We start from the raw sequence: 144,179 nt of genomic DNA on the forward strand, positions 1-144,179 counted from the left end.
TTAAACTACATAATCTTTTCTCCCTGGAATGGAGATAAGAAACGCCCTAACCTTTGTAATAGAGATTGACAGGATTGAATCAACTGGTATAAATACAGTTGTAACAAGACAGAAACACACAGAACTCAGAACAAGACAGCAAGAGACAGAACTCAGACAGGGCTTGGAAGACAGGACCAAGAGAGACAGAGCCTAGGCACAGAACCTACACAGAACGTTCTCTAGAGACAGAAGAACTTCGCTGGAGAGAGCATGCCGGAGGATCCTGGACAGGGACTGGCCTCGGAGCCTAGAGACAGAGCCTAGCGGGAGAACATGGCAAGGGATCCTGGACTGAACCTGACTACAGAAATTGGCAAGAGAACCTGGTGACTGAACCTGACTGGAGTACCTGGACAGAACCTCTCTGGAGAGCCTAAGCAGAACCTCTCTGGAGATCGAGACCAGAACTTGGCTGGAGATCCTGGCTGGAGATCCTGGCTAGGCTGCTGATCAACTGAACGCTGTCTCCGTGTCATTCCTTCTTCGCCGACTCCGTCCACACCTTTGGGGACCCCTGGACCCGCTGGGGTTGGACCCCGGCATCTGGCGCCCGAACAGGGACCCCTAGGTAAGCGCCCCGCACTCAGGACGGATAGGACTCCACCATAGGAAAAGGGTGGATGGTCTTCGCCGACTCCGTCCACACCTCTGGGGACCCCTGGACCCGCTGGGGTTGGACCCCGGCATATGGCGCCCGAACAGGGACCCCTAGGTAAGCGCCCTGCACTCGGGACGGATCGGACTCCACCATAGGAAGAGGGTGGATAGTCTTCGCCGACTCCGTCCACACCTTTGGGAACCCCTGGAACAGGATTCCCTTAGGTAAGCCCCCCCCCCTTGAGAACCCCCACACTCGGGACGGATAGGACTCCACCAGGGTGCTACAGACCCCCCTATAGAGGATAAATAGGGTAAGAAGGTGGATAGTACAGAACTTAGATTGAGAAGATGTGCTATACTGAGTCCAAAGAAAGAAGACTCTGTATTGATCTTTACATTAAGAAGATGTGCCATACTGAGTCTAAAGAAATAAGACTCTGTATTGATCTTTTAACACATATGCTTGCTAGCAGAGGAATTAAGGTTACTCCCAGTCAGACAGAACATTTTATACAAGAAGTATGTCCATGCTTTTCTGAGGAAGGAAAGGTAAATGTAATGGCATGGGAGAAGGTAGGCCCAAGGAGCCTTATCCTTAACCCCACTGCAGCCTTTCTACCCTGGGAAAGTGCAGGATTGGCAAGCTCTCCCTGGGATGATAGATCAGGACTCAGGTAATAGTGGAAAGTGCCAATCCTACTCTTAAAATGGATATAAGAGAGCATTTGAGGTTTTTCTTTTTAATGCTTGCTTTTAAAAAATAAAAAAGGGGGAATTTGCCGGGAGCCGGTCCATCCTTGCTGTTTCAAGGGACCTGGCATATATGGCATATGGTTCTTAATATATTTGCTCACCTTCTTGGCGCTGTGTTTTAACCAAGGTCACCTCTCCGAGAAAGGTTGAATCCCCAGGTAGGGATTTTCCCCTGAAGTTAGGGAGGGAATAAAACCCCTCAAGTAAGTGCCAGGCGGGTAATTAATCCCTTTAACTACGAACAATCATGCTTAAACTACATAATCTTTTCTCCCTGGAATGGAGATAAGAAACGCCCTAACCTTTGTAATAGAGATTGATAGGATTGAATCAACTGGTATAAATACAGTTGTAACAAGACAGAAACACACAGAACTCAGAACAAGACAGCAAGAGACAGAACTCAGACAGGGCTTGGAAGACAGGACCAAGAGAGACAGAGCCTAGGCACAGAACCTACACAGAACGTTCTCTAGAGACAGAAGAACTTCGCTGGAGAGAGCATGCCGGAGGATCCTGGACAGGGACTGGCCTCGGAGCCTAGAGACAGAGCCTAGCGGGAGAACATGGCAAGGGATCCTGGACTGAACCTGACTACAGAAATTGGCAAGAGAACCTGGTGACTGAACCTGACTGGAGTACCTGGACAGAACCTCTCTGGAGAGCCTAAGCAGAACCTCTCTGGAGATCGAGACCAGAACTTGGCTGGAGATCCTGGCTGGAGATCCTGGCTAGGCTGCTGATCAACTGAACGCTGTCTCCGTGTCATTCCTTCTTCGCCGACTCCGTCCACACCTTTGGGGACCCCTGGACCCGCTGGGGTTGGACCCCGGCATCTGGCGCCCGAACAGGGACCCCTAGGTAAGCGCCCCGCACTCAGGACGGATAGGACTCCACCATAGGAAAAGGGTGGATGGTCTTCGCCGACTCCGTCCACACCTCTGGGGACCCCTGGACCCGCTGGGGTTGGACCCCGGCATATGGCGCCCGAACAGGGACCCCTAGGTAAGCGCCCTGCACTCGGGACGGATCGGACTCCACCATAGGAAGAGGGTGGATAGTCTTCGCCGACTCCGTCCACACCTTTGGGAACCCCTGGAACAGGATTCCCTTAGGTAAGCCCCCCCCCCTTGAGAACCCCCACACTCGGGACGGATAGGACTCCACCAGGGTGCTACAGACCCCCCTATAGAGGATAAATAGGGTAAGAAGGTGGATAGTACAGAACTTAGATTGAGAAGATGTGCTATACTGAGTCCAAAGAAAGAAGACTCTGTATTGATCTTTACATTAAGAAGATGTGCCATACTGAGTCTAAAGAAATAAGACTCTGTATTGATCTTTTAACACATATGCTTGCTAGCAGAGGAATTAAGGTTACTCCCAGTCAGACAGAACATTTTATACAAGAAGTATGTCCATGCTTTTCTGAGGAAGGAAAGGTAAATGTAATGGCATGGGAGAAGGTAGGCCCAAGGAGCCTTATCCTTAACCCCACTGCAGCCTTTCTACCCTGGGAAAGTGCAGGATTGGCAAGCTCTCCCTGGGATGATAGATCAGGACTCAGGTAATAGTGGAAAGTGCCAATCCTACTCTTAAAATGGATATAAGAGAGCATTTGAGGTTTTTCTTTTTAATGCTTGCTTTTAAAAAATAAAAAAGGGGGAATTTGCCGGGAGCCGGTCCATCCTTGCTGTTTCAAGGGACCTGGCATATATGGCATATGGTTCTTAATATATTTGCTCACCTTCTTGGCGCTGTGTTTTAACCAAGGTCACCTCTCCGAGAAAGGTTGAATCCCCAGGTAGGGATTTTCCCCTGAAGTTAGGGAGGGAATAAAACCCCTCAAGTAAGTGCCAGGCGGGTAATTAATCCCTTTAACTACGAACAATCATGCTTAAACTACATAATCTTTTCTCCCTGGAATGGAGATAAGAAACGCCCTAACCTTTGTAATAGAGATTGATAGGATTGAATCAACTGGTATAAATACAGTTGTAACAAGACAGAAACACACAGAACTCAGAACAAGACAGCAAGAGACAGAACTCAGACAGGGCTTGGAAGACAGGACCAAGAGAGACAGAGCCTAGGCACAGAACCTACACAGAACGTTCTCTAGAGACAGAAGAACTTCGCTGGAGAGAGCATGCCGGAGGATCCTGGACAGGGACTGGCCTCGGAGCCTAGAGACAGAGCCTAGCGGGAGAACATGGCAAGGGATCCTGGACTGAACCTGACTACAGAAATTGGCAAGAGAACCTGGTGACTGAACCTGACTGGAGTACCTGGACAGAACCTCTCTGGAGAGCCTAAGCAGAACCTCTCTGGAGATCGAGACCAGAACTTGGCTGGAGATCCTGGCTGGAGATCCTGGCTAGGCTGCTGATCAACTGAACGCTGTCTCCGTGTCATTCCTTCTTCGCCGACTCCGTCCACACCTTTGGGGACCCCTGGACCCGCTGGGGTTGGACCCCGGCATCTGGCGCCCGAACAGGGACCCCTAGGTAAGCGCCCCGCACTCAGGACGGATAGGACTCCACCATAGGAAAAGGGTGGATGGTCTTCGCCGACTCCGTCCACACCTCTGGGGACCCCTGGACCCGCTGGGGTTGGACCCCGGCATATGGCGCCCGAACAGGGACCCCTAGGTAAGCGCCCTGCACTCGGGACGGATCGGACTCCACCATAGGAAGAGGGTGGATAGTCTTCGCCGACTCCGTCCACACCTTTGGGAACCCCTGGAACAGGATTCCCTTAGGTAAGCCCCCCCCCCCTTGAGAACCCCCACACTCGGGACGGATAGGACTCCACCAGGGTGCTACAGACCCCCCTATAGAGGATAAATAGGGTAAGAAGGTGGATAGTACAGAACTTAGATTGAGAAGATGTGCTATACTGAGTCCAAAGAAAGAAGACTCTGTATTGATCTTTACATTAAGAAGATGTGCCATACTGAGTCTAAAGAAATAAGACTCTGTATTGATCTTTTAACACATATGCTTGCTAGCAGAGGAATTAAGGTTACTCCCAGTCAGACAGAACATTTTATACAAGAAGTATGTCCATGCTTTTCTGAGGAAGGAAAGGTAAATGTAATGGCATGGGAGAAGGTAGGCCCAAGGAGCCTTATCCTTAACCCCACTGCAGCCTTTCTACCCTGGGAAAGTGCAGGATTGGCAAGCTCTCCCTGGGATGATAGATCAGGACTCAGGTAATAGTGGAAAGTGCCAATCCTACTCTTAAAATGGATATAAGAGAGCATTTGAGGTTTTTCTTTTTAATGCTTGCTTTTAAAAAATAAAAAAGGGGGAATTTGCCGGGAGCCGGTCCATCCTTGCTGTTTCAAGGGACCTGGCATATATGGCATATGGTTCTTAATATATTTGCTCACCTTCTTGGCGCTGTGTTTTAACCAAGGTCACCTCTCCGAGAAAGGTTGAATCCCCAGGTAGGGATTTTCCCCTGAAGTTAGGGAGGGAATAAAACCCCTCAAGTAAGTGCCAGGCGGGTAATTAATCCCTTTAACTACGAACAATCATGCTTAAACTACATAATCTTTTCTCCCTGGAATGGAGATAAGAAACGCCCTAACCTTTGTAATAGAGATTGATAGGATTGAATCAACTGGTATAAATACAGTTGTAACAAGACAGAAACACACAGAACTCAGAACAAGACAGCAAGAGACAGAACTCAGACAGGGCTTGGAAGACAGGACCAAGAGAGACAGAGCCTAGGCACAGAACCTACACAGAACGTTCTCTAGAGACAGAAGAACTTCGCTGGAGAGAGCATGCCGGAGGATCCTGGACAGGGACTGGCCTCGGAGCCTAGAGACAGAGCCTAGCGGGAGAACATGGCAAGGGATCCTGGACTGAACCTGACTACAGAAATTGGCAAGAGAACCTGACTAGAACCTGGTGACTGAACCTGACTGGAGTACCTGGACAGAACCTCTCTGGAGAGCCTAAGCAGAACCTCTCTGGAGATCGAGACCAGAACTTGGCTGGAGATCCTGGCTGGAGATCCTGGCTAGGCTGCTGATCAACTGAACGCTGTCTCCGTGTCATTCCTTCTTCGCCGACTCCGTCCACACCTTTGGGGACCCCTGGACCCGCTGGGGTTGGACCCCGGCACAGTGGAACTGGGACAAATTGAGAAAACAAAGTGTGTGAAGGTTCAAAAGAAAGGCCACATGTGATGTTCAGGAACCGAGAAAGTATCACTATGGCTGAGTATGGGGTTCCTGGGAGAGAGAAGAGCAGAGGATAGAGGGCAGTGGGGTCCATCCACAGATTGAGTTAGTGGTGGGTTATTGAACAACAGCACCTGGTTTACACATCTAACATGACATATCTCGCCCTGTCCTCTGTTAACATTTTGTCCCCTTAACTAGATGTAAAACTTTGTTTTTTCAAAAAATATATATTTTTATTGATTTCAGAGAAGAAGGGAGAGGGAGAGAGAGATAGAAGCATCAATGATGAGAGAGAATCATTGATCGGCTGCCTCCTGCATACCCCCTATGGAGGACTGAGCCCCCAGCCCAGGCATGTGCTCTTGACTGGCATTGAACCTGTGACTCTTCAGTCCACAGGCCGACACTCTATTCACTGAGCCAAACCGGCTATGGCTAGACTTAAATTTCTTGATGGAAGGAATCTTGTCTCATTCATCTTTGTATCTTCAAAACCTGACAGATATGTTTTTGGAATGTGAGTTGAAGGCTTTATTGAATTAAATTTACACAGACTGGCAATGTGCTCATGGATGAAATAAGAAAAAACAGAATGTAGTTTTCAAAGCCTAGAATGAACTGGCCTTCGTCTTCCAATGTGAAGTTTCGTTAGGAATTTAGAAGGTCTAATTCTTACTCGGGTGCCTGCTAATATGTGATTTCAGGCATGCGGTGCAATCCACTCACTTTTTGTTTCCTCAGCCATAAAATTGTTATAAAAATACATAGCTCAGTGCAATTTTTCTTTTGGTGAATTAGATATTGAATGTAATACACCCAGCATAACATGGACTAATACTAGTAAGTGTTTAAGAGTATTAGTTTTCACAGCTTTCTCCTTCCCACTCTTACTCATCCCTGGAATGCTGATTAGAGGTGTTTTATAGCTGTTTGTGTTGAGTTGAAATGAAGACTAGAACAAACCCTCACATTAATGATATAGTTGCCCACAAATCTTTAGGAATTATTGGTTTAGAACTATAAGAGGACTAAAAAAAAAGTCCTTGCCCAAATCCTATAATACATACAGAAAAATGGAAAACATACACAATATTTTCTATTAAAGTTATCATCAAAGGCCTGAATCCTTCATTTTTTCGTCTAATCTGCTAGCTAGCAAACACTTTTGGTCATTATTGATCTTTGTTCTCTGGTGCCTCACAGAGTCTGGCACACAGTAGGTGCTCAATAAATATCAAATAGTGAAAAGGCAAACTAGTGAATAAATATCATGATATTACATGCCGGAAGCCGGTCCATCCTTGCTGCTTGACACAGTCGCTGCAGGAAAGAAACATCTGCACAGCATATGTTTCAAGGGACCTGGCGTATATAGCATACTGTTCTTAATATGTTTGCTCCCCTTAGCGCTGTGTGTTTTAACCAAGGTCACCTCTCCGAGAAAGGTTGTTTCCCCAGGTAGGAATTTTTCCCTGAAGTCAGGGAGGGGATGCCTCTCCTAGAAAGGTTGTTTCCCCAGGTAGGAATTTTTCCCTGAAGTCAGGGAGGGCATGAAACTCCTTAACTAAGTGCCAGGCGGGTAATTAATCCCTTTAACTACGAACAATCATGCTTAAACTACATAATCTTTTCTCCCTGGAATGGAGATAAGAAACGCCCTAACCTTTGTAATAGAGATTGATAGGATTGAATCAACTGGTATAAATACAGTTGTAACAAGACAGAAAGACTCAGAACTCAGGAGACAGAATTCAGAAGACAGAACCTACACGGAGCCTAGAGACAGAAGAACTTCGCTGGCGAGAGCATGCCAGAGGATCCTGGACAGGGACTGGCCTCGGAGCCTAGAGACAGAGCCTAGCGGGAGAACATGGCAAGGAATCCTGGACTGAACCTGACTACAGAGATTGGCAGGAGAACCTGACTGGAACCTGGACACTGAACCTGACTGGAGAGCCTGGACAGAACCTGGCTGGAGATCCTAAGCAGAGCCTCTCTGGAGATCAAGACCAGAACTTGGCTGGAGATCCTGGCTAGGCTGCTGATCAACTGAACGCTGTCTCCGTGTCATTCCTTCTTCGCCGACTCCGTCCACACCTTTGGGGACCCCTGGACCTGCTGGGGTTGGACCCCGGCAATTACACACATTTTAACTTTTGGCTTTTTGATAGTTGCCTCATGTCCAATTCTGTATAACAGTGATTTTCTCAATTATGTGAAATTTAATGTAATACACTAATCCTTTCTCCAAGTTAAAATCATGTTCACATAGCCTGCTATTACTCCTTAGGAATGTTGTCCATACCATATTTCTTTTCCCTTGTATCCTGAAATGATCATCTCCACCTTGACAAATTAAGAACTTATTGCATGTGTCTCTTAACTGAATAAGATTTCTAACAGATATTTGAACCATTAATTGTCTCTCCACGACCGTGTCAAACATGACTGTAAAAATATAGGAGACATGCATCACCATTTGTTTTCTCCAGAGAAGGACTTCAGTGGGTCCTCACAGTTGTTTTGCCTCACGTCGGTTTGTGTCTCCCTCCACCATTTAATGTCCAACAATGGGAGGATGTATCTTGGGAAGTAATGATATCCATTCCTGACATTAGAAGCAGGATTTGGTGAAATTCTGTCGGTGCATCTTTCACCAGCAGAAAGGTTGAAATAATGCCCCTTTAGTGTTCTTTCTAGAAATAAAACTTCAGCAATTCTTGACACTTTGAGGGAGGATTGAACTCTTCTAAAAATTCTATTAGTCAAAGCTGAATAAGCCCCAATTCTGGAAAATATTTAAATGATTTCTTTGCAGTTATTTTAGCAATAATGGAATTCAGCTCAGGAAGTTTATGTTAAATCCAATCTCACTGGCATTTTGGTGAGCTTTTTACCTTGACTGATGGACGATAAAGAGTCAAGGCCTCTCCCTGAAGTGCACCTCTTGGGTTACCCCCCACTTGCTCTGGCTAAAAAGCCCACTTCATGTAAATGAATGTTTTATGTAACATAGATCCCTATCCCATTTGGATTCTTTGTTATCAGATTGGACTACTCAGAATAAAAAATACAGTAGTTAATATTTACAAATATTGACTTCAGTCTAGCCCTCTGGAACTTGAAAAAATAGTTTCTTGATTTTTCAGCGATAAGTCAGGAGGACTGTTTCGGTTGGACAGTGCACAGTTCAATATTTATGCTCCGAAAGCTGGCTTGTGGGGAGGTGTGCAAATATTATTAGTCAAGTTATCATTAGCATTTTTGTAATACAGCATGAGCTTTTGTAGTAACACCAGACTGAGCAGGGTGGGAGAAAGACTTGAGCTGCAAATCCAAGCTTTGCACTCACAATTTTGTCAAGCTGGAATAATAAATTCAGTTCAGCTGTCATTTACAAAATATGTCTTATACTTATGCAAATGTCTCTAAGATACTGCTGGATGTAGAAGAAATCTGGGAGAGTAGAAAGATACTAGAGTGATCTGTGTGGTACTGGGAAAGTCTTGTAATCTGGCTGTTCCTTGCTTTTTCTGGTAAATGGGAGCAAAAATTTCTGCTTTTTGAGTTCTTAATGTGATGATCTGATGTGACTGGGTATGTGGAAACAACAGTTAATCTAGAAGGTAGTTTGGTGTGACTGAAGTTTAAAGAATGAGACGTGGGAGACAGAGTCTGACCCCAAGTGTTGCCTCTACTTCAATTGACTGGTCAACAGATTGGGTACCTTTCATTTAATACTCAGCCTCTGGGGATGTGCACATTCATACCATTGCTTGGGACTTTGCTTTCTCATGTCCTACTTAAGGAATTCCCACCTTAGGTCATATTGTCTTGGGGAAATTACCTAATCTAGTAAATTTATTTAGGCTGAGGTGTTAATGCATGGTGATGGATGAATGCCATGCATTTTTATCTGCATATGGGGATGGCAAAGTCTTTGGATAAAAAACAAAACAAAACAAACATATTAGTTTTATATAATAAGTATAATAAATAGGCAGATATATTTAATATACTATATAATATATGTGGAGATTTAATATTATGCAAAGATACTGAGAAAAATTGAATTTTTATATTAAAGCAAATGTGGATATATTTTCAATTAGAAAGCCAAATCCACATGAACTTTTTTCTAAAAGAAATTATATACATATATATTAGAAAATATAAAATATAGCCCTGTCCAGGAATCGAACCATGACCTCTTGGTTCATAGGTGGACACTCAACCACTGAGCAACACCGGCCAGGCTAGATGAACTTTTGAGAAAAATGGGAAACTTTAAGTGAATTTCATGCCTTTTGTGGGATCCTAAGGTTTAGTTTCCACAGCTCCCAGGGCATAAATAACTTTCCTCTGTCATTAGGAACCATCAAGGGAAATGTTTCACAAACAGTGGCTTGAGTTGGCTCCTTCAAAGTAATCTATTTATGAAAGGGTCCTGGAAGCCTCACCTTAATAAATAAGAACTTATAAGCACTTCAAATATAGATATTAATGGATTATCCACACATGTCACAGATAAACTGAGATGCAGAAACAGAGAGACAAAAGGACAGACATGAGGGGGAAGAGTCAGGAAAGAGAACTTTTGGGTCCCTTCAAACTACTCTAATGTGGACAATCATTTGACTCCCTCTTTTTTGCTTAGACGTTCTAGACAAACTAGAGATTGACAACCCAAGTACTCCCTAGAGTGTCATCAGAAGTTTTGAATAGGGGCATCTTAGAGGGGTCAGTCTATTTAAAGGGGGCCTTTAAGCTGAGTTGACATGACATGCATATATTTTTATTGTTCATAAAATGAAATAGATAATAGAAATAGGATCCCATAAAATAATAGAAGGGAAGGGACACCTTGACTGTCTTGACCTATGCTGACATCCTGGGATATTTTAACACTTTAGATATCCCTGGCAAGTAGAGGATTCAAACCTTGCTTGGTTTATAAAATCCACATGATATGATTGTTAAAATTTCACAGGCTTAACTTCTACCCCAAACTTAACCAGTCAACATTTCCAGGCAGAGGCCTGAAATTGTATATTTCTATTAACTCTTCCCAGTTATTCTTTGACTCAGAAATACATAGAAAATACAGGGTTAGTAGAAAGATATAGAAATTTTGAGCCAGAGAGACCGAAGTAAGCATCAGCCACTTGACTAGTCATGTAATTGTGAACGTAACAATTTCTAAATTTTAGCGATAGAAGATTATTAGGCATAGACCCTGCCTTTGAAGATATCACAAACTAGTAGAGGAGGCACATATAAAGATAAAAATATGATAGGAACATATATTAGTGACATGAACAGTTTTAAAAATTCTTCATTTCCATGGGTTTAGCTTCCAGACAATTTTAGAAGCAAACTCTTGTGACCCATGCATTGCAATTATAGTTAATAATCTTTCCATTCAATCTCAACAATACCATTGAAACCAGGTTATAATCCATCTTATTAGTCTTTTACATAAAACATATAAGAGGTCTTAACTTACTTTGCCAGCATATTTTACATGGCAGCCTCTGACATTAACTCACTGCTCCCTTCTAGCACTTACTAAATACTTCTTCATTGATAGATTGCAATGGATTTCTAGCTCCCAAAGAAAAAAGGGAGATTATTATTTATTAAAAATAAATGAGGTGCCATGTTCATTATACTAGTGTTGCGTACTCAGAGGTGCACCAAGTTGTCTTCTGAGGACTTGGGAATAAGACAAAGAAGATTATCCTCTGAAGGCTAAACTGCAGAGTCTGCACCTTGTGGAAGCAACTAGCCAAGGCTAAAAGAAACAGCCTAAAATGGAAGAGTGGAAATGACTCAAGTGATGATTCCAATCTGGAGGTAGCTAGCAAAGTCCAGGTTATCCATGCACAGTAAGGTTGAGTCACAGACAACAGTATTAACAAAATGAAGAAATGGAGAAAGTGCCACTAATGAAAATAGTACATCCAAGAGAAGGAAGCCAATCAAGACATGGTCAACATATTCTTGCATGGCCTGGAGGGGAGGGCACCTTGGTCAACAGAAGTTGGGTAGGACATTCTTAACTTGTCAGGTTTATCTCTATATTGTAAACATCCATAAGTTATCTTAGGAGAGACCTGTCTTCAAGATTGTTACATTCCTGTAGCTTGACTGTCAACTCATCTAAGTCAACTTCTAATGAAGATTTAGATTCTCAAGGAGATGACAGCAGAGAGGGCATCCACTCCTCATGAAGATTTCAAATAATCTCATCCCTAGGAAATAGTTTTTTCCTCATTAAAAATGTTGCATCTACACCTTAAATTGTGCATAAGATTATCTCAATCCCCTATTTCATACCTTGTGGAAAAGTTCAATACTCCCTAATATTTCTCAGAGTTCTTCATTGTGAGTCAAAGAGGTCATGCTTATAGTCTCAGGTTCAACCATTTTTGTTCACAACCACAAAAATGCACAACACACACAAGGATAGAGTAGGCATGGAAACGTTTCCTAGAGTTTTGAGACAATGGCACCTTAGGTCAGTGTAAATAACTGTAAATTGCACATAACATATCCTTCTCTTCTTGCACCATCCTAGGTGTTACATTTTATGCTACCTCACTCCCCCACTCTTTCATTCCCTCTCAGAACTACTACCTACCTACCTGGACACACACACACACACACACACACACACACACACTCACTTTTCCCCTGTCTTTCCTATCCACAATTCAACTGAGGTTTTAAAATAATTGCCAATGAGTACCTACTTACATTTTTAGATAAATTGATATGTTCATTCCAAACTCAGTTTTGAGATTGAGTTCAAGTTCAGATTTCCAGCTACAGTAGCATTCTGTTACCAACCTCCACTTTCTATGCATTTCGGTTAGTTTGTCTGAAACTGATCACCTCTGGGACTGTCATGACTAGGTCACTGGGCTTTTGGAGCCGGGATCCAGACCCAAGAGCTGAGGTGCTGCTCAGCTTTAGCTGGACTGTCTGCCAGTCACAGTGCAGGCATTCTTCTCTGTTACAGTTCCTTATATTTATATCTTCTGCCATCGCCGAGGCTTTGGTTTCCAGGGCAAGTGTATAGATACTGTCTTTTAATGATTATGGCTCCTCCAGGCATTAAAAATTATTACTGTTCTCATTTTACAGCTAAAATAACTGAGGTTTAGTGGCGTTTAAAGTATTTGCTCAAAGTTTCACAGCATGAAACAGAGTTGGAATTGATCTTCCGGTCCAACTTCATCTTCCTGCTCTTTCTGCAGCATGGACAAAGCTTACATTTGAGCAAGCATCCATTTATGTGTCTAGCTGGTGCAAATATTCTTTAACCTAAATACAAACCTTCTTTCACAGAATCCTTCCCACAGCTCTGATAAGATATTACTTTAATGTGGGATCTTTAAAATTGTTGTTCTCCAGGAGTTTAAGGAGTCATCCTTTTCAAGGACTAGCAAAATTGCCTTCTTTCATCTGTTTCACTTCCAGGACACATAATGCAAACACACAGCCCAGTCATCCCATTTCCCCCAAAGGGGCACAAGGTCAGGCACCTGTGGCTATTTGGAGTGAATGTGTCATAAACTAGAACATAATAGTTATGTGCACACGTATACAGCTTGGCCCCAGGAGAGTCACTGCAGCTGAACCTATGCTTTCAAGAGCTGCTGGAGAAAACCGAACCAAGCTAGGAATCAGGATACACAGAGGTCTCTGGCTGCTATTTAGGATGCCTCAAATGGCTATATTCAATCATATCTGTAGCTCTGGTTCCAAACACAAATTATATTGATAAGTACCCAGGCTACATTTGGGGAACAGGGATAATCGCACACATGTATAGATGTGGTCAGTGTACATTGAACCTTCAGAGGGTCAGTCTCTCTTATTTAGTTTAGCACAGAGTCTGAGTTCAATAAATGTTTGAAGGATGAGACTTCAGTTGGAAATCTGGGTGAAGGCTTCCACATTGTAGGAAAGGGTGGGATTGCACCCCACAGAAGTATAAAGATACTATAAATAAAGATCCAATTGGAATGGTCTCAATGGCGCCTTCCTTACTATACTTTCCTTTTCTAAATCATGATGTGCCCTTTCTTGAGTCTGAAAGGAGAAGCCTGAGTTATTGCACAGCATGAACAGAGGCATGGCAAGCATGAGGAGAAATATAGGTGTCAAGGTCAGAGACATGTGATTATAAGAGGGGATGCCTCCTTTAAAGAGCTGTGAAGAATTTAGTATGGAAAGAAGTAGATCAGTGAGAGAGCATTGAAGGTGAGTGGGAAGGGACCAGATTGAAGAGGTAGACGAGGATCAGACCACAGAGGCCTTGAATGTTATGCTAAAGAACAAGGGCCTTACCCTGTAGGTATCATCTAGTGGTGAACTAGGGAGAGTTCCTTTGCATGGAATTTTCCTTCTAACCAGAGAAGTGGAATAAACAAATAATTAGCAAAGATCAGGTAAGATGTACAAACAAAATAGATCAAGGTTGAAAGAACATGGTTGTTAAAGCCAGAGAAGCTTCATTCAGATCTCAGGTCAACAGTGTGAGCTTGGACAAAGCATCAGTTTCTTTGGATAACAATGATGATACTTCCAAGGCTGTTTGTGACAAACGGCAGTGGATTCCCAAGTCCTTGTCTATGGCTTGGCATATTGTAGTTATGTAAAATGGCATCTATTGAAGGATCTAGATCAGTGGTTCTCAACCTTCCTAATGCCACGACCCTTTAACATAGTTCCTCATGTTGTAGTGACCCCCAACCATAAAATTATTTTCGTTGCTACTTCATAACTGTAATTTCACTACTGTTATGAATCGTGATGTAAATATCTGATATGCAGGATGTATTTTCATTGTTACAAATTGAACATAATTAAACCATAGTGATTAATCACAAAACAATATGTAATTATATATGTGTTTTCTGATGGTCTTAGGTGACTCCTGTGAAAGGGTCATTTGACCCCCAAAGGGGTCGCAACCCACAGTTTGAGAACCGCTGATCTAGATGGTGATGCCAAGGAAAAGAACTATAAGTGGGCAGACTAGGCAGTTGCTTTCATGGGAAAACAACAAGAATAACATCAATAGTAATACTTGTAAATATATATTGAACTCTTGGTACATGCAGAAACTATTCTAGAGGCACTTTGCATGCATCAATAGTCCCATGGATGATGCATTACTATCATCCTCCTTTAGGAGATGAGAAAAATGCAGCAGAAAGAGGTTCAGGAACTTGGCCAGATCACACACCAAACAAGTGTTAGTGCCAGGATTCTAGGCAGTCTTTCTCTATACTTACACTCCTCATTGTAGCTCTATACTGCTTCCTATAGTGCATTGTAGTTGATCAGCTTCTAGCAAAGCATGTGACACATAGAAATTATACTGTTAATATTTATTTAATATATGGATCTAGGATCTCAATTGAATTTATCTCTTGGATAAGCACACATTACTTCATTTTACGGTTGGGTACACTGATGCCAAGTTTGGCTAAATGAAAACCAGAGGCCACCAAGCTAGTAAGTAGTGGAGCCAGGCCAGGAAACCAGGTCTTTGCAATTCTGATCTAGAGCTCCAATTTTCTTACCTAGGATTGGAAGGCAGCTGAGTTACCGTGCTCTCAAAGGGGTACACTTTTTTGGTTTCTGACCTATAGTGATTTCTAATTCTCATCATCAGAAACATTCATTTTGAACACTTGAGATTTTTCAGGTACTATCTCCACTTATAATCTCAAAAAAGTGATAATGTTGCGTTAATTTTTCATAATACTACTACTATTTATTACATTGGAGTGGCACTATATAGTTCACAAAACCTTTTAGCAAACATGCTCATGTAATTTTTTTTGTTATTTTTATTTTTTGTTAATTCTCACCCAAGGATATTTTTTCATTGATTTTTAGAGAGTGGAAGGGAGGTGGAGAGACAGAGAGATACATCAAAGTGAGAGCGAGACATTTATTGGTTGCCTCTTGCATGCACCCTGACCAGGGCCAGGAAACCTGCAACCAAAGTATATGCCCTTGACCATAATCAAACCTGGGACCCTTCATTCCTTGGGGCCAAAGCTCTATCCACTGAGCCAAACCAGCTAAGGCTGTGATTTTTTTAAAAAAAATCTTTATTGTTGAAAGTATTACATGTGTCCCCTATTTTCCCCCCATTGATCCCTTCTAGCCCAACTCCTCCTCCCACCCCAGGCCTTCACCACACTATTGTCTGTGTCCATGGTTTATTTATATATGTGTACAAGTTCTTTGGTTGATCTCTTCCCACCTACCCACCCACCCCTGCCTATCCTTTGAGATTCAACAGTCTTTTCCATGCTTCTATGTCTCTAAATTTATTTTGTTCATCAGTTTATTTTGTTTGTTAGATTCCACATATGAGTGAGACCATGTGATACTTGTCCTTCTCTGACTAGCTTATTTCGCTTAGCATAATACTCTCCAGGTCCCTCCAATGTTGTCTCAAAAGTTAAGGGATCCTTCTTTTTACAGCTGCATAGTATTCCATGTTGTAAATGTACCACAGCATGTCATTTTTATCATGGCCTACACTGAATCTAGACTTTGAGACTGGGTTGATTCTCTCAGAAACAACATAAACTGATGAATAGCGAAGGCATGGAATGGTGGGAGTAAGGGGGAAAGATCAACCAAAGGACTTGTATGCATGCATATAAGCATAACCAATGGACACAGATACCAGGGGGGTGAGGGCATGAGCCAGGGGGGGGGGGAGCAACTGGGGGATAAGAACACATTTGTAATACCTTAATCAATAAAGAACAAAAAAGAAACACACTCCTATAAACAACCATCCAATGCTACTAAACAGCTAGAGTTCCAGGTAATCAAGTAGGTCCATCCTCCTCTTTCCCACTTCTTCATATCATCTTTGGTTTAATTTCACTTTCTTAGTGCTACTTTTATCTTCATTTTCAACCCATCCAAAAATACTTATTTATTTATTATTATTATTATTTTTACTCTGTGCTTGGCATTGGGACCTACACTCTCCTGCCTGGGTTCTTGGTTAAATCATACTTTGTGTCTTGGAAGCTCACATATTATAAGAACAAAGTCCCTGGTCTAGCATTATCTGTCTCAAAGCTGGTGATCAGTGAGCAGTCAGGAGCAGCAACCTTGCTCATGAATCAGCCTGAGTTTATGTATTTCTCAGATGAAGAAACAGCCTTAGAAAATCCATGGAACTTTCTTGAGGTTGTAGCAGAGACTACTGGTTTGTTCCTCAAAATCCATTTTTTAAAATTATTTTTATTGCACTGGATGGTGTGATTCAGTTGGTTGAGCATTGTCCCATGCACAAAAGGGTCACCAGTCTGATTCCCAGAGTGCATGCCCAGACTGTGGGCTCAATCCCCAGTGGGGGATGTGCAGGAGGCAGCTGATTAATGTTTCTCACATTGATGTTTCTCTTTCTCTCCCTCCCTCCCCTTCCTCTCCCTATAAAATCAATAAAAAAATATTGCAAAAATTATTTTTTATCAATATAATGTAATTTTTAGTTGGAAACCTGGCCTGAAGTAAGACTACATTTCCCCACTTCCCTTGAAGTTAGTTGTGGTTACATGATCAAGTTCCAACCAATGGGATATAAGTGGAAGGCAGACATGGCAGCATGGAGGAGAGCTGTTTTGTACCCCCCTGTTCTCTTTCTTCTTCATCCTCTCTTCTTTGCTAGTGGCTGGAATGTGGACAGTATGGATGAAGTCCAAGCAACCATCTTGAGGCATGAGGTGAAAGCTACATATTAAGGATGTTGGAGCAATAAAATAGAAGGTGTCACCTTACCAGCCATGGACAGCTTACTTAAAAAATAATTAGATATTGTCTCTCGGAGTTAACATGAATCTGACTTATATAAGATCACACAGAGTGTTACTAGCACAGCTGAAGTTTTAAGCTCAGTTCTTTTGACTCCAAAGTCAGTTGTTTTTATTTTGTAACTGGAACCTCCATCTACCTCATTTCAGGGCTCCTGTGAAGATGAAATGAGGAAACTGGTAAGAGAACATTCTGTAAACTGTTAAGGCCTTATTTATATGTGAGCAGAAGCAGCATTTTGCATTTATGGAGAGCCATGGAAAAATACTTAATGTCTTAGCTTGCTTGTTGGTTGAACAGGTAGGGAATGGAAAAAAGCAAAAAGCCATGTTGTGTTAGAGACCTGGATTCCAAATGAATCGGAAACTCCTTTGGCTAACTCTTGGGCCAAAAGATGCTTTTCAAGTGGGGAAGGATGAGTTAGCCCAGAGCGTGCAGGACCTCTCTGACTAGCTGTGGTTCAGTGCTGCCCAAACTTTTGTGTAAATACACCTACAGCTTAAGTAAAATATGAAGGATTGGGGATCTGAACTCCCCTGGTTGGGATAGTCTCTGTGCCCAGCATCTTCATGAAGGAAATTGTATTTAGTAATAAGTCAAATTCCTAGTGTTGGAATTTGAGTTGCCAGGGGGGCGAGTGGCCAGGTTTTCCGAAGCTTGTTTGCTTTATGAAGAGTACTGGGGTCAGTCTTTGCTGGCCAGGGATCTCTGACCAGAGACAGGTTTCACACAGGCCTTTTTATATTTTCTGCCTTTAGCTAGGCTCAAATACCGAGAAGTCTCACTGGGATAGTTTTGCAAGTTGCTCCTTTTCCCCTTTCCACGGGCAGAGGGCAACAGAAGCCATTGCTTAGCAGGAATGCATAGACCCTGACCACTTGGCTCAGGCTCCTTTGAAAGAGGTGCAGTTGCATCCCAAAGAAACATTGGTTTGGAATGTTCTGGAGTTGTCTTCAGTTTTCATAGCATAGTTTAAGACTGATAATACCCTCTTGAGAAATGATAGGGCAGAATATAATCATTGCTAAAGAGGTGGGTCAAGGAATACAGTGACTGTTAGGAGCAGGGTGAGGAAATCATAATTATAATGATATCTAACACTCACTGAACATACTCATGCACCAGGCACTGTGCTAGCCCTTTACATATGTTGGATTAGTATTCTAGCAATCTTATGAGATAGTATGGTTAAAAATATTTAACAGCAAGTAGAGCACAGCATCATTATGTGAGAACAGATATTGCTTTAGGGCTGGTTCGAGGTTCTGTAAGCTTCTTGCCTACCCAAATATTAACCCTTTAGTTTCCAGATTATGGGGAAATTTAAAGGCAAGAACAATCATATCACTCCCTCCCACTCTGCTCCCCTCTCTTCTTCTCCCTTCTCTGCCCTTTCCTCACCTCCCCATTCCTTCTAATTCAGCATTCCAGAGAGTGAGAGTGACTTTTCTACAGATGGGCTATACAAGCAAGGCTTAGAATTATGATTTTGAAATAAAGAATGTGAAACTGAATTAGCAGAAACTTTGATTCAAAGAACAAGGAAAAGAATAAAGAAAGATTTTTCATTATTGTTTAGATCAGCAATTCTCAAAATTTTTGACCTCAGGATCTTTTAGTATTAAAAAATATTGAGAACCCCAAAGAGATGTTATTTATTTATGTTTACTTATATTTATTTATTATATACTAGAGGCCCAGTGCATGACATTTGTACACTGGGGGGGGGCGGGGGGGTCCCTCAGCCCAGCTTGCCCTCTCAGAGGATGTCCGCCTGCCAGCTTAGGCCCGCTCCCCGCTCATCCAGAAGCAGGGCTCATGGCTGGCCACAGCAGCGGTGGTGGGAGCCTCTCCTGTCTCCACGGCAGCACTAAGGACCCCTCAGGGGATGTCAGCCGAGGGGGTCACAGACTGAGAGAGGGTGCAGGCTAGGCTGGGGGACCCCCTTTCAGTACATGAATGTCATGCACTAGGCTTCTAGTTACATATAAAAATCTGGAAAATCCACTGTACAGTCATGAAAAAAAAAATAAGAGTAAAGGAGGCAAAAAGGTCAATATTCTTATGGAAATAGATTTTACATTATAAGTCCTTGAAAGGGTCTTGCAGACTGTGGGATCACACTTTCATAATTGCTGGTTAGGAGCATTTAAGGCTGAAATGTTTTTATAGACTGGAAGAAACAGATTATGTGAATAGATTAGCAGAGAAAAGAGAACCTTAGTGCATTGCTGGTGGGAATGCAGATTGGAGCAGCCAGTGTGGAAAACAGTGTGTAGTTTCCTCAAAAAATTAAAAATGGAACTGCCTTTTGACCCAACAATCCTACTTCGGGGACTATATCAGTGATGGCTAACCTTTTGAGCTCGGCGTGTCAGCATTTTGAAAAACCCTAACTTAACTCTGGTGCCGTGTCAAATATAGAAATTTTTGATATTTGCAACCATAGTAAAACAAAGACTTATATTTTTGATACTTATTTTATATATTTAAATGCCATTTAACAAAGAAAAATCAACCAAAAAAATGAGTTCGCGTGTCACCTCTGACACGTGTGTCATAGGTTCTCCTATAATGAAAGAAAACTTTCTGCTAAAACAAAAACTAAAACCCAATCTCTCCTGGCTGGTTACATTTTGAGGGCTAGATGTTTATTCCATCAGCCAGGAGCTCTTCTTCATATTCTGACTATCAGATATTACAATACCCAGGGCTCTGTTCGATTGGTTCAGCCTTAGGAATACTGGGGCTGTTTTTAAAAAGACAAAACCATCTCTTGCTTAAAGAGTGCATTGATGTTCTGATGCTTACCTGGATAGTATGGCATTGGGACCACGGCATGTTTTGTTTGAAAGTGGACTTCCTGAATCATGCACAGTGTAGAAAGGAAAAAATAACATTAAACTTCATCATTGTACTGAGACCTTCATCCTGATTCAAATTTGTTTGTCTTAGGAGGTCTCTGTTCATTCTTCTTAGAAACTTTCCCATGACATTCAGTCCTACATTTTTTATTTTAGTTTTCTCCCGTTTCCAACATTTGTTGACTGTATCAAACTTTCATAGAGACGCTTATCACTCGAGGGACAGGTGAAGGCAGATTAGTCTTAGACAAGGTAGGCTGCAGATGATCACGAGTTGGCTCTGTTTAGTAGATAAGAAAATTCAGATTACATTGATTAATATAGGAGCACAAACAGGAAGAAATAGGAACCAGAATAGCTTTGACTTGCAATCCCTGCTGCTATAACAGGCAGCCTTCCTTAGTGCCCCCTTCCATTTCTGCCAAAGCAGCTCCATCTACAACACCAGACCTCCAATGATTTCACCTTCAGAGGATTGGAGCTCCCTCCCTTGTCGAACTAATTCATGGTCATTGCATGTGGGTTACTCTGGTTTTACTCTTTCAGTACAGACACAAACTGTTTTGCCACAATTAATGTTTTGGTCAACAATGTGCAGACTTACAGCCCTGAGTTATATGACTAGGCAAATAAAACCAGACCACAAAATTTGGTCTACTCTGGTTAGCTATGATTCACCCATATGGGCAAGCCAGCAGTCTCGCTGCTGTCCCCCCAAACCCTAGGAAAATCAGACTGTTAAATTATAGTTCTTTGTCCCTTTACACAGATGCAGAGTCAGTCTGCTGAAATTTGGGGCGCCGATATTTAATTTGTGTAATGCAGCGGAACAAGTTCAACAGGTAGAGGTCAGTCCAGTATCCAAAATGAAAGACATTCACACTTCACTCAGAGAAGGATGATCTTCTGCCCATTATCTCAGGAGGGGAGTCCATGAAATTTAAAGAGTCCAGAAAATTAGATATAATAAGTAGGACTTTTAGAATAGAGGGGCTCACACTGAAAAATAAAAATTGATTTTATGAGTAAATATATTTTTCTTAAATGATTTAGTAAGCTCTGTTTATTCATTTACCGACAGTGTTTAGAATATATAGTAGCCAGTGTGTCTGCAGATATATTTATGTTGGACTGTTTGGCTTGGCTTCACCTCTGTAATAATTTATAACAGTTTCAATGTAAACCTACCACCGAACAGGTCATAAAGGTCCTGGATTTTAACCATCACCGTTGCAGATAAACCCACAGTACCGGTTCCCACCACAGAGCTCCAGCTCATCCTACCCAGCCTGTGGAAAGTTTTCACACAGGAAAGTTTACATGCTGAGGAATTTTAATTCACTTTTTTTTTTTGTATGTCAGCTCTGTGTGTCTTCTCAAAAGAGGATTTTATTCATTTGTGAGAAGTTAATCTCTAGAGGCAATTATTGAACTAAAAACTACATTTTCTCATGCTTTTTAAAATTCATGAGGATTAATCTTTATTCTATGCTGCATCCATGTAATCAACAAATAAGGGCATAAAATGACAGGATAATTTTTATTTTAGGTATTTTCTTAAATTGTATCAATTTCAACCACCTGATGAGAGGCATCTGTGTCTGGGCTGCTGTTTTGCTTTCAGATCTTTCTAGGTTTTTTAAACATATTTCCAAAATATTTTAGCTTAGGTTTAGACATTTTTCTAGACCTTATATTGACAGACTCCTAATAACAAAGCTTTCTTATTGTTAATGTATTATAGTTCAGTTATAAGATGAGTAAAATTGCCAAAACCGGTTTGGCTCAGTGGATGGAGCGTCAGCCTGCGGACTGAGGGGTCCCGGGTTCGATTCCGGTCGGGGGCATGTACCTGGGGTGCGGGCGCATCCCTAGTGGGAGGTGTGCAGGAGGCAGCTGATCGATGTTTCTCCCTCATCGATGTTTCTAACTCTCTATCTCGCTCCCTTCCTCTCTGTAAAAAATCAATAAAATATATTAAAAAAAAGATGAGTAAAATACTTTATTAAATACAATTTTAAAAAGTTAGTTTTAACTACCCATATATTATATTCATTGTGTTGGCAAGTAGGGGAAGTAATACTTTTTCCCAAGAAAAAAATAAACAGCTTTAAAAATAGTTTCCAATATGCATTTGAGAAAAAATGAAGACTTTTGAGGGCGATCAAATTGATAAAGAAAAGACCAGTTAGTGGTGAGTAAAATATACACAGTTCTGTCCTGTGACTTATGATGAAAAAGTCCTGTAAAGGATGTTTCATAATTAGGAATCTCTTACGCCGCGGATATGTTGACAAAACTGATCATCATACTCTGTTTAGCTAACATATATTATTCCTGCATTCATTCGACTATCAGTTGAAGAAATGTTTACTAAACATCTACTCTGGGCCATGTTCTTTAGCAGTTGTGTCTTTATGTCATACAATTTTACAAACTGGGTGTAGTCACCTCAGTTTTACAGATGATAAAAGTGAATATCTGAAAGGTTACTTGAATCACTGGATACCACACAGGTAGCACACAGCATAGTACCAAACTGCATGATTTCTGTCTGTTTCCAGAACAGTGTTGGTTGGTTGTCTCACTTATGTGATAAGCATAATAGGAGTAAAACCTAGAAATGAGATTGCTGAGTTAAGAGTGTTCCTCTCTTAGCTATTAAATAATGTACACTGGTGGACATGGTGGCCCAGCTGTTTTCCTCAACAAATGACATAAGCCTTAAAATGTGTGGATTAGTTAAGCCTAGTCTCTTAAAAAATGGGAGCCAAGGGTGTGGTAATCTGAGCCCCATAGGATTGTCCTGTGACTGGTCAAGTATAGGTATACTCGAAGGCTAAAAGTGGAGAGTCAACAGAGAGGGAGAGAATACTTTAGGAAGTTGGGGGATGACCAAGAGGAGTAGGAGGCAGGAAGTGATGAGGCCAAGGTCTCAGATGAGTAGGGTGGCGGGAGCACACATCTGGATGAAAGTGCAGATGGTGTGGGAGCCACTCCAAGGATGCCCCTGTGATCCTACCTCCTGATATTTGCACGCTAGTGCTGTCCTTGTCTACATATATGACACCGATGTTGATCCAGTGGCCAGTAGCATATGGAAGAAATTCTGGCATTTTATTTCAACTATTATTTTATAAAAATACTCCTTGCCCAGGTGTGCTCCCTTTCTCTCTCTGTGATCACTTATTTTGGAGAAAGTCAGCTGCCATGTCCTGAGAACAGCTAGGAAGTCTTTAGAGAGGCCTATGGTATGAAAACAGAGGCCTCCAGCCTGACAAAGAACTGAGACTTCCCAGTGACTGTATGAGAGAGCTTGGAAATAGATTCCCCCCAGATTTCACCTGACTGAGTCTGAGTTGATGACGTGACTGCAATATTGTGCCCGATCCTGGATCAGTATTACCCAGTGAAGAAATTCGTAAGTGCCCAGTCTTCTAAAACTGGGGCTGATGCATGTTCTTTTAAGCTGCTAAGTTGTGGGGTATATTGTTGCATGATAATAGTTAACTAATACATGTGGGTATGGACAAAAATAAACATAGATATGGAAATCATATTGATTAGCTAGTACTGACTGGTCCCAAATTTGCTGCAAGTAAGAGGTTTTAATAGAAGTGTTTCAGTTCATTGATGACTTTTGAGTTAGTGCAATGGAAAAGAGCACTAACTCAACTGAAACAAACAAACAAACAAAACCAAAAAACACACACACACAAACAAACAAACCTTGAGGGTCTAGTTGAGGTTGAAGACCATCCATCTGATGTGTCTAGCCACCTGGGTGGTGGGGTTTTGCTCTGCCAGTGTGGTGGAAGGCAGGAGGTATTACATAATTGATAATACCTGTGAACAAGGATAGTTCAGATAATTCACCATGGATGCCTTGCTAAAGATTTCTCAGCTGGTCATATGCTTACCTTGTGCATGCCTGTTTCACTGTGACAGCGTATGTTGGCTCATCTGGACACTTGTCCCACCCTGAAGTTATCATCTCACTTTTTGGTCTGGTCCCTATTCTCCTAGACATCAGTTTCCTAACCTCCCATTTTAACAGCTCCCAACAACCCCATGAGGTCTGCCTGTCATGAACTATCTTCCCGAGTTGAAGTTCAGGAAAGCTAAGTGATTAATATAGAGTCCCACAGCTAATCAGTGGCAGAGCCAGGCCTAGACTTGGAACTTCTGGCTCCCTGACCTATGCCAACATGCTTTTTCTTTTTTTCATTTTTTAGGTTTTCCTCATTAGGACTATGGCAGACCAGACTTAACAGGTACATTGGGAGCAGGCCACTGAAGGATGATCAAATTGAGGTACATTTAGGATTTGTGCATCCTACCATCTTAAAATGTTTTTCTAACATTTGGGGTTTGGCATAGCAAAGAGTGCCAAGGTTCCTTTCCTTTCATTTTTAAACCCGCATGTATTTTCAGGGAAATTAAGCTCATATGTTTCTGATTCATTTACTGTATAACTCATCAAAATATTGTTTTATAACAGTTTTTGGCAGTCCATGAAACCTTTAAAAATATGGACTTTTCCCCTCTTGCTACCAAGGAAGCCATGTTTTACCAAGAGTACAGCCCCCATGAACTCCAAAGGGTTTTCTGGACTTCACATGGACACTAAAGACTTTATTGGGTTCCCTGTGATCAGCAAGGATGCACTGGATAATCATTATGCATTGGATGTTTTGGGATCTAGATTTATAAAGATAAATGAGAAGTTGCCTCCAGGTTTCAAAGAGTTGTCATGGTGAAGATGGATAATGGAGACAGTAAAAATATTTGTTGAGTACTTTGAATGTGTCTGCTACTGAGTGAAGCCTTTCATAAATATGACCTCATGCAATCTTCTTAACCACTGTATGTGTTGCTAACCTAACTTTATACTAGTATAGAAAAGCTGAGGCTTAGAGAGTTTACTAAGTCAAGTCCTACGGTTGCTTGGCAGTGGATCCAGGAGACAATCTCTGACAGTTTGATTGCAGAGCCCCGTCTTTTAAGCTATTATGTAGACTTTGCAGTTAAGATACAGTGAGGCTAAGCTAATGTGCAGCCTGTTGGAGGTAGAGATGGAACCTTGTTAATGGCATATAATTTATTTCTGGTTAAACTTCAGTTCTGCCCAAGAACTATTTCCTTCTAGCTCCTTTGCTTGCCTTTTGGACATTCTTTGTCAAAGATCATGATTATGGAACAAAAAGTCTAGCTAATGCCTTTTAGGTAACTTACCTGAGATGTCAACTCCGTGACCACTCAGGATGTTCCTTCTCATGTAATCAGGCCTTCTTGGAAGAACTCTGTCATGTCCACACTGCACATGACAAGCTCCACACTGTGTATGAGAATATCACTATTTATATTGATAATATAGGAAGAGCTACCATGTTTTACATGTTTCTTTATGCTGGACACTGCTAAATGCTTTCCTTAAATTACCTCATTTTAGCCTCACAAAAGCCCCATGAGTTATGCAGTGTCAGATCCTCATTTTCTAGATGAGGAAACTGAGGCATAGAACATTTGTAAATACTAACCATTAAGAGATAACAGTCTCTCACATTTGGTGGTGTGGGATTTGAGAAATGAACTAATGATAAGGAGGATCAGTAAGAATGATGAGATATCTGGGATGAAAAAGACCTATTGATAGAACCAATATTTCCCAAATGAAGAACTTACAGTATCAAAATAATGTAATATAATCTGATGATCTATCTATCTATCTATCTATCTACCTATTTATCTATCATCTATCTATTTATCTATAGGTATATAAAGGGTGTCCCCAAAAATATGTGTACACTTTGAATAATTATTAATTCCAAAGGATTAAATCTGAAAATAAAGAAACATCAATTGAGCTATCAGCTGTAAGTTTTGTATATATTTTTTGGGGGACACCTATATATAAAACAAAGAATATATATATATGTGTGTGTGTGTGTGTGTGTGTGTGTGTGTGTGTGTGTGTTTCTAAGCATAATAATTAAATACCCATTAATATACCATCTAATTTAAGCCTTCATGCATTAGCAATTCTCTCCCAATTACTATGTTTATTCTTCCTTTTCTCTTTAAAAAATAATTAATGCTATTTATGCACTACACACAATATGTTGTTTAATTTTGTTTGTTTGTTGAGCTCTATATAAATGATATATATTCTACATATTACTCTGTGACTATTTAATTTAAATGATTATATTTTCAACTAGAGGCCCAGTGCACAAAAATTTGTGCACTGGCAGGGGGGTTATCCCTCAGCCCCACTTGTGCCCTCTCACAGTCTGGGGCCCCTCGGGAGATAATGACCTGCTGGCTTAGGCCCGCTCCCGGGTTGCAGAGGGCAGGCCCAATCCCTAGGTACCTGCCCCGCAGCCCCTGGTCGGTTCAGGGGGTTGTGGCGCCACCTCTGTCACATACAGAGCTGGCTGATCAGGGGATTGGGGCTCTGCCCCCTGTCATGCACAAAGCAGGGCCGATCAGGAGGTTGTGATGCCACCCTCAGTCACGCTCAGGATAGGGCCGATTGGGGGGTTGGGGCGCTGGCCCCTGTCTCACTCAATAGAAGGTTGATGGGGAGGTTGCGGTGCCACCCCCCTGTCATGCACAGAGCAGGGTGGATCAGGGGGTCGGGGCACCTTCCCCTGTCACGAACAGAGCAGGGCGGATAGGGAGGTTGTGGCCGCACCCCTAGTCACACACAGAGCCGCAGGGCGATCAGGGGGTTTGGGTGCTGCCCCTTGTCACACTGCTCCAGGGGCCAGGAGGCCTCACGGCTCCACTGATCCCAGTGCTGGGAGGCCTCGTGGCTCCGCTTGACACAGGGGCAGTGAGGCCTCGCTGCTCTGCTGATCCCGGTGCTAGGAGGCCTTGTGGCTCTGCTGATCCCAGGTTCGGGAGGCCTTGTGGCTCTGATGATCCCAGGCCGGGAGGCCTCGCTTCTCCGCTGATACCGGTGCTGGGAGGTTCCACTGATCCCAGGCCGGGAGGCCTCACGGCTCCGCTGATCACGGGTTCGAGAGGCCTCGCAGCTCCGCTGATCCCGGTGCCGGGAGGCATATTACCCTTTTACTATATAGGGTAGAGGCCTGGTGCATGAGTGGGTGCTGGCTGGTTTGCCCTGAAGGGTGTCCTGGATCAGGGTGGGGGTCCCGCTTGGGTGCCTGGCCAGCCTGGGTGAGGGGCTGATGGCTGTTTGCAGCTGGTCACACCCCCTTCAGGGTGGGGGTCCCCACTGGGGTGCCTGGCCAGTCTGGGTGAGGGGCTGAGGGCCGTTTTCAGGCTGATGGGTGACTGAAGCTCCCAACCTGTCCTTTTTTTCTTTTCTTTTTTATTCTGGGATTTATTTACCTTCTATGGCTGTCACTGGAGCTGAGAGCCAGCTTTAACTTTGAGTCTTGGCTCCATCTCTGAGACCTTGGCTGCTGAAAGCAGGTATCTGGGCTTTGTTTACCTTCTGTATTTGAAACTTTGTTGTGACTCCAGCTCTGAGATCCCGGCCGGTTGAAAGCAGGTTTCTGGGTTTTGTTTAGCTTCTATATTTGCAACAATGTTTCTTAGAGAGCAAGCTCAGAGCTGGGCAGCAGCAGGCGGGGAGCCTTGGCTTCCTCCATTACTGGAGCATGCAAGCCTCCAGCTCACTTCAGTTGCCTGGCTGTCGGCTGCCATCTTGGCTGGCAGTTAATTTGCATATCTCGCTGATTAGCCAATGGGAAGGGTAGCAAAGTTATGGTTAATTACCATGTTTCTCTATTATTAGATAGGATATTAATCCATGGTTTTTTGGTAGGACATGTCAGTCACTTTCTCTGCCATATAATATTCCACTTAGGGAAAATTAAATAATAATTTATCATCCATACTACTGTTAATGGTCACTTGGGAAGATTCCTTTTCCTTTCCTTTCCATCTCTTTCATTTATTTTTCTTTCCCCTTCCTCCTTCCCTCTCTCCCTTCCTTCCTTTCTTTTTTTTCTTTTTTACTATCTTTTGATATTGCTAACATTCTGTTTTATTAATAAGACAATTCTTGGACAAGAATTTGTTGCTGAAATATAAGGCTTTCTCTAATTATTAGGACTTAGAGGTGCTGGGTACCCAAGTGTCCACAAATGTAAGATAATGCTACATTGTTTTCCACTTCAATTTGCCATTTCTATTTGCATTCCCAGCAGGAGTGTATAAGGGTTTTCTTTTAAAATTCTATAGCCATGTTAACTGCTTTTCGTTTATTGTCAATTTGGTTGGTATATTGTGTTAATTTCACTCCTTCCTCATACTATTGATGCTGAATATCTTTTTAAATCTTACTGGCCTTTTGTATGTTAGTCAGGTTCTAAAGAAGATACAGAAACAACAACTTTAAGATTTAAACAGAAGAAGCTTATTGTAGGGATTTGTTTACATAGGTGACTGAGTTGCCAAGAGTTGAACAGTGGCTACCTGGAGACTAGGCTGACATCACATCTCCCTGTGCAGGGAGACAAAGGGAAGAAGTTCTGTAATCAATTTTAGTGACCTGGGACCACTTTAGTCCCCTGGACAATCTCTGGCTTAATGTGGAATCTCAGGTACAGCTCTCCTGTTTGTCCTGAAGACAGGAAAAAACTAAAGGATAGTGAGATCAATAGACTAGAGGTCTAGTGGGGCTGAACAACTGATAGGAGGGTCACTGGAGCAAGTGAATCCCAGAATGGAAGATGGGAATTAGAGATTGTTATATTTAAATTTGAGATATTGAAGGCAGTACAGGTTCTGGTGATGACAATGTAGTAGGTACAGTCAAATGGAAAGAAAAGTCATTGGAGGTTAGGAAAGTGAAGACTAAAGAGGCTAACAGGGCCACTCTATTTCATTTTTAGGGACCCCATATACATAGTCATCTATGACACTGGTTAAGCTAAGGTTTGAGTGATTAATCCACATAGATTTCCTCTCCCACACTCAAATTAGTACAAAATAGTAGGAGCTTTCTCCTGTCTTAACACTCTAATCCTAGCAACTAGAACATGGGTGATGAAAAGCTCTCAATGAATATTTGTTTGATGAATGATGAATGCTGATATCATTGAAAATGAGGACAAGAGTAAAGCTGTGGAGGAAGATTGAATTAACAGCTAAAGGCTTAAGTGAATGACAACTAGGAGGTCAGTAGATGACAGAAACAAATTGGTAAAAATGGAGATTAAACAGGATGGCATGACCTTTATAAGATACTAGAGGCCCAGTGCATGAAAATTCATGCACTGGAGCAGGGGGTACCTCAGCCTGGCCTGCCCCCTCTCACAGTCCGGGAGCCCTCAGGGGTGGGAGGCAACCTGGTAATCAGGGGAAGGCTACGCCCCCATCACACCTCTGCTGCTGCCACTGCCGGTAGTGCAAACCTCAGCCAGCCCCGGTTACTTGCACCTCAGGCCGGCCCTGGGCAGCTGGGCAGCCACCATCTGTGACTTGCCTGTGCCTGGGGCCAGCCCTAGGCAGCTGGGAAGCCACTATCCAAGGCTTGCCTGCACCTTGGCCAGCCCTGCTTGCCTGAGCCTCAATCAGTGGTGGGTGAAGGAGGACCTGAGGCCTCCGGTGAGGCTGAGGGGACTGGGCGCCACCATCTTATGGCTGTGGGCACTGCCATCTTGTAAGGGCATGATGGTCAATTAGCATATTCTCTCTTTATTATATAGGATAGGAGTTCTTTGTGTGTGTGTGGGGGGGTTATATTGTGTTGTGTGTGTGTGCATGTGCGTGTGTGCGTGTGCGTGTGTGTGTGTGTGTGTGTGTGTGTGTGTGTGTGGTGTGGGTGTGTGTAGGCTGTAATGACAGCCATCCCTGCTATTAAGCCACATGAGGTGTGAGATAAAAGATCCTCCACTTGAGAAGGCTATAAGGAAAGTGAACTAGGAAAGAGTCAGCTAGGTTGCTAGAAAAGGTGATAGAGTGGACACCTATGAAGATGCCAGGGATCAAGAGAATAGTCCTGAATTCAGATAGGGAGTGCCAAGGCATGGTGGATAGTAGTGGAGGGAAAATATACTGGTCAGAGTCCTTAGAGCAGTGGTCGGAAAACTGCGGCTTGCGAGCCACATGCGGCTCTTTGGCCCCTTGAGTGTGGCTCTTCCACAAAATACCACATGTGGGTGCGCATGTACAGTGTGATTGAAACTTCGTGGCCCATGCGCAGAAGTCGGTATTTTGTGGAAGAGCCACACTCAAGGGGCCAAAGAGCTGCAGTTTGCTGACCACTGCCTTAGAGAAAAACAAATTCCACTCAGATGGTTCAATTTTGGAGGCTTAAATGAAAGGGAACCACTTATCAAGGTATAGATAAGGTTGAAGGAGCCAATAAGGGAAGTGAAGGCACCCAGAGACTAGGAATAGAGGGCAGTGATTAGCACTCCTCGGTTGAAGGAACAAGAGGAGGAAGCAGTACTAATGACCTGAGTGAAAGCCTGACCATGAAAGAAGAAATATCAATGGGAACTGTAGGCTAGAAGAAATCAAGCCACTGCAAGAAAGAATAAGTGCTCTCTCCACTCTCCACTTGTCTTCTCATTTTCTGCTTGGCCCTCCCAATTGCTGATCCAACAGGAAGTCAGTGGGCAGGGGAGCCTGGAGGTTGCCATACATAGAAGCTTCATTCTAGGGCAAAAGTGGGCCAGAGAAGGGCAAATCATGTTTAGGGTAGTGGTGGTGGGCAAATATAGGCCAGCCATTGAGAAGAAAAAGGAGTTGGACTTTGTCAGAGAGGGGATGCACAGAGGTCTGGGAGTTACGGTCTAGGTCAGTGGTTCTCAACCTTCTGGTCCTTTAAATACAGTTCCTCATGTTGTGACCCAACAATAAAATTATTTTCGTTGCTACTTCATAACTGTAATGTTGCTACTGTTATGAATCATAATGTAAATATCTGATATGCAGGATGGTCTTAGGCGACCCCTGTGAAAGGGTCGTTCGACCCCCAAAGGGGTCTCGACCCACAGGTTGAGAACCACTGGTCTAGGTCAGTGGTTGGCAAACTCATTAGTCAACAGAGCCAAATAACAGTACAACGATTGAAATTTCTTTTGAGAGCCAAATTTTTTAAACTTAAACTATATAGGTAGGTACATTGTTATTAACTTAATTAGGGTACTCCTAAGGCTTAGGAAGAGCCACACTCAAGGGGCCAAAGAGCCGCATGTGGCTTGCGAGCCGCAGTTTGCTGACCACGGGTCTAGGTGATAATGAAGGACTGAGTTAAAGTTGGATGACAGTTAAGTTGCTTTGTAGTTTGTATTAAATGTCCTAGAGAGGGTGTGAGCATTCTCCTTCTTGCCTTAAATAAATCTGGGACATATTTGGAAATCTACATTTTTATTGTCTTTGTGATATGTTCGCTGGGAGCGCATAGTTTCTTGGCTGCTCACCAGAAATGTGCTACAGCGGAAGCTTTGGAGATGTGACATGGTCACTTTCTGTCTCTTGTGTGCAAGGGCAAAAATGAATAAAGGTGGGACCACACTGGCTGGAGACAGATGTCTGCAATTGCTCAGTGGGACCCACGGGCTCTGCAGAGACCATCAGATACTCTCCTCCTTGGAAATGACCCAAACCCTTTGGTCCAGCTAAGCTTGAGCTAAGTGCAATCACTTTATGAGGCTCTTCAATGTCAAAGACTTTGCTTTGTTCTCCATCACAATGCCTTTTACAACCTGTCACCTTCCCCTCTTAAATTAAATATTATAATTAATATTTAATATAAAATTTATATTCACCAGCTCACCTATTTCATGAAGCCTTTCCTGTTCAGACTCCCAAATAGAAATGGGCAAAGGTTGGTTTGTTTTTATTAGGATCTTGTCTTTAATTAATTACCTAGAAAATCAAGTTAGGCAAATTATTCAATTATCCATAATGAGAAGAATGAATTATTAGGATTATATTTCCTTTTCCTCTAAGCAGTGACTCTCAACTGCAGCTGGCACCATCCCATTATGAAACATTTGTAAATGTATAAGGTGTTTTGGTTTGTATCAATGGCAGGGGATGCTACTTGCATTAAGTGTCCATAGATAATGTTAAGCAACATCCTGCAGTGTGGGGACAGTCCTTCCCAATGAAGCAGTATCCTATACCAAAGTGTCAATAGTATTCCCATTATGAGTCAAAACATGTGATATATAGGCAAAGGAGGTTTTTCTCATTCCGGAGTCAACATTTCCCATCTGGTAGCTGCTTCCCTGTGTCTCTGCCTCTGCCCCACCACCACCCTCAGATCTTCTGTGGATGACTGGTCACTTTGCTGAGGATTATGGTTTGGTGGAAATGGAATGGCATTTGGAGTTGGGTCTACTGGAGTAAAACCCTCAGGCCTGCTGCTCTTTAGTTGAATGCCCTGGAGAAAGTGATTTAACTACTCTGAGTTTTAAGTTACTCATTCAGAGAACAAGTTGAATTGCATCTTCATCTGTGTTTTGAATCTTTTTTTGGACTATAGCAGAGTAGCCTAATATTTAAAATAAATTCTACCTCATGGCGTTCTTATGAAAGCCAAAAGAGATAAGGTTTGCAAAATGCATCATATTGAGTATGACACATGGAAGACATTTAATAAATGGTGGCTACTATTACCTTTCGGAAGAGTGAGTGTTTGATATTCCGTGTAAAAGTGAGACACTGGAGGATTCATTCTCAGAACATCTAGCAGATCCTAGCAACGGTTTGCAAACTTTTGGCAGCAAGAGGAGGCAAATAAATTAAATTTTATAAATCTGAATAATGAAATCATTGGAGAGGCGGCTGAAGGTTAAGAGGCTGAGTGGGGGGAGGAAATGTTATTCTATCTGAACACGTTCACCTAATCATGCTCACTGTAGGATAATACCGGGTTGTATTCTCCTGAATAGAGGATTTCATGCCCGATTTCCACCACTTGCTTCCAGAGAATAGCCTCCTATGTGACCAGCCCACTGTGCTGTCCGAACCTTGCCGAGAGCTCGGAGGATGAAGTATTCAATCTTTATTTTGAATTTCCTAGATTGGGCAAGCTTGCCAAGCCCAGAATGTTGTTGTAGCATATTTGACTGTGGTTTTCAACAAAGTACAACTCTTCTGAAATAATTGACCAGCACTAAAATGTCCAATCTCAGAGTTAGACTTTTGTCATTCTTGCAGCAGGAAACGGTTCTCTGCAAATATTTAGAAATGCGGTGGAAACTTTGATGTTCACATCCATGGCAACCCCTCATGGCTGGAAAAGACACCATGCCTCCCTTCACAGAATTATTTAATCCCTCAATACTTGTCATAAGTGAAAATGTGGAGGCTGCCATCGAAGAGGCAAATTCTTCCAGTATCTTTTAAGGTGGCCCTGGTTGACATCTGACCCTCACAGCCCTATAAACAGCAGCAGAAATTCCCTTTCCACTTAAACTGCATCTGCTGGGCAAGGTTTCAATAAAGCAGTGATTCATGGAAAGGTTTCCCCTTATGGCAAGTGTCAGAGTTCTCCTTGTTTAAGCTAACTGTTGGCAATGTGTGCCTGGCCTCGGCTGTGAACTTTGTCTTGTTGCCTCACCTCTCCTTGACAGAAATAGACTTCACAACCAATTGTAGTCTGCTTCAAAGCTCTATTCTTATACAAAGATGATAGTGGATGGAACGGAATGAAAAGACATATTGTTATCTGTCACTGAAATGAATCTCATCACATACTAGTAAATGTTCTCTCAAAGTCCTTGAAAAGTTCTTTTTGCATGTAATTACCTGAGCACACAAACATAAATATAAATAAATAAATATACATCCATTTTGTTGGGAATCAGGAGACTTGGATTTAAAATCCACCTTTGCCTTCTGATTTGCTGGAAAAATGTGGCTAAATGACTTAGGTCAAGGAGAACTTACAGGTGTGTTCACTGTGTCATTGAGCAGACAGATGGTAGGGACATTTATCAAGTTGGGGGACACAGATGGAGAAACTAATTTTTTGTAAGGAAGGCAATTATTTCATGTTTGCATTTTACTGAGTTTAAGATCACCATGGGATGGCACTTTTTGTGATCTTTGATATGGTCATGTGATACTCAAACCAGAAATGAAGTTTGGGTAGCATCTATATGTAGATGAGAGTGGACGCACAGGTATGAATGCATTCACTGAGGGTCAGTTCATAACATGAGAAGAAAAGAAGGTTGAGGCTAGAACCCAGAGGAATTTCAACACTTAATGGGTGATTAAAGCTGTGAAGAACAGTACATGGGATGACTCAGAATACACAGCATGGTGGGTAGAGACCTGCGAAAGACTTGTGTCAATAGAGATATTCCAAGAAGGGAGCAGTGATGCCTATCAGATGTCTCTGCAGAGTTCAGGGGTATAGAAACTAAAAGCTAATCCATTGTTTGGAAGTTCACCAGTGGCCACGTTGAGCAGGTTCAGTGAGGTGGAAACCAGGCTGGAGCAGGGTGAGGAATGGAGTTAGCACACAGAAAAGAAGAATTACGGCTTTAGGACCCCATGTCTTCAAATATTTGAAGAGATCTTAGGGCAACTAGAGATACTAGTAAATTCCATATATTTTGCCTCCACATTGCAAAACAATGAACAATGTGAGGTCATGTGGCTCACAGTTAAAATTACTGAAGAAGCGAGTGGCAGCCTTGGAAAGTGACAAGGTACCATTACAGGACTCATTCACCAGTGAGTAGAAAACCACCAGTGAAAGGGAACATGGAGATGGTTCATTCCATTCTATCTCTGATCCTGTAAATTTATTCTGAGACCATCTAGTGCAGGGCTCATTGTCTTTGTAACTTGGGTAGATAGCAGCTCACACCCTTATTCATCCTTCCCATGCCATAGGGGCCAGTTATATTGGTTATTATGTTTTCCTGTAATGTCCAATATCAATGAGACGGAGTTCACTGGAAAGGCCTTATGGTAAGCTGTTGAGTGTTGAGCTCAGAGTTGAGAAATCCCAGGACTGTCTCAAACTTTGCAAAGACTCACCAGGGGATCCTCCCAACTTGTATTACCTTGCTTTCCTAGTGCCTTGAGAGAGGACCCTCATCATGTCTGTATGCCTGTGTTGCTTCACTAATTGATTAAAGGAAAAATAAACACATCTGAGGGGGAAGGTATGATTCCTAGGATCAGACTACCTCTAGCTTCTGGGTGTCTCAGTGGGACACAGAAGGAGCTAATGGTCATGCTTGCACAGAGGTTTTCTGGGCCATGAAAATTGCTCTTAGTAGACCTTTATTTATAGCAACATAAATTTATATTAAGTGAATGATATTAAGTGAATAATATCATAAATATCCAAATGGACCTTGGCAGAGAAAATGTTCCCCACCCCTGCTATAGAGGAAGATTCTGTCTTCCTAAAACAGTTATGTATTTACTATTGATGTATCATTTAAAAAAATAAATTATCATGTACAAAAAAAAATGGTAGAAATGTGGATGGAAAAAAGCCATTCTGATGAGGTCTGAGATGTGAATAAGGAACCTGTTATTGGGTAATGGTGAAAAGATGACCCTTGTTGTAAAGTAGCAAATATTTTGGCTGAATTGTGTTTCTGACCTACTGGTTTATGGAACGTAGAACTTGAGAGTGATAAAATTAGAATCTAACTGAGGCTATTTCTGAGCAACGTTTTGAAGAAGTAGCTCAGTTCCTCCTGGCTGCTATGGTAAAATTCATAAAGGGAAACATGAATTGAAGATGGAACTGCTATCTAAAAAAACAACAAGAATTCAAATTTTTGGAAAACCCTCCCATATTACAAAAAAATGGGAAAGCGTGTTTGGAAGAGAACAGTAAGGATGTGATGGATCTATCATATTACTGCTGGTGTGAACTTAGGTCCTAATCAGCCATCCCGGCAGGAACACTGCCAGTTTCCATGGAAGGGGATGGAGACGGGATGGAATTGAGAAAGGCTGGTGCCCTTCCTGCATTTCACAGACATCACCACTGAGTTTTTTGACTATGAACCTACACTATTCTTCAAGATGAGAAGAATGACCCAAAAGGCAATTCAGAGATTGTCAGGGCTGTATCCACTGTTTCAAAAGAGGGAGGCATCACTTGATTTCAACTGGCCAGAGGGCTGTCTGGGACATTTGAATGGGACCTTCACGTGACAGAGCTGCGGCTGCAGGCCCTCCAACCCAGTGGGTCTGGAAGACAGAACATTGAGCCATTGAGGATTACTCTCAAGCCTTAAGATCTTATGGAGTTTGCTTTGCCAGGTATGTGAATTGCTTGAGACCCACCACTCTCTTTTCACTTCTGGCTTCTCCCTTTTAGAATGGAACCTCTCTCCTATATCTGTCCTGAATTGTTTCACAGATTCACAGCTGGAGAGGAATTTTGTCTCAGGATGAATAGTACCTGGAGTCTCATCTGCTGGGAGCCGGTCCATCCTTGCTGTTTCAAGGGACCTGGCATATATGGCATACGGTTCTTAATATGTTTGCTCACCTTCTTGGCGCTGTGTTTTAACCAAGGTCACCTCTCCGAGAAAGGTTGAATCCCCAGGTAGGGATTTTCCCCTGAAGTTAGGGAGGGAATAAAACCCCTCAACTAAGTGCCAGGCGGGTAATTAATCACATTAACTATGAACAATCATGCTTAAGCTACATAATCTTTACTCCCTGGAATGGAGATAAGAAACGACCTAACCTTTGGAATAGAGATTGATAGGATTGGAATCAACTGGTATAAATACAGATGCAACAAGACAACAACAGACAGAATTCAGAAGACAGAACCTACACGGAGCCTGGAGACAGAAGAACTTCGCTGGAGGGAACATGGCAAAAGATCCTGGACTGAACCTGACTATAGAACATGGCAAGAGAACCTGACTAGAACCTGGTGACTGGACCTGGCTGGAGAACCTGGACAGAACCTGGCTGAAGAACCTAGCGAGGGAACATGGCTACAGAACCTCGCTGGAGATCCGAAGCAGAACCTCTCTGGAGATCCAGACCAGAACTTGGCTGGAGATCCGGGCTGGAGATCCTGGCTAGGCTGCTGATCAACTGAATGCTGTCTCCGTGTCCTTCCCTCTTTGACGACTCCGTCTATGCCTTTGGGAACCCCTGGACCTGCTGGGGTTGGACCCCGGCACTCATCCATATCTCTTTTAGATGATATTTCAAATTTAGATGAGACTTTGAACTTTAAGAGTTGATGCTAGAATGAGTTAAGACTTTTGGGATTATTGAGATGACATGAATATACTCTGCATGTGAAAAAGAGATACTGAGCAGGGTGACTGAGCAGAATCCTATTAACTGAATATTTATGTTCCCCTGAATTTATGTTAAAGCCCTAATTTCCAATGTATGGTATTTGGAGTTGGGGCCCTTTGGAAGTATTTAGGTCATGAGGCTGAGCCTTCAGAGATGGCATGAGTGCCTTTAGATGGGGATGAGGAGACCAGAGCTCTCTGCTGTCTACCTCGTAAGGACACAAGGAGGGGGCTTCCTGTCTGCAAACCAGGAAGTGGGTTCTCCCTAGACACTGGATCTGCTGGCTCCTCGATCTTGGATTTCCCAGCCTCCAGAACTGTGAGAGGTAATTTTTGTTATTTAAGCCTCTCAGTGTATGATAATATGCGATAGCATCCAGAAATGACTCAGATAAGTGTAAGAACACTGTGAGCAAAGGCTTGAATGTGATCAACAGTGGGAAATAAGAAGAGAACAGGAACCAATTCAGTTTGGCTGTAGTATGATAACAAAGGATGGCTGCCCTTACCCCATACTTCCACTCTTCCCACATCTTTCCGGAGACCACCCCACTGAGTTTTTAATTACATTTCTTGGAGTCCATCAGGGTATAGATAGGAAAGAATATATGATTTAAGAAATGTTTTTAAACTGCAGCTGAATAAATTTTTCAAAAATTTGATCACAGAGAGCGTGCCTGCTGGCCATCATTTTGAAATTCAGAAGGCGGGCAAAGAATAACAGAAGGCAACCCAAGGTGACAGAACAAAAAGGGATCCAACATGCCTGCATGAATGCAGGTCAGATTCAATCTATCAGCCACATATTAGAAAATATGTAAGTTCTCTCTACTCACTTCTACGTCATGAAGAGTCAACAGCCCCAGGCAGCTGATAGCATCACGGAGGTGCCAAGAGACTCACTATGGTGTCTTTAACTCAGCATCCTGAGGCAATTAGTCTATCGAAGCATGGACTAGCGTTTCTCGAGTCACAAGGCAAAAGCGACCTGCCAGTCCTTGTCTGGCTGGGGCCCAGTGCTGGCCAAGGGGGGTGCCACAAAGCCAATGGTGACTGTATCTTTAAGCGATGCATGTCCACAGGTCTCTGCTTGCAGAGCTGAGTGCATAGTAAGCGAAGCTGTCCACACTGGACTGGGAGCAAGGCCCCCTTTCCTGTGTACATTCATTTTCTTTTATGGCCATGTAAAAGCTACTCTGCAGCGCTGGCGGCAGTGGGAACATCAACAACACTATACAGAACGACCCACAACCCAAAGCAACCAGCAAAGAAAACAGCCTGAGAAAAATAGGGAGGCAGGTCCCCCCATCGCCTCGGCGGGCACCGGCCGTGTCAGATGTGAGAATAATTGACTCTGACAGAGAGGAAAGTAGTAATTGGAATGAAACTTGTTTGAATAACAGCTTAAATGTTTCTTTCCTCGCTCTCCAGATTACACGCACTGTAAAGCTGGACCGCGTTCTCCTGGCCGCTTCACAGAGGACGTTCTGTGTCCAAGGGGCTTGTGAAGGAGGAAAAACAAAACAGCTTGTGAACTCACTTCTCTCTCTGCAGAGCAGCTGGGCCTGGGTTCCAGGCCCACAGAGACAATTTACCGATGCTTAATCCCAAATCTTGTCTGCTGTCCCCATGGCTTACAGATCACTGTTAAGATATTGAGAGCCGTTAGTGTCTGGATGAAAGTGCTTTGTCTATCAACCGGTTAACACAACTGAAATGAAAACTTTTCCCCAATCTGACTCCTTTTCACTAGTTTCCAGTTCTCATGAGTGCAATGGACTGAAGGTTTATATCCCCGTTGAACTTCTATGTTGAAGTCCCAACCCCTAAGATGGTGGCATTAAGAGGCGGGGCTTTGGGGAGTTGATTAGGTCTTGAGAGCACAGCCCACAAGAATGAGATTAGTGCTCTTATTAAAGTGATCCTTGCCTGGCATGGCTCAGTGGTTGAGCATCAACCTATGAATCAGAAGGTCATGGTTCGATTGCCAGACAGAGGGCACATGCCCAAGTTGGGGGCTCAGTCCCCAATGTGGGATGTGCAGGAGGTAGCTGATCAATGATTCTCTCTCATCATTGGTGTTTTTCTCTCTCGTTCCCTCTTCTTTCCTCTCTGAAATTAAAAAAAAAATATATATTTAAAAAATAATAAAATGACCTTCTAAGGTCCCTTACCCCTTCTACCATGGGAAGTTGCAGTGAGAAGACTGCTACCTATGCAAGAGGGGCCCTCATGAACACTGGCTATACTGACGCCTTGATCTTGGACTTCACAGCCTCCTGCACTGTGAAAATAAAACAAAAACCTGTTGCTTCTAAGCCCTCCAGCCTATTGTACTTTGGTCTAGCAGCCCAGATGGACTGAGACAATTAGTGGCAGTCCTAATTTCATAGCGGGCCACCTTTGGCCCTTTCTGATCATCCTTGCTGATCACTCCAGCTTCTCCACTCTGTACCCAGCCATGTCAGACATTTGTGGGTCCTACATGATCTGGCCCCTCCTGTGTCTCTGATCAGCTCTCCTTCTATGCTACTCTCTACTCAAGCTCTAGCCACAGGGGCCTTTGACCTATTTCTTGAATTTTCCAAGTTGGTTCTGGTCTGTGTGAGTGTTTGCTTTTGTTGCTCCCTTTTTCTGGAGTGTTCTCCCTCTCATCTTTACAAGGCTGGATCTTTCTTAATGTTTGGGTTCAACTTTCATGACTAAAGTCATTTTCCCTGATCCCCTCCCCACATAAAACAGGTCTCCTGCAACAATCCCATTAGCCTATTATTTTCTAGCATGCACAAGTTGGTTTCAAAAAAATATCCTAATCATTTATTTGTTCACTCATTTATTGTTTTCACTTCCCCTCATCCATAACCACAATGGGATCTTTACTCGAGTATATACTTTTCTCTGTTATGCATCTAATGTTCCCAAGTATGGTAGGAGCTCAACAGACATGTAAGTAAGTGGTTTTCAGTACATGGCATGTCCTGCTATTCTTCCTTTCCTTTGGCCAAGTCACTGTCTCTCTCTCCACTTAGTCAACTTGCTCAGTCAACATCTTCATCCTGTTTCAAAGGCTCAGTTCACATCTTCTGTCTTTGTAGAGCATATGTGTTTTAACATTGATGGGTATAGCAAGGTTTTCTTCTGCATTTGCCTGGTCCTTGGCATGTCCATTCTTTATAGCAATTACCTGATTACATGCCAGTTGTGTGTTTATGGATATAGCCTGGCCTGGGAATGTACAGTTTTTTGAATTCAGGAATTGTGTCCATATCTATAAATCAACAAGTCTAAGGTAATGAACATATATAATAGGTGCTTACACATGTTTGTTGAGTAAGTTAATAGTCAACTAGGCCTCAGTCATCTAGGCTTCAAAAATGAGGCTCAGCTGTTGTTCAGAGGCTCCATGTTTATGTTTTATTTTTCTTACATAATCTCATTCAGTTGTACCCCCATAATTTATAAGCATCATTTGAAGGACTTTATACTTAGCAAGTTAAAATAGTTTTCTAACTCATTCCCTGCTTCCTACCTTCTTCCCTCCAACCCCTAACATAAGGAAAAACCTTAACTTATTTTTCTATCACTGATCCTCTCCTTTAATTCTCAGGCAATGGAGGAGAAACCATTAATATAATTGGTCAGATAAACAAAAATTCTCTCAAGCTTCCTCTACCCCAGGGGTGGGCAAACTTTTTTGACTCGAGGGCCACAATGGGTTCTTAAACTGGACCGGAGGGCCGGAACAAAAGCATGGATGGAGTGTTTGTGTGAACTAATATAAATTCAATGTAAACATCATTACATAAAAGGGTACGGTCTTTTTTTTTTTAGTTTTATTCATTTCAAACAGGCCGGATCTGGCCCGCGGGCTGTAGTTTGCCCACGGCTGCTCTACCCCATTCAAATTTCTCTGCCATTCACTCTTATTCTGTCCTTCTCGCTTTTATTCTCTCTCTGCTTCTCTAAAACTGAGTAAATGGATTCTGGACCTTCTACAAATTCTTCTCCCCTTGTGTGGCCCAAGGTTTAGACCTCATAGGGGCTGGGTGATTGGCGGCCTGGCTTCAGCCTTGTGCTTCAAATGCAGGCTCCTAAAGGCCTTCAACAGAGGTTCTTTAATGAGTTGTCACCTGCTGACTTTGCTCTTCATAAAGTATTAGCTTAACATCTATGTTGCTGTTGACCCTTGTGTGTAATACATGACTTGTATGTCCCCTCTATGCATTCCTTAAAGGAAACACTCCTATGATAGTCACTTTTATTTCTAACAGATTGTACACTAGGCCATCAACATGTTCATTGTATTTGACCAGGGGGAGAAGAAGTAAGTTACTTTTCCCCAATTAGGGCATCGAATAGGTGCCTAGTAAGTGTTGGTTGAGTGAACTGATGTATTATTCAGTAACTTCTCACTCTTTCTGAGTTTCCAACTCAACTCCACCTCCATGATGCTCCAGAAAGCAGTCTGTCCCAGACGACTGTGGTCTCTGTAGATACACTCTTTAAATTCTACTAGACAGTTCCAAAGGCTGGGCTGTGAGTATTAAGAATCCACTTGAATCTTATTTTATTTAGAATCCAGAGTAGCTTCAATCTGGTTCATCTGAAATTAAAGACATCTGGCCTCACATCTAGTAGCAGAAAATTAAGGGATAGTTTGAGGGTTTACTAGTATAATTGATGAAAACAGAATTTTAAACTTTTTCTTAAGAGTGGATTGTTATTGGCCAAGGATTAGGAGATGCTCAATACTAGCAAATGGAATTAAGCAAAATCACTTCTGACATGTCCAAGACACCCCAGCCGGCAGGAGGGTTATTAGAGGAGATGAAGACCGATTTCAACACCAACTGACATCATGTTCTGGCATGTCATGGTGAAGTCCGGAAGACATCACTCTTGCTTTTTAAATATCTCAGTAAGAAATAAAAATGCAGAATGACTGATGTGATTTTTCTACATATATGCAATTTTGCTTGCTCTTTAGAAATTAGTTCAAATGATCTTTTGAGATACTATCTGACCTAATAAAAGTGCTTATAGACCTAGCATTTCAGAGTTGAAATGAAATACAACTAACCATAATATAATCAATCAAATTAGCAAAGACTCTATAGCTCTCAAATTTTGACTCTTCAATGTTCCAGGCATTTTCATGTTTCATTATCTCACCATGTCATCATAGCCACGTGTGGTTTCAGTATATTAAGTACATTTTACAAAAGAGTAGATAAAAGCTCAGAAGAGCTAAGGGGGCTGCCTGATATCACATAGGTAGACAGTGACAGAGTTGGGACTTGGATTCAAACTTTTTTTTGCCCCAAATTTAGTCCTCTTATAATCATAACACATTGCCTTGGAGATCACCCTCCCTTGGGGGGAAAAAAATCCAAGGAGGACAGATGCCTTCCCAATGGTCTTACAGATGGCAGACACACTGCCTCCACAGATGGTTAACTGGCCTCAAAGAACAGTTCTGTTCCTATTAACAAAACACTTGTTTATGGGGTTGAGTACTCTTCTGAAAATGCAGAATTTTAAAAGGAAAAAAGAAGAAAAAGTGCAAGATTGTGACTCACTTGCCTTGGAATGTGGACTGAATATTTCCTGAGTATATGGTACAGACAGTAACGAGATGTGTTCTGGTACCTGACACATAAAAAGGAACTTAAACGGTTCCATACACTGCAGTACAAATGTTATGCACTCACTATGCTAGTTTGCTAGGGCTGCCGTAACAAGGCATCTCAGACTAGGTGGCTCACACAAAAATCTATTTTTTCACAGTTGTGGACGTTAGCCGTCCAAGATCAAGATGCTGGCAGGGCCAGTTCCTCCCAAGGTCCGAGATGGAAGGCTCTGTTCCGGGCCTCTCCTTGGCTTCTTCGTGGCTGTCTTCTCTGTGTTTTTACATCATTCTGCCTCCTTTAGTGTCTGTCCTAATTTCCTCTTCAAGTCTACCAGTTATATTGGATTAGGGCCCACCTTAACGACCACACATTTTTATTTAATTATCTCCTTAAAGACCCAGTCCCCAGGTATGGTTACATTCTGGGGTCTTGTGGGTCAGGACTTGAACATCTGAATTTTTGGAGAACACAGTTTCCCTCATAACATACACAAAGTTAAGCCTACGTTGGGAGATGTTTCTGATCTTACTGTTTAGGAAACATACATTCGATTTGTGTGGAGCACACCATGTACTTTTAGAGATTTTGGAACTCTCTTTTTGAGGGCTTTTTGTATGAATCATGACTTTACAAAGAAAAGTATAAGGAAAGAAAAAAAATGCAGAAATTTTAGGCTTTTCTAACACTTGCCAGGCTGCCAGGAAGAGACATAGTCAGGGAGCCCCGAGGCACGGGTCTGTATAAACTCCATCACTTATCAGCTGAGATCCTGACCCACTCAAGCTCCTCATCGTTTCTTTCACCTGTAAAATTATAATTCCGACATCACATGGCTGTTATAAGGATTAAGTGAGATGATGAGCACAAAAGCACTTTGTATGCTCCAGCGAAAGGTTGAAGTTTTTTAAATGGACACATTTTCTGAATGGCACCCTTAAGGCAGAAACCTCATATTTAAAAGAGGTGAAAGCAAACATGCTTTGAAAAGGGAGAGAGGAGTGGGGCTAGGAGGTGGGGCTGAACTCAGTCATGGAGCCCCATCCTCTGCTCACGGAGGTTCCACAGTTTCCTAGGGCTGTTACTGAGCATATTTTAAAATTGCTACTCTTAGGACCTCTTCAAATGTTAGTTATTACATTACTATTATTTTGTTTTATTATTTTATCTGCACTGTGGAGTAGAACAACATTTTGTTTTGAATGTTTAAATGTGAGGAAGTTAGAACCTAGAATGCTGAAGGAATTGCCCGAGCCCTCAAAGCCCAGTATTTCTCAAAGAGATGTAGGAAATCATTCATTTAAAAATTTAATTTTTTTATGGACTGATGCTTTTGTAAAGTAAAATAAACAAAAATTAGTAAAAAAAAAAAAAAACCCAAAAAACCCAAAACTTAAAAAAATAAGATAAGCTTATACAATACAAACTTTACTTATTTTTGTTTGACTAGATGGAAACCATTTTTGCTCAATTGTGAGAGCAGTTGCTATGTCCCTCTCAGTGCATGCGGGTAAGGTGTCTGGCTCACACTTCAGCAGCAAGGCCTGTGCTCAGAGATGCACTTTGTGACTCTAAGTTTAGAGCCCTTCTACTTTACATCATTGCTGTTTTGATCTACTATCTCTGAGCCCCACTTCCTTAACTATAAAATGCACATATTAACCTCAACTTCGTATACCTCACAGGATTATTATGTCATTCAGAAGACACTATGTGGAAATTTGAAAGCTGGAAAGAACAACACACTAATACTTTTAGCATGGAAAACTTTAAAGCAGATATAATCTTACTCAAAAACATAGACGTGACACACTGCTATGTCCTTGTGAAGTATCCACAACGAAGCTGTTGCAGACTACACCCTGAGGTAGAAAGATACATGAGTGCTTGTATTTTGAGTTTTCAACTATACGCAGAGTGGTCTATGTCTGGTTTGCCTGGGGAAGTCCTGGGTGATGCCTGTTGTCCCAGCTAATTGTGAATAGTCTTTTCCTTTTCAAAGTGTCTTAAATTTGTACAGAAAAATTATACAGTCATCTAGTCAGATGATAGATGTTGCAAAAAGTGATGGTATTGGTTATAGAATGGACGTTTGGGGGGCCATTGTTTTTGGTAATAACTAGATGTCAATAAGGTAGTATCAAGTTCAAAACAAACTTTAAAAAACCGTTTATACCAAAGCAGGAGATGGGGGTGGGGGGAGGTGAATGGGGGATATCTACGACACTGTGAACAATAAAACATAAATAAATCAAAATAGAGCCTGATTTAAAAACAAAAACCAAAAAACTTTTAAGACAAAGCAGGTTAATAAAAGGAGAGGATCGGGGAGGGGCCAGAAAATTCAAAAGGGTGAGGAGGTGGGATCTCGCAGAGCTGTGATGAGTGACCTGGTTTAGTCAGGTCAGAAATCTGCACTCGGGGTGTCTATTCCCTTCTATGTCGTGTCTTTTCCACTTTCAGGTAAACCCAACCTGTCTCAGCTGCGAGGAAAGGAATGTTTGGGGTCCTTTCACACTTGGAAAAGGCAGAAGAGGAGAGCTGGTATCTTCCCAGGAAGTCCCTAGGTCCAGCTGTGCATAAGGAGCTCAGAGAGACTGAGGAGAAAGCTGAGCCAGGGGCTGAGCCAGGGCCCCTCCCCACCAGAGGTTCTAGCACTTGCTCTCTCTAGTCTAGTGATCCAGTGACTTCTGGGCTATCATTTAGCTTCTATCTTCTTCCTCTGAATCCATTTGCTATGAGTCATTAGAGGGATCTATCTGCTCATGTCAGTCCCCTACTTAAGACTCATGCATGATGACCAATTTGGCTCCACATAGAACCTGCATGTTTCTAATGAGGGTATACACCCAGATAAGTTAACTGTCCCAAACTTGGCCATTCCTTCATTGCCAGCCGTTTGAGCTCTTCCCTTCCATTTTCTCTCCATGCTCTCTCAAGATGAACTATAAAAAATCTCCATGGAAATTGATCAAGAGTAGTCAAATATCAGGATGGCTTTGGTTCATCCCTGTTGGGGAGATAGAATGGCTTGCAGCTTTCCCAGAGTACATTTATGGTGGACCCCTGCCTCTGCACATACATTCCCTTCAGCGTTCATTCACCCCACAGATATGTGCTAAGTTCCTGGGATGTGCTGGAGGCGCTTGTAAGAGTTGAGAGGCAGCAGTGACTAAGGTACCCAGAGTCCCTGCCTTTTTGCATTCTAGCAGGGGAGGTGGTCCATAACCATATATGTATATACTGTAATGTCAGGTAGGTGGTAAGAGCTACTAAGGAAAAAGAACAGAACGAGGGGATGGGGATGGTGGGAGAGGAGCACAGGTTCCAGCTCTGGGCCTGGAGCTCCCTTGCTTACCCTCCCCCCCCCACCCCCCCACCCCCAGTTTGTTAGTGCTTCAGCATTCTGTTACAGCTTCACAAGACAGCACTCATCACAGCAGGGTTTATTAATCCTTCAGAGGAGATCATAGGCTCCTTCTAAAGCCAAATGTTAGGAGGTCCTCCAGCCCACTAGGTGGTGCAATCAGAACATGGCTTTGAATTAGTTTGCTGACTACACAGCAGTGGTCGTTTTATTAGTCTTAGTTTGCTCCACATATTTCAGGTAAGGTATGAATACTCTTTCTGCTACATGAGGTTTCTGCATGCCTCATAAGTAGAAAGAACTTTGAGAATTGAAAATTACATTGCTAATTTTAAAAGTGCTCTAGAAATTTAACTGACTGTCATTCTCTCACTGCAATGGTCAAGTGGTGGTGCTTTTGAGAGAAGCAAGGTCATCCCAGCCATAAAAAAACACCTTTAAAGAGAATTGATTGCACATTGCTCTGTGGCAGGCATTCTAGGTATGAGGCACAAGAGCTCTTTTCCTTCATGGAGTTCACTAACATTTTATTTTTGGGGAAAATAATCTGGAAAAAAATGCAGACTATTAAAGTAGGTATTGCTAAACACCATGGCATGATAATTTCCAAACTTAATTTGGCTTTCTCTAAGCCTTCCTCTTACATTAGCAATAACGTATAAGGTTTTCCACCAATTAAATCTTTCTGAAATCACCAAGTATTAAATTATATGGCCTCAGGAGATATAAACATAAGTAGTTTAATACACACAAAAAAAAGCACGGTAAAAAAATAACAAAGAATTATTCCCAGTGGTGGTGTCAGCTTTTCTACAAGGTTAATTAATCACTGCAAATGAGTGTAACTGGAACAGGCCATGGATTGATGCTGACTGTGAAGTTACAACTTTGAAACTCCCAAGCAAATAACATAATTTATTGGTCACAATCATGGCATGGTCATAAATAATAAAGCTTTAAGAGTGCATATGAATAAAAAGGAAAATATAATAAACACCTAATTTATATGTAGAAAATTGTTGTTATATGAACATATTATTCCATGTTGGATAAAGTTTGCTGAATTAAATGATATCTTTTATAATATTTTTAACATGGAAGTTTTTATTTTCTTTTGCAGAAAAGTCATGGGGGAATGTCTTTCAAATTTTGTGGCCATGGCCCAAATTCCAACTGCATTTTTAAGTTATATACAAAGACTTAATCCAAGAGATTGGCCCTTTTATTCTGAAACATTAAGGGAATAAAAATGACAATTGCAATGGAAATATATATGGACTATAATTGATAATATTCCCCAGAACTGACATATATTTCTTCAATAGTCCAACTTAGTCAAATATTAATAAAACATAATCACTAACATCATTGAACCACTGGTTTTGACAACGAGGGACAGGTCTTCTATGGCTATATCTAATACCTCTGAAAAATTTATTCAATAAATGAGAGACATTTCTTTTTTAGACTCCATGGAAACAAGTCAATTTAGTCAATTATGTACTTATTATAGACCTGATTAGACATTATGCAGTGGCAAGAATACAACATTTAAAATTAAAAGATGGCTGTGAGTCTCTTACATTTCATATTCAACATCTATGAAATATACATGATGAGGATAGTGATTACAGTCATTTGTGTTTTTCCTACTTGACAAGGATGCTCATTTATTCTTAAAATATTTTTTTTAAAACTAATGTCACCTACACTTTAAGGTTTTATTGATTTTTAGAGAGAGAGGAAGGGAGAGAGACAGAGAGAAACATTCATGAGAGAGGAACATCATCAGTCGGCTGACTCCTGCCTGGCCCCTAATGGGGATGGAGCCCGCAACCGGGTGTGTGCCCTGATCCCTGACTCAGAATCAAACCTATGACCCTCTTGATGCTTGAGTTGATGCTCAACCAAAACACTGGCCAGACTCTTAAAATAATTTTTACTACCAAAAATATGGTGCCAATCTTACTATATACTTGATCTTTTTATGGGAATGCCAAAATGAATAAAACGTAGTCTCCCAGCTCATTGGCAGAGTTGAATAAGAGCTGTGCTAGAGGTTTTAGAGGAGCCCAGTGAGGAGCACTTGAAAATCAGCTTTTAGAGATGGAGGCATCATGGAAGTTCACATGAAGGAAATGACAGCGCTTCTTTGTGGGTTTTAGACCTTCCCCCAATACTAGACTACTCGAAAATCCACTTCATTACTAATGGGCAATTCAAACTTAACAGGAGCAAAAGAGACTCCTCTTTCCAGCCAATTCAGTCTTTAATCTTCTCTGTCTTAGTAAATGAATCTTACATGTTTCCAATTACTCTGGTGGGATAAATGTAGGTGTCTTTTTTTTCTACTTCCCTTCTCTTTTATGTTTAATTCAGCAATTTATAGTAGCTCTAAAATACATTCTGAGTTTGATCATTTCTTACAATCTCCAATGCTCCAACTCCAAAGCAAGTCACCTTTCCCTCTCTCCCAACCAAATGCAGGACCCTGGTAGCCAGGTTTCCTAGTGGCACTTTCACCATTCTTCCTTCATATGATCAACAGAATGCTTTTTTTTTAAAGGGTAGGTCATATTGCCCTGCTCTCTTGCTTGTAACTCTGATGGTTTCTTTCTACACTAAGAAAAATAAACAATCTATATTCCAAACTTACCTGTTAAGCCCTTGCACAGATCTCTCAGGAAGAGAAAACTGGGTTGGGTTCCTTCTCTCCAACTCCCAGCTCCCATGATGATGTATGCACACCACACTCATTGTGTGTCCACACTGTACAGCACTGGTCTGTGTATATTATAGGCTGAAGTTTCCTTGTGTATCTAACACACTGAGAGACACCTGAGGGCAGATAACACCATTTTTTATATCCCTAGTGCAAACATACATTATGAAACAAATAATGATTCTTATTTCTTCACCAACATATGTGTGGGGGTTTTAAATTATCGTTAACAGATGACAATTTTTTTTAGAGTAAAACTCAATTGCTCCTTTGGTTTATGCAAAAACCTGAGATTAAAATTTTCATTTGAATAGAAAAATTATAGAAAATCTTTTTCACTGGCTAAGTACTCAATCTTTACTCCTCTTAACTTGATTGTCTCCACTTTGGAAGGAGGAAAAAATAAATTTCCTGCCTCCCTTGCAGCTAGGAGCAGCCACAACACACAAGTCTAGCCAATAAAATTAAAAACATAGTCTGCTGTGTGTGTATATGACCTCTGTTTCTGTTCCTGAGGAAGATAATGCATATATGCACAGAGGTAGAGAGAAATTTAATGAGAACTAATTCTGAGTTCAAAATACTCTCTATATCTTTGATGTAAAATGCCCCAGTAGATTGAATCTGAAAAATACTATCAGTTTAGGAGAGATAGAAGAAAAAAGATGGAAGACATTTAAATTTCTTAAATTGTTGCTTTTACCCTTGTGAGGGGATAAAGGCATACTTGAGGGACACTGCTTAATAAAAAATAGATGGCAACATATGTGAGGACACACTTTTTCTAGAGTAATCATTATGGCAAGTCCTAATATACAACGATCTATTGAAGGCTGCCTCTAGTTTTTGAACTTTTTAATTATTGTCCCTTCTGGACACTGCCTTAATTTAGTTCCCCCCATAACATAGCCTGATCCAAGGATTTGAGTGCAGGTAAGTTTATTTGGGAAGTAATCCCAGGAAACAGGAATGAGGATGTGGAGAGACTGAGCCAGAACAGGAACAAAAGCTGAAAGGGACAGTTTTTCTGCTGTAGGCACTTAGAGCTTGATCTATGAGGACCTCTGAAGAATCAGCATCTCAGAATTTTTGCCCAAAGAATAGGTACTTACCCATTGCCTCCTATTCTCTGTTTGACAGTTACCCATGGGCATTAACAAATATTCACTTCTGGGCTGTACATTTGCATGGGTTTACTGATTCCACAGCTTCAGCAAAGGCCCTTTTCTAAGGTAGAAAGTGACAATATTGGCATTAGAAGTGAAGCTTTGATGTCATGTGACTGTAAACTCATGTAGGGCTGTCCACCACTGTGGATAACCTCAGTGGTGGGCTGAAGAGTCATGCTGCAAAGCACCAAGAACATCTTCTTTAGGAAACAATCACTATTCTTTGGATGCTACCAAGCTCCTTTTCTAGGTTCTGGTCCCAGGTACTCTATAACACATGGGCAGTTCAGAAAAGCATTCTACCTTTCCCATATGTGGCCTCAGAAAACCTCAAAACAGACAGATACCCTTGGAAAGGGAGATGCAGTCAATGATTGAAGATCACCAGTTCTGGACACTGAGTCCTTGTCCATCTCAAAATTCAAGGACTGGTCACTAAAGCAAGTTGAGGACTGAGCCTTCCTTCTCCTTACTTCCTGTCCCAGCAAGCTCCTGCTTTCATCATAAACATCATTTGCCTAGAACTTCCCATGTGCCAGATGCCATGCAAGTGGACTTATTCAATCCTCACAACAGCCTTTAAAAAGATGGTTATCATGGTTCCCATTTTCTAGTCAAGGAAAGTGAATCGCAGAAGGAAACAGCAAGTCGGTAGGTGGCAGAGCTAAGGTTTGAACTCAGTTCATGAAAACTCCAAAACCATGGTCTCAGTCACTATTCCATCCCCTCTCCATTTTTATCTCCACCCTACCCACCATTATACATTTCACTCAATCTGCCTTCACACTGGACCTTAGATTGTGCTCTGCAATTAAAGCTAAGAGCCAGTTGCAACAAGGTCATTGAAGTCGTTGGAGTCAAGCTCCTTGCTTTCCCTCTGGAGTTCCCTCCCCTGTGACAGATGTGTGTCTGCTTTCTCCCTTGAATGTCCCCAATTAGAGTGATTTCATGGCTTCTCCTAGCAGCCTGTTCCATTGCCTAACAGCTCCCAGTGGTCTAACATTTTCCCTGATATTCCTCATTGCAGCTTACAGCTTGTTAATTCTCATTCTGCCCTTGTTGATTAATAAGAAGACTGATCCTTGCCCTTCTCACAATATCTTTTTATGAATGTGTCGGCAGAATGATGGCTCCCTTCAGCAGCCCTTCCTCAAGCCCGAGCTGTTCCAACTCTATTAACCTCCCCACAGAGGTCTCACTCTCCAAGCCTGGGACTGTTTGCGTCCCACTCCTCTCAACTGTGTCAATTAGCCTATGTCCTTGGATAATTTATAGTGTCCAAAAGGGAGCCCAAGCCTGGAGAGGCAGCCAACTCTAGGCAGAGACAGGCACGATGCTGTTGAAATTCACTTACTCCTTTTGCAAAGTGATATCTTAATTATTTTTTCCCTGAGGCAGACAGCCAAGATTTTTCTCTCTCAATGTCCTTTTTATGAACTTGGAATTATAGACTGTGGGAGCTAATTTAGAGTCTCTGGACCATCTCCCTTATTTGGAAATGAGCAAATTGAGGCATAGAGGAAATAAGGAGATTGCCCAAAACCACTCAGTGGCTCAGAAATCAAGTAAGAATAAGGATCAGCTATGTAGTCTTCCAGGTCAATATTTCTTTCAGTGAAACCTTATGACTGGGCTTCTGAAAATATATGCCTAGCTCTACCAAAAGAAGTAAGATGCAGAGTGTGATATCACTGCAGGCAATGGATCAAAGAGGTAGATGGAAGAAAAGGTGCCCAGTAGTGAATCTTAAGGAAGGTGAGGATCAACAAGTGACTGGTGGGGTTGGAAGTGTAGAATTACATGAAGGGCTGAGGGGCACTTGTCATGGAAAAATGCGGAAATTAACAAATGATTTTGATTTGAGAAGATGAGGACTCCTACTGGGATGTCTTATAGGCTTCTGAGAGAGATTTTTGAGAAAATATTTTCAGATGGTGATAATATAATATAATGGTTAAGAAAACAGACTTCAGAATAGATAGACCATGATTTGATCCCATGGTTTTACATCTACTAGGTATTTACCGAACCTCTCTGAGCTTGTTGGCTCATCTGTAAAATAATAAAAAATAAACATTATATTTAGAATATAATAGTTATATATAATATAACCTCTGTCTATATACATTTAGCCTACTATACAATTATACCCATTCCTAATGTATACATTTTCCCCAAAATTATCTTTACCTCAATTTATTTAAAAAATGAGTTGAGATAAATACATGTAGCAAGGCACCTATTGACATGAGCACATAAAACTGCTAAGCACTGTGGTAAACATCTGACATGCATGATCTCATTGGTTGCTCAGAATGACACTTCCTGGTTGCTATTTTTATATCCTTTCCATGGTCAGAGAAAAAGACCAATAAGTTATGTTGCTCATATATGGTGGACACATAGTTAAATTGAGGTTTGTCTGATTCTAAAGCCTGAGTTCTCCTTGTGTCTAATTTACTGTTCTCCATGAGCTTTGATATTAGGGCATTTTGGAGGTTTGAAATATGTCATCTTCTTAAAAAAACAACAAAGAAGGCTTAGAAGTGTAAGTCTCAAGAATGATGACCATTTTCTATTTAGCTTCTTTCAACAATGGTGCCGCTGTCATTCATCCTTGGCAGTATGTTACACATGTGTGGCCATGGGCGTGATTTCAGCTGACCACATTGGTCATTGGGCTGTGACCACACAATTTGAAAAAGGAGGTAGAAGCTCAAAGAAGGCTTCATGTATACAGGGCCTTCTCAGAAATATTCTCACTGACCACACCCTATCTATCTTCCCAGGTTTAATGAGCTGGGTTTAGGAAATATCTTGGTCTGGCTCTAACCTTCCATTCCTGCTTAATCATCCACTTTTTCTATCCTAGTTGTTCTGAAAAAACAGGACACATGGCATGGCGTATGTCTAGACAGAAAGGTAAAACATTTTTAGATTTAAATAAAACAGGTAGGAAGCCCTAAGAATGCCAAGTTAGGTAGAGATGAGGTGCTAGAAGAAGCAGATGAGATTTTTCAGTTCTTTGGGTAGGTTTCCAAAGGAAGTGATGATTATATTTGTCTTCTAAATCTAGGTAAGATTTGGCTGCATGAAGATAGTAAGAAATGGAAGAAAGAAAAAAGACACCTTCTCTAGATTGAAGGGAAAGAATGTGTAGTATCTTGAAGAGAATAACAAATTATTGCATTTGATTTGAGTAAAATGTCAGTAAGAAAAGAAGGGAGGGTTAAGGTTAGATGTGTAGGTTCAGGATTGTCAGCTTGCTTTTTGGATTTTGAACTTCATTCTGTTTGAAATGTTGACTCATTCAAGTATTTGGGACAGAGTAGTCACATCACCAAGGATATTCTTAGCATAATAATACTCTGATGACTGTGGGTGGAATAGATTAGGCAGGAAGAGATTGCAGGTAAAGACAAATGTTAGAAGCCATTGTAATAGGTTGTAATAATTCATGAAAGACATAACGATGACTTAAGCTAAGGCAGTAACAGAAAGAGGTCAGATCAGAAGAAGAAGACCAAGTATACTATATAAGTGAACCCCATAGAATATGGTGACTGATTAATTGTGTGTGTTCAAGAGAGGAAGATGAGTGCAGAGTTCTAGCTTAGTTATTTGGAAGTGCAGATATACCAGCTAAGGTTTTTTGCAAGTGACCAAACACACACTGGCTCACTTTAGTAAAATGTCTTTTTTAAAAGATAATTATTTAAAGGATTTGATGGATTTGAAGATGACTCATAGATTGAAAGGACACATTAAAATGAGGTCTTAAAAAGGACAGGAATGAGAAAGCTCTAGGAATTAAAGCACAGCCTCCTGAGGCTACACCCTACCACATCCTCAGGGTGAATCAGTTTAAACATTTAGTACACATTCTATTAAAGATCCAATTCCACAGAATTGGAGGTGATAAAGAGAGAGAGAAAAAGGGAAGAAAAATCTTATTGGTTGGTTGCATGTCTACTTCCTGGCCAAGAAGTGGTCAGGATAGCTTGGCTGATATGCCTATCAAGATTGCATGTAATAGATAGAGGTATTTTTCCAAAAGAATCTTGAAGTGTTTCTATTAGAAGTGGGGAAGGATGCTGTCTAGTTGAAAACCAATATGGACACCTCTGAGGGCTAAAGATCATATAGAAGCTCAGACTTTAGTGTCAGAATGTATGAAAATCATTTAAGTTCCCATTTTGCCGGTCATTAAGAACATCTATACATATATAAAAGCCTAAGCAACCTGCCAACTGGCCCACTGGCTGACTGTCTGGTAGCTGTGATGTGCAATGACCACCGGGGGGCAGACGCTCAATGCAGGAGTGGAAACCATAGACATGGGAACACTGATGAATCTTAGAGGGAAGCAGGGAGAGGGGAGGGCAGGAAGAGATTAACTAAAGATCTTGTATGAATACTAGAGGCCTGGTGTACAGATTCAGCCTGGCCTATGGGGATCAAGCTGAAACCAGCGCTCCGACATCCCCTGAGGGGTCCCAGATTGCGAGAGGGTGCAGGCCAGGCCAAGGGACCCCACCGGTGCATGAATCTGTGCACCAGGCCTCTAGTATGCATATAATAATGGTATTGGTACTTGTTTGGTATTGGTTATTGGTACTTGTTTCTTGTTCAATTTTAAGGGACATGTTTCTATTGGTTGGTGTAAATTACATTGAGGAAGCACAATTTATTCTCAGTTTACTAAAAGTTCTTTCCTGGAAGGTCATGAAATCTATACTTGACAATCCTATATAATAAAAGGCTAATATGAAAATCGACCAAACGATGGAACAACTGGTCACTATGATGCACACTAACCACCAAGGGCCAGGTGCTCAACACAGGAGTTGCCCCATAGTGGTCAGAGCACTCCCATAGCAGGAGCGCCACTCAGCCAGAAGCCAGGCTCATGGCTGGCAAGTGCAGCTGCAGTGGCGGGAGCCTCTCCCTCCTCCAAGGCAGGGCTAAGGATGTCCGACTGCTGGCTTAGGCCTACTCCCTGTGGGAGTGCACCTAAGCCATCAGTTGGCCATCCCCCGAGGGCTCCTGGACTGTGAGAGGGTGCAGACCAGGCTGAGGGAGTCCGTCCCCCCCCCCCCCCCCGTGCACAAATTTCATGGACCGGGCCTCTAGTATTATATTAGTCTTTCACAATACTGTGGGCTGAATTTGCTGGAACTTTATAAGAAAATCTGACATCACATTCATAAGTGACAGTATTTGTACTTTGATTTCTCCCCTCATTTTGTTATGTTTTCAAATGGTTATACTGGTGTAGCTTAGTAAATTTAGTAATGCTCCTCTTTATATTCAGTTTAAATGGTGTATAAATAATCTGTAATTTTACCTTGAAAGCACAGGGACATAAAACTACATGGAATTGGAGCCTTTTTTGAAGTAATTTGTTTTATATTTTTCCCTCTTATCCCATGGTATTGGTTACTTTAGGCTTTCTAAATCTTGTGTAAGTTTTGATCATTTATGTTTTTCTCCAAAAGCATGCTTTTTATCAAAGCTACTAGAATAAAGTTGTTAAAATAGAAAATGGGAGGGGCATTTGAGAAGAGACTTGAAAATGTACCAAATTTGGGCAAATGTGTCAATTTTGTAAAGTTTGGATGACATTGGGAAGATCAGGGATGAAAAGGCAGGTTGAGGAGAGTGATAGAGTTAAGTTAGTAGGTTTCAAAATTGGGGGCTGAGGCATTAGACCTCATAGGCTGCTGGGAATCAGAAAAGCTTGCAATAGAATAAAAATGAGAATCAAGGAGAAACATTAAGGACAGAGCCAGAAATAGGATACCAAGTAGCAGCATTAAATAGAATCAAGAAGATCAGAGTCAAGGTAAGTAGAAATGAGTCTGGATGTGATAAGGAGAATTACAGGAGATCAAGAACCAAGATCCTGTGTGTTGGGAGGGTTCTGGAGGAATATTTTAGTGGCCTTTGGATTTCTAAGATAGAGAGATATACACAGAGAAATGGTGTATTAGTTAGGATTATTTTAATTTAAAAATCTCCACAAGTCATAGATCAGTGATGGCAAACCTTTTGAGCTCGGCGTGTCAGCATTTTGAAAAACCCTAACTTAACTCTGGTGCCGTGTCACATATAGAAATTTTTTATATTTGCAACCATAGTAAAACAAAGACTTATATTTTTGATATTTATTTTATATATTTAAATGCCATTTAACAAAGAAAAATCAACCAAAAAAATGAGTTCGCCTATCACCTCTGACATGCGTGTCATAGGTTTGCCATCACTGTCATAGATAGACAACAGTATGGTGGTTACCAGAAGGAAGGGAGTAGAGGATAGTAAAGGGTAAAGGGGGTGAAATATGTGGTGAGGGAAGACGATTTGACTTTGACTGGTGGCCACACAGTGCAATATACAAATCATCTATCATAGAATTGTACATTTGAAACCTGTACGATCTTATTAATCAATGTCACCCAATACATTTAATAAAAAGTATCAGAACTGTAGAATTTTAAAGTAGGAAGGAATCACTGATTATTTAGTTTATTCCTCTCCCATTTAAAACTGCACATTAGCTAATCAGTGAAAAAAATTTAAATTTTTGTTTCATTTTATTTTAGTCGTTTTTAACCTGTTAATTAAGGGCATGAAAAACAGTCTGCATAAATGGGATTAAATAGTAATGAGACCTTTAAAAAAAGATATCTGGTAATTTTAAAATTATTACTATTATAAATTTCTGTTTTAGTCATTACACTGTCAATATATTCTTTCATTTAACCTTTTTATTTTTTAATTAGCTTTTTTCCTTCATTAGGAAGGAGAGAAACCCATTTTTAATGAATTCTCCGACTGCATTTCCATGGCTACCTTAAGTAGCTGAGTAGAATCTTAGACATATGAAATAATGACCCAATTTAAGTTGCTGTATTTTTGTAAAGCACTGGAAAAGAGGAAAGCACTTCAAAGTAATTAACATGAACATGCTCAATTACGTTTCTGTGCAGCATGCCAATGCCGCTGCCTGGAAATTCTGAACCAAGGAATCTCATCCTCCTCAATTGCTAGCAACAATGAGTTACTAAGTGGCCCCCAACTCTTTTCTCAAGATGGTCTTTCAGAGCATTATTAAGTATTAAAAGGTTAAAAACTAAGAAAACAGTAGCAAAGAGGGGTAAAAAAGTTCTCCCATCAGGCCAGTGGGTGGAAGGGCAGGGTCACTGAATGTAGCCTTATTTCTGCTGGCCATGTTTCTTTCCTACCCCAGCTCCAAAGTAAGCGGACTGTGTAAGCGGGAATGAAATACACAACCCCCTTGTGACTGTGAGCAGCAAAGCATTCTCCGTTTGTGGTTTTCTTCAAATGAGGCTGCTTGGAATATGTGTTTGAAAACACTGAGACTCTTTATTAATCAAGCACTTCACTCGCCCTGCCAGCATAACGTTTCATTGATGTCAAAACTCCCTTAAAAATGGTTTTGGAGCCACTTCTTGTACACAGACTTCAACAGAAGAAATATTTTTGGAATTGTAAATAGAATAATTGAGGCAAATATTTGCCCATTTGGAAAGCTTCTGCAATGGCTTTAATTTTCAGTTGCATTTAAAATATGTATATCTGGGGGTGGGGGTAGGGATATGTGGCAGGAATGAAGCACGCCCCAAGATCTGGGCTTCCCTCAGAGAGGGGTTGTAAAGTGGAGAGATGAATGGCTCTGAGGAGAGATAAGAAAAATTGTTTTGAAAAGATAGATTAGATCCTAGGTGGGTACAAGTAGATTAAAGACGTTAACCTATTAAAGAAAAAAAAAATATGCCCATCAGAAAGGGGTGAGTAAGCAGAAGCTTCGGAAACGGAGAGTCACAGAGACAAGTTTTAATGATGCCTTTCCAAGACGTGCACTGAATAGAGGGTGCCCAGGTTCTAAGACACACCTACCAGGACTTGGAGGCAGGTCCATTCTAATTAGATAGATGGTCACTTCAGAATACCACTGCCATATAAGCTAAAATATTAGAATTATATATAAAATGCCCCAATGTGATGCCTTGTACTTGATGATCAGTTTTCCTATGTAGGTCTTGTAAGGAGGCAGTATGTATTCAGACTATCTGAGAATTCTGGTATGAATTATGGTGGGACATCTTGAAGAAGAGTAGATAGGTATCTTGTGTTTCATCAATTCCTATGAGCTCAGGAGTGTGTGTCTGCCCAAAGAGATGGACCGAATCTCTGTGTGTTGGCAGATGAGGATTCTAGCCCTGTGGGTTGAGGGCTCAACCTTGGGCAGTGGGAAATTCATCCAAGTAGCAGATTCTCTGTAAGGGCTCCTGGAAGGAAGTGGGTTTTGTTTTCATGGCTTTTCCTCCAGAAAGTGTGACCTTGAACAAGTTAACCTCTCTGAGGGTTCGTATTTTTTTTATCAGTTATTATTTTTAAAGAGAGAACAAACATCAATTTATTGTTCCACTTATTTATGCATTCGTTGGTTTCTTCTTGTATGTGCCCTGACTGGGGATCGAACTCACAACCTTGGTATCAGGATGGTGTTCTAACCAACTGAGAATATTTTTTTTTCATTCTATGGCAAAGAGGCGGTCACTTTGCAAGGTCTTTGTCAGTTTTTGAGACATGATTGGTAGCTGATATGCTCTGGAAGCCTCATTGTTTTCTAAAGTTAAAGGATGCTCTATATCAGCGGTTCTCAACCTGTGGGTCACAACCCCTTTGGCAGTCGAACAACCCTTTCACAGGAGTCACCTAAGACCATCCTGCATATCAGATATTTACATTACGATTCATAACAGTAGCAACATTACAGTTATGAAGTAGCAACAAAAATAATTTTATGGTTGGGTCACCACATGAAGAACTGTATTTAAAGGGCCAGAAGGTTGAGAACCACTGTTCTATATGAACATCTTTGAGATCGTTGAGATGTCCAGCAGCCTGTGACCATGCTCTGACAACTGTCCACCTCTCACTCACAGGGGTGATTCCTGCAGCCATGTTTGAGTTCTTTGATTGCCTTTCTCTAAAGATGAGGACACCTGATGCAGAGAAATAACACTGGGTTTGTCAGTTTCTTTCACCCATAAATGGCTGTAGCCGATCTCTAAGGAACATCTTAACTGGTGGGATGTGTAAGCTAAGGTGCCTTCTTCATGGCTATGTGTAAGCTGTATACAAAGAGAGACGAATAGATCAGGAATCAAGAGGCAGAGATTCAAAAACCAACAATAACAAACTACATGATGGCAGAATGAGGGAGAGAGAGTTGTGTTCTCGATCCTAAAAATCTTCCTCATATTGGGGTACAGTGGCTTCTAAAATCCATGCTCTTTTTTCCCCATAAAATATTACTATTAATTTTTATAAAAATTCTAGCAAGCAGCCTCTCAGCTCTTATGAAGTGAAGCTAGCTTCTGTAGGGTTTTGTTGCATGGCAACCAACAGATCTCTGTCCTTGGAGCTCTGATTTGGAACCACAAGAGGCAAGGCAAAGATCGTAGTCTCTGCGTGGAAACTTGTAGATGGGGACAGGGTGATTATCTTGTGGAAAATAGCTGGTAAGTAATCTCTCCTTGGGAAGGTTGGCAACTTACTTCTAGGCAATGGGCTCGTAGAAGCCAGCTCCCTTTGAACATATTTTGAAGGAGCTGCTGAAAAACCCAACTGTTGGGCTTTGAAAAGGCCAGGCTTGCCTCCTCCTGGTGGACACACTTGTTATTTTTCTTCCCTCAAACACTCCATGCCAGGGTGGGCAGAGGTTCTCCTTTTCCTGGTGCTTGTTCGGGTGTGCTTTTGCAGAGGCAGGCACTCGGAGCCTGGCTGTGGCCTGATGATGTGAGGACACCTTTCCCCTCAATTGTCAGGGCCTCTGAGCTCCCTCCACCCAGGAGCTCGGTGTGGAAAGGGACATGCTCATGGCAGGAAACCTGTGGAGTCTTAGAGTCAGCGTTGTCACATCCAGTGCAGCAGCAGAGAAGGTCATCAGTGAGAACAATGAGCTCTGTCTTTCTAGGCTCTTCCCACTCATGTTGAGGAGGATCCTGTTGTAGACCTTCCCTTTAGACATCTCTGTAAGGGGACAGTGTGGTACAGTGCAAAGGGGGATGGATAGAAGACCTGGGGACAAGACTACAGCCCATAACCTATGGGGAATCTGATCATTGGTAAATTGATGAACCCCTTTCAGCTTCAGTAGCTTCATGTATGTAGTGAGGATTCATTCAGATAATGGAAAGAATAAAAGTCTAACCTTCTAAGTACTAGGGATGTAATGTACAACATGCCCACTAGTCAAAACCACTGTGTGATATATAGAAAAGTTATTAAGAGAGTAGATCCCAAGACTTCTCATTACAAGGATAATTTTTTAAAAATATATTTTATTGATTTTTTACAGAGAGGAAGGGAGAGGGATAGAAAGTTAGAAACGTCGGTGAGAGAAACATCGATCAGCTGCCTCCTGCACACTCCCTACTGGGGATGTGCCCGCAACCAAGGTACGTGCCCTTGACCGGAATCAAACCTGGGGCCCTTGAGTCCTCAGGCCGACGCTCTATCCACTGAGCTAAACCAGTTAGGACAACAAGGACAATATTTTTTAAATTTCCTTGTATCTGTATGAGATGATGGATGTTAGCTACACCTATTACAGAAATCATTCCACATAATATGTAAATCAAACTATTATCTGTATGCCTTAAACTTTATAGTAATGTATGCCAATTATGTCTCAGTAAAACTGGAAGAAAATCAACTTAAGCCAGGATTTCTCAACTTAAAAAAATATAATTCACTTCATTGCTGCACTAAGAGTGGTGGAGATTATATCATGGTGAAGGTGTTGATTGCATGAAATCATGTCAGGGAAACATGATGGTGAAGGGAATGGGGGTGGGAGTAGTTAAGAAAAAAAGTGATGTTGAATGGGCTCAGAAATTGGGTGCTTCTGCAGTTATCTCTGCAGTTAGTTGTTGTTTGTTTTTTTAAATATATATTTTTATTTCAGAGAGGAAGGAAGAGGGAGAGAGAGAAACATCAATGATAAGAGAGAATCCTGCACGCCCCCCTCTGGGAATTGAGCCCACAACCTGGACATGTGCTCCTGAGTGGAATTGAACCCAGGACCCTTCAGTCTGCAGGACAGCAATCTATCCACTGGGCCAAACCAGCTAAGGCTGCAGTTAGGTTTAAGTATGGTATAAAGGCTGTGTCAAGCTCAGTAAATGGGGTAGTGAGTGTATCCCAATGGAGAGATCATATAAGCAAAAGATACCTGTTTGTCAGTGGTTCATATACTGAGGTAGAGCCCTATTAGGGTACTGAGAGATGTGCTCCAGCAGGTCTCCACCTGGCAGTTAGGCACATAAAGACCTAGATTTCATTCCTTGGGGAAGTAATAGGGCAACAGCAAAGCACTGATAGAAATAAAAGCCTCATATAGTAGAGGGACAGTGGCAGAGTCATCGAGCAGATTATAGAGTACCTGGAACTATTGGCTCCATAAGAACTCTGCCCTTAGGGGGATGTCCCACCACCACTGCTTCCTGCCAACAGATGATGACTTGGCTACCACCATCCCTTCTAACTCAGAGAAAGATGGAGTTGGGTGGAAAATTTAGTTCGATTCGGTACAACAAATATTTATGAAGCACCCCTCTGAGTCAGGCACCATGCTAGGCACAGGGATACAAAGATGAATAAGACACAGTCCTTACCAGAAATGGCAAGTCCATGGCAATGGGTGGCCACTTCTTCCCCGTCCACCTAGGCAGACATCGTTAATCAAGCACCACACTCCTCCCTGCTGAGTCTGCACCTGGCCTGGACTCCTCCTGAACAGGCAGCCACTATCCGTCAATCGGAGATGCCAAGTGGGTTGAAATGAGTTGGCACTCCTGCTTCAAGAGGTTTTTAGTCTTGGGAAGGAGAGAGGCCGAGATGTTTCCTTTATGTATATTAGACTGCATGGTTCAAGTTCAAGGTAATAGAGAAGAAACGTGAGGAAGCCTAGGCTCTTAAAAATGTCCATGTTTCCTTCGCATGTCTTATTGTGGTTATTTTTAAAGGGAGAGGGGATTTCTGTTAATAAAGACATGCATCTTTAGGAAAGCATTTTTCCCTAAAGGCAGAATGACTCTCATCAGAGAGGACTCCTTGTAACACACAGCTCGAGGCAAAATTAAAATCCAGATACACAGTTAAAGAGAGTATAAACACTTGCTAGAGCTGCAATGCATCTACCCCAGGGGTCATAAGAATGTGCTAACCCCTCACTGCCAGTTCTTCTGTAGCCAAAAAAATCAAGCAACTAAGAACTCCTCAGGGAAGGCAGGGTAGTGAATGGGGACCTATTATAAAATACACACCTTCAAGAGAACAAGAATTACAGGTAACTTCCCTCTCCTCTAACGTGAGTGGTGGTAATAGAACTCCTCTCTGTGGACACTAAGAAGGTCTTGCTTGTTCTGCGGCTTTGGCCATTTAGACTTAATTTATGTTTTTAATTTTCTGGAAAGATCCCAGAGGAGCCCACTGCCCAATGGAGTGCACGATACAGGTTTGGTAAACACAAATTAAAATAAAATAAAAATGCTCTAGTGCCTCTGGACACATCCAAAAACAGAATTAAGAGACTCTAACTCCTAGGGTAAGAAGAATCCTTCAATTCATCTTAAAAGGCAACATGTAAGGGAAGAAAGGTGGGTTAAGGCAGAAAAGGGAGGAGGGCATTAAAATGAAGGATTCAGCATTAGGCATGGCTGGAGTGGACTCTAATGTTGGCCCAGCCAGCCTTCCTGGAAAGGGAACATTATAGCCATGCAAAATCTGGATTTCACAGCAAGAAGCAATCAAACATAGCACTTCTCACTAGGAATCACTTTACCCCAAAGAGGGTTTTGAATTGAGACCTTCATAACTGCCAATAACCAAGTTTACCTAAATAATCTCTAGCGCTTCAGAAAGAGGGTAAGGGCATTGCCGTTTGGTGGCTTAAAAAAAGAAGGGGGCAGGAATTGTGTCCTGGAGAAACCTTTATTTCCCTTGGCCTTTTCCAAAAAATCTCCCCTACTTCAGCCTCTCATCTCTATAAGAATCTGTCTTGTAAAGAGTAGGCTATGGAAATGTTGGCTTATTAGCAATGCATTTTTGCTTGGTGTTGCCCATGCAGTAAATACAGACTTTCATTCTTGGAAAGTGGAAGGCAAACTACTTAAACCTACTCTATGTTAGGTAGTATCCACAGATACATCCCAGACCCTTAAGAACCTTGCATCTGTATTCAAACAGTTGAATTTAGACAGAAGACTTTTAGAATTTCATTTGCATGACTCCTCATTTAGTGAGAAGCTGCTCAGAGGACAGCTTTATGCTTGATCTACTGTGAGACTTATTAAGATTGGGAGTATTGCTGCCAAGTCCAAGTCTATGCAAGCCATTCTTCTGGTTGGAATTGTGCCTGGGCTCCCAAAATGATGCTTTTACTCTGGTTGTATGATAGACTTACACAGTCAGCAATAAATAGTATTCAACCACCTCTAGGGTCTGGCCGGTGTTGCTCAGTAGTTAAGCATTGACCTATGAACCTGGAGGTCATGGTTCGATTCCCTAGCATGGCACATGCCCGGGTGTGGGTTCAATCCTCAGTAAGGGGCATTCAGGAGGCAGCTAAACAATGATTCTCTCTCATCATTGATGTTTCTATGTTTCTCTTCCTCTTCCTTCCTCCCTGAAATCAATACAAATATATTTAAAAAACAAAACAAAACAAAACAAAAACAATCTCTAGGTGTATGGGTCTGCATACAGTTTTAATGATGGTCTCTACTTCAGATATCAGGACCCTGAAGTTCCTAGAAGTTCGGGATATGCCCAGTGCTGCTCAGGAAATGTGTGATGGAGCTGAGAGTCAAGGCCAGGCTCTTTGCAACTCCCCGTTTTCTATTAAACTCTCCATTCTGCTTGCCAAAACACTCAGGCTCCAGGCAAGTGTGCCCTGGGGAACGGGTCTGGTCTAATGAAAGTTTTGGGGCTTTGGAATCAGACACAATTGGTTACTTAATAACCAGTAGCTATTTCTTGGGGGCGGGGGGGGGGGGGCGGCGGGAAGGCATTTGAAACTTTGTTTGGGGGATTTTTTTCTATTCTGTAAGTTGGTAGGAAATGTTTGGGATGATGTATATAATAAAGTGCATAGGACCCCACATGGGGTATAGGACACATTCAGAAAAGTTAGGTACTGTTAATTTCACTCTTGCCCAGTGCTGCAGATCATCAAGCTGAGATCTGTGACTCACTAGTGCTGGGCCCGGTGTCCTGATGGGGCACCTCAAGGTGACACGTCAGCCTCCTGAATCTGCCTGACCATATGACACAAGTGCTTTGGGGCAGTGATCTACAACGATGCCAATCTGAATTCAGAGACGAGGGCAAGGGAGGCTTCTGTGGGTGAGTTAAACACACCAAGAAAGGGCGAGCAGTGGCTAAGGTCGTGGGGTGCAATTCACTACATGACGCCCTGGCTGAAACTCTATCCCACAGGGCCATCAGGTGAGCAATTACAGAAAGTGGCTGAAATTGCTTCCATGTTGGTTTTTTATTCCCTTCTCCTTCTAAAAAAATCTCTGCTGAGAGTGTTGGCCTGTGTGTGTACATATGTGTATAGGTGCATGTCTGTTTGTGTATCTGTCTGTGTGTATATATGCATGTTTTTGTGGTCATCTGCGTATATTTGTGTGTATTATGTCTCTGTGTATGTATATGTGTTGTGTGTGTGTTGTATGCCCACACGTGTGCATGCCCTTGTATTGAAGTTGGCATCCTCGTTCAGACCTCACTTCATATGGTTTTGTTGGATGTCTTCCTCTTTCTTGCCCTGCCGTTCCTCCCATTCAGATTTACTGTCCAAAGAATGACACCCCTCTGTGCGTACCTTCATGAATTCTCGTTTGTTTAGATACCTTATTAGGGGACACACATTTTGTTCACCACTTTTTCATCCTGCTTCTTTTATTTATTTTTTTAAATTAATTAATTAATTTTTTGTTGTTAATCCTCACCCAAGGATGTTTTTCCATTGATTTTTAAGGAGAGTGGAAGAGAGAGAGAAAGACAGAGAGAAACATCAATGTGAGAGAAACACATCGATTGGTTGCCTCCTTCATGAGCCCTGACCAGGGCCTGGGCTGGGGAGGAGCCTGCAACCAAGGTACCAGAATTGAACCTGGGCCCCTTTGATCTGCAGGCCGATGCTCTATCCACTAAGCCAAACTGGCTAGGGCCCCTTATTTTATAAAAAACTACTCTTCTTCCTCAAAGATCCAGGCTGACATCATCTTCATCATGTCCATCACCTCCTCTATCCAACCCTTCCAGACAGGGTGACTTATCCCTTGGTTCTCTAGACTCTTGTAAAGAACTCTATTGCAGAAGCTGCTAACCTGTGCTGCAATGATGCATCCACACGTTTGTCTCTCCACAACACATACTGTGGGACCCTTTAAGGCAGGGACTGTGTCATAAATTTCTGGTTTGGCAGGTTGGGCAATGTTACCTGGAACATTATAGTTTTTAATAAAAGAAAAGCATGACTAAATAAATGAATAAAGGATAAAGCATTAAGTGTAACATTTCTATAGACAGAACTCTATACCTATAATATAGGAGGTAGTCAATTGTGGTAGATTAAACAATTGGGCCCAATTCTTTACCTAGCCTTATTATGCCATGGTGGGCAGAAGTTTGGGCATGTTTTGTGCTTTGGCCACATGGGTGGAAAAAAGAGGTACCCGCTCCAAGTCTACCATTACTTCTGGGAACCTATTCCCACTGTCGCTATAGCCTGGACTGCACTGTGGAGACATGGCAGCAGACATTCCATGGTTGACCCCAGACCAGTAGTGAGAAGGGTAACTACCCAGAAAAGCTCAGCCTAGAACAAAAGAGGCCACCCAGCTGACCTGGTGATCCAGGATGATAAAAAAAAAATAAAATTGTGGTTTGAAGCCACTGAGTTTTGGGATGACTTGTTATACAGCATAATGGTGTTAATAGCTAACTAATACTTCAAGCTCCTTTAATTTTTGTGAGGAGTAAATCAGATGACTCATGTCGAGTGTGTAGCACAGGCCCTAGAACATGGTAAGCACAGATATTAGGCATCACTATTATTACTGTCTGGCGTTCCTAGTTTATAAAGCTAAGTTGTTTATGGAAAAGAACAGTTGACAGAAAAGGCAAGCGAAAATCTATCAAATTCAATGAGGCTGTCACAGCTCAGTTTGGCAGTTGCTTTGATGTTTGCTAAAAGCCTTCATTGGAATGTGAAGTGGGATGATGTGCTTTGTCTAGAAAGGCCTCAGAGGATTCACACTTAGCAAGGAAAGCCAACTTGGCACAGTGGCTTCTAGCATAGAGGCTTATATAATTGTCCTTGTCCTAGCGGAATGACCTGCTGGCTTTCCTATGGCATTTTCATCTTGCAAATCACTTTGTTTGACAAGCCTTCTTGTTGATCATTCCTTGGAGCCAATCTGTACACAAAAACGGATAGCTAATTCCTAGAAAGTGCCAAAGAACAGGGTTTTTTCAGGGCCAAGCCAATAATAGTCTTTGCTGATGGGTCCCCTACTCCTATCCTCAACCCAACCTTCCTTCTGATCCCCAGACTCAGACGTCTGACCACTGCTAGACATCCTACCATGACCTCCCAGACTCATGTCACACTCAGCATGTCATCTTCTCTCCATACCATCTCTGTCTCTGCCTTGCCCCAAATGTGGCTCCAACTGTGCCCTATCTCAGTGGATCCAGTTTAGTAAACCAGAACCTTGTGGCATCCAGTATCCCTCTCTCACTCGTTGTTTCTCACTCCCTTTCCCTAGACCTCCAAGTTCTCATTATTTGTGGGAAACTGTTTATTGCCTTCACTATCTGATAAGCATAGACAGAGAACTCCCCGAAACGCCCCCCGCAAGGCTGGGTGCCTTTGAAGCCCTAGCAAAGCTCGGAGCTAGGCGCCACCTCTGTTTGTCCAGACAGTGGTAGCTGAAACTACTCCCCCATTTATTATTATGTAAATCCTTGCTGATGGGCTAGTCTGCTTGTTACTAAGGGGTCACCTGCCTAAGGGCTATGCTATGGGTGCATCCCAGATCAATAAAAGCTTGGTGAGGCCTGAGCACAGAGAGGAAGTCCTTCGGGACTTGCCGCCTGGTCCCCCAATATTGCAAAATTATCTCGTGTCTTTTTCTCTCATTTGCTGTGCGGCTCCTCTTTCAGATACCGAACGCTACTCCACGCAGAACATGGAGGGAGTCTTACTCAACAATTTATCAAATCTTTTCACCACACTCCACCATCATTACTATTGTTCCATCTCTTTCCTGCTTTCTAGTAAAAACCTCTATGTATGTCTTCCTACCTCAGCCTCTCCTCTATCATTTCTCTGTTTTCCAAGGTGAGCTCTTTCATCTGTCTGTACCTGTGTGCATTTTTGTGTCTGCTTATGCCCCTATTGGACTGTAAGTTCCTTGCCTTTAGGACTCATGCCTAGGATTTTGTTCATTCTCAAGAAATGTTCAGGGACCTAATCAGATTAGTACATTAATTTTGATTAGGGAGGTTAATTTTTAAATAAGATCTCTAGAGAAATATCTGTACATCATCTCTACTCCTATCTACTAAAGTAGAATGATGTGGGTAGAAAAGACAAAAACTGAATTCATGACAAATAGCAGTCTACAAGGATCAGTGGAACTCTTTTATCTGCTTTATCTGATTCAACTTCTGAGGCTTGGAGCTAGAGGGAGAGGCCAGAAGTAATTTGAGTGTTAGTGTCTATCTTCAGAGGTCCACACCTTACTCTACCACATGTGAGCACCGTTTTCAGCTGCTTTATAATTCAATTATATCATGGATACTGGTAATGCAAGGATGAGTATAAGAGTACTTGTCTTTAAGCTTGTTGTGAGGAATGCATTAAATAAAACCTCATACAAGCTCATATCTCTCTCGATGCCTTTATTTGGAGGGTGTCAAAATCCATTTGACAGACAAGAAAATCCATGCAGAACAGTTGGCAATCTGCCCAAGTTCGTGGTGCAATTAGGTTGAGAATCCAGTCTTTTCTGAATCTAAAGTCAAGAACTGTCTACCTTGCTGATATTTCTTCTTCCTAGAGATAGGGTGGGGTGGGCAGGGAAGGTCTCTAGGAATTTGCCTGTTCTTTTTCATGATCTTCCTTTTCTGTGAACACCTTTCTCCATGCCTTTTGCCTATTTTATCTAAGTAAAAGTTCCTTTTTGAAGAAGCAGCAGAAACATTACTTCCACAATCGTGTTGACTAAATTAGCGGGGCTACCATCTGGGCTCCAAGACAGACCCACTACCACCTATCATTGTCTTTTCAGTTCCTAAGATGTCAGTAACCCTTTCCAGGCTATGGGATGTCAGTGACTCATTTTGTCGGTCAGAAGTAGAATCACCATTGACCCCAAAGGGTTACTGCAAAAGATTAATATTGCAAAAGCAAAACACTCTTTTCATGCATTCCGCCACACAATGTTCCTCAGAGAGGATGTCAGGGATTACAGTGAGAGTGGAGGGGACTGAAAAGACTTCCATGCTCCTGGCAGAGACCTGCATCTGCTCTGAGTCTGGAGGGAGAAGCCCAGGGCACTCGGACATGTGAGAAGGCTGACCGCTCTAAGGGAGAGAATGGTGGGGTCATAAATACCTTTCAGGTGGCCGGTGTCTTTCTTTCTCCCAGAAACAGGACATTGCGTTTATGGTATGGCTTTGGGAGGATTAGTTGGACAGGCAGAACACAAAAAATCCTCTTACATCTCATCTCCTCTGAGGCCCATGTTTTCTACTTTCTGACAGCATGGCTGTGACCTCACTCTTGTCACCTGTCTGCTCTTTCACCCTGAGACTGAAACAAAGCTGGTGAAATGGAGGGCTCAGCAAAGGAGCCTGGCTTTTCACCTCCCAGGTGTGAGGAAGAAAGGGCTGGTGTCGGGGAGGGCCCCTCTGCTCTATAGATCATGACACTAAGGGAGGACAAACTGCAAAGGGCCACGGGGAGTCTCAGACACCGCCCCACATGGCAGGTTTATGGGTCACTGAGGAGCAGGGATACTTTAACGAATGCAGCTGGTCATCATTTTAGTTCTCAGTGGAAAACAAGAAGGTGCAGACACAATAAGCTGTCCCAACCAGCCACTAGGTGGATTAGTAATGCCTGAACTTGACAGAGAAGCCTGCGCTTGGGGTCAAAGGATAAACTGATTGGTGGGACCTTTCGGGTGACTGACTTTTAGTGAAGCTATTAGTGCCAATTAGAATGACACCAGAGGAGAGGCTGGAAAACTAGGGGCCCCCGGAGCATGTCAGGAGAACGGGCTTGACGGCTGAGACGCAAAGAGAGATGGGTGATTAGGAAGCATAATTTGCTCAATTACTTGCGATTTGGCAGAAGTTGGTTTTTAGGACTGTTTTTGTAACCCAAAAATGGGGGCCTCCGAAGCCTTTGAAATGAGGGCAAGGCACGTAGAGTGAAATAATTTCAACTCGGGGCAGACTTTAAGAACATAAGAACTGCCATGCTAGATTGGGATCACCAGGCCTGGCTACCACTGTGACTCTGACAGGGGCAATGAGGGAGAGGTGTGTGCTGGCAGCATTGAGCTGTCAAACCCAGAGGTAAGGTGGTATCTGAAGATTCCTCAGCAGTCTGTCAAGGACTGGCAAGAAAGCATGGCCAGTGTGACTATTAGAAACTCTCAGCATGTTTGCCTTTCCTGTCGTGTGGAGTAAAAGGGTGGTGTGTTGACCTCATGGCTTGTTAGCTGTGTGAGTTCAGGCAAGAGGCTTAAACTCTTAGAATCTCAATGTCCCCATATTACATATCCTATATAATAAAAGGCTAATATGCAAATCAACCAAACCATGGAATGACTGGTTGCTATGATGCACACTGACCACCAGGGGACAGATGCTCAATGCAGGAGCTGCCCCCTGGTTGTCAGTGCACTCCCACAGGGGGAGCACTGCTCAGCCAGAAGCCCTGAGCCGAGCTCATGGCTGGCAAGCACAGTGGTGATGGCCGAAGCCTCTCCCACCTCCATGGCAGCGCTAAGGATGCCAGACATTCCCCGAGGGCTCCTGGACTGTGAGAGGGCACACAGGCTGGGCTGAGGAACACCGCCCCCCGCCCCCACCCCGAGTGCATGAATTTCGTGCACCACGCCTCTCATTAGTTTTATAATAGCTACCCTCAAAGAATCATTTCGAGCATTAAGAGGAAAAACAATCAAAGATAGCTAATACTATATAGCACTTACAACTTACCATGTGTCCCTTAAATGCATGAATGAAACACCATGTATATAAACTCATTATTCCTCACACAAATTTATGAGCATGATTTTCATGATCTTCACTGTATAGAGGAGGATATTGTTTGTATTGTGTTGGGCTAACTTGGGCACAGAGCTTGGAGCTTGGAGCTTGGTGGCTGTGGGCCTTCCCTCACACCTTTGTGTCTCGAGATCTACTTAAACCATAAGGTAGTGAGTATCAGTGAATAAGCTATTGCTTACTTCAGTTTAATTGTTTCAGATACCCATTTATTCAGTCTCCCAGAAGATCGGCCAACTCTTTGAGACTGGGACAGAGATGGTTGCAGGAGTGTTATCCAAAGTTGCAGGAAGAAACATGATTAAAAATAGCTGGGCTCCAACAGAATTTATAAGCACTTTCTTCCAGGTTTAGCACTCACAGGTCTAGAATCACATTAACCAATCTTTCTATCTTAAATTAAGATCATTGACTCTCCTAGACAGAATATTGCCTTTTTCAAAGGTAACTGAAATGATATATCAGCGGTTGCTTCAGTCTCTCTTTGTTCTTTTAAAAATATATATTTTAGTTTCCTTCAGAATAAGATGGGGCCTAAAACATACTCTAAGGAATCTGTAAACATTTAAATAGCTCTTGGCTCTACCTTTTCAAAGTGTATAGATGAAAGTATATGTATTTTACTTCCAGTGATCACCTGTTCCTAAAATTACTTGATTTTTCTCAGGCCAGAAAGAACTCTCTTTAGTGACAATAAGCAATTGTCACAGCACTATGGACATTCTGAGCTGGGCGATTCTTTGCTGTGGGGAGCTGTCCTGTGCGTTGCCGAATGTTTCGGAGAATCACGGACCCCCATCCACTAGATGCCAGTAGCACAACCAACATTCTCATTGTGACAACCAGAACTATTTTCAGACATTGAAAAATGGCTCCTATGGGACGGACTCTCCATTACTGAGGATGAGTGGTTTACATTTATATCAGGGGTCAGCAAACTTTCTTTTGTAAGGTCCACATAATAAATGTTTTAGAGTTTGAGAGCCACATGGTCTCTGTCACTGTTATTCAGCTCTCATTGTTGTGCAACAGCAGCTGTAGACAATATGCAAACAAATGAGCGTGTCTGTGCTTCAGTAAAACTTTAGTCATCAAGCAGAGGTTGGTGAGCCTGGCTGGTGTGGCTCAGTGGTTGAGCATAGACCTATAAACTAGGAAGTCATGGTTTGATTCCTGGTCAGGGTACATTCCCAGTTTGTAGGCTCGATCCCCAGTAATGGGAGGCATGCTGGAGGCAGCTGATCAATGATTCTCTCTCATGATATATTTTTATCTCTCTTTCCCTCTCTCTTCCTCTCTGAAATCAATAATAATGTATTTACATTTAAAAAAAGACAAAAAGAGATGGGTGGATTTGGACCATGGGCTGTGGTGTGCTGACCCTGATTTATATCCCTGTGAATAACATGGCATAATGTCATATGATATGGTGCTAGCATTGAGTGAAAAACACACACACACACACACACACACACACATTTCCATTCAAGAATCAAATGAATGTCACTGAGGGCACCACCCAGAGATACCTGCTGTCAGGACAAAAGTTTGAAATCTTACTATCTATGTATAATTTTGTATCCTGATGTTTTCCATATCATAGTATTTAAGACATAAGTAACTTTTGGGTGTTCGAATTCTTGAGAAACATAATTTTTAATGACTAGGAATGTATTTTACTGGTATATCAAACTTTATTCATTATTCCCTGTAATTGGATATTTTAAACCCTCCCCTCCATTTTTTCCTATAATGAGAATAATCGTGCAAGGAATATGCTTATACATCTAGCTCTAATAAGTTCTATAGGACAATTTTCTAACAGTAGATTTGCTAACTTAAAGAATAAGAGTATTTTTAAAGGATCTTGATCACTTGTACATATCGGCCTTCAGAAATGTTCTGCTGGCTTTTATTCCTATCAGAGAAAGAGATATTTTGCACTGAATTGCATGCTGGATGCTAAGCTACCAGCAGGCAGGCTGCAGAGCTTTCCCACTTCACGCATCTGCCAGCGCACTTGGGATGATGTCTGCTGTCTAGCATCCAGCGAACTGTCCAGATATACAGCCAAGCACAGAATTCTCAGGCTGGGACATATATCATAACAAATTAGAAACTTATCTCCATATCTCTGAAACTACTCTGGTGTGTAGTCACACACGGAATGACCCCACAGGTTTGGGGCAAGCAGGAAAAGCAATGCTCTCAGCACCCAAATTGCCTAAGTCAGCCTGTCACAGGTTGAGTGGGTGTAAAAAAAAAAATGACCTAGGACTCACATAAAGGAGTTATTGACATGAAAGGAAGACCGGGAGGGGTCCTGTTTCCCCGCATAATTCTGGGACTTGTGTCCCTTCAATGCGAAGAATATTACCATTAGGAAAATATCATTTATGTGGATCACTGAATTTCCTGTTTTTAATTCCTGTGAGCATTCTGGCAATCTTCAGAGCGAGCAGAAACCACAGTCGTGCTGCACAGAAAGCCCGGCTTTCCCAGGCCACCAACCCTAAGGGAAATGTCTTATAACCAGTTCTTTCTCACAGCTCCTCCTGGCCCAGGGAAGATGGCTGACCAAGGTGCGGACCTGGGCTCTGCTGAAGGAATGGGGACGCTGACATCTGTCAGGCCAGGATTGTGTACACCGTGGGCTGGGATATCTGAGCCACACCCCTTTTTCCAGAGGGACACTGGGAGAGGTAGTGCTTGGCTTCTGAGAGCTGATCTTCTGGGGCTCTTGCACAGTAAGGCCTCTACTCACTTCCTCCGGAGAGATGGACTATGTTGCCAAAAACCCTCGGGGCCCCCAAGTCAGCAGGTTAAATGCAGATGTGTTTGCAAAACTTAAAATTGCCATGATGTGAAGGATTACTCTGATGTTTTCTACATTATCACCCTCATTGTGTACTTTTACACATTTCAAGTGTGGGTCCTTTGGCTATGAAATGAGCAGTCTTCAAAGATCTTCGTCACTATTAACTCTCAGTGATACTGGCCACTGGCTGAGAACAGAGTACAGGTTCTGAAAAGATTGGCCATTTTCCACATGGAGATGAGTAAACATAACCTGGGCACCGTGAAGGGAACACACATGCCCACGCCAGTCTCTCTGTTGTGGCTCCACACCGTTGGCAGAGTCTTCCAGCCCTCTCCTGTTGTCATAACTTGTCATGGAGAATGTAACACATGATTCAAGACCTCAGTTCCTGTACACGTTTACATGAATGCCATCTTCCTGGTGGGGCACCTCTGGCTGAATGACAACCCATGAGCCACACATGGCACTCTGCTCATTTTCTTGTCTCCATCACCCTAGCACTGACCACTGCTTCACATGCTATGTATTCTCTTAGTTACTGTGTGTGTCTGTCTTCCTCTGAACTGTAACCTTTGCAAGGGTAGGTTGCATGTGTATGTGTGTGTTTCTACTTTATTTGCTGCTTGGCCATTGCCTAAAACAGTTGACACACCTTTGAAGGCACTGCCTGGTAGCTAAGCTTTCTTCTTGGCTAATTTAGAAGTTTTGGAAAGCAGCCACTTTGGTGTATAGTGAGTGCTTAATGTGTATGTAGAGATTTAATCAAGTAGTCACCACTTTTGTATCTAGAGGAGCAGATACTGATTGTGAAGTCACATCCCTAGGTTTTGGCTGAATGGATCTGCTTCTAAGAGGAACGTACACACTCTAACCTGCCCTGTAAACCCACCATCAGTGCCTACTAACAATTTTTTTTTATTTCCATGGTGGTTCCGTGAGGTTTGTTCTATTATCTTTCCATTTGACCAATGAAGAAAATGGAAACCGAGGTGGAAAGATGTAACAGCCCCAAGTCACTTTAGTTGCCCAAATTAGCTAGTAGCCATGCTGGGATGTGGACCCAGAGCTCCTTGCACATCAAACCCAAGACCTTTCCCCTGTATGAGGCTGGTCTGTAGGATTCTTCAATGGGGTTGGGGGTGGGAGAGGAGTTACTGTACATTTGTGATGAAGTCCCAAAGGTATAAAAGCACCCTATAAAGGTACTTTTTTCCTGATAATTTTTTAATTGAATCAGGACATAATAACAACATAAACATTGTTATGGGACTTTCATCTCAGAAACCCATAGCATTTAAAACCTACGAATTAATTCTCAAAACTCACAAGTTAGTTAGCAAATTATGTGATAGGAGATTAATTAGAGAATAGCAACACATGAAATGTCAGAGACAGGTCTTCAGGAAAAGCTTAAGGACTCGTGGACTTCCTAAGTCAGAGGGGACGACACTTACTAGAGAAAAGTGGGACAGGAACATAATTTGAGCAGTTTTAGGCTCTCTAGCTATGGACGGATGACTTAGGATAGCAATGGTTTCTGTGCTGCGATTAGTGAGATCAACTATTAATCCTCCACCTTGTTGTGTCTCCATAAATAATTATTTGTCCTGAATATATATCTCAAGAATTACATATATCATTCAATTCAAAATTTGTTTTGCACCAACTATACAAAACATGTAGGGTGAGATTTGTCAATTCCATAGAACATTATTTATTGTCTACTTCTGTGTAAGGCATCTGAGTAGAAAATGTGGAAACTATGCTTCTTCCATTGTGATTCCATGATATCTTTCTTTTTTCTATAATATTCAAGGACATTTTTCTTGTCACCTAACTCTGAATGGAAAGCTGGAGGAAAAACTCTAAATAGAAACTTCAAGTTCTGCACATAGTAGGCACACTTACGGTCTGTCTAGAATAAACAGTAACTGGGCTATGCCTTGAGTGTTCAAAGGTTTAGCTTGGTCCAGGTTGTTAAGGATGTTCTGGTGTGGATGATAGGAGGGTTTACTGGAGTAAAATCAAAACATGTAGAGATAAATGACCATCAGCGTTTCCACAGCTAAACCCTGGTGGAGGTGGGGTTCACACTCTGACCTCAGGCTCAAATGATTTTTCTTTCTGGCCAAAGGGCTCATCCAACTAGCTTCCTGTGTACAATCACAGCTTCTGTTTGCTTAAATGTCCTCCTGAACTTTGAAACATTATTTACTCCGTTTTTTGAAGGGATCTCATGACCCGAGGTTTAGAGCTTATGGTTGTAGACTCAAACCGGATGTATTCGTCTGGTCAGCTGCCATAACAGTACCCCAGAAAGAGTGAATTAAACAACAGCAATGTATTCTCTCATAGCTCTGGAGGCTGGCAGTCTGAGATCAAGGTGTCAGCAGGGTTGGTTTCTCTTGAGGCCTCTCTCCTGGGCTTGTAGATGGTCCTCTTTTCCCTGTGTCCTCACGTGGTCGTCCCTCTATGTGTGTCTGGGTCCTAATCTCCTCTCCTTATAAGGACACCAGCCATATTGGAGTGAGACCCACCCTAATGACTTCATTTTAACTTAATCACCTCTTTCAAGAACCCATCTCCAAATACAGTCACATTCTGGGGTGCTCGGTGTTAGGACTTCAACATAAGAATTTGGGGAGAACACAAGCCAGCCCCTAACCCTTGGTGTGCAGAAGCACTGAGCTTGGTAACCCAGAAGCAAGATGGTGCCCACAAAATAATAGATGTTTTTAATTCAGGTTTCACCACGTGCCCGGGACTTCACATGCTTTATTCCATGTTAGTGTCACACAGCCTAGAAAATTATGTCTTACAGGACCTGTTTTCTAGATCAGATAGCTAAGAATGGGTAAGTTATTTCCCAGCACAGGGTGGTGTTCATAAAACCCTCCAAGCTCCTGCAGGTTGCTGGATCCAGATACTGTAGCACACTCCAGGGGGCGCTCTTTCTCAAACACATCGCAAGGCCTGACTGATCTTAACTCTCCTGGTATAAACCCCAGTGGTGATGAGAAACAGCTGAGACCAGAGGCACTGTGGCTTCCAAGGTAGGCGCCATCAGAATTCTGTCCTGAAAGGCCACTTAGCCAGGCCCAAGGAGGCTGAAGGACATGTGAGTACTGCACGCCCTCACATGACGAAAGCAGCAACTCTCCACCAGCCAGGCTTGAAAGCACACGCCCAAGGCCATTGCCTCTCTGAGGGGCAGCCTGTCTCCCAGGAATGTGGCCATGATAAACGAGAAATATGTATAAAGTGTGAGCTCTTGCCCCAAAGGGTCTGAATAAATGCCGGGTATTATGCTATTGTTTATTTGGGCTACCCAAGTGCATTGGACTGAACAAGAGTATTTCTTTCACTGACAACCGTGGTCATTGTGGTGAAGAGATTCATGTTACAACATATGAATGATGCCTCTGTGTACATGTGTGTGTTTGTGCGTGTGTGTGAGTGTGTGCGCACAGGTTAATATTTGGTGTGCTGTGGAAGGAGATGGGGGCTGCATTCAGCCTGGAAAATGAGCTGGGAATTTCAGGAACGTTTTGGTTACCCACAGTTCCCCTTTGACAGGCTTGCCCAAAGTATCCGACTTCTTCATGGAATCTCTCATCTAAAGGGGAGCTCAGGGATCTCCTGATCTCGGTCTCTCCCTAGTTTCAAACACCTCACTATAACATTCTGAAGATGTGGTTAACCAACTCCTGCTTGAACACTTCTGCTGATGGGGACCTCACCACCTCTGGAGGGGCATTTGTTCCTTCTGCAGACAGCTGAAGAGAAAGAAGGAAAGTAATCTTTCTAGGGCCTGTTGAGTGTTTCAGGCACTGTGCCCAAAGCTTGCTATATGCCATTTAATTTACCTCGAAATAGGTTCTACTGCTGTTCTTATTACCACTCTCAAGGCTTCCTGTGGACCAGGGGCTCTCCTTTATGCTTTAGATATATTAAGTCATGTAATCTTTCGAAACACCCTATGAGGTAGGTATTCTTACTTCTCCATTTTGTGGATGATGAAACTGAGGCTCAGAGAGGTTAGTCAACTTGCTCAAGGTCACACAGATACAAAGTAGTTTTGAATACAGGCAGTAGGACCTGGAATCCACATTCTTGTTGCTACGTTGTTCTGCTTTTTAAATTAATTCTCTGTGTGTGTGTGTGTGTGTGTGTGTGTGTGATGCTTCTTATCATCCGAAAATCAATGACAAGAAAGTCAAGTCTCAGTGAGTTGACCTGCCTCTGTGTGACTCCAAACCTTTATTATTGCTGTAACTCCAGGTGGCCTCCAGTCTGTGACAAAATCAACCTTCATTGGATTGTGGTCATGAAACCAGGCAGGCTTCAGTCACCCCACAGTCACCCTGCAGACTTGAGTCACTCGCAGAGATCTCCAGTCTAAAAATATGCATAAAAATGCATTTTTTTAGTCTCTCCTCTTTATAATTTCTGCCTGCAATACTCTCATCTGGATATTTTGTCCTCATCCTTCTAAAGAAGGAAATTCAAAGTGGGATAGTTATCCCTGAGCCCCAATTATATGGAGCAATCTAGATGGGCCAAAATGAACAGAATTATAATCTTCTAGTTGTTTATTAAGCACGTCAAATAGTTGACAAGTAAACCAAATCTGTTCAAATATCAGTGGTCAGCTACCTGTAATCTGCCCAGTTACACATATGCATGTACATACCATGTACACATGCCTGTGGCTGGCTGGTGAGATACTGGCTCTTTAGCCATTCACTCTTACCTCATATTTTAGTAGCTATACCTTTAATAAAATATTGATATTTGGATGCTAAGTCCTCCTTCTTTCTCTTCAAAATCATCTTGGTTATCCTGGCTATAAGTTTTCCTATTGATATAGGCTTGATTTTTAAAATTGTGTTAAAGTGTCTATTGATATCTTCACTGTAACTATCTTTAAAATATAGCTTAATTGCCCAGCCAGTGTTGCTCAGTGGTTGGACAATGACCCATGAACCAAGAGGTCACTAGTTTGATTCCCAGTCAGGGCACATGCCCAGGTTGTGGACTTGATCCGGGGTAGAGGGAATGCAGGAGGTAGCATATAGATGATGTTCCTATCTCTTTATCCCTCCCACTTCCTCTCTTTCTCTAAAGATCAATATATACATATTAAAAATACAGCTTCATTTAAGGAGTGCTGACACCTTCTTTTAACCTGTGATTGTGCTGTTTCTTTCCATTTTACTTTTATTTTCTTTGAAATTTGCCTAAATTTAACAATATTGTCCATAAAATTCTTATATACATTTTGTTATATTTAGCCAAATGCTTTTTACAGTTTGTATGTTGCAAATATTATCTTATAATATTATTTTTAATCATATTTTTAAACTTTTTAATAATTTATTACATTTTAATTACAGTTTGAAAATCAGGAATCTTCATAGTATGTCCTGTGGAGTCTTGGGGTTTGGGAAAGGTGGGGCTAGTCTGGGAGCCTTTGGTGGGGTGAATGTTGATGCAGAGGGAACAGACCTCAATTCTCCCATCCTTCCCAATACCACTCAGATATCGGAATTTGTATTTTATCCTATGGAAAATGGGAAGCCTTTGGAATGTTCTAAGTAGATTATATTCTGTCTGCTTGATGGAAAATAGGTGGCAGAGGAGAAAGAGTGGGCACAGCAAGATATGTTTAGAAACTTTTCAAGTAACCCTGCCTAGCACCAATCCTTGCTGCACCTCATTAGAATATAATGTGTTAGTGGAGGGGGAACAGGTTTTCTATGGGATGAGTTTTGTAGATACAGCCAACAGGATACTGATGAATTAGATATCGGCAGCAAGTGGAAAAAGGGGATCAGAAATTATGCCTAGATATTTTTGCTCAAACACCCCTGTAGATGGTGGTGACTTTGGCTAAGCAGGGGAAGACTAGCAGAGAGGTGGGTTTATGTGTGTATCTCTCTATGTGTAGGAGAGAGGCAGGAAGAAAGTGAGAGTAAGAGCATGAAATATTGATATCTAAGTCAGGTGTGGGAATACATCTAGGTATGGGGAAATTTCTGGGAGGCAGACATACACACAGGAAAATATTTTGAAAATTTATGGGTATCGACAAGTGGACACATTCCTTGGATAGTGTGTTACTTAGATAGTAGAGTGGTCATGCCACTGAAGCTAGACTGACTTGAGTCTTGGTTAGGGTTGGGCACATTAGAAAAGCCACCACACTGTTGGTCAATCTTTCTTATCTGTGTAATACCCTGTTTTAATTAGGATGCTTTGTCTGCAAGTAACAGAAAACTTCTCTTCAGATGGTTTCAATAATATGGAGGCAGTAAGATAGGGGGCAGCTCTAATTTGGTAAAATTAAACTAGCAAACAGAATTGTCAAGATCATCAATAACATAATTTCCTTTTCTATTTTAACACTCGGTGTGGTTTTAAAAGTCCTGCCATGATTTTAAGACAGCTGTCACATTTCTAAGCACCACAGGCAGAAACAGCAATGTCCAGTGGACAAAGGGAACTTGTTATATCTTGGTTGTCTTATTTTTAGTTTTAAGGAAAACCTTTTCCCAGAAGTCACCCGGTTGACTACCTGTCACATCTTATTGGACAGAATTGTATTCCCTTCCCCTGCATAATTCACTCACTGTCAAGGGGAGAGGTTTACAATGGTTTGCCTGAACCAAATCGAAGTCACCCCCAGGGGCTGGGGATGCTACTGACCTTCCTGACAAGCATGGCTACATAGAGGAGCTAAAGAATCTGAATAAAATCTAGATTTTGTTAGAAAGAAGGAAAGGAAGCTAATGGTTGTTAGGAACCATTAATGTCTGTTTGGACCAGGATATTGCAAGCAACAGAGATCTACCCAAGAAAGTTCAAGAAAACTCTTTTTACTATGGGTCCCAAGTGAATCTCAGTTTAGGAATTTATGTGTGTAGAGTCAGTGGTTGGGAGCTATAAGTGGAAAGCAGGTAGGAAATAGGGAACTAGGCTGGCTCTCTTGGCCTCTCTCCCAAAGTCCCCAAACATCTTGTTTTTCTATACGCATTCACCATCTCCTCCCCATCAACTGTTTCTTATTTTATTTTATTTGTATCAGGTTGGATAGAACCCTTGTTGTCACCGTGCTCCCAATTCTTTGTGGCTCCAGCTGGATACATGTTCTCAGTTTCCTAATTCCAAAATTCCTGAAAGCTCATGATGATTAGCTCAGCTCATATTTGACTTTTTAGTCATAGGTTGTTAGTCATTCTCTGAGGAAGCTGAGTTTTAGTGTCCGGATCCAATTATCTGTGACAGCAGAGCCTGTGGGTTAGGGCAACTCACCTTAAACAAGGTTTATGGTCGGGGAATGTGAAGGACAGTCCTTGCAAAACATGCCGAATCCAATTATGTTCTGTTAAGCTTGTGAGGATTACATAAGAAAAATACAAAGTGAGTCCTCAATACATTTTCACTCTTTCTTTCCTCCTTCATTCATTCAACAGTCATCGATGAAACATCCACTTTCTTCTAGACATTGGAGATACATGGACTAAAAAGATACAATTCTTACAAGAAGTCACAGTTAGTAAGCTAAGCATTCTTATGCAGTCAGTTCAGAACCTCTAGAGTGTAAATAGAAGATGAACACCTAACTCAATCTCAAGCCAAGTCTTGACTTGAATTATAGTGTCTAAGGAGTTAACCAGGTAAATGTGGGTGAGGGAGAAAGGACACCAAACATGGATGAAAGATTGAGAAACAAATGAACAGTCTCAGGGACTGTGGTAAAATACCAAAATGTCTAACACTTATGGCATGAAATTCTCAGAAGGAGATAAGAAGTAGTGTGCGGAAGAAATAGTATTAAGAAAACCTTCTGAATTTGACAAGACCCATAAACTTGATTCAAAAGTTGAGCAAACCTCAAACAGGAAACAGATAAACCAGGAAATCCACACCCAGATCCATCATAATGAAACCACTGGAAACAAAAAATGAAGAACTAGCTTGAAGACAGAGAAAAAAGTATTTATGTCAGAAAACAACTGTTTTTATGGCTATAAACTTCTCATAGGAAGCGTGGGTGCCACGAGGGAGAGAAACAACATTTTTAAAGGGTCGAAACACAAGTATAGTCAACTCAGAATTCTCTATCAAGTGAAAAATTTCTGCAGAAATAATGGTAAAACAAAGTTATCCTCAGATGAAGGAGAACTAAGAGAATGTTGTCAGGATACCGACTCTCATCACTAGAGAACTTTTTTTTTTAGATAGAAACATCAACTATATCATGTCTCAACTATATCATTTCAACTATAATGATAAGGGTAAGATAACAGTGAAAGGATGGGAAAAATTATGCCACACAACTATTAATAAAAAGAACACCAGAGTTAATATCAAGCTACATTGATATCAGACAAAATAGAATTCACAGCAGAGCCCATGGAGAGGGATAAAGTGAGACATTACATGATGATAATAAAATCAGTTCACCAAGAAGACATAAAAATCTGGAATGTGTAAAGTGCATCCTAATAATAGAGCTTCAAAGCATAGAAAACAAAATTTGCCTGAGCTGAAAAGAGAAGTGTGCAAATCCACAATTACATTTGGGTATGTGACCGCAGCACTCAGTAATTCAAGCTCTGTTCTCATTAATCAATAGAATTAGTGGAAATAGAAAGTCTACAAGGATGTAGCAGAACCAAGTAATAGAATAAATCAACTGGACATTTTTTTTGCATTTATATAGCAGTCCAATCAAGAACAGAAGAATACATACTTTTCAAGTAGAGACAATACCTTCATCAAGAAAGAAACCATCCTGGGTTACGTAATAAAGTAAAAATTCAAAATGCTTGGTATCATACAACATTTGTTATTTTACCATAGTAGATTAAACTAAACATCAATAGCAATGATTACAAGAGAATCTTCAAACACTTGAAATGAAACAATGTGCTTCTAAATAATGCATGATAAAAGAAAAATTTTCAAGAGAATTAAAACAATATTTTGAACTGAGAAAAAATATAACTTATAAAATTTGTATGATTTTGTTAGGGCAGTTCATAGAGAATAAATTCATATCATTAAAAAATAAGAAGATCTCAGATAAATGATCTAAGCTCCTACCTAAGAAACTAGGAAAAGAAATGCAAAATATAACCACATCAGTAGAAGGAAGGAAAAAATAATAAAGACAGAAATCAATAAAATTTTAAACAGAAGAACAGTAAATAACATCAAACAAAAATCTGTTTTAAAGATAATAAAATATATGTATCTTTATCATGATTAAACAGGAAGAACAGAGATAAGACAAAATTTACCAATCAGAAGCAAAAACTGAGATAAAGTTACAGAGATCCCAATATTTAAAATATAATAAAGGATTTCATAAAGAACCCTATGACCATAAATTCTATTACTTAGATGAAATTGACCAATTCTTCAGAAACCACAACTACCAAAATTCACCAAGATGACCCAGACAACTTCCAACAGTGTTGTTCTTATTAACAGATTAAGTTTATAGTTGAAAAATTTCCAAAAAAGAAATCCTTAGGCCCAGATAGACACACTGGAGAATTCTACCAAACATATAAGGAAGAAATAATACCAATTCTGGACAAGCTCTTCTAGAAAATAGAGGGAGAGATGACATTTCTCACTTTATGAGGGTAGTATTACTCTGATATCAAAACCAGAAAAAGGCACTACAAAAAGAAAACAATAAACCTAATTCCTCATAGACACAAAAATCAACAAAATATTTGCTAATCAAATCCTCCCAGAAAATAAAAATAATACATAATGACCAAATAGGATTTGTTCAGAGAATGCAAGGTTGATTCAAAATTTGGAAATCAGTCAATGCAATCTACTATATCAACAGGCTAAAGCAGTGATTTTCAGCCATTGTGGAATAAGAATTTTGAAAACATGCAATACCTGACTATTTAGTCAAGGGCACTGACCTCTTCTCTCTTAGATTGTGAAATAAAAAAAGACAACGGATAACACAGCAATAGCTGTCTGGTGTGAATGAATCACAATTATATCTATTTGTGTTTGTTTTTTGTCAGAGTGGCAAAAATTATTATTAGTTGTGCCTCAGAATTTTAGTAATTAGATGTGTGTGCCATGAGATTAAAAAAAAGTTGAAAATCATTGTCCTAAAGAAGGAAAAAAACATGATCATATCAATAGGTGCAGAAAAACATTGGACAAAGTACAGCATTATTCATAATAAAAGTTCTCAGCCAACTAAGAATAGAAGGATATTTCTTTAAGCCTATAAAGAACATCTACAAAAAATCTAGAGCTAACATCATGTTTTCTATTTCTAAAACTACTATAGAAAGGCAAATATAAACTTGTCTAAATGGTAGATGAAAGTTGGAGTACTCACAGCAACTGACTTTAAGACATAGAAAGCTGCACTGATGGTGATATTGTGTTCTTGAAGGAATTGACACATAAATCAATGGACCATAGAGAATCTATAAATAGACTCACACATACATAGCCAATTAATTATTTCCAAAGATACAAAGGCATTTCGATGAAAGGCAGTCTTTTTAATAAATTGAAAGCAATGAGAATCCACATGCAAAATAATAAACTTCATCTAAATTTCACACTTTATACAAATGCTAACTCAAATGGATCACAGATCTAAATGTAAAGTATTAAACAATACAACTTTTCAAAAATTTTGTGACCTAGGGTTAAGCGAGAAGCTATTAGATATTACCTCTATAGTACGACCCGTAAAATTTTAAAAAATGATAAATTGAACTTCATATAAATTTATTTTTAAAAATATATGAAAGGCACTGTTAAGAGAATAAAAAGACAAGTCAGAGACTGAGAAGAGTAATTAAAAACACATATGTGACAAATATGTGATTTATGTGCAGAATATATAAAAATTCTCAAAATTTAACTGAGAAAACAAAAAAACATTTTTTTTAATGGGCAAAATATTTCCATATACACTTAACCAAAGGGAGTATACAGAAAGACAAATGAGCAGATTAAATGATGCTCATTATCATAAGCCCTGGGGGAAATATGAGTTAACACCACCATGAGATAACCGTGGATAACTATTAGAATGCCTGAAAAAGGTACTGACAGCACCAAGCTGTGAAGTGGATGCAAAACCACTGCAAGACTCATCCATTGCTAGTGCACACTCAGCATGGCACAGCTTCTGCAGAAAACATTTAGGCAGTTTGTTATCAAGTTAAACACCCATTTATCATATTCATATGACACAGCAATCCTACTTCTAGCATTTATCCTGGAGTCATGAAACCTTTTGCTCACACAAGAAAACCTGCATATGAATGTTTGTAGCAGCTCTATAAATTGCCCTGAGCTGAAAATAACTCAGATATCTCTCAGGGTAGCAAACTGGTATGTCCATACAGTTGAATAGTTTTCAGCAATCAAAGAGAGAGAGAGAGAGAGAGAGAGAGAGAGAGAGAGAGAGAGAGAGAGAGAGAGAGAGAGAGAGGAGAGAGAGAGAGAGAGAGAGAGAGAGAGAGAGAGAGAGAGAGAGAGAGTTATAAATACACAAAACAACTTGAATGAATCTTAAAAGCTTTATGTTGTGTGAAAGAAGCCCATGTCAAAACTTATGAGCTCTATGATTACATTTATATGATGGTGTCAAAAGGACAAAATTAGAATTATGGGGAGCACATCGATGTTCTCTAGGGGTGAAAGAAGAGGAAGGGGTGTGACTACAGTTTGGGGGGAGTCACAGAAACATTCTATCTCTTGACTGTGGTGGCGGTTACAAAAATCTATACATGTGTTAAAATTCTCAGAACTGTATACTAAAATAAAGTCAATGTGAAAAGGAAATACATGGGAGGTGGATAAGAGGGAGTAACGCAGGGACATTTTAATCCCCGCCACTTCTAGAATTGCATTGAATGACTTCAAACCTTCCAGCAGGCAGTGTGATACTCCGTGGGGATTCTTCATGGAACATGCTATTCTATGCAGAGACGTCCAGTCTTTGGGAGGACACTTCCCTCTCTGTAACCCTCTCAGGAAACCCTCTTCTTTGCACAGGAGCCCTCCCCTCCTACAGCCCCAGTGTTCTGAGGAACTGAACTAAACCAGCTCGAAGCTTTGTGAACAGGGAGGATGTGGACTTGGCTGGGCCCAGAGCAGTAGACGATGCAGCCTCCAGGTGTTTTGTATGTTGGTGACACGTCAGCTCACAATGTGATCCTGATCCGATGCAGTGGGCTGAGGAGCCTGCCTGTGTACATGGTGATATAATTGTTTTATGGACTGAAAAACAGCCTTACACAGCAGGGGTGGGAGGGGTGGAAAGGGCAGTGGGAGAATCAGGGAGGATTAGACGTTGGGTTGGATACACTCCACAGTCTTCAGAGAGACCACATGGACAGTGATAGCTTTTGTAGAGTTTTCTGAAACCATAGGGATTATGAGATGTGACATGAGTGTTTTCTCTGCACCTGGCTGGTTTGTGGAGTAGTTAGGATCATATTTATTCATTCAGTTAATATTGAGTGAGCAAGCCCTCAGAGCCAGGCACCATGATAGACACTGGGGACAGAAAACATTCGGACCCTGAAGAGGCCCTGCCTACCAGCCTGGCATCTTGGAAGATCTCTGGGGTTCGTGGGACAAAGCATCTCATCTAAGCAAAAAGTGAAGTGAGACCCACTTCCCCAGAGGGGACAGGTAACTTGCTCCATGTGCACAGGTAAACTCCGTGTCTTCTGTGGGCAGTCAGTGAGCATAAGGTCATGGTCATGAACTTCAGAGCTGCATAGTCTGGGTTTGAATCCCTGTTCTGCTAATCACTGCCTGTGTGATGTTAGGTGAGTAACTTAACCTCTCTGTGCTTTAATCCCCTCATCTGTAGAAGGGGATAATGACTGTACCCATCTTACAGGACCCAGATTCAGGATAGGAATAAAGAATGGAGAGTGGAGAATGTAAAGTTCTGGCACCTGGAAAACTTTCAGTGCACACCTGGCACATAGCGGACATTCAGTGAATGTTAGTTTTTACTCTCCTCCCCCAGCTCATTGCTCTTGTACCACAAAGCAAATCCTCTGAGTTGCTCTCTTGTTTAATTCCTGATTTGCACAGTTTAAGTACATAGGAAAACTTTGGCTTTAGCATTGATTTTTCTTGCTTCCGTATCCCATGACCTAAGAAAGCACTGCTCATCTCTGGATGCAGGTTTCTTTCCGTGTAGAGAGGGAGCGGTCGGACTCTTGACCTAGATGGGCTCCGAGGTCCCCTCAAGCTCTGGTATTTTACGCTCCAAGAAGAGAAAAATGATGCTGCCAAGGCTTCATAATTCCTACCCGTGGCCTGAAGGAGCTGTTCCCCATTGGACCCGAAGACCAACATTTCCCCCTAGTGGTGAGTGGAGAGCAGTGGCTGACTTTCATGGGTGAATCTGTTCAGAAAGTGTTCTTTCTCAATGTGAGGTGGGCAGGTGGACATTGAGAGTAGAGCGATTCTAGGTGGTACACAGAGACATTTCTTTAATTTCAGTATTGAGGATTTAAATGCAGTGTGTATTGGAAGGAACACACGACACCGTGCGTCAAACTTATTGATTATATGGACCTTGTTTGTTCATGGTTAGAGGAGAAAATAAAATAGGCAATTAAACAGTTAACTACTAATTAATAGGGATGGAAACATCTTGGAGAGGGAGCTCAGAAAGTTCTGGTTTTTAATTTAATTTTTACTTTTATCAAAAGTACGTGTGCATATATTTGAAAAGGATCCAATAGATACATGAGACTTCAGAAAACCTGTAGTCCTGTCCCAAACCAGACTCTACCTTCTTCCTAGAGGCAACTGTAATTTTTCTGAGCTAATTCTTTGATAATTGCATCAATATTTTCAAGTGACATGATTATATTTCTAGGTTTTTCTGTTTTTGACATCATACATTGACTTCCCAATAGAGAAGAAAATGGGATTTTGCTTTCTTTCATCCACCCTAGACTGCTATCCCTTCTTTATCTCTTTTACCCTCCCCAATATTTCCTATTGGTCCATCTTCCCCATATACTTATCTAGCAATTTGAAAGCTCAGTATTACTTTATTATGTATATAATGCTCTTCTTAGTTGACCCAAATCATGTGATTATATTTATTTTACTGCAAAATATTGACCCATGAAGTCAATTAATTTTTATTTGTTTCATTTGCTTATTTTCTATGTACTTATGATGAATTCAACTCTGAATTTTCCAACAGTTTTGTAACTCTCGTATTTGGATCCTGGGGTTCACTCTTTCCTCTTCCCTAATTTACTCCTTTCTTTAGAGCAAATACATCAAAACTGCTAGGTGATTTCTGAGGAAAATAAAAAATAAAAACAAATAACAAGAACTTTAAGTACTTGCTTGTCTGAAAATATCTTCATATGAAATCATCGATTGCCTGTGCATAGGAGTCTTGGAGGGAAATCTCTTTCCCTCCAAACTTTTAAGGCTTTTCTCCATTGCCTCTGAGCTTTCTGTGCTGCTGCTTGATTTTGTATGGAAAATGTATCCCCTTCTCTCCAATACCTGGCCCCTTGTCTGGAAGCTTATATATATAATTATCTCCAGCTAAAGCCCTTTGACACAAACTCATCTGCCTCAAATTTGGGAAATTGTCTATTTTTTTTTTGTTTTGAGAATTATTCATCTCCAAATTTCCTACTCTCTCTGACTAAAATTCCTATTATTTGAATATTGACTATTTTAGATGTCATATTTTTTCTCTCATCCATTTTCTGTCCCTATTATTTTAATGTACTTTTTAAGAAATTTACTGAATTTTATCTTCAAAAGCTTCTGTTGTTGTTTTTCAAATCTCTCATATTTCTCTATATTCTTTCATATTTCACATAATTCCAAGAGCTCTTTTTTTTTTGCTCTTTGAGAGTCTATTTTATAGCTCCCTTTTCTTGTTTTGTAGATTACATATAGCCTCTTATCTCATGAAAAATAACAATTGTTGTAGTTTTAAAAAACGTTCTCTGTGATTTTCTTCTAATGTCTCCCTCTGTCTTTCTCTGTCTATCTGTCTGTCTGTCTTTGCCTGCCTCTCTGTCTCTCTCTCCCTTTGTCTGTCTTCTGAATCTCTCTCTCTCTCTCTCTCTCTCTCTCTCTCTCTCTCTCTCTCTCTCTCTCTCTCCCCCCCCCCCCATCTCTGACTTTCACATTAGATGCTGTCAGGTGGATTTGGCTGGCTGCCAATCTATAGAGATGGACACTGATATCTGATTAGAGTAGAAGTTTCCTGAGTGTCAGAGGAGCTTGTCGCTGGCTTTTTCACCTTAGGGAGACTTAACTGGCTGTTTTCACTGGGGAACTCCTGAATCCAGTATTTCTTAGGTCTTTTCTCTAATAATCCAATTCTCCAGAGGGGACTCTTCCGATCTTCAGAACGTACATTGACTGTGGAAGCTCAGCGCAGAGCAAAGGAGGAAATTCCATGTCTCAGCCCTGAGCACATAAATGTTCACTTGTTTTTCCTCTTTTCACTGTGGCACCCCCATCACCACACCCAACTGTGCGTGGTGCCCATCTGCCCAGAGACCCTGTGCTTTACCTTCTTTAGGAATAAGCCCTCTTTTCTATCCAGGTGAGGGGAACGCTGCTGATAGAGGGAAAGGGATCTAGTGATCCAACTGCTTTTCAACAGCGTTGCTGCCATTCCTCTAGCTTTTCTGCCCACCTTCTCTCCATCCTCAGAGGAGCGCAATGCTGCCAGTGTCCCAGCCTCTCAGGGGTTCCCTGCTGTAAAACAAGTGGCTTCTTGGCTTCCTTCACTGCCAGCCTGGGTCTGCTTTGGGGTCTGCTAAGGTAGTTACTACAATTCAGGCATCTGCTTTCCAGCTTCTAAAATTGTTGTGCTCTTCTCTCTCCTTTGTCCTTATGTTTTTCTGCCTTCCCTAATAATTTACCTGTCATGTTAGTGTTTTCTTTATGTTTTGAGGGTGGAGAGGGTGGATAGTGTGGGGGATGTAAATGTATGATGTGTGCTTGTGTGTGTTGGGGTGGGGGTGTTCTATCTATACCCTTTAGCTGGATGTCTCATAATGATTGTTTTTTAGAATTCCTTTCCCCAGCAAAGAACACCTCTACAATGTGAGTGACAAAAGAAGTATTTGAAAGGCAGCCATGGCATGAAATATCCCTGTGTTCTTTGAGAAAGACCTGGCTGCTGGGGGCTGACCTGGGATTGTCACCACCTCTGTGGAGTCACAGGAGGAGAATAGGAATTTTTTAGGGTCTGTACGAGGAGTCAGGCTCTGTGCTCTACTCCTTAGCATGTTATCACGTTTCATTTTAATGCAGCAACGATTCCATAAAGTAGATACAGTATTATCCTTGTTTCACAAGAAGGAAACAGCAGGTAACCCACAGTTTAAAAGAAACGCACGGCATTTGAATAAAGAATAATGATTGTTCCACTCCTGCAAACCAAATTCCTTGCGTGGCTGAAGACCAAACAGAGCCCTGTTTTTTACAGTTATCCAAATTCTTCCTGTCATAAGCTCATGCTGCTTGACCTAAAGGAAGGAGAGGGAGGGCTGAGAGTGTGGTCTCTGATCGGGAACAACGGGAACTCACTCTGTGACCTTGGCACATTGCTTTCCTTTCAGGGCTTCCATTTCTGCATCAGTAAAGCAAGGTCATCGGAATAAATGGTCTGTTACATTCTGATGATCTATCTTGCAGATGGTGAGCTGGAGGTGCTGAGAGCTTCAAGTCAGATGGGAAGGCAAATGCCTGCCGGCCACCCTCTAACTCTCTGTTTATTCTCTTTGCAAGAAACTTCCCAACAGATAGCTCGACGGTCTTCCAAATGCCATTGGGCATGAAATATGGGTTTTTCCCAAGTCCCTCTTCAGAACTGAATCTCTTTACATCCCCTTCAGGGACTTCATGGTCTCCTCTAAGCTGAAGGTAAATAAATACTGTAAAATGTGGAATAGAAATGGAAGTCAAAGGAGAGATTTGGGGAAGGGAGGCAGCGAACCCTGGACCTTTTGCCATATGGTCTCAACACTTTGATTATTTTATGAATGCATCAGGTGACACGCTGGTTTCTTCAAAGCCATTCTTGCATAGACCTCTGAGGGTTATATGATAATTCATATGAATTTAGATAATGAGGTAATTGGATTTAATGACTAAAGCAGTAATTTAGGAAGAAGAAGACATCAAATTATTTATAATAATAATAATGGTTACTAATACTTGTATATTACTAAACAACTTTAAAATGGTAATAACTTCCATTTGAAAAATGGAAGCAACTATACAGATAATTTTGTTCAAGTCACTTGTGGGAAGATTAAGAATCTAAGACCCAGAGAGATGATGCAATTTGAGTGAAGGTTTGACTTAAATTATGCTAATTCTTGATTCAATGCTTTGTCCATTGCTGGTAACATTAGCCCATTTTTCTCTAAAAATGTCGTGCTGATTTAGAATCCATGAATGATATCTATATGGTTGACTATTTATTGATTTGCTCATTCCTTTGAGTGATAATGATGGTCTAGGCAAAGTAAGTCTTAGGTCACTTATATTAGGGAAAATAGAAGGCACAGTGATATAATCTTAATTTCAACATCAGTTATCTAATCACAATTGTGATGATATTAGTAAAATAAAACAAGACCATTTAAAAAGTTGGTTTTTATTTAGTAATTTCATTTTCTACTTTTCCACCTAGATTACACATCAGCATTTTCTATGTGCTTTGGAAGGATTATCTTATTAAGTCATCGTCATGCTAAATGAACTAGTTATAATGGTTATTCTCATTCCCTGGTGCACAGAGAGGTGGATGTGCTTCTCTGGGCCTACATGTGGTATTTGGAAGAGTTGGGTCATAAACTTGGGTAGTCCTACCCTAAAGCTTGGTGTCTTCATTGCTGAACTACAATCCCCATATTTCCCCCAAATTGAGAACTTTTACAAGAATCACTCAGAAGATAGATCTCACATTTATATCAGGTGTACCATTTTACTGGTTAAAAAAAGTCATTTACAAATACTTTAAGAAACATTATTTTTTTGAGAGGAATCCAAAACCAACTTATCACAGATGGTGGGGCCTTGTAATATTTTATTGCCATCTCATCCTCATCATATTAAACTTGATTTCTCTCATCCTTCAGTTGTTTCATGAGAGAGAAAAGATCACAACTCTGTCTTTTGAGACTTGTGAAAATAGGTAAATTCTTTAACCTCTTTGTATCTCTGTTATATTAATTCAAAAATAGATACAGATCAAATAAGATAACTCATGAATTCTTTTATTCAATAGTTATTTATCACTTGCATAACTGATTACAATGAAATGTTCACTGAGTTAATTTCATTACTTAGAATCAGGAGGAATAGATTTAAGTGGTGACTTTGCCCCTTTATTAAATGATTTGGGGCATATATTCTCACCTACAATTTATGGAAAGTAGTATCATAATGATGGTCTAGGCCCGTGGTCGGCAAACTGCAGCTCGCGAGCCACATGCGGCTCTTTGGCCCCTTGAGTGTGGCTCTTCCTAAGCCTTAGGAGTACCCTAATTAAGTTAATAACAATGTACCTACCTATATAGTTTAAGTTTAAAAAATTTGGCTCTCAAAATAAATTTCAATCGTTGTACTGTTGATATTTGGCTCTGTTGACTAATGAGTTTGCTCTAGGCAAAGTAAATCTTAGGTCACTTATATTAGGGAAAATAGAAGGCACAGTGGTTTCCCGAGGGTCGTTGGGTGAAATAAGATCACATGTAGGGAAAAATAAACCACAGTGCCTGTCATATAATAGGTGTTAAATAATTGTTTTTCATCCATTTAATATATTCACACCCCAAACTTTATCTGTCTAGTATCAGACCTTGTTCCTTGAGCAAGCAGATTGCTTACACAAGGTAGGCAGTTCCAACTGTATTGAAATCATTTGCCTGAAATGTTTTCTTTCTCATTCAACATTGCTTGTTTACATGGTGTCGGATCAAATAGAAGAGTGAAGAACAATGTGATTCATGATCTTCCTCCACAGAGGCAGCTGCAACATAAACGATGTTTCAGGAAACAGGATAATCTGTTTGTATGACCACGACTCTGTGATCCCTGACCTGTCTTAATCTTCAGGGGTGGGTATGTGTGGCACCTTTGTCCCAGGTGGAAGAGCTTATTAAAAAAAAAATAATGATCCTGTTGGATTTTTAAAAAATATCATTGCAGATAGCTTGAAAATCTTTGATATATATTAAACCTTCTCTTGATTCATAGGGCTCAAGAGTTCACATCTCCCTCTTTGCAAAAGTAACAACAAATTCTCCTGAAATCCCATCTCTCTTGAGGATTTGGGATGCTCTTGGGTGTCTGCCACAGTGAGAAAACAAGCTGAAGGAATGTGGAAATGTGAAGCCATCTGGCTGCTGGTCCACTTTCACACCGGCTCTAAGGGTCACTGGGAGCCCTCCAAGCACTGTGGAGACCCAGTGCCGACAGGAAACATTTGATCCCATCCCAGCAGTCCCTGGACATGTGCACTCAGACATGTGGATGGTCTCTACACTGGAGAAAGATTTAAGCTGGAGTACTTGAAGGAGGTGTTTGGAAAATGATTTCAGTTCCCTCAGAACTATTAAAACCCCAAGTCCCAAGTGCTTTGGTTAATATTACATTTCATTTTTATTCATGAGTGTGTGCCATTGGAAATTGTGACATTTAGGGTGGGAGGGACTTTGGCTCATGTTAGAGACATGAATGACTGACATTCAGTCCCTGTCTCCCAGGATCCTTGGTAGTAGGCAAACAAATGAACAGGCATGGGCAATATGGGGTGATGTGTTAATAGGATCTAGCAGACATGGATTATGACAGATTCATTCCTAGAAGAGAAGGTGGGCACCTGTTTTATTCAACAGAATCCCAAGTGACTTGACCTGTCATTCATTCAGCAACAATAATGAGTGCTATGTGTGATACTCTGTGTACTAGTTCCTGAAGAGCTGTGTAAAGGGGCAGGTTAGTCAGCATGGGCTGCCAGAACAAAATATCACAGGTGGAGAGGTTTCATAACTGAAATTTCTTTTCTCACAGTTCTAGAGACTGCAGAGTCCATATCAAGGTGCTGGCAAGGTAGGTTTCCATCTAAGTCCTCTTTTCCTGGCTTGCTGCATGTAGGGAATCTTGTTTTGCACTTACATGACCTCCTCTTTAAAGAATGAGCTCTCATCAGACCACTGTGGCTCAGTGGTTGAGTGTCAACCTATGAACCAGGAGGTCATGGTTTAACTCCTAGTGATGGCACATGCCTGAGTTGTAAGCTAGATTGCAGTAGGGAGTGTGCAGGAGGCAGCTGATCAATGATTCTCTCTCATCACTTATGTTTCTATCTCTCTCTCCCTTTCTCTCTGAAATCAATTAAAATATATTAGAAAAAAAGAATAAGCTCTCTGATGTCTCTTCCTGTAAGGACACTAACCTTATATGATCAACCCTCCCTCTTTGACCTCATTTAACCTTAATGACTTCCTTAAAGGCCCCATTTCCCAGCCATACTGAGTGTTAGGGCTTCAACATATTAATTGTGGTGGGTGGTATAAACATTTAGTTTGTACGAAGAGGTGATGAGAATGTATCTATGTTAAGTGCATGGAGGTGAGAAATGAGAATCAAAAAATAGTAGTGTGTTATATCAATGAAGGATTAAAGAAGTATAATCAGGTAAAACAGGACATCCAGTTAAATTTAAATTTTAGATGAATAATACATAATTTGTTTTTTTATAAGTATCACTTAAATTTTGCATGGGACATACTTATACTAAAACAATAATTTGTTGTTTATCTCCAATTCCAATGTACTTGGGTATCTTGTGTTTGGATTGCTTTATTTGATGTCCCTTGATTGGAGAGCTGTTACTTTCAGGGTACTGTGTGTAGGACGATGCAACTGGTGCACTGGGCAGGAGACATAAGGAGCCTGCAGAGGAGTCAGAAGGACCTTCTTGGGCCCTTTTCAAAGTGGTGCACAAACGAACTTGAACCTGGAAAGATCAAATGAAAAACTGGAGTGAAAGAGGAAGCCAAGTTGTGTGGGTTGTTTGCTGAACCAGGGAGGCTGATTCAGATGCTCTACTCCCCATGCCTTTTGTACAACTGACACGTTCTGCTTTCTGGAACCTTCGCTCATTCTCTTACCTCTACCTGGGCTGAGGTAGTTTCCAATGTCCTAGCCATCGCCTTCTGTATCTGACATTCTCCCCCAACATCCTGGGTGTTTATCATTGGCTCCATTTGTGCCCAAGATTTCCTCCTCCCCATTAGTCTTGAATAAATTCCTTGAGGGACGGATCCATGGCTGATGAATCTTTTCTTACTTTTTAAGCCCAAGGGTATTGCCTGTTTATCCCATCTCTGTGAGTTCTTTGGGGGACAGTGCCTATGTCTTGAGCAGCTAACACAAGGCCTGGAATATAGCAGGTGATTATTAAATGTTGATAAAATAAGTGACACTTAGGAGTATTTTATTACATAACATTGTGTCCAGTTTTTGGAGAGCTTGGGATCCTACTGGTGTCAGGTGGTGTTCTTAAAGGTGGAGGTAGGAGAGAATGGTGAAAGAACCAAGAGTCAGATAAAAATTGTTTTCCTTCCCTCAAGCCCTCATCCTTTAGCTCTTGTTCTATAGCAGGGCTCACCTATACGTTTTAGCTTCTACTAACCTGAATCAATTTACTTAAACTGAATCAATACTCTACTTTCCTTAAACTGAATCAGTACTACTGCCCTTAAATTTCACTTATACTAAATGCTTAAATTTATACTCTACCAACATGAAAGCAGTACTTAACCTAAGCATAGAACTCTATTTAAACTGAATCAATACTACAATTCTAATATCCTTAAGTTATTCACAGAATGAGTACTTTTTTCCAAATGGAAAAGTATAGATCTGTGGCTCTTTAGTACTAGGAAATCATAGATTTGACCATTATCCTGAAGGTTTGGTGGAGTGAAGCTGAATGGAAATCAATTCTCTTGAGTGCTTTATAGTATATGTTACATTTAAGAAGGAACAATGCCCATGAGACTGGTACCATAGTCCTCATTTTGCAGATAATAGACCAGGCTCAGAGGGTGTGAGTGACCTGCCAGAAATCAGTGTGCTGAGAGTTTAAAGTCAGGACCATCTGACCCATGTCTCTGCTGGTGCTCCTCCTCCGCTTGTCTCCCCACTTCGTCCACGTGTTTTTCCTGTGTGAAGAGGGTGTGGATGAACTACATCAGTAAATGACCCAGAGAGGGAAAAACCAAAGCAGATGCAACTCCTGGGCTCTAGAACCATGTCTCCACTCAACCTTTCTCAGAAAAATGCTGGTGACGTTCAGTGTCTTCTTTGCCAAAGCATCTACCAAAACCACAGGACATGAGGGCATGCTGTGGACGGTTCTAAGTTAGATGGTTTTGAATGGAATAAAATATTGGAAAATCATATATCTGTAATAAGCTAATATCCAAATATATAAAGAACTCATACAATTCAATAGCAAAAACAATCTGAGTTTAAAATGAACAGAATATTTGAGCAGACATTTTTCCAAAGAAGACATACAGATGGCCAACAGGTACTTGAAAAGATGCTCAACATAATTTATCATCATGGAAATTAAAATCAAATATACAATGAGAGATCACCTCACACAGGTAAGGATGGGTATTCTGAAAAATATAAGAGGTAATGGGATGTGGCCAGGATCTGGAGATAAGGAAACCCTGTGGGCTGTTGGTTGAAATGTAAATTGATGCAGCCACTAAGGAAAATAGTATGGAGGTTCCTCAAAAAATTAAAACTAGAACTATGATATGATCCAGAAATTCTACTTCTGGGTATTTAGAGAAAAGGAAAACACTAACTTGAAAAGTTATGTACCCCCATGTGCACTGCAGCATTATTTACAATAGCCAAGACATGGCAACAACTAAGAAAAGAATGAAATCTTATCATTTGTGTTAATATGGATGAACCTTGAGGGTTGTATGCTAAGTGAAATGACATATACTGTTTGAATAAAAATCTCATAGTTATAGAGAGTGGAATTGTGGTTGCCAGATATGGGGAGTGGGGTGTGGAAGAAATAGGCGAACTTTTTTTAAAGTTTAAATAAATTGAATATAGATCATATTTAAAAGAAGAAGCATGCCAGTGTATTGTAAAGTGGCATGAGAACTAACAGTCCTGGATTTTTTTCTTGGATCTGAGAAGGGCATGTGAAAAACCTTATTTTGTATTTAAAGCAGAGATTTTCAACCTTTTAAATTTCATGAATTTCATGGCACACATAAACTATTTACTAAAATTTTGCAGCAGACCAAAAAATATACTTTTTTGCCAATCTAACAAAATGCAGATATAATTTTGGTTCATTCACACCAGACAGTTATTGTTGTGTTGGCTGTTGTCATTTTTTGATTTGGCAATCTAAGGGAAAAGAGGTTAGTGCTCCTGACTGAATAGTCAGGTATTGCATGTTTTAAAAATTCTCATTGCACAGGGGTTGAAGATTGCTGATCTAAAGAAATGGGGAACTCTAAAAAGTCATGTTTGTGGAGGAAGGTAAAATAAGAGCTAGACAGATCTTCCCATGCACTTGTTAAATAGCTATACAGAGGACGCATCAGATACTAGGACAGAGGCTGAGGACATGTTATCAGCTGAGCCTGGAGAAATTGCCTTGGCCCAGGCAGGTAGCCCACCTTCCTTATCTGGGGCAGCAAGGGAAACACCAAAGAAAACCATCTGGGAGGAAATAAATGTTTCTCAAAATTTTTAAGTTTTCCAAGGAGATAGGAATGTGAGCAAAAATGCCAACTAGGCAATGACGATCAAATCCCTTATGTGTACATTTTTAGGCACTAAGTAAGGACTTTATAAAAGAGATTGCTTTTTAAAAAAATATATATATATATATTATTGATTTTTTTACAGAGAGGAAGGGAGAGGGATAGAGAGTTAGAAACATTGATGAGAGAGAACATCGATCAGCTGCCTTCTGCACACTCCCTACTGGCTATGTGCCCACAACCAAGGTACATGCCCTTGACTGGAATCAAACCCGGGACCCTTGAGTCCACAGGCCGACGCTCTATCCACTGAGCCAAACCAGTTAGGGCAAAAGAGATTGCTTTTGATATGATATTCATTACTCTACTTATTAATTCTCAAGACACAAATATATCCCTGACACCAGCTATGATGTGCTGATTTGATCAAAGCCCAGTTGCTTCATTTACAAAGCCGTAACAGTAACACTAATTTTGTGACTTGTAGATTGAGATAATCAATAGAAAGCCTGGTTTGGGGGCTATGGTGGGTGTTCAAAAATGGGGGTCTTCTTATTATGATGACTGTTTCTTGAAACATAACCATCCCCTCTGTCTGCTGAGTGGTTTGCCAAGACGAAAGCTGCTGCAGCATGGACGGATGGAGAAGCCCCTCAGCCCTTGTCAACAAGCCTGAGATGATAAATGAAGATGAAGCCAGTGGATCTGGCGTGAAGGCTTCTTGGGGCTCATCTTGAAGTGCTTTGGTGAGGTCTGTTTTGTTTTGCTCTGTTTGGGATCATTTCTTTTGCCACTCCAGCTATGTAAAGATAATAATCGCACCAATAGAACTGCTGACCTTTCACCCTCCCTCCCTTTGATAAAGTCTCATTTTCTAGCAAAACTATGACAAATATCTCTTCCTTCACCTTCAGCAAACTAGCAGATAATCTGTCTATTATGCCTAATATCCTCTTACCCCCACCCCAAGCCATTGGTATTCGGTTTGGATTCCTCTGAATGGGGTGAACATTATATCTCTAACCTATGAAAAGGCTCTGCTCCTTTGCAGAGTTGGTGGAGCTAAATTTGTTTTTACAGCTGGTTGTACTTGGAGAAGGGTTAGCCGCCGTCTTGAAGGTTCTACCACACCAGTTCATCACCAAGCCTGCTGTGTGGTGGGGGCTTTCGAGCTGTTAACGGGAGGCGTGGAGGGAAGTCTAAATTAATCATTTATGATTTATTTATTCTTTTTTCCATCACGGAGTAAAACGAGCAGATGCCAGCATTTCCAGGGCCAGGGCTGTCTAGATGATGTGATGTTTGATAACTAATTCTTAATATTTATCTGCCAACAGGACTAATTTGCGGGACTAATAACAAAACCATATACTTACAGACCGCTTCACAATTTACGGCTTGGTTTTTCTATTCTTGGCCTCTATTGATTCCTATAAAAATCCAGCGGATCAGAGGCCGTATTCTTTTTCATTACTATTTTACAGGTGAGGATAAAGGACTGGTGGCTTTTTCTCTAAGGTGGCTATGTGGCTTCCCGAGGTCACACAGCTTGTGACTAGCTGGTGAGCATCTTGAATTTCTATCTTGTAGCCCTAAGACCTGTAGAATTTCCATGACTCCACTGAAGGAGAGACACCATTTGGGGGCCTTCTCTGCAGAGACATGATGTGGATTCCATGCCCCTTCTCTGTTAAGGCCAGCGGTTCTCACTCTTCTGCCCTCTAGTGCTACTCTTGACTCAAGAATGTCAGTCTTACTAATCACCTGTGTTGCACCAGGAACTGGCTGAGTATGGAGGATGCCGAGATGCACTAAGACCCAGAAACTGTCTGGAGGAGCTTTCACATCACCACTGCCTTATTCAGTATGATAGCCACTAGCCACATGTGGCTATTTAAACTTCATCTAAATAAAACTAGCTATTGAGTTCCTCAGTTATACTGGTCATCATTCAAGCACCCAACAGCCACACATGGCTAATAACTACTGTCCTGGACATCACAGAAAGCTACTTTGGGACAAAATTGTTCTGGAGTAAAAATAGGTAGGCGGGCCCAAGGAAATGACTATCCACTAAAGTAGACCAACTTGAAAACACAACTGAAGTTTATTATGAAACATGATAACTTCCCCCAATACCACTGATTTTGAAGTTTCTTTGTCCTGTGCTAGTGAATGAGATGATGTGATTAAGTATTCATTCAACCAGTAAATATTTCAGTGTCTAGTATGTGCCCTGTTCTAGGCACTGGAAATATACTGGTGAATAAGAAGGCAAGGTCCAGTCTTATACTAAGGAGAGTTAATATTTAAAGAAATATTAATTATTAGGGATATATAGAAAATTAAAATAGGCTGCTGTTTTAACAAGTGATTGGATGATTTTTCTGGTAAGATGATATTTGAGCTGAGATGTAAATGACAAAGACCCAGCCATGAAAAGATCAGGAAAGAGCAATATAAATGGGGGGGGGGGGCGCGGGGGAGCAGTCAGAATGAAAATCCTTGGTGTGTTCAAGGAACTTTAAAAAGGAGGCTTTATCTGGAGCATAGTTTAGAAGTTGGAAAAGAGCTCTAGGTGTTGAAAAACTAAGCTGGGAAGAACCAGAGTTAGGAGTTTAAATTTATCTGGAGGCAATGGGAAAGTTTTAAGGTAAAAACTTTAAAGTAGGGGTATGACATGATCTGATTTATGAGATAAGGGGTGGCTCTGCCAACAATTGGGAAAATGAATGGCAGTGGGATAAGAGTGAAGGCAGGGAAACTAGTTGGTAGACTATTACAGCATTTCAGGTGATAAAAGATGGTAGCATGGACCAGTGTGCCGGGAACCAATTCTAGCATGTCATAATTTCAAGAGTTTCATCAAAAGTTTGATGAGGCTTGGGTACTCAACAGGATGTAGTCACCTGTTGGGAATGGCTAAAGGCATTTCCCCAAACCTGAATAGGAAACTGATTGTGGCTGCCAGACAGTTAAAGGGCATCTTAATCTACATGTTATTGCCTCCTACTGGCCAAACACCCTGAACAGCCATAGGCTATTCCCCAAACTGACAATGCTTTTGTACCCTTTGAAACCTTACCCTTTGAAGTGTATTATCTCCACCTTGCCTTAGGACAAATTATGTTAATAAAAGCAAGGGTCCTAGGCAAGGAGGTAGTCTTCAGTTCCTTTAGCTGAAGGTCCTCTGACCTCCAATGCCTTTCAAAATTATATCTCGTCTCTGGACTCTTTATTAGTCTCTGGATTTCTATGTCATCTGCTCACAGTCTTTTCCAGATTCCTAAACCCTTCTTGATGCTGGGACAAGAACCCTGGCACCAGGGCACAGACAGGGAAGAAGGAGAGAAGTCAGTTTGGGATATACTTTATAGCTAGAGTCAATCAGATACAGTGATGGATTGGATAAAGAGAGAGAGAGAGAGAAAATCCTAGCTGTTAGGCAGATGGTGGTGTCATGTACAAAGAATGAGAAGATTGGCAGGTACCTGAAAGGGAGGAGCCAAGGAAGAATCAAGAGAGAATTAAGTTTGAAGTGTGTATTAGGCAACCAGGTAAAGATACCGAGTAGAACATGTTGTATATATGAATTTGGGAAAGAATTCCATGCTTGAAGGAAGATTTTGGATTCTTTGCTATGTCAGTGGTGTTTAAAACTGAAACCTAGTGAGTGAGAGGATAAGATTAGAAAGGTGAAATCTCAGGCCTGAGCCTGGGGTTACAGTGGTTTCACCTGTTCATTTTGACTGACAATAGCATTATATAGTCATTAAATAACTCAATGATTCTGCAAGTGTTTATCAAACACCAGTGTGTTAGGCCCTGACTAAGCTTTAGGGATATGAGAATTAATTACCATTCTTGTCTTCAAAATGTTTCAAAGTTAGTGGGAGAGACTTACAAACAGACATTCAAATAGAAGGTGACAAGTGCCTAAACAAAAGTAGACAACTTGTTACAGTAGTGGAGAAAATGATGCAGGCTTAAATATGAAAGATTTGGGACAATGTCTATGGTGCAATGTTGAGCAATGTTTCATTGGTGAAAGAAATAGTGAATCTGAGCAAATATTTTAATACTAGAGGCCTGGTGTACAAAATTCGTGCATGGGTGGGGTCCCTAGGCCTGGCCGGCAATCAGAGCCGATCGGGGCCTTCGGCTGCCAGCTGGGGCCTTCCTATAGGACAGGTGAAGGGACCACCCATGGGGAGGGCCCTGGGGAGGTTGACCAGCTGCAGGAGATTGATTGTGGGAGCACACTGACCAACAGGGCGCAGCTCATGCAGTGAGTGTCTTCCCCTGGTGGTCAGTGCGCGTCATAGCGACCAGTCATTCTGGCATTCTGAGCACTTAAGTATATATATATTTGTGAGTGTTTTTATTTTTCTACTCCATTAATCTAGATACCCTTCACTATTCACATGGACACATGACTGTGTTCCAGTTTAATGACTCAATCAATTTATTTCTGTAGATTCGTGCAAAGTAGTTCTAAAAAATGATTATAGCAGACAGTACCAACATCTTATATGTCAAGTGATGAGAAAAATTCAACCAGGGGCTGAATAGAGATGCAGTCAGATACCCTCTGAAGATAAAGTCCCTGCCCACGATCTGTGTGCTCCCTGTTCACCCATTCACAATGCCATCTCTCTACATGAATAAGTGAGTGATACTTGGAGCAGTTGCAGTCATTGCATAGTCATGAAGTCAAGTTAATGTTAGAAATACTAAATCTGGATTCTCATATCATTAGCTACTGAACCAACACCAACAGTAATGATCTATTTCCAGACTTCTTGATATTAGAGAACAATGAATAATTGATTTTAGGCTAGTTTTAGTTATAGATCATTACTTGCAGCTGAAGGCATTCCTAACAAATACAGACAACAGCAACAACACAAATGACTTCCACAAAGAGTTGGTGGAAAGCTGTGAACCATCACTCTAGTAAAGCATAATCGAAGGTCCTATCAAGTAAACATTGTGTTGGACTTCCTCTGGAAAAGGGTCAGTTTGCTTATTTATATGCAGTTTCATAACCACAAGGATTGGATAGAATTTTTAAGGAAACAGAGGGCCATTTTGTCTACTTACATTTCTTTGCTTTAAAATATTGTGGACATTTGAGGAGTTTATAAAACAAAATCTTAAGAATCCACTAAGAACACTTACCCCAGGCCAAGTTCAGTTATATGCCTGCGCTGCCTCGCTTCTGCACAAGGATTTTCAAAAAACACTCCAACATTTTTGAAAAAGGACCCCTGCTGCCCAAATATTAGGAATGCACTTCTCTACCAGGATGTGGTCATCTGTTAAGACAAAAATGTTTTTACTGAATTTTTGTGAATTCATTTTCACTCCCCTCATTTTGGGTAAATTTTGGGTAACCTTAAACTGTTCCATGTTCTCAAATTCCTAATGAAAAGATCAGAACCAATGTTATTTATTTTAAGTATTCACATAATCCTTCCACTAAAGGCAGGCAACTACTGCGTGGTATCTTGGAATCAACATAAAAAAACAGAGCACATGTTTTGATTAATAGAGTGAACCTAATAGAAACCCTTCAGTGGAGAGGAAAATGTGACCTCATAAGTTATTGTGGAAAAGTGGAGAATCCTTTTTTAAGCTAAAGGTATTTTCCTATCATACACCTATGTTTTTTCCCCCCAAGCACTTTGCAATGTAAAAAACTCTTTTAAACCCATTATCTGGTTTGATCTTCACAACAAATTCATGAGCTAGTTGGATCAGGAGATGATCCATCTTGCAGATAGAGAAATGGGTCTCCAGAGAGGATGTGAAACACCTACCCACACAGCTGGCATGTGGAAGGGCTAACACCCCAATCCAGGGCCATATGATACTCATTCTGCTCATTCTTTTATATAGATTATTGAAATTAATTTACAATGTTTTTCTTTTCAAATTAAAAGCCACTAATAATTACTTCATATTTTAATATACTATTTAATATTCTATGCCTTTATAAATCATTATATATTATTTAACATACCATTTAATATTATATATATATTTATATATATATATATATATTTAATTCTTACAATAACTATGTGTGATAGTCACCATAATTTAAATTTCATAGATGAAGACACTGAAGCATACAGCATTTGAATAAATTAAGTTAAAAAGTAATTATTAAAAGACAAAGTTGAAATTCAAACCCAGGATCTGAGGCTCCAACGTCCATGCTTTTAGCCATTACACCATATAGGCTTCTTAATCACTAGATGCCAGTTTTAGGCCTAAAGTTTTCTGCCCTACATAATGACTATTGTTTTTATTCTCTATACTTTTTCTCTCTTCGTGTTCTAGAATAATAAAGTTTTAAGGAATTCTTAGTATTCTGTAGTATTATTTTATATAGCAATCTCAATCTAAAAGAAAATGCTGTTTGGTTATTTCTTAGATTCCTCCTCCTTTGGAGACCTGGGTTAGACAGTGTAGAAATTCTAGGGACATCATTGTTCCCTGTCCCAGAGTTCAACACCCTAGTTAGGCCTTACTAATGTGCACATCCTGTTCTTCGTTTCTCCAGGCAACACTCTGTGTCTGCTGAGTTTCCTTACCCTCATAGCTCCATACAAAGAAGCACTGGCCCTTGCCTGAGCTGGAGGAATCCGGGAGAGGCCCCAACTTTAATCACTGTGTTTATCCCTGTGTCCTTTGTGGATGGGGTGACTTCAACTAGCTTAGCCTCTCTGAGAAATTAGAAAGAGGGAGTCGGGGTGAGAGACTGTGGTTATTTCTTACTCACTAAATTTCCATGAGGCCACAACGAGTATATCATTTCTCCATAAATAAGTGTCAATTAAACCCCACTCACCTCTCATCTCTTTGTGTTTGCAAATTGTACACCTGCTGATACCACTCCTCCCAGTTCCTGAATCCTTATGATTGTCAGTGCTTCCTTTCTTCACACATCCCTGTAGTTCCCCTCTCTACTCAAAATTTTGCCTTCTGCCTTCTGAATTCTTGCTTCACAGTAGCAACAGCTACTGTTTATTGAGTTTCTACTGTGTGCTCATAAATGAGTATTGGTGCACTAAGTGGCAGTCTAGATATGGGGGTGTCTCAGATGCCAGATCTCATTGCTAAGTATGTTCTGATACTGTGTCTAACAGTTCTGATGGTTAGCAAGTCCACCTAGTCCATTCTCTTCCTGGGGCGTTTCACATACTTCCTGCATTTCACTGAATTCAATAGTGAGGATACAATTTCCGCTGCAACCCATAAGGATGCTCATTCTCCATCACAATTTGAAGGTTGACTACATGTTCTTCCTGATTCCCAAAGTTGTTTCTCAACATCATCCATTTGCTTCCCTCTTTTTTAAAATGTCAGGTTTTGTGATTCAACAGTGGGATATTTTTCATCTATCAACCTTCTGAGCACTTACCTTGATTGACAAATAGTTTTGGCATATGACCCCATATACTTCTCTCCAAATCCTGCTTTTATATTCTGTACAAACACCCTGGGGGAGTGAGCCAGCAATGCTGCCATTGCCCCACAAGGCAGAAAACTTGTGGTATGGCAGTGACGTAAAGTGTTCATAGCAATCCTGTAGGTCACTTGTATAAAGTCTATACACAGTATTTAAAAAAACAACAACAACTATTTAAAGACACTGGACAGAAGCCAAATTAGAGTTCATCCTAAAAAAAAAAAGGACTCCAATAGAAAATGGTGAGGCAGGGGGTCCCGCGGGGGTGAGGCCGACGGAGTCCTAATGAAGCATGCCTGACTCCAGAGACTGGTTCAAGACACAGATCTGATTTTATTGTTTAAGTACAGTGACATATATAACATTCCAGACCAATCAGAAGTTTACACCATCCTTAGGGCAACTAATGGTAGGAAAGATCAGGGTACTATGTAGGGGCCCTAGGGGGCTTACTTAGGCGGGCACTGCCACTTCCTGGTGTGCCGAGGAAGCTTGTATAGGCGGAGTGCGCTCACGCCATTTCATCTGCCACTGCACTGAGATAAACCTCCTGAGCTCTTCCCACAAAATGGTAATGATTGCCAGTCTTTGGCTTTGTTGCTGTAAGATACAAGTGGGCAGCAGAAATTCACAACCTTCTTACCTTGAGGTGTCAAAAAATAGAATTTAATTCTGGAGGAGAATTGGGCCCAATATATGACTATATTCTATGTGTAAGTTCTTGGCTTATCATGTATGCTAGTAGTTGGACTGAGGGGACTCATGAAAATGCAAGCAGAGACCTGAGAAAACCTATCTTTGGTGAACAGAGATGCACTGGGTGTGAGATTCATGACTGTGCTAGTTTTTAATGGATGCATTTTTTCAAATATATAGCTCACATGGCAAAAAGCTGAGACCTTACTGGCTTAATAGATCAGAGAACAGAGACTGATTCAAGCGGAGCAATTAGAAGAGGAATTTACAGGACTAAGGGGACTGATAGAGGATAAAACCAAAAGCCTGAGTAGAAGTACTGTCTAATCTCTTCTGATGGCAAAATTTTAAGTTAAGAGGATAATACAAGGAGATTGGGATAAAATATCAGGTTGAAGCCATAAAATTATGTAGGGATTTCAGCTGTTGTATGTCATGTTCTATGCACTGCAAGTTTGGGTTCAAGAAAGTTAATTACTAGAACAAAAAGTAAAAATAATGATCAGAATGCAGTGTTGGCTAACTTGGGCTCTGCTGATCTTGGCTGGGCCAATACATGTATATGAAGGCTGAACAGGGCATTGTGCTCTAGCTTAGACTTGGCTGGGGCAAGGTAACTGAAAATATTGGGAGATATTTGTAGTTCTCCCTCCAAGGATGAGCAGGCTACACGAATCTGAATGTTGGATTGGGCCTACTTCTCCAAAATGCAGCAGTATGCAAAGTAGCATATACAATAGTATCTGAAAAATCTAGTTTTAAATAAAAAAATTAGAAAGCTTATATAGTGACAGTAAAATGTGGTTCATACTCAGGAAAAAAGACAATTAATAGAAAAGATAGGAAGCATGTTCATATGTTATTTGGCAGACAAAGACTTCAAATTAAGTATTATTATACATTAAAAAATATGCTCAAAGAATTAAAGAATGGCCTTAATGAATAAATTAATTTGAACAGAGAATTGAACTTATATATATATAAATAAATAAATAAACAAACAAACAAATAAATAGAAAGTCTATAGCTGAAAAGTATAGAAAGAGAATGAAAATAATTCTAGATAGGCTACAGAGAAGAAAATTCAGTGAATTTAAAGATAGAGTAATATAAATTACTCAATCTAAGAAACAGAAAAGGAAAAAAGGGTTTAAGAAGTTCAGTGGATAAAAATGTTATGGTAGTTACACAATGAAATACTATGCTACTGTAAAAAAGAAGGAACTCTTACCATTTGCAATAGCATGGATGGACCTGGAGAGCATTATGCTAAAAGAAATAAGCCAGTCAGAGAAAGATAAGTATCACTTGATCTCACTCATATGTGAAAACTAATGAACAATATAAACTGATGAATAAAGTAGAACTAGTGACATAGAAGCATGGAACAGACAATTTCAGAGGGGACATGGGGTTGGGAGGCTGGGATGTGAGAGATTAGCTGGGGAATTTATATGTATATGTGCATAACCCATAGATACAGACAGTAGTGTGGTGAAGGCCTGGGAGAGGTTGGTAGGGGGTCAATGGGGTCAATGGGGAAAAAAGCAAAGGGGACATCTGTAATACTTTCAACAATAAAGATAAAGTTTTTTTAAAAAAGTAATTGAATGTTCAAGGCTATTACCATGAAAACAATGCCAAATCTCACATTTGAAAGGAGAATGAGCTGAAAGGAAGGCACCTGAAAGCTAAGTAATGGGAAATACAGTGTTGAGTTCCCCACTTCTGACAGGTGGGGAAGGTCATAGCTTCTCTAAGCTGTTGGATACTGTCCATACTATTGATAAAACTTCAGGCTACTCATGTAGTACTCTGTGCCATTTGCAGCCTTAGTGCCGGGAGCCAGTCCATCCTTGCTGTTTCAAGGGACCTGGCATATATGGCATACGGTTCTTAATATGTTTGCTCACCTTCTTGGCGCTGTGTTTTAACCAAGGTCACCTCTCCGAGAAAGGTTGAATCCCCAGGTAGGGATTTTCCCCTGAAGTTAGGGAGGGAATAAAACCCCTCAACTAAGTGCCAGGCGGGTAATTAATCCCTTTAACTACGAACAATCATGCTTAAACTACATAATCTTTTCTCCCTGGAATGGAGATAAGAAATGCCCTAACCTTTGTAATAGAGATTGATAGGATTGAATCAACTGGTATAAATACAGTTGTAACAAGACAGAAAGACTCAGAACTCAGAACACAGAACTAAGGACACAGGGCTTGGAAGACAGGACCAAGAGAGACAGAGCCTAGGCACAGAACCTACACAGAACGTTCTCTAGAGACAGAAGAACTTCGCTGGAGAGAGCATGCTGGAGGATCCTGGAGAGGGACTGGCCTCGGAGCCTAGAGACAGAGCCTAGCGGGAGAACATGGCAAGGGATCCTGGACTGAACCTGACTACAGAGATTGGCAGGAGAACCTGACTGGAACCTGGACACTGAACCTGACTGGAGTACCTGTACAGAACCTGGCTGGAGACCCTAGCGAGGGAACCCGGCTATGATGATCAACTGAACGCTATCTCTGTATCGTTCCTTCTTCGCCGACTCCGTCCACACCTTTGGGGACCCCTGGACCCGCTGGGGCCGGACCCCAGCACCTTAGGAAGAAATAAGGAATTTAATGTGCAAAGATTTGATAGAGCTAATATTACTCAATGTTTGACTTTCCTGAGTTAAGTAGTCTGGGTTAATACTGGAAGAAGAATAAAGGCACGGGAGCAGAATTGCTTTAGTTAAGTTGTACAGCTAATTAAAATTTGGACAAAAAGGCCCAATCCAACATTCACATTCATGTAGCCTGCTCATCCTTGGAGGGAGAAGGACAAATATATCCCAATATTTTCAGTAAGTTGCCCTAGCCAAGTCTAAGCTAGAGCACAATGCCTTACCCTAACTTCAGATACATGTATTAGCCAGCCAAGATCAGCAGAGCCCAAGTCAGCCAACACTCTGCTATCCCATGGACCCATAAACTTTAATGATAAATTCCTATTGTTTAAACCATTGAATTTTGAGGTAGTTTTTTTTCACATAAATATATCAAATATATATGTGAAAGCTAACTGAGAGAATATTTAGAAGCATCAGGCACTATGCTAGATGCTTTACCTATATTATATTGTTTAGTGCTCAAAACATCCCAATGAGGTAAGTACTATAATTGTTTTTTAAATTTTCAAGAATACATTTTCAGATTAAAAAAAAATAGGCCTCAAATGTCATTTCACTTTCCAAAGTCACACAGCTATGCAATGAAGCCAGGATTCAAAATAGGCAGCCTGTGTTGGACATTCTGTGTACATAAGAATCTGTGTCTCTTAGTGATCTTTCTATCTCCAAATTGTCAGAATTGCATGCTGAGAAAGGGAACTCAAACCATGCTGTAGTAATACTGAGCATTCAAAATATGTAATAATAAGGATTTTCTTTTTAATCCTTCCCTCTACACACCACTTACATAGCAGATGCTGCACTACAAATGCTTAAAAGAATGAAACACCAACCTCTGTGCTTGTTTGCTTCTAGAGGCAGGGTGTGGGAGGAGAAACAGATGCCTGCCACATGCATGGGTATTAGCTCCTGGACTTTTAGGAGCCTCCCTACTAATTTATTTTCATCACCAGGCTGTTTGAATTGTGTCCTCCCCCGCTTTTTGTTTCATCATTCAGCACCGCTTACAAAAAGTAAGAAAGAGAAAAAAATTAAAGCTCTCACTCCAAAAATTTCAGACAAACGGTGGGTGTGAAACAGGTTCTATGGGGTTGAGAAGCAGAGGACTTGAACTCTTTACTTATTGCTACCCTGAAATATCTACAGGTTGTCAGGCAAGTGTTTTTACATCTCAGGGCCTCAATTGTCTCTCCAGTTTAATGGAGTCACTCTACCAGTTCTGGGAGCCTATGAATCCCATTTATTTATCAATTCTTTCAAAACTTAATTATCGTGCAGTAGCTGTGGGTCAGGTACACCACCACTCATGGGAAACAGATAGAGAAAGAAGAGTTCTCAGTTTGGGAAACAGGATGGAGCCAATAAGCAAATAGTTCCAGAAATATATGCTTGACACTCATTGTTCTTTTTGTTAAACAGAAACAGTACATTTACCATAAATTTAAAACCAATAATTTGTTATTGAAGTTTTATTTAAGAATATCTTTTTAAATACAGTTTTTGTATCTTAAGAGAAAAGAAGAAAAACGTTTGCACTAAAAGAAAGCACCTTTGATCATGTTTATATCACAATCTATATTAGTTCTGTTTTTGAAAATCTAAATGTCCAAGGCAGAGCAATGCCTTAACAACATCTACAACCCAATCACATACATGTGTGTATACACATATATATTTCCATGTGTGTACCTATATGCGACCACATGTGTGTGTGTGTGTATATGTGATATAAATGTTTGAGAAGGGTGACAGAGCAAGGCCAATGGCAGCTTTGGCTCTTAGGGTGAATGGAGAGGTGAAATGTGTGTTACTTTACTCTGCGTAGCAATCCAAATGCATAAATAAACATGCTAAATTGTATTTCCTTTTTCTCCCAATATTTTCCTTGTGGTATCCCTGGAGAAACTGGCAAGACTATGCACTTGGTTTAGAAATACATTGATGAAAATCTATATTTTATTATGCTTGCAATTGATGTCTGCATGCATGTTGTTTTAGTTAAAAGTAAATTTGGTTGTGACTAATAGAAACAACTAAAAGTTTAGTCTATTTTTAAGAAGACGCAAGTTTATTCTCTTAAATGGATGATAATCTTTAACATCTTTTAGTTGGCACAGAACCCTATAAGATCTTATCTCCATTTGACAAATGAGGAAACTGAGACACAGAGAAATTAACTTCCTCAAGACTTCCCAGCTGGTGAGTGGTGGAGTTAGGACTTGAACACAGGCTATTCCGCTCTAGAACCCACCCTTTTGATAGTGATCTTGCCCACTGCTTGCAGGTAAACCATCCTGTGTGAAGAAGGACTCCACAGAGTTCTAGAGAAGCCCATACTTTCATGATTCAACTTGGTCTCCACATTCCAGACTGACATACATAGCAAGAGGTGAAGAAGAGGACATGTATGAGGACATGTAATTATACTAAAAAACCCCCACAACTTCTATTTCCATTGAGACACTTGTGACATTTTCTTTCACATGGCCACACCTAGCTGCAGGGTAACCTGGAAACATAGTCTTCATTTGGGGTCCCTGTGCCCAAGCTATCATTGCTCCATGTCCGTGGAAGGAATAGGAAGGGGTATTGGTGACAACTAACAGTTCCTGCCCACACAATCTCTTTTTATTGTCTTCACTTCAAAAATACTTTTTCATGAAGGTTATACATATTGTTAATGAGTTCAAATTGTTTTTAGATGATCTGTTTGGAAAAACATTCATTTTGTGTGTGTATTTTGAAGGAGACAACCATTGTTTTAAAGTCTAGCTGAATCATCTAACTTATTTATGCCATTTTCTTTTTTTGTTTATCGGAAAACTGAGTTTAAAAGTCCAAACCCATAGATCATCCTTGCTGGGAACCAAGGACTGAAGTGTCAGTGGGAATCAGTGAGCTGACCACCCCAGCTCTCTGTGAAAACTGTTATAAAACAGTGAAACTGCCAACAAATTATTATGAGATGGTCATGATATAAAGTGTTTATAAAAAGGACTCTCTTAAGAGTATCTGTCAGCATTTTCATGGGAACTTTTGATTATTTGTTCTTCATTCCCAACTGGCTAGCAGTTTGCAATAAATATATTTGATGCATGTCCCCAATAGCTGTTTCCACAGCCAGTAAACTTTTAGGGGATTATAAATTTTAAAAAAACAGAATAAGCTTTTTTTTGTTTATCTTTATTTTCTAAATTTGTTTTAACTTTCACAATAGGGTAAAAATATAATTCCAAGTCATAGAAAATTCTAACTACCATTCATAAAATGAATTGTATAAAGGGTTATCATAAAAAAACAAAAAGAGCATAGCATGGAATGACATTGTAGATCACAAATAAACAGCACAATACACATTATTGCTCAAAATTATCCTGTCAATCAATATTCATTTTTAGAATAGATTAAAAAATCATATCAAATATTTGCCTAGAAAAATAGATGTGATCAAAGTGACTGAAAAATTTAAAAAATAATGAACAAAGATTTATTTTCATTAAAGCTTAAACAAAAGGAAATAATACTAAGTAAACAAGTTAGAATTAAGTTAACTTTGTTAATAAATAGTTGTTGAACTATGGTGAAAGATATTCATTCAATTATGAAGTTTTGACATCAGTAAATATAAATTAAATAGCACAAAATTTGACTACATGAGCGAACAATTTTAAGACCTGAGAAGAAATTGACAGGGATACAGTCTTAAAATGCTATTTTTATCTTAATGTGATTGGATAAAATAGCTAATAATACTGTATCTTTTCTTAGTGTCAGTCTTTCCCCCCAAGCCATCTATGAGTTAATGCATATGTCTTCCCAATAAACTACAATATATATACTAAATATAAACAGTGGGAGAAAAAAAATCATGCTATTGATAATGTTGAACTAATAGTTTTTGAAGAATCTCTGTAGCTCATTCAGAACTACATGCAATTTTCAAATATGCACAGATGGAATTATTTACAAAATTGACCACAACAAAATCTCAGTATATTGAAAATGTAGACATTTTATAAGTCCCTTTGACTTACTGACTAATATGTTTAAGCCCAAACAATAAACATTCAGAAAAAAAAAGTCTCATGAAAGAGAGTTGGATCATGGAGGGAACTAAAGACTGACCATAGAAGAAAATTAAAAATAATAGGACAACATATAAAACCAATATCAGAGTAAGTATGATTTAAGGACTTGGTGCATCCAAGGAACTTACCATCCAAAGGTTCTGTCCTAGTATTTTGGCCCCAATAGTTGGTCTGTTTGGATTTAGAAGGGTTTGGCTTTTCTCCTTTTTCTGAGAGAGGCTTGGCTTATTAGTCTTACCCCAGTTTATGGATTGTGTTCAGTCTATAAACTGACGATAACACAGTTAACTAGGACATTTGTATGATCCAAGGTGGCTTGTTGAGAATGCTATGCATTAGAAGTCATGATTTATAAATGATAAGGAATGACATCTTCTTATTGGGGTGATCAAAGAGAAGGGAGTGTCCTTGAACTCAGGAGGTGGTTTTTTTTGACAATCTTAAGTCATTGTAATTCTTTGTGAAGAAATCCTATATGTGCCAGTTTTGCTAACACTGAAATCCAAGTTAGTTAACAGTGCATAATATATATAACCATCAATGGTTACTATGTGTCCTGATGCAAAATTTTATCACCAAAGGGTGATATTTTTGAAAATCTAATGATGCTTATCATTCACCATTTTGTTTAATAATTTTTAATTTTGTAGAAATAATTTTAGATTACTAATACATATTAACATAATGTTAAGAGAGTTAAAAAACAAAACAGTAGAAAGCTAGGTGATTTCTGAGACTGCCCGGTAGGGCATGTGCTTAGTGCTGAAAATGCTGATTGAAATTGCCAGATTTCATTTTTGTAATGTAAAATTTGAAATGTAAAAATTTTTCTTAAAAAAACCATATGATCATATTTAAAGTGACCATAGAATTTATTTATTGAATCTAAACTCCTAATACATGGAATTCTTCTACAAATGACCTTTTCCACTTTTGAGTGTATTTCAGACCTGAGATCAAGTCAAGTTATTGCTCAATTCCAGTTCTTCCATATTTTTTAAAGCCTATTCAAGACCAAGTAATTGTTCTCTTCTAGAAGAGAAAGCTGTAATAAATAATGACTAAAATCATGGCCAGCAAGAAGGCCATGCTGTATTATGACCTTCTGTGACTCTATTTAGCTAGACATAGGCAAATGTAAGAGTTGAATATTCTATCTGTGAGCATCATACAAATCTTATTTATATTTTGCACCTCGTGGCTCTTAATCTGTGCTCCTACTTTACATAATATTTTATTTCATTGTACTGATATTTCTTCATGAGTTGGTTTCCCCCAAGTCGTTGTATAATGCCACATTGTATAATGTGTTTGTATTCCAGAAACTTAATAGTGCCCCAAACAGAGCTCAGATATTTTTGGGGAATGAATGGTACAATAGACTGAGTGTCCTCATTTCCCTCAATGCCCATGCTAAAATTCTAACCCTCAATGTTACTTATTAAGAGTTGGGGTCTCTGGGAAATGGGTAGGTCATGAGGACATAAGCTACATGACTGAGATTAGAACCCTTATAAAATAGAACCCAGAAAGGTGACTTACCCCTTTGACCACGTGAGAAGACTGCCTTCTCTGAGTAAGAAAGCTAGCACTCTCCGACATCTACTCTTCCAGTGCCTTGATCTTGGACTTTGCAGCCTACAGAACAGTGAGAAATACATTTCTGTTGTTTACAGGCTACTTAGGCTCTGGTATTCTGTTTGGCAGCCTGAGCAGGCTGAGACAGAAATTGATACCAGAGAGCATTCCAGGCAGATAGAGCAATAAGGACAAAGGTGCAGGGTTTCAGAGAATCTCAACTGTCCGAAGTGTCACAACCACCTATGATAGGACCCTGCGGTGGAGCCAGGTATTGTGTACTCTACATTTTTTCTTTGTCCTGCTCTGCCTCCCTGGACAAGGAGCACGGGTTGTTGACTCCTTGGCCAAGAGTGTTTATTTTCTGACTGGGTGTCCTCTTACCTGTTGTCCCATTATCAATTCCCAAAGCCTTGGGGTTTACTGAAATGCACAGGGTGGGAGCGATGATTAATGCATCCTGGGCTGCAGAATGGAGATGCAGCCTCCTCACAGGCAGCCCATTGTTCCTCAGTGAGACCAAGTCCCTCCCTCTCACACGCCACCACGGCTTCCCCAAGCAGAGTATTTGTGTGTTGAGTGCAACACTCCGTGGACTTCAGGGGCTAATGGGGTGTGAGAGGGGCCTGGGGTTTTTCATCTTGTTTTCAGCTGTGCAAACACACACACTTTTGCCTTCCACTCAGGGTCTAAGATCAGGCCATCCAAGATAGCAGGGGCTGAGAGGTTGTGGCAGGGACTGCACTAGTCAAAAGAGAGGGACCCAGCGCCTTCCACCACCAAATACATTCAAAACGTTTATTTTCTCAGGCCCCACCTAAGCTCTTAGGTAAACATCTTGCTTGGTGGTTGATATTAAGACTCCTCAGAAGCTTCGTTTAAAAGCAGCAAGATGAACTCTCCATTGTCCAAATCAAGTAGAGTCTGCTTCCCCCAAATACAGCAAGAATGAATGAGTGAACAAACAAAAGAATGAATGAATGAATGGATTTTCTCCCACTATCATGACCTTCCTTCCCCTCTCTCCTTCCCTCCTTCCCTCCCCTCCTCCCTTCCTCCCTTCCTTCCCCCTTCCTTCCTCCCTTCCTTCCTTCCTTCCTTCCTTCCTTCCTTCCTTCCTTCCTTCCTTCCTTCCTTCCTTCCTTCCTTCCTTCTTCCCCTCTCTTCCTTCCTCCCTCCTTACCTCCTTTTTTCCTCCCTCCCTCCCTCCCTCCCTCCCTCCTTCCCTCCCTCCCTCCCTCTTTTCCCCTTCCTTCCTTCCTTCCTTCCTTCCTTCCTTCCTTCCTTCCTTCCTTTCTTCCTTCCTTCTATTTTTTTTTTAGCTTATTAATATGACCTTAAGACATCTTCCCCACAAGTGGAACCTTTGGACTGACCATTAGGATGGTTCTCCTTTCTGGAACAGAAGCAGAACAAAAGAAACAGAGGCATAGTGGGTGGAAACTAGAGTTCACTGAACAGTTAGGCATCTATTACCGTGTTCTCCCATTAACTCCCACAGTGACGTGGAAGGTAGGAGCTCATTTCCCCTATTGTGAATGAACAAGCTGAAGGAGATGGCCTATGATGTCAACCAAGGCCTATTGAGACCCAGGGCCCATGTTTTTTTCTCCCTCCAATAGGCTGTTGACCTCCAGTTTCACATTTTTTTTTCCCCAGAGTGAGGTGTGCATATCATCATAAACTAACTATGGTTTTATCAAACACCACTGCTATTGGCTATTCAGACGTAAAATATAGCATGTTCTAGTGGAAATAGCCTAGAGTTGGTACTAGAAGAAATGGCTATAAGTCACAATGTGGCTACTTAATATGGAAACAAATTATGAAATAAGCTATGCTTGGTTGCAATTAGCAATCAATAGTATCTTGTCTCTACTAAACATTAAGAAAACAGGAAGATGAGCAATTATCTGTTGATTTTAAGCACTAGCCATAGCACATTGAGATAATTATCCCAATAATGTACTAATGTGTGCCAAGCATGCAGCTAAGTGCCTCATGAATTCTTTTATTTATTTATTTATTTATTTATTTATTTATTTATTTATTTATTATTTTTAGCAGTTATGTAAAAATAGTTAACATTAAGAAATAATTCTAATCTTTGACATGGCCCAAAGACAAAAAATACTCACCTACTTCATTTTCTTTTCAAAGATCCCTGGTTGGCATGCAAGTTGCTAATAAGTCTAAGGTCTCCAGGTATATTTCTTTCTTTTTTAAAAATTTATCTTTTTTGTTCAAAGTATTACATATGTCCCCCTTTTCTCCTTTTTGTACCTCTCCACCCGACACCTGCTTTCCTTCTCAGAACATCCTGTAAGATACCAACAATAATTATTCACCTACACTGATTTCTCCATGTTATAGTTAGAGACGTGTTCTTGAGGTTGGGAATGTGAGTAGTACCACTCTGGCGGCTGCATTGTCTTTGGGAGAAGTGGCTTTTCCTCTGATCATCAGTTGCATCATCCACACAATGGAAGTAATCATAACAGGAGCCTGTCAGTGTTGCTATGAGTTTCTGAGATAATGAAGCTTGCAATTTGAAGAATAATCCCTTTGCTCTTGGAGGTGGTCTGTCTTGCCTTTGGGTTGCTGTAGCAAAGAAGTTAAAAGCTTAGCTTGCTCTAGCCAGTTTGGCTCAGGGGATAGAGCATCGGCCTGTGGACTGAAAGGTCCCAGGTTCAATTCTGATCAAGGGCACATACCTTGGTTGCAGGCTCCTCCCCAGCCTGGGCCTTGGTTGGGGCTTGTGTAGGAGGCAACCAGTCCATGTGTTTCTCTCACATCGATATTTCTCTCTGTCTTTCGCTCTCCCGCTCTATCTAAAGATCAATGGAGAAATATCCTCGGGTGAGGATTTAAAAAGAAAAAGAAAAAGCTTAGCTTGAAAAGGCAGATGATCCTGAGTTCAAATCTCAGCTCTGCTATTTACCAGCTTATTCACTTTTTCCTCTGAATTTTCATGCACTGGGCCTCTAGTTTTTACATAAATATGAACAGTTCTGTTCTGGGATGTGTTATACAGAATGACCACTCACACTCTCTCAGTAATGAGCTACAGAGGCTTAGAAGTCCTGGGTTAAGACTTGCATAGACAGCAGGAGCAAGGTACAGTCAGGGCACACCTGGTCCCCAGCCAGTTGCTGAGACAGTGTGTAGTGTAAAAAGGTCGGGGAAAGAAGATGTGAGGTATATAAGGGACTCCCGTTTCACATATTAATGATGGAGCCTGGAGGACTTAAACGCGATGTTCTATGTGCCTATAAAGTGGTGGGTCACTCCATACTAGTGGGAAGAAGCCATAGCACAGCTTGACCCTGAGTAATGCCCCAGGCTGTGTCTACTCATGAACTAAAGCCCAGGCATTAGCTTAGAGACTGCAACATGTACTCGATCAAGTGAGAGCCTCTAGAGATACTGATTTAGGCGGGAGGTGAGCCCTGCTCGCTAAGCACTTTCTCCTTCCTGCTGCCTGGAATGCAGATGTAATAGGTGGAGCTGCAGTGGTCATGAAGCAACATTGATGATGGGAATCACTTGCTAAGGATGGTGGAGCAGAAATATAAAAGTTCCTTGGGTTTCTGATGATACCTTTGATGTGCTATCATACCAGCCTGGTCTAACTGTTCCTGGACTTATTTAACCCAAGAGAAAAATGGAACTCTTATTTTTAATATAGGCAGACAAAATGAATCTTTGGTGAGATAGCTCTACTGTTAGTATTCAATCAATTCTTGTCCCTCCAAACAATGGTAATTGGCTTACCTTCTTCGGGAGTTTGTTAAAACCAGAAAAAAACAAGCTCAATCACCTTTGTTTAAATTGTAACATATTATCTAAAATTAGACCTGTGCTGAGTTACAAAGTGAGATCTTAGCTACATAAAGGGAAAATGTCATCTGTTTGGGCAAGGTACGTCCAGAGTCTCCCAACGGGATATCTTTTCTGTATAGACTTCAGTGATCTGAGTCTGGTGTGTGGCTGTGAAGAATCCCAGATAGGACATCAGAACTAGTTTTCAGGAGGGAAAGTGACAGTGACTGAAGGTCCCTGACCCTGGAAAAAATTCTGGTTTCTTTGCTTGGTTCAGCTTCTGTAGGACTGTAAGTAACCAAGAAGCTCAACATGACTTCTGGATGTAGTTCCTTTAATGACAAGCCAATAACAAAGGGGTGGAGATGTTATTCCGCAGCTGGATGGAAGTGGCAGAAAATTCTGCAATGGCTGCTGGCTTTGCAAAACTATCTGCCATCACAAGAGGGCTAATAGTCACTGAACCTGCTTTTATCTCCCAAGAACTGAAGGATCGAATACTGCCATTATTTCGGAGGGCTGAGGATCTAATTATTTATGGTTATAAATAATTGGGGGACATAGTTTTCAAAATGGCAAATAGGAAACTGACATATTTGTGTCCACACGAGGGTGCTGACAGTTAGATAAAGCTTCACAAAACACTGCAAACAAGTTGGATTAGTACATAGAGTTAGTTTTTCAAGTTGGGAATGCATCTCAGTTAATTTTTTAGTGCAGTATAAAGTCATTGATTTTTTTTTTTTTACCAGTTGAAATAAAATACATTCAGAAATAGCTAATATTTATTATGTGTTGACTTTATGCCAGGTCCTGGAGTATGTAATGTTTATTATTTCATTTATTATTTCATATCCTTCTAGCCCTATGGAATAGGCATTATAATAACCCCCACTTTACAGATTAGGGGACAAAGAGAAGTTTGTCTAGTTTCCCCAAAGTCACACAGCTAGGAATCAAGAAAGCCTGTTTTGAATTTCAGTGGTAGGTAGTTCGATTAACAACGCACATGGTCTTCACTGTGTGCACAGACCATGGAGAGTGGGAGCCGCTTCACATCATCCTAGACCTTCCTGGGTGCAATGCCTCAGGTGGGGTCTGTGCAGCAATTATAAGGTGGGTGCTGACCAGGGCTGTTAGGATGCTGCTGGCACTTTGATTCTTCTCTGTTTACACAAAGCATTTGTCCTTGCTGCTAGTAGACTTCTATCCTTTCTTCCTTTTCTCATTTCTTCCTCAAATTTTTTGCCCCTTTGTGCATGTCTATGACTGACCATGAACGTACCATGAAAACTGATTTTGGGGTAACAAATAAATTTTAGTGACCAGGAAAGTTCACAAATATGGAACCCACAAATAATGATAATCCACTGTGTGTGTTCCAAGTACCATGTGAGTTATTGGGGCTCCAATAGTAAGCAAATAACATAAACTGTCCCTTTCTCTCATGAACTTAATATCCAGATAAGGCAAGCAGTACATAGTAAATAATCACATAAACATAAGTCACAACTCTTGTAAGTACCACATTATATTGCACTTTGACTGATTGATCATTCGTTTATTTAAGAGGGCATTATTGTGTAGTCCCTATATAGCGAGCACTATGTTAGGCAATCATAATATATTATTACTGCCCATTTATTTGTTTGATCTTCTTTCCCTCTTAAGATGTTAGCCTGTTGAGGACAAGAAGGCCATTTTACATATTTTTATTTCATTCATGCATAGATAATTATTTGATGGCTTTTAGATCTGGAGTTCACCAGCTTCTGTTATTTTTCTCAGTGAAATAAGGAAGTTTGATGAGACAGTCTCTGCAGGCCCATTCAGGTCTGAGTCTATATGAAGCACTCAATAAATATTTGCTGAATTGATTTATGGGAAATTCTCTCCTGCTGGTATCAGATAAGAAATACAGTGACAAAGCTCTCTGATACTTCAGGCTAAAAAGGCATTTTGAGTAGCGATGGAGTTGAATATCTGACTCTGAGAATTAAGCCTCTAACTTTTCCTCACATGGGCTCCATGAGGCCGAGTCAATAATAAAGATGCTCTGTAAGCCAAGCAGACAGTCCTCACAGGGAACACGAAAGCCCGGGAGCCATATTTGAGCACATTATGGGTAGTTTATGGAGCACATCTGTCCATAACATGAGACAAATTGGCACCGGGGACTCCAATGGATGCAGGCCAAGTGGACCACCAAGGAAGAAAAATGAAGGGAATGTCAGCTAGAGGAGGCCTTTGTCTCTTCTTAGAACTTGAGTTCCTCAGTGTTTCTTTAGCAAAACGTTTACACTCTAATCACTTTATAGTTTCTGATTTTTTTTAAAATATATTCTTATTGATTTCAGAGAGGAAGGGAGAGGGAGAGAGAGAGTAAGAAACATCAATGACGAGAATCACTGATTGGCTGCCTCCCGCACACCCGCAGTGGGGATTGAGCCCACAACTTGGGCATGTTTCCTGACCGGAAATTGAACTGTGACCTCCTGGTTCATAAGTGGACATTCAACTGCTAAGCCATACTGGGAGGGCAAGTTTCTGACTTTTGAATAACATATGCAGCATTCATTTCTTCAGTCATTTATTCAACGAGCAAGGATTTGAGCTCCTACAAGATGCCTGTAATTATGGCAGGCACAGGGTTATAGGGTGAAGAAAACTCCTCGTGGTCTCTGCATGTATGGAATTTAGAGTCTATTGGGAAAGATAAAGCACAGGAGCAGGCATGATGCTATAAGGGTACAACCTGACCTTTTCCCTCATGATATTAGGTTAGAGTCAAAATTGGCATGACGAGCAAAGGTATCAGGGTGGAGAGGGCTGGTTGGGGAGAAAAAACCTTGAGCACACAATAGATCTTGAAGAGAGCACCTGACCTGTAGACTGGGTATTAAAAGATGAGACTGGAGACCAGAAGGGTAGAAGTTTGTGATGATGCTGGGGAAGGAGGTAGGGTCCCAGGTCCTCGAAAGCCTCATAAGAAATGACAGCAGAAAACATACCTCTTGCATCCAACATCCACTAAAAAGCCACTGGAGGACTTTAAGCCAGAGAGATATGTGAGCAGATTTGTATCTTAAGAGAAGCCTTGGTGTTCACTGGGTGAAATTGATTGTGGTCAGTTCAGCGTATAAGTGGGACAACGAGGCTCTCATTATCTGGGCAAGGGGTGTTCCTGGCTGGTGCGCAGACAGTGGTGGAGAAGCAGGAGCAATGTGCATAGATTGATAAAGAGGTAAAATTGGTAGGATACAATCATTGACTAACTATAGGAGCAAGAAAGAGAAAAGGAGGCATGGGTGCCTCCCCAGCATAGATGTTGGGAGACTGGATGGGCGGGACGGTTTTCAGGTAGGATGATTATTAAATGAGCTATGGAACACTACATGGCAAAGTCATTTAGGAGCAGGACCATTGGTTTATGGCACTGAGGGAACTGTGAGAAATCAATATGCAAATGCCGTGAAGACTGTTGATGAGAGGGCTTGAAGCTCAAGCGGGAGGCCTAGACTGGAGATGGATGAAGGTGTCGATGAAGCCTTTGGGATGCCTGTGAGCTTCCAAGAAAGGGGATGAAGAGCAAAGAAAATGAGACCAATACTGAGGACCCCCAAGTTTTAAGGATCAAGGAGGAAAGAAGAAATGCTGAGAAGTTGCAGAGGAATATCCAGGGAGAGTGCTGGAAAACCAGGACTGTGTTCCTGCTTGCCTGGAGACCACATGAGAAACAGCTACAGGAGTCCATGTTTATTGTGAAAGTGTCATGCATGGGATTTACTCACCCTATTATCCAGAATTACCAAATTATAGATTCTCAGCCTTGCTAACTAGAGAAGCTGGAGTATTTAGCAACTGGTCTATCTTTATGTTACAGAGATTATGTATATTACAGCACATAGGCATTGCTCTTTTTCTTTGAATGTAAGGAAGCTCTGAGGCACAATTTTAGCCAATAATTTATTTTTATGAAAAAACGTTAAAAATTATTGGGCATGTATTTCTGTTCATAGCTTTCTATTGCTTCATTTTCCATTCAACTCTTCTTTTTCTCTCACTCTCATTTACTTTAAACTACTTTTCTTCCTACCAAATACTGCCTGTTTTTTATAACCCACTTAATGTCATTTTTGAAATGAGAGATGGGATATACATTCATTACATTAAAATATTCTTATTGAATAACGGTGTTTCTGTCATTAGATTTATTATTATATTCAATAGAGATGGAAAAGCAAGTAAATAAAACTAACCCATGTAACCCAATTTTATTTGAAAAATTTAGAAAAATATATTGAGCTGGTCCCAAAGAACGCTTTATCATTCTGGCATGATTGGAAAATGAAATCAAATGACTAATTAATAACTCATCCTGGGTAGACATTTTTGCTATGGGTGCGGATTTATGCCAGCATTTATTATTTGTTGATAAGATTTCATTTGTCTATAGATAAGACTATACTAAAATTACTGTGAGCCACTCAGGGAATACAGGATAGAAATTCAAAAGAAGAAAATTATAGGTAGCAGAAGTTTGTATTGAAGGACACAATTCTCTCTTCACAAGCCTCCTGGGGCAGAATAGTCAAGAGGAGGAAACATGATGCTTCAAGGACCCTGACATAGAGATTGATATGTAAACCCCACCATATTTGAACTGGAATCCAGTTCCTTCTTTTTTCTTACTCTGAAGTGGCAGGAGACATGGAAGTGGTGGTGGTGCTGGTGGGAAGGGCGGGCATCAGGGATGCAGAAACATTCTTTCTTGTAGCTGTTCTTTCTATAAAACACTTTCATCCCTGCTGAAGTCCCTATATACAGTGGGCAGCTCTGTTCCCGGTCTAATGATGGTTAGTTAATAGCTCTGAGAGATAAACAGAATGGTTAACAGATCTGAAAGATTTCTTCAATCATGTCATCATCCTATGTGAAATTACAAGCTAGACTGTCAGAGACTCATCAAGGAAAAGAGCTAAGCCATGTGTCCAGCAGCGCTGAATCAGAGCATGCTGCAGTAAGCCATGCATGAAGAGGACACCCCAACGAACTTCTATTCAAACTTCAACACCCAGATCGATTGCCCTTTCTCTGTGAAGACGTTGACAACTTTCTCTAAACCCATAGTCATTTGCTAGTTTCTATTCGTCCTACAAAGTAACACAAAATGGGGTGAAAGAATGACTACAGGGTCAGTGTCCATGAATTTAAATTTTGACTTTGACATAATGAATTTTTCAAATTGCCACAAAATAATAAATTTCTTTATGTTGTCACAAATTACGTTGGCAAGATTGAAGAAAGACATTTATCACACATTTAAATTTTCACTGTATTCAAGCTCAAACTGCTTATCACTAACTTTCAATTTTATATTCTTAATAAATCCTGGATTTATTTTGTGAATGGTGCAATTATGCAGCAGTATATATTTTTTTATAAATTTTTAATTTTTAAAATTTTATGTTATTGTTGACAGTATTAGAAATGCCCCCAATTCCTACCCCCCTTTACTTCTCTCCTCCCAGCTCCTGCCACACCCCGGATCTTCACCACATTATTTTCTGTGTCCATTGATTATGCATTTATGTAAAGGGTGTCCCAAAATTCACGCAAGAAGTAATTTTGATAGAAAACACAGGTTTATAATTAAAAATTGTAAATTTTTTACTGATTCATAAAGTATACAGTATAGGGTTATGTACAGAATAGCATATCAGGTAAATGACCTCCACGGTTTTGCTGGCACATACACAAATGGATTATGGAACAACAAGAAGTGGATGCTGATTTTTCGAACAAAATCATCTTCAGCGATGAGGCTCATTTTCATCTTGATGGCTTGGTTAATTGGGGTTCATAAAATCCATGAGTGATTATTGAGAAACAAATGCATCCACAACGTGTCACTATTTGGTGTGGATTTTGGGCTGGAGGCATCATCGAACCATTCTTCTTTGAAAATGCGGCTGCTCAGGCAATCACAGCAAATGGTGCTTGCTATCGCGACATGATAATTTATTTACCTGATATGGTACTCCATACATAACCCTACACTATATACTTTTTGAATAAAAAAATTTACAATTTTTAATTATAAACCTGTGTTTTCTATCAAAATTACTTCTTGTGTGAATTTTGGGACACCCTTTATAACAGTTCTTTGGTTAATCTCTTCCTGTCTCCCCCCACACACACCCCTCTCAGATATGTCAGTCTGTTCCATGTGCCTCCATGCCTCTGAACCCATTTGTTCATCAGTTTATTATGTTAATTAGAGTACACTTATAAATGAGATCATGGGATATTTTTCTTCCTCTTACTCATCTGTTTCACTTTCACTCAGCATAATACTCTCCAGGTCCATCCATGCTCTCACAATGCTTAAGAAGAAGTCATTCTTTTTTATAGCTGCATAGTATTCCTTTGTGTAAATGTACCACAGCTTTTTTGTATCTACTCATCTACTGATGGGCACTTGGGCTGTTTCCAGATAATAGCAATTGTTAATAAAGCATTTTTTGTAATATATATATATATATATATATATATATATATATATATATATATATATATATATATATCTTATATAATAAAAGGGTAATATGCACATTGACCCTAACAGCAAGACGACTGGGAATGACTGGTCACTATGATACACACTGACCTCCAGGGGGCAGACGCTCAATTCAGGGGCTGCCACCTGTTGGTCAGTGCGCTTCCACAGGGGGAGCTCTGCTCAGCCACAAGCCAGGCTAATGGCTGCCAATACAGCGGTGGTGGTGGGAGCCTCCCCCACCGCCTCAGCAGTGCTAAGGATGTCTGACTGCAGCTTAGGCCTGCTTCCCACTGGCAAGTGGACATCCCCCAAGGGCTCCCAGGCTGCCAGAGGGATGTCTGACTGCCAGCTTAGGCCCGATCCCTTGGGGAGCGGGCCTAAGCCAGCAGGTGGACATCCCCTGAGGGGTCCCAGACTGCGAGAGGGCACAGGTCAGGCTGAAGGATTCCCCCCCCCCCACCGTGAGTGCGCAAATTTTTGTGCACCAGGCCTCTAGTGTATATATATGTGTGTGTGTGTGTGTGTGTGTGTGTGTGTGTGTGTGTGTGTGTTTGTGTATATATATATAAAATTTCTAGTATACTGAGAACCCCAAACATATGGAAATATGACCTTGGTCCCCTATAGATTTTTGAGAGATCTCAATTCATTCTTTTATTGTAGGGGTTATTATCATAGTATCATGATGCCTGTTCTTCTCTGTTCCCTCAATATACATGGCCTTTTATATGACAGGGTCTATGACATATTTATGTTGGAAGATATATACTTGCCAAAGTAAAGTAAAGACAGTGGTGCTTAAACTGTGGTGTACATAGGAACAACTTCGGAAAATGAGCAAAAATCCATACTCCTGAGCCTTAACCCCAGAAACTTGGAGTCGCTAGGATTGGAGTGGGGATTCAAAGACTGCATTCTACCAAGGTCTCACAGTTACCCTCATGCAGGGATCTTGAACACTTTCATAATTTAGCCCCAGGGGTAAGATATACTTAACCCCTTATGTCAATGCTGATCAATGGATCATGGCTGACTTGGGAAGCTTTGAGAATTGTAGGGCTTCACTAGGTTCCAGTGGGAGAGACTTTTAATCTAGAGGAATAGGGCGGAGTTGGAATGGATATTTGTATGTACTGTCAGCTTTGGTTTTAGCCAAGAAGTGAGAAGAGAACTAACACTTGCTTATTGTCTTCTATGAGTCAGAATCTAAGTTAGATACTCTACCTACAAAATTATTAGTTATCTCCTCCCCATCCTATGAAACAAGAAGGAGAAGGAACATATAAGTTAAATGACTTGATTAACATCTCATAGGGAGGTAGTTGTGCTGGGATTTGACTCCTCTCTATCATTAGTCCATGTCCTTGTCACTTCATAGAAAAATTAAGAAGCTCCTTGATAACAGATTACAAATTATTTCTGGACTAATAATTCCAATATGCAAAGTCAGGTTGACCGGTTACAATACTAGGTGTCTTATGGCTTTTTAAATGAATTTCTCAAGGACTCTCCATGTTATTATTCTGGTTGACTGACGAGCTACCTGCCTAGGGCTAGCAGTCTGAGCTGATAAATGGTTTGGCTGAGAGCCTGGCACTGAGAGGGCTTGGAAGCACTTTTATTTTCTTCTGGAAGCCAGTTTCAATGCAAAAAAACCCCCTTAGATTTCCAAAGTATCCTGTGCTGACCTGTACTATACAACTTTAGAAAATTGGATATTGAATTTGGCTATTTTGTGTTTTAATTCATATGATAAAAATATTCAAAATATGAAAAAGCAAATGTGACCTTTATGACCGGCTGTATGAACTCGGTGATCATGCTCCACTTTGTTTACTGGTGTTGGCTCTTTGTTAGGTAAAGAAACAAACATTAAATGTACTGGGAAATCTGGTTCACATTTGTTGGAACTATCTAATGGTTAAGATAAAACAGGAAATAAAGTAACAATGACAAATATACACATGCATTTATACAAATGAATGCAAACTAGGCTAGTTTATAAATATGGCATGGAATGGGTATAAATTTCAATCATTTGCTGAGAGTCAGGATAAACTTATAGAAATTTATTTATTCAACGGAGTGTACTGCATGCCAAGAATCACGCCAGGTATTGTGAATGGTCAATTATGTCAGACATGAGTCTCTGCCTTCATAGGAAGCAATATTTTGTACAGATAATAAGTAGCCCCATGAGTCACACTCCACACATTGAAGTACAGAGGCTGAGATTCAGAGATTATAAATTAGATTTGGGTGTGGGGATGACCAGTGAGGGTGATGCTTCAATTGACAAAAAAGGGGCTTGGGGTGGAGGAAGGAAATGCATCTCAGATGGGGGTGCCAGCCTGTGAGAAAGGCATGGGATAGAGGATTTAGTGGCAAAGCCATAAGGAGTTCAGTATTGTCTGGGTGAGAGGCAGTAGCTTTGGAAAAGTAGGCTCAGGGATCAGGCAGAACCTCTCTGATCATGTGGCTGCATGACTACTGACTTCACATCTCTGTCCTCTGTCCCTTCATACATGGAGGTTGGATAAAATGGCCTCTAAGATATTTTTCAGCATTATTTACAACATCCAATATTTGGAAGCAACCTAGGTGTCCATTTGTGGATGAATGGATAAAGAAGATGTGTTACATATATACAATGGAATACTACTCAGCCACAAAAAAGAATGAGATCTTACCATTTCTGACAATATGTGTGGACGTATAGAGTATTAGTTTAAATGAAATAAGCCAGACAGAGAAAAGCAAATACCTGTGATTTTACTTATATGAGAATATTAAAAAAAATGAAATAAAACAAAATAAGTCTCACAGATATGGAAAACAGATTGGTGGTTTCCAAAGAGGAGGGATTTGAGGTGAGAGGCAAAATGGGAAAGGGAGTCAAAAAGTACAAACTTCCAAATATAAAATATATAAGTTATGGGGATACCATCTACAGCATGGAGAACATAGTAGAGTGTATTAACTTTGATTTTGATGGATGGTAACTAGATTTATTGTGGTGATCACTTTTGGATGTATACAAATGTCAAATCACTATGTTCAACATCTGAAATTAATAAAAATTATATGTCAGTTATACTTTAATAAAATATATTAGCCTATTGAATCCCTATAATAATTCTCAGACATGGATATTATTATCTCAGTAGTTTAAATATATAGAAGACATAATACTTACCAAAGTCATCACAAAATAAGTGGCAGAGCCAAATTCAAACTCACTGTGTCTGGCTATGAAGTTCATGCTCTTTACCACTATCTGGTCCTCTGTTCCTTCATACATCTTAAGGAAGAAAGGAAGAAAGGAAGACAGGAAGAAAGGAATAAAAGAAGAAAGACGAAAGAAAGAAAGAAAGAAAGAAAGAAAGAAAGAAAGAAAGAAAGAAAGAAAGAAAGAAAGAAAGAAAGAAAGAAAGAAAGGCAGAGGGAGGGAGGGAGGGAGGAAGGAAGGAAGGAAGGAAGGAAGGAAGGAAGGAAGGAAGGAAGGAAGGAAGGAAGGAAGGAAGGAAGAGCCCTAGCTGATTTGGCTCAGTGGATAGAGCATCTGCCTGTGGACCAAAGGGTCTTGGGTTTGATTTCAGTCAAGGGCACCTACCTTGGTTGCAGGTTCCTCCTTTGCCCTGGTCAAAGCACATGCAGGAGGCAACTAGTCAATGTATTTCTCTCACATCAATGTTTCTCTCTGTCTTTCCCTCTCTCTTCCACTCTTCCTAAAAATCAATGGAAAAGTATCCTTTGATAAGGATTAACAACAATAACAAAAAAATGAGAGAAGAAAAGAATGAATGTTAAGGAACATGGAACAATTTTACTAGAAATCCTCTTGGTTAAAAAAGATAAACCACTTTATCATTTTATAAATCTCCATATCATAGATGAAGAAGCTGAGGTTCAAAGACATTGGACAACTTTCCAAAATGCACTGAACCAGAGGTGGTAGAAAGGGGGCTCACACCAGGATTATTTCAGTCATGATCCAAGCACATAACTACAATATAATGTCACCTTAATGTCAATATAATGTGAAAGGCCCAGAATTATGCCAATTAAAGAATAATAAATTCAAATTCTGTATCAGTTGAAAAGTAATACAAAGGACTTAAGGCAGACGTTTGCCAAAAATCATTTCCATAGATCCAGAGACAGAGAAGCATCAAACAGACCGTCAAACTTCAGAGGGAAGGCAGGGGGGCTAAGAGATCAACCAAAGGACTTGTATGCATGCATATAAGCATAACCAATAGACACAGACACTAGGGGGGTAAGGGTATGTGATGGGCGGGGGGGTGGAGGGTGGGAGTGGCCAGGGAGAGGTCATTGGGAGGAAAAGGAGACATATATAATACTATATATAATACTTCAAACAATAAAGAATAAAAAAATCATTTCTATAATAAAGCTCACCTGAGAGTCAATGACCTCTGGATATGGGCAAATTCCTCTCTAATGCTACACTCCAGCCAGACCGGGTCATTGTCCAATTAGTACAAGGGCTGAGTGGAACTCTATGGAGAAGACAGAGCCCTCCAAGACAAGGGGAAGAAAGGAGGGAGTGACCACACATGCCATTTCTTACTCTGGAATGACCAATTAGGTAGTCACCCCCTCTTGTTTGAGGGGAGGAGAAGACGGGAGGGCTGTGGGAACTTAGCTCCTGCCCCATGAAGGGAACATCAGAAGAGGGATAAGCTCCCCAACCAACACCAGGGAAACAGCAGGGCATCACAGTCCTCAGTGACACCTAGCTTCCTGGGTGTTGCAATCATTGTCTGGCAAATTGGAATAAAGAGCCTTCCACATCATATCTTGACTTCTGTTGTAGAGTTTAAATGGTTAATTTAATTGAAACTTAGAAGGAAATGCCAGTTTGGGTAATTAGAGTCATCATAATCTTTCTTCTTTTTTTACTTGGCAAATCACTGCCCATACTTACCACTCCTTCACAAATATCATTTCCTCCAGGAGAACTCTGATTACTGTGCATTGCCCCTGACAGTCCCCCCATCCTTCCCTGGCCCAATGAAGCTCATCTCACACTGCTCTATATTACCTCAGAACCAGGTATGTGTTCTGGACTCTGCATGGGCACACACAACTTTGCATTCATCAATCATTTCTTTGACTTTGTCTCTGAGATCACTGATTGTATCGGTAAGAGATATGAGCCTGTTAGTGTCTATATGCCAGGCATCTAGCAGGGTTCCCAGCATATATCAGGCTCCTATACTGGACTCTTGACCAAAAGGTTGAATTCTTACGATTGAGTTGAATTAATGAGATCTTTAGTTCAGTCTCAGAAGAAACATATTAATGCCTGATTCTTTCAAATGAAATGTGAGAAAATGATCATCTTATAAGAAAACCAATGAAACAATTAGCAACACCTCTCTAATGAGCAGCTGCAGTTCTTATTTTAATGGAAAGAAAAAAAAGATCACACATATGCAACGAAATCTTAGCTTTTGCACTTGCTCACTTAGTTTTACACTTGCACCAGATAAGCAGTGTAGTGGATACAGACAAAATGATTGGTCAGTGGTTGGAATGTCTAATGTATTCAGCTATCTGTACAATGTCAAGAAATGAGTTACATCTGCTGATTTAAAAGGCTTAAACATTCTGTGACTCTTCCCTCATCTTATTTTTTTCTTCACCCATATTCACATTAGGGAAAAACTTCCCTCTTTTTCCAGATGGTAGCATAAATTTTCAGGTCAAGTAATATTAAAAATAGATAATAACCAAGACCCCAGGAGTCTCTACAGAAAGACTAAACAGTCACAATGGGGAATATCATTGTTTTGGTTTTCTTTATGAGCTTTTATGTACTCAGCTGCTTCTCAGGCAGACTTTTACTGCAGAGGGACCTGGATCATTCTGAATTCCCGTTCCACATCACTTCCTATTCTTTACACTCAGCTCCATGCCACACAAGTCAAGGGAAAAAGCCCTACAGCTGTGCTCAAGTCCTGAATGCACCCCCCCACCTCCAACCCCATCCCCCTACCCACCCTCACCCAGCAGCAGTCTTGGTTTTGCTCCTGGAGGCAGAATTCTACAGGTTTGATTCTTGGTGCTAATGTTTATAAGCACGCTGCTGTTTTAAGGAACATGGACTGATAGAAAAAACTGCAAAGAGAGAACCAAATGATTTCAAATTAAGTTAAACCCTTGTTGGATTTCTTGAAAGAGGATAGTGATCACTTACTAGAGTCCCCTGATTTCATCTGCATTATCATGCCTGTCCTTGAAGCACTTGCTACATAGAGTATCCTACATCTAATTCTTCTTAGTGTTCTTTCCAGTGGTCAATCATGGTGAAAGGAGGCATTCAATTTATACTGCTGAATTTTATTAAAGCAATTTGCATTATGTTTATAATTTTGATGCTATTATATTTACACACATTAAATTATTAATGTTGAATTTACAACTATGCTTTAATTACTTTAATGAAAATCAACTTCCCTTTTATTACCATTGTTTATTTGTATGGCTCACAATTACTACAAAAATCAAACTACTGCAACTCAGATGATAAATGGAATAAAATAAAACAATAAATAATATTCTATCAACGTTTTATAAAAATGGGAACTAAGAGGGGCCCTAGAGATTTTTATAGACTAATATTACTTCATATATGAGACATATGAAGCTTGAGGAGTATAAGTGACTTATGCCAGATCACACAGTAAATCAGTGATTGACTCTAGGCTAAACTGAGGTTTTAAAAGAAGCATTACCTAATGCAGTCAGACAGGTGTGGGTTTTCTTGAAATTTCATTCCAATTGTGTATCCCTTGGCAATTACTCAAAATCCCAAAGATTAACTGTGATATTGTGATTCATAATAAGAAATATATATTTAGTTTTTATCCTCCTTTTCTGTCACAGAGCTTCTAAAACCCTTGGAATTTCCTAAGTGATGTAAGCAATAAAGATGTATTGTTATGTTAATGAGGTGATTTTTAGAAGGCAGCTAAGGTTGGGAGCTGGTTGCCAGTGATGAGCTGGTTGTAATGTCCAGCCCCACCTGCCTGACCACCAATGGCCAATGATTTAATCAAGTATGCCTATGCAATGAGGCCCCCATAAAAATCTAAAAGGACTGGTTAGGAGAGTTTTCAGTTGACAAACACATGGAGATTAAGGGAGATTGTTGTGGTCGCAGAGAACATGGGAGCGCTGCATGCTTTCCCCATATCTTGTCCTCTGCATCTCTTTATCTGGCTGTTTCTACTTTTATCTTTAATGATAAATTGGTGAATTGTTGCTGATGGGAATGAGGTCCTTCCACAGAGCCAGGGGAGAAACATTTCTGGGGACCCATGCATGGAGGATGAGATGTAGTGGTAAGATTTATTGGGGTAGAATAAATGACTGCCCCCAGGTGCCCAGTGCCTCATCCATGACAGGATGGCTCAGCTCTGTCTGTCCTGCTGTGGAAGAGGTCCAGTCTTGCCCTCACCAAGCCCAGAAGAAGGACCAGTGTCCAGAGATGTTGTGCCATTACCTGGCATCAGCAGGGCACCTGAAGCTGCTGTAATTTACTTTAGTTCATGTGCTTAGTCCATCTCAGCCTCTGTCCCCCTCCAGCTAGCTTAGTCTCTGCTCCTGGCTGCACTCTGGCTGGCACTGTGCTGCCATATCCAGGCCTGTGCTAGGGCCTGCCTCCCTGCATGGCCCACATGGTTCCAGGGCCTGCAATGCTGCTATGGAGAGAGAGTAGTGAGCATGTGGATGCATGAACCAACGAATGCATGCTACCCAGAGAGAGGCCTTTGTTAAGCTTTATTATATTATGTGGTAATTGAGAAAGACCCAACTTTCCTTCAAATTATCAATCTCTTTCCTGGCTCTTCCTGAGCTTTTGGGACCCTTCCATTTTCCAATCTGATCCTTTTCACAGGCTAGATTCCTCCTCCTGTGCATGCCTCAGTAGAAGAACTGCCCTCTGTGCCATCTTAGCTTCTACTGGGCATGCACCTAGCAGAGGAATTTCCTCTTTATTGTTTCTTCCTTCACTCCTAATCTGTAGTGGTTCCCTGGGGTGATTGGAAAGCTGGCCCTGGAGGGATGTTAATCCCCTTGGCAGGGGATGTGGCTTTCCCCTGGAGTCTGTGAAGCTGTAGCTTCCAACCTAATTAAGCTTACACAGTTTTGCTCCCTTTTCTTTTATTAATATCCAGCTACCTACAGTATCAACCTGGTAAGTAAAATGATTCTCTGAGCTCTGTATTCTGCTTGAACAAATTAATTGAACACAAGGAGGATATCCAATCTAGAACAAGTCTATCAGAACCTTCAATCTACAACAGGTCTATCAGAACCTAAACAGGTCTATCAGAACCTTCAATCTGTAACAGGTCTATCAGAACCTGCAATCTATAACAGGCCTTTCAGAAGCACAGGTGATGACCTGAGCTTGTGACTGCAACTGAAGTGTGCAAGGGATATAATCTTGTGGGACTGAGCACTTAACCTGTGAAATCTAATGTTCTTTCTCGGTAGACAGTGTCAGAATTGAGTTGAATTTGTAGAAAAACCCAACTGGTGTCAAAATATTGCCTGATCATGTGGAGAAAACCTCCCATACACAAATCAGAATTGATGACCAGAAACCTTGTTAATTTTTATCATTTGTAACCTAAGGCAATAATGCTGCAGCATTTGTATGAGGTTGAAATAATGCAACATATAAGGAAGCATTTCATTCTCAGCAGTAAATGCTCAGTAATTATTAACTTCTGTTAGGAGAATAATATCTCCCATAATTAAATGGATGCCATATGCATAGGTTTGGATGCTTAATCAATATTCCTCTCTCTAACACTTTCTTAATATTTGATACTTTATGGCCAAATACTACAGTCTTGTCAAGCACACATGGCTCTTTTTCCATAAGAAGTACATGCTGCAGACATGTCCACTGCTAACACTAGCAGAGAAATGACTTCACCCACAACTCTTAGGAGGCATCACCCTAAATACATATATAATATATACTGCTATTGGTTGTACCATGTGTGACACCGGCCCAACTTGGCCAATGGGATTTTCTTGGAGGAATGAGGAATGATGACGATGAGAGAATGAGTTGAAGAGAATGGTGGACTCTTGAATTAAGAGGTCATGTAGAGTTGGGTCTAGTGTTGGCAATATGACAAGTTAAAGCATCAGAGGTCTTAGAGAAGAGAAGCTATGAGTGATACAGAGAAAGGCAATTGTAGACCAAAGCAGCAGAATGGAGGTCTAGAAGGAGCGTTCCATGAGAAGTACCCACATAACTCTCAGAAAACTGAGGTTGGCTTGCACTTGTGAGATGGACCAATACTGTCCGCACAGTAAAACCTGCTTCACTTGCTGGTCTGAACACATTCTCTTTCCTTCGATAAAAATCTCATGTCTAGAGCTGTGTAGTAGTGACACAGATACATTTCAATGGCTAAAGGGGGGAAGAAATGACTCATTCCAAATAGCAGAAATATACTGGTACTGCTCGCTATAACTCAGAAATGTTTACTTCAGTCTCTTTCAAATGTGACATCACTTGAGCCTTTTTTATAGGTTCACAGGGTTTGGGCACAGGAAACAGCTCTTCTACCCCTCCCCCACCCCAATTCCAGCCCTTCTGGTTCCTCCTCTGAATTCTTGAATGGTGACCATGTGAGCTGCCACCTGAATGTGTGGTCTGAGCTGGCCTTTGAAGATTGCCAGGATGATCTTTGCTGACTTCTGCCCTGTGCTTTTATTTGGAACCCCTGGTTGGCTGTTTGCTTTCCTAAATGTTAGCAGACTCTGAGCTGATGAGTTTTAAGTGCCTGTGGTGATCAACACCAGATCCTTCTTGGTCTGTGACTTTCGGTTTTGCATTTACTATGTAAGCCAAAAAATAATATAGAAAATGTCAAGATAGAGAGCATCCCATTTTCCCTCCTTCCATCCTTCCTTCTTTTTCTCCTTCCCTTTAATTCTCCATCTCTTAATTCTACTCTTTCTCAAGCAGTTTTAAACATAGCTGTGTGATAACAATAAATAAATTATCTTTTCTTATGGATTCAATGTTAAATTCATTATGTAAAATTTGAAAAATAAAGGGAATATAAAGAAAAATACCCAAATTCTATCATGTTGAACAATTATAATTAATTTCTTAGTTTACCTCTTCTTAAATGTTTTGTCTCAGATGTAGAGATAAATTAATATGTAAGTAGATGGGAAGATAGATAGATATAGAGAAGAAAATGGTATATTCTTGGAAATCATTATCTTTAATGGCTGAATATTTTATCATATAGATACCATAATTTATTTAACTAATTCTATACTCCAGTTAATCATATTGTTTTGTTTTGTTTAAATATTATAATGGACAGTTTTGGTATCTTTGTAAACAAAAATTCAATGCCTACTTGATGTTATCTAGTATAAATTAATATAAACAATTTTTTAGGGTTTTAAAGAGATCTTGATATACATTTCCAGATTATCTTCCAAAAAATTTATTCCAAATGAAATTTAAAGACATTAAAAAAACAGACCACAAATATTAAATAATTGTGATAATTAATTATTATTGTTCTGATAAACTACTGAGGAAAAAATGAACATGGAAAAATATCATACTCCTATATAATTCAATTGAAATACTCCCTAAAGGCATTTATATAATAGTAGAGAGCTTGGCTAGAGAACATTTTATTCTTGAAAGATAGTTTCACAATACAAGAGGTAAATTAGTGCCATGGGTTTAATGTTCTATACCAAATCAAGAAAAACTAAATTTTAAAACAGTTTTGTCAGTAAAAGATATTCAACAATGATACTCATGCATTTGGGTAGTAAGAGTGAATAAAGTTAAGCCCTGAATTCAGAGAGATAAGAAAAGATCAGTACTGTTTGAAGGTAAAGAAAGAATATTACTTTTCTGTTAATGATAACATGAGCACAGGAATCACTTTACTTTTCATAATAGATAACTATTAAAAATAACTATTAAACATATAGATAGCCACAACAAATTGAGAAGAACATCTTTATGGACTAAGAGAAAATCCATAATAGGGAATAAAATCTAAAAAACAAATTCTCATGGAGTCTGCAATTTAGTTTCCCCTGCGAGGCAAGAACACTGAACTCCTTCCATATAGCTCTTTCCTGGGCTGAACACAAGCAAACAGGGTTGAGGCCACTGCTAAATCACCTTAGAAAGACATGAGTAGAGAGAAAAGTCCACAGAAACTGGGCTCTCAATCTAATTAAAAAGGTTTATAGGCATACTCATCACTACGTGAGGGAAGAGAGTGTGTAAGTGACACAAAAGGTTTTTGCCTGTGGCAGTGAAGGACACTATATGCTTTGGACATGTCTCCCAACTGAAAATAAAACCATGTGTATATTCCTTTTGAAAATATGTTTTAAAGTGTCCTTCCATAAATGATTGGGTAAAGAAGATGTGGTACATATATACAATGGAATTCTATGGAATGCTACTCAGCCATAAGGAAAGATAAAATACTGCCATTTGTGACATCATACATGGATCTTGAGAATATCATGCTAAGTGAAATAAATGAGACAGAAAAAGTCAAGAATCTATTTATGTCATATGTGGAATATAAAACTGAAAGCAATAAATAAACAAGACAAATAGGCAAACAAAAACTCATAGACACAGATAACAGTATGGTAGTTACCAGAGGGAAGGGGGGGGGTAGTAAAGGGAAAAGGAGTTAAATATATGATGATGGAAGGAGATCTGACTTTGTGTTGGTGAACATGCAATGCAATATACAGATGATGTATCGTAGAATTATACACCTGAATCCTATATAATTTTATTGACCAATGTCACCACAATAAATTTTATTTTAAAAAAAAGTTTAAATCTCCTTCTGAGTTAGTATGAAAGGGCGAAATTATAGGGTCCACAAAGTAAGTGAAGATAGCAGTTAAAGGAATAGCAAGGTGGGTTCCTCCCTGAGTCTGCAGGTCCTGGGGGTGCTTGATGATGGCCTCATAGGTGCGCTGGGTACAACCAGAGTAAAACCACCTGTCCTGGGCACATTTAAATGCATGTTCCCAAACATTTCCTGTGTCACCCACAGGTGCTAGTGACTGGAAGGGGTACTGAAGATATCGCAGAGATGAGGACAAAGCCGGGCATTTGTGTAATGGCAAGAAAGGATGGAACTAGGAACAGATGACCAAGTGAGGGGAAGTGATGGAACCCAGAGAATGTTGAGAGGACAGAAGTGGGGCCTCCCAGTCAGCAGGGGGCGCTGTGAGTTTACTGGTCCTGAAAGATGAATCATTCAGGAAAGGAAGGATTTCAGGTGGATGAAGTCCAGGCAGAGAACAACATGGCATTGCGATCCTTTAAGATCTGTGTGGGGTGCGAAATGAGAGAAGGTGTAAGGAGGGAAGCCAGAGACAGCCACATCCCAGGGCCGGCAGGGCCTCTAGTCAGCTCCCTTTGGGCAAATTTCACCTCTGCAGTGAGGACGACCTCTCCTTGCCGGTGTGGTCCGCTTCCAGCTTGTGCAGAATAGGGGGCAAGGCGCCTGGAAGGACCCGCGGGTTCTGACCAGCACATGGTGCTGGGAAACTAGCTCCGCGCTCTGAGGTCATGCAGTTGGAACCCAGTTTTAAGGGTGTGCAAGTCAACAAATAACAACAGACAAGAATGACAGTGAACCTTCCTGCACTGCTCATCTGTTGCATTCCAAGAACTGGGACAAACCCTTTTGTGTACATTATCTCATTTCTTTCTTTCTTTCTTTTTTTTTTTTTTAAATACATTGATTTCAGAGAGGAAGGGAGAGGGATTGAGTGACACAAACATCAATGATGAGAGAGAATCATTGATCGGCTGCCTCCTGCACACCCCACACTGGGATGGAACCCACAATCCGGGCATGTGCCCTGACCGGGAATCAAATGGTGACCTCCTGGTTCAACCACTGAGTCACACTGGCCGGGCTTCTCATGTCTTCTTTGCAACAAAGGGGCGGGTTCATGCAACTGCCTCACTTTACAGATGGGGACCCTGAGGCTAACCAAAGTATCCAGGTCACACATGCCCATTAAACATCCGGGTGGCCACGATGTTTGGGGGTCCCAAGCTGAGAATGCTTTGGCTTCGTTGGTTCTGGGGATGAAAATCAGTTGCTCGGCAAGATTTAGGACTTCTCTGACATCTGAAATGGAGTCCATGCTCTGGGGGGTGACTACACGCTCAGGTCTCGCCGCCCTCTATTAACTCTCCGAACAAGGAAACACACGTCTGCATTTACACCACAAGGCCTGGCGGTCATGCCGGAGCATGTGTTTCTCCGTGTCCATGGCAGGAGGCCACACGCCATGCCTAGGTGCACGTTAACATGACATAAATGTTAATGTCCTGTCCTAAAACCAAAGCCTGCGGGAGAGAGGAAATACCACCCCCGCCGTGCCCAGGGCCGTGTTTGGATACTGCAGCCTGTATTTTGACTCTGGAGTGTGATGACTATGTAACTTTTCACAAGGATTTCATTTTTTCCCCCCTGTCAAGCCACATTATTTTAGGGGTGACAATAACTTGGCTGCAAATGAGCTGAAACCATCAAGGTGATAAATGAGTTTCTGGGGGAGGGAGGCATCGGCCAGGCCTGGGCGTCCCAGGACCACACACCTCTGTGGGCCTCCACCTTCTCAGCAGAACAATGTGTCACAGATCTCCCCTCTGCATCCCCAAGGCCCCTTCCCTCCCTGCCCCCTGCTTCTTAAGGCAATAGAGCACCCCGCGCACTTGACTTTGGAAAATATACCGTATTTCACAGTGTGGGCGGGGCGGGGGGAGAAAGACTTGATATTTTCCTCTGGCTGTTAGCAAGGGCCTGATTTATAAAACTGCCTTTGAGAGGACTCCTCGGCCGGTTTATTTTCTCTGTCAGCCAGGTCTGTCTCTGAAGTGGGGTTGCCCATGGTCAGCTCAGTGGTCAGCCTGCTTCTGAGAGTTGAAACCTAAGAGGTCTGTCCGGAAGGGCCTGGTGAGCGGGTGGGCTGGAATTCTTGTCAAGAAAGATGACTTTCATCCCTTTTCTCCTGGAGAAAGTAGGGGGTAGGGGACAGGTTACACCCGGACTTTTACATACATAATCACATTTGAGTTATTCTCATTTAGCTCATTTAGCACAGCGAGGGGAAGCGATTTGCTAAAGGATTCTTGCGGAGGCTTAGCTACTAGGATTTAAACCAGGAACTGTTGTACTTTTTCTGCCTTCTTTATTTTTGTCCAGTCCTCCACTGAGATAGCACCCAGGTCACCTGGGGGTGCTGGGAACACCTGGGCTCGCCACCTTGCACATTCCTTGGTGAGGAAACACTGAGGAGCCAGGCTTTTGGGTGGAAAATCAGTGGACAGATCTTAACAGTGCCTGACTTAGATCCGCAAACTATCTATTTGCTCTTACAGTGTTGTTCATCTTTGCTGTTCATATACTCCTCTTTGTTATTACTAATGATGTTTGGGGGCAGGAAAGGAAAAAGATGTTAGGGGTGGATTGACTTCACATCTGCATTTTGATGTTGTCATGAAGGAAAGTCCAGAGGCTTCCAGCTGATTAAAACCCTTAGTATTATGCTGAGCGAAATAAGCCAATCAGAGAAAGACAAGTATCACATGATCTCACTCTGTGGAAGCTAATGAACAAAACAAACTGACGAGCAAAACAGATCCAGAGACATGAAAGCATGCAACAGGCTGAAGATTCGCAGAGGAGAGAGGGGTGGGCAGGAAGAGATTAACCAAAGAACTTGTATGCATATATGCATAACCCATGGAAACAGACAATGGTGCTATGAAGGCCTGGAGAGGGTCAGAAGGGGATGGAGGGGGTTAATGGGGGATAAAAGAGGACATCTGTAATACTTTCAACAATAAAGATAAATGAAAACACACACACACCTTAGTGCCTACTGGTTGTGCTACCTGTGAAGTGACAGCAAAGAACTCGAGTCCTCTGACCGAGATGTGGCAAAGGGAAGGCCTCTCTTTAAGGACAGTCAGATGGAGATGAGTTCTAATGTCATGAAGAATCCTCTGTCCCCCTCCCCCCAAAATGTAGGCTACCGCTCTTCTTTATCTTCTACTTTTTAAAATATGTCGCATAAAAGTAGAATTTGAGGTTGAGGTTAAAATCCAGAATATATTTAGTGCCATAATTTGTTAACATTGTCTGATGCATTCTCTAGACTTGGAGCAACTGGGAGGTGAGGATTTTGTGTGCTTCAATTGTCTTTCCCTCACACAGAGTATCGTTTTGGGAACACGCTCAGTGACTGTCTGGGATGTAGTCAGTGGCAGTGAGCTAGACAAGTCTTTTACTTGCCTCAGTTTGTTTATTATTAAAAAGCAATAAAAATGCCAGCAAAGACTTAAATAATATATAATGAGATTAATTTAGTACTCATTGTAATATATACACCAGTAACTCAAAAATCAATCTCCTATCCTGCCCTGTCTTCTAAAGTCTAGACGCCAATGATGAACAGATGATGAACTGCCTACTTGTTATCTCCATGTGGTTATTTAATGGCATTTGCAATTTAAAAACATTAATGTTACATTCTACATACCCCAAACCTGCTTCTTCCCAGATTTTCAGTCTTAGACAATGTCACCATCATCCACCCGGCTGCTGAGACCAAAGCACTGGAGTCACCTTGGAACCATCTCTCTCTCTCTCTCTCTCTCTCTCTCTCTCTCTCTCTCTCTCTCTTTCTCTCTCTCTCTCTCTCTCTCTTTTCACATCTACATCATCCTCAGCATTTTATTTTTCCAGTTAGAAATTTATTAAAATTGATCTTTTATAATCTCTGGGCTCTTAGTAATATTAGAAAGACCTTCTCCACTCCAATTTGTAAAATTATTTACTTTCCTACTATTGTTAATATGATTTGGGGGGATTCAAAAACCATCAAATTCTATGGAGTTAACTGTGACACAAGGAATTTACTGTGATCCAATTTCATGCTTGTTCCCAATGGCTACCAGGTTGTTCCAGTACCATCTGTGAGAAAGGATCTGTTTACTCCACTGAGGTGCCATGTCATATTTGTCATACCCTAAAACCTCCTATATATTTGAGTTTCTCTCCTCTCTTCTGTTGTGCCATTACTATACTCTCTGAGCTTTGTTATATGATTTAATATTATGTGGGGCTTGTCCACACAAAATCTGCACATGGATGTTTATTGAAACTTTATACATAATTGCCAAAACTTAGACGCAACCGGGATGTCCTTCAGCAGGTAGACAGATAAATGAGCTTCAATACATGCAGACAATGGAATATTATTCAACTGAAAAGAAATGAGCTATCACCATAAAAAAGAAATGGAGGAAATGTAAATGAACATTACTTAGATAAAGAAGCCAATTTGAAAAGGCTACATATTGTATGATTTCAATTATATGATGTTCTAGAGAAGACAAAACTATAGAGACAGAATAAAACCAGTGGTTGCCAGGGGTCAGTGAGGAAGGAGGGAGCAAGAGAGAATTTTTTAGTGCAGTGAAACTATTCTCCATGGCGCTATGAGGATGGATACATGTCATTTGTCAAAATCCACAGAAAGTGTAACACCAAGAGTGAAGCTTAATGTTCACTATGGACTTGGGGTGATAATGAAGTGTTAGTGTAGGTTCACGGATGCTAACCAATGCACCTCTCTGGTGGGGGATGTTGAAAGTGGGGGGCCTGTACATGCGGGAGACAGGAATTACGTGGAAAATCTCTGCACTTCTTACCAATTGTTTGTGAACTTAAAATTACTCTAATAAATAAAATCTATTTAAAACATTAGATAGTACTTAAAAGGGATATTTAACATTATTACACAGGGTTAATACAGGAGTGGGCTTACAGTTGTGAGTATGTGAAACACAGAATTTATTCTTGTATTGTTATTTATTAATTATTGTATTATGACCAACTGTAAACCTACTGTTGCCCACCAATGTATACAGATATGAATCTATGGGTTCACATTATTAATTCAACATGCACTTGCTGATTGCATTCTATATATCACCCATAGTTACACATACTAGGACCATTCAATCTGAGAGGTGCAGAAATCTTAGAAACAATAGCTGACTAATAGTTGTAACACAGCCTGATACGTACTGTGAGTGATCATTCTCTCCTCTTTGAATCTTTCCTTTCCTGGCTTCCTGTAAATTCATCTGGTAGAGGCTAGAAGTTAGCAAAGCTGACCGGTCAGTTACTTGTTTTGATTCCTCTTCAGGAATGCACCTGTGATCTCAGAGCTCTAGATGACTAACCTTGGCCACTGGGGAAACTAAACTGACCTGCCCTGACCTTTTGTGACCTAACTTGAGGCTAAATCCCAGCCAGGAGGAACAGATTGGTGTAGACAGAGCTCTGGTTCAGCTGTGTTTATCAAGAGAGGGTCCCAGGGGTGTCTTTCTGCAATGTGACCTTCTCTCTGTGCACCTTCTGTTTTAGGACACTTGGAATCATTAATGCAACTGTTCTACTCTAACCCAGTGGTCGGCAAACTCATTGGTCAACAGAACCAAATATCAACAGTACAATTGAAATTTCTTTTGAGAGCCAAATTTTTTAAACTTAAACTATATAGGTAGGTACATTGTTATTAACTTAATTAGGGTACTCCTAAGCTGGCCTTTGCTAAAAATGTCCTCAATCTGATTGAGGTACGTTCGCTGAGGTTGACCCCTTCCAACTCTCCCATGCACACTCATCTTGTCTTGTATACTTGTTTTGTCTATCTCCTTTCATTCATCCTCTCTATATGTCCAAACCATCTCAACATACCTTTCTCAATCCTTGACACTATATCCTCTTTCACTCCACAGCGTTCCCTAAAATTAACTTAATAAACTTTACTTAAAGTTTTAAGTCAACTTCGCACTGTACGTGTACACCCTCACATGGTATTTCGTGGAAGAGCTACACTCAAGGGGCCAAAGAGCCTCATGTGGCTCACGAGCCCCAGTTTGCCGACCTCTGCTCTAACCAATCAATTAAAATATTATATGTCTTACTGTCTAAGGCTAGAAGTTGTCTCTGGTCTAACAATTTCCTTACAATAAGTCAAAACATAATCAGTCACCGATATTTACCAAACTCACTTGGTGAGGACAGCAGGCTTGATTGAATTGGACAGGCTGCCAGTTCTGTTCCCAGGTGTCTGGATGGAAAAGGAGCAGGAGATTCCGAAGTCCACTTTCGGATTCGACATTCACTCCTCAGCCATCAGTTACTGTTGCTCTCGAGCTGTCTGTGGTATTAGTATGACCTTGGGCAAGCCACTTCCTTTTCCTGGTCCTCATTTCCTCAAATGTAAGATGAGAATATTAGCCTACATCAGAGGTGTTCAACCTTGGAATGCCCTGGGGAACTTACAAAAATGATGATCCTCAAATCCCATCTCAGATCAATTGAATTCAAACAGTAGGGGGTGGGCATGGATAGGGGCATTGGTGATTTCTGAGCTGCCCCAGGGGCCTCTATCATGCAGCCAACCTGGAGAACCAGTTGGAATGATTCTCCTAAAGATCCTTCTATTTCTCAGAATCTGAATCTGTGAGGTTTCTCAAGGACTAACTCCACTCCCCAAAGTAATGTTTATCTCAAGCAAAGTAAAAAAATCAATTTATTTTAGATGTTTCTATCTATTTAAACAAGTGCTGAAGATGCGTTTTGTGTTAGATCCTGTGGCTGTGATGATAGAATAAAATGCGGATTCCCTGGCCTGACCACAGAACTTCATATCAGAATCTTTGATTCTGTGGGGTCCATAATTTGTGGGACCCAGTGAAAATGGACATGGGGAACCCCTTGTTAAAATTATTAAGAATTTCAAGATGCTGGCAACTGATGATCAGGGTCCTTCTGAGCACAGGACCTTGGGAAAATATATAGCTTGCACACCTGTGAAGGAGTTTGTGGTTGAAAAGTCCCTCATCATTTTGATGGGTCACCTGACTTGGAACCCTCTGTGGAAGGAAATTCAAAGACACATATGTATAGCATTTTCCCTATTGCAGTGAGAAGCACAGGTCAATGCCAGCCAATCAGGATCAAAGATTCACTCAATAATGTCTAAATATAATGGGGTTTTGAGTACTTACAGGTCTGTGGTCTTAGTCCCTTACTAGTCTCTAAATAATTAATGCATCAAAGTAGGGAAAACTGGGGTTTAGAATGTTCCATTACTCACCCTAGTCTGCATTTCAATAAGTAGAAATATTAGGATTCAAAACCAAGTCTGTGCCAAGTCTGAGCTTCTAATCAGTGCACTGGCTCTGTAGGCATGGACAAACATTTAGGAGACCCCCAAGGCCTGAACCTGCTCAGGAGTTCTCCAAGTGTGTTCCCAGGGCCCCAAGAAGCTTCCTGAGGGTGCTCTAATCCTGAAGAGCAGGAACCAGGCCCTACCATCCAGAGAGAAGGATTAGCTTTGAGAGCAATCTGTTCCCCTTTTGTTGGGGCACTCTGCCCTCTGCTGGTTGCTTTTAATATTTTTAGAGTACATGGGTCATTTAAAATGCTTAGTTTACTACCTTTCTGTTTAGATCAGTGGTTCTCAACCGTCCTAATGCCACAACCCTTTAATACAGTTCCTCATGTTGTGGTGACCCCCAATTTCATTGTTACAAATTGGACAT

Source organism: Myotis daubentonii, chromosome 1 (genome assembly GCF_963259705.1).
Source record: "Myotis daubentonii chromosome 1, mMyoDau2.1, whole genome shotgun sequence".
Lineage (NCBI taxonomy): Eukaryota > Metazoa > Chordata > Mammalia > Chiroptera > Vespertilionidae > Myotis > Myotis daubentonii.